The 123,580-nt window shown below is 43.8% G+C and overlaps 8 protein-coding genes across 10 annotated transcripts in view; 5 read left to right on the top strand and 3 right to left on the bottom strand.

Moving 5' to 3' along the window:
* Nucleotides 1-5,072: 5,072 nt before the first annotated feature.
* Nucleotides 5,073-7,984, bottom strand: LOC110507572 (proteasome subunit alpha type-6). Its single transcript, XM_021587640.2, has 7 exons — nucleotides 7,664-7,984; nucleotides 7,150-7,244; nucleotides 6,758-6,839; nucleotides 6,430-6,585; nucleotides 5,949-6,127; nucleotides 5,749-5,843; nucleotides 5,073-5,554 (listed from the first exon to the last, which is right to left on the bottom strand). Exons 1-7 carry the CDS (start codon nucleotides 7,737-7,739, stop codon nucleotides 5,497-5,499), a joined length of 741 nt encoding a protein of 246 aa, XP_021443315.1. The 5' UTR covers nucleotides 7,740-7,984; the 3' UTR covers nucleotides 5,073-5,496.
* Nucleotides 7,985-9,690: 1,706 nt separating this feature from the next.
* On the top strand, nucleotides 9,691-13,844 carry LOC110507571 (inositol-tetrakisphosphate 1-kinase). Its single transcript, XM_021587636.2, has 10 exons — nucleotides 9,691-9,802; nucleotides 9,962-9,986; nucleotides 11,323-11,445; nucleotides 11,532-11,649; nucleotides 11,744-11,842; nucleotides 12,155-12,195; nucleotides 12,425-12,590; nucleotides 12,733-12,800; nucleotides 13,130-13,292; nucleotides 13,481-13,844. The coding sequence occupies exons 1-10, from the start codon at nucleotides 9,720-9,722 to the stop codon at nucleotides 13,609-13,611; spliced, it is 1,017 nt and encodes a 338-aa protein (XP_021443311.1). The 5' UTR covers nucleotides 9,691-9,719; the 3' UTR covers nucleotides 13,612-13,844.
* Nucleotides 13,845-15,383: 1,539 nt separating this feature from the next.
* Nucleotides 15,384-36,632, bottom strand: LOC110507570 (golgin subfamily A member 6-like protein 22). Of its 2 annotated transcripts, XM_036965375.1 has the most exons (12): nucleotides 36,463-36,632; nucleotides 35,694-35,813; nucleotides 35,439-35,486; nucleotides 35,102-35,167; nucleotides 34,901-34,946; nucleotides 34,711-34,798; nucleotides 34,484-34,593; nucleotides 19,876-19,916; nucleotides 19,632-19,707; nucleotides 19,212-19,271; nucleotides 17,781-18,787; nucleotides 15,384-17,561 (listed from the first exon to the last, which is right to left on the bottom strand). In XM_036965375.1, the coding sequence occupies exons 7-12, from the start codon at nucleotides 34,566-34,568 to the stop codon at nucleotides 17,490-17,492; spliced, it is 1,341 nt and encodes a 446-aa protein (XP_036821270.1). In that variant the 5' UTR covers nucleotides 34,569-34,593; nucleotides 34,711-34,798; nucleotides 34,901-34,946; nucleotides 35,102-35,167; nucleotides 35,439-35,486; nucleotides 35,694-35,813; nucleotides 36,463-36,632; the 3' UTR covers nucleotides 15,384-17,489. The 2 variants fall into 2 exon arrangements, with proteins under 2 accessions (XP_036821270.1, XP_021443310.2); XM_021587635.2 differs by lacking the exons at nucleotides 34,484-34,593; nucleotides 34,711-34,798; nucleotides 34,901-34,946; ... (2 more) ...; nucleotides 35,694-35,813; nucleotides 36,463-36,632 and adding an exon at nucleotides 27,650-28,031.
* A 285-nt stretch (nucleotides 36,633-36,917) lies between these two features.
* LOC110507567 (kelch-like protein 12) lies at nucleotides 36,918-40,659 on the top strand. The gene is made up of 5 exons (XM_021587633.2): nucleotides 36,918-37,389; nucleotides 37,656-37,809; nucleotides 37,914-37,992; nucleotides 38,188-38,415; nucleotides 38,595-40,659. The coding sequence occupies exons 2-5, from the start codon at nucleotides 37,656-37,658 to the stop codon at nucleotides 40,069-40,071; spliced, it is 1,938 nt and encodes a 645-aa protein (XP_021443308.2). The 5' UTR covers nucleotides 36,918-37,389; the 3' UTR covers nucleotides 40,072-40,659.
* A 1,130-nt stretch (nucleotides 40,660-41,789) lies between these two features.
* Nucleotides 41,790-50,285, top strand: slc5a2 (solute carrier family 5 member 2; the record flags this gene model as incomplete). Its single annotated transcript, NM_001124432.1, is given in 15 exon segments — nucleotides 41,790-42,051; nucleotides 42,268-42,339; nucleotides 43,049-43,153; nucleotides 43,298-43,357; nucleotides 43,453-43,557; nucleotides 43,944-44,049; nucleotides 45,631-45,711; nucleotides 47,344-47,573; nucleotides 47,835-47,970; nucleotides 48,180-48,287; nucleotides 48,416-48,566; nucleotides 48,716-48,884; nucleotides 49,209-49,424; nucleotides 49,601-49,736; nucleotides 49,939-50,285. Coding segments are annotated over 15 exon segments (2,004 nt in total). The 3' UTR covers nucleotides 50,157-50,285.
* A 451-nt stretch (nucleotides 50,286-50,736) lies between these two features.
* Nucleotides 50,737-62,600, bottom strand: LOC110507566 (F-box only protein 46). Its single transcript, XM_021587632.2, has 2 exons — nucleotides 62,154-62,600; nucleotides 50,737-54,124 (listed from the first exon to the last, which is right to left on the bottom strand). The coding sequence occupies exon 2, from the start codon at nucleotides 54,006-54,008 to the stop codon at nucleotides 51,987-51,989; it is 2,022 nt and encodes a 673-aa protein (XP_021443307.2). The 5' UTR covers nucleotides 54,009-54,124; nucleotides 62,154-62,600; the 3' UTR covers nucleotides 50,737-51,986.
* A 13,626-nt stretch (nucleotides 62,601-76,226) lies between these two features.
* On the top strand, nucleotides 76,227-88,453 carry LOC110507565 (atypical kinase COQ8B, mitochondrial). Its single transcript, XM_021587631.2, has 15 exons — nucleotides 76,227-76,409; nucleotides 76,792-76,973; nucleotides 77,197-77,523; nucleotides 80,104-80,170; nucleotides 80,548-80,619; nucleotides 80,777-80,893; nucleotides 82,407-82,492; nucleotides 82,632-82,772; nucleotides 83,215-83,296; nucleotides 83,491-83,584; nucleotides 83,924-84,065; nucleotides 85,000-85,107; nucleotides 85,462-85,527; nucleotides 86,821-86,907; nucleotides 87,211-88,453. Coding segments are annotated over exons 1-15 (1,869 nt in total). The 5' UTR covers nucleotides 76,227-76,408; the 3' UTR covers nucleotides 87,508-88,453.
* Nucleotides 88,454-88,598: 145 nt separating this feature from the next.
* LOC110507564 (numb-like protein) overlaps nucleotides 88,599-123,580 on the top strand; it is a 62,005-nt gene continuing 27,023 nt past the window's right edge. Inside the window, exon 1 of one of the 2 annotated variants that reach the window (XM_021587630.2) lies at nucleotides 88,599-89,506. Coding sequence is in view for 1 of the 2 variants with exons in the window: in XM_036964704.1 (XP_036820599.1) it covers nucleotides 114,675-114,715 (41 nt within the window). In the remaining variant the exon portion in view is untranslated. Of the gene's footprint in view, nucleotides 89,507-114,504; nucleotides 114,716-123,580 lie in introns of those variants that run through there. The other variant, XM_036964704.1, reaches the window with a different exon arrangement.

Genomic DNA, 123,580 nt, shown 5'->3' with positions numbered 1-123,580 from the left:
TAGATGTACTGTAGTGTAAATGATCTGGGTTTTGATGTGAGGGTGCTCAGGGGAGTTAGCCATGATGATCTGTCTAGATGTAATCTACTGTACTACAGCTGGCTGCAGTTACTACCTGTCTGCCTGGAAATGCCCAGATAAATACAGTGCAACACATGGCCAAGTGGTTAAGAGTGTTGTAACAGAAGGGTTGCTGGTTCGAATCCCCGAATAGGAAAGGCGGGGAAATGTGCTGTTCTGCCTTTGAGCAAGGCACTGCTCCCCAGGTTGTTGATTAAGACAGCCCCTGCACCTCTCCGATTCAGAGGGGTTGGGTTAAATGCGGAAGACACATTTCATTTGAATGCATTCTTTTTCCCAATGAATCCAAAACCTATTTTCACACAACAGCCCCATCACCTGTTGCATTTTCCCTTTGGATTACAGTAGCCTAATATAAACAGTGGCACCCTGCAGCCTTAAATGCCCATAAAACGTCATAAAGACCATCCCATGTCCTTTTTAGCACAACAATCCAATACAGTCCAGACAGTTTGCATGGTACAATTGTTTCAGACTGTACAGGCCGTTACTTTAATTTAAATTCAGTTAATTCAGAAAGTAAACTGAAATTCCAATTTGTATGTGCTCTATAAAAATGAAGTTTACTTACTGAACTGCCTGAATTTGAATGGAATTGACCATGGATACTAGGTTAACTGACTCATTGCACTATTCCCCTTTAGTTTTGACAGAATGTGTTTTCATAAATTAAATCTGGAGTGCCTGAGTGTTCTCCGAGTGTGCTCTTAGCGTTCGTAAATTCAGAGCTGTTGTCAGACTGTCCTAAATTCAGCGCGTTTTGCTCAGCGCGTTTGGAGCGCACACTGAACGCTCTGGCCGAGGAGTAGGGTCGATCCGAGCGTTCTGGCCTCACAAAAGCAGTCAAGCACCCAAACTAACTGGATAACATTGGCTAGTTTACTAGCTACTTCAAGACACAAATGAGAAAACAGCTCACTCTGAAAATTTTACTCGCCCTAGTAGAGCTGGTTCGGCTGTTTTCATGTTATACAGAGCGTTGGTGACTAACTGTGCTGCTGGCAACAATTGAATTACGCTTTTTTTTTGCCAACGTTGACTGATACCCGGACCACATTCAACGGGTGTTGACCATATTCAACTGATGTTGAGCGTTCGTAAATTCTGTTATTATCTGTCATTCTGCGCTCTGGCACACTCAGACGAGAGTGCTCTGAAACCGGAGTAGATAGCTAGAGTGAATTTACGAACGCGCCCAGTGTTGTGTCACGTGCTGTGACAGTGTTGTGGCGGTGAGGCCCATTCAAAACAACAGGATTAGAATTGTGTCTTTGATTCGATGTTTTTTGTGTCTGTATGTTTCACTGTAATGAATATGGCTGAGGCTGGCTTTATCCCAGGGGTTTACTCATCTACAATGGAGGATGGCATTTGCACTGTCAGAGTGGGGGAGATTGGTGATGATGTTTGGGTCGTAGTGCTATATTGTACGGAATAATAATTATAATAATTATCAGACAGGGTCTATGTCGAAATGCTCCCCATATCTATCTATACGGTGCACTACTTTTGATCAGGTCCTATAGGGCTCTGGTCAAAAGCAGTGCACTACGTAGGGAATCATATTCTACCATTAATAAACCTAAATTATAAAGCACATATAAATGTAGCGTGGCATTATCAACAGGCAAAAAAAACATCAACATGGCTATATGAAGTACCAATGAGGCACATGTGCATGCCTTGTGCTGAAGTGGCAGCAAGGCCACAAGGGGAAGGATATCACAAGTTAAGCAACATCGCTCCCCACTGGTTATCTACTGTATGTGAACTGAATTCCTATTTCCCTGATACCTGCTGAAACTCTGATCATTATCTCAATAGCACCATCTACTGGCCCAGTACTGAAGTGTAGCCTCCTACAGTGGGTTTCAGGGAAAGCGTGTGGAACAGAGAAGTGAGGTCATGGCCAGTAGGAGAATTGTAATAGAATGTGTGTGTCCCTCATTTGTGCATGGATTATTGTTTGATGTCTGGGCCCATATTCACAAAGTGTCCCAGAATAGGGTTAGCTGATCTGAGATCAGGTCCCCTCTCTTTTTCATTATGATTTAAAAGGACAAATCGATCCTAGATCAGGACATGTATCCTCAAAGCGTCTCCAAGTACAACATTGGTCGGAAGTGATGAGAATAGAGACATTTTACACCTACTCTTATGGGTAAAAATATAAGCTATGCATGAAGCCTCTTTCGTCATAAGAGTCCCACCTAGTCAACAGATATTTAGGACACAGTTACCAGCAGGTTTCTTGATAATAGAAAAATGCAGTGAGTCAGTGCTTCTGGCGTCACATGCAATTGCTTTGGAGTAGTTAGAATGTTTTGATATTTCTATATAATCAATCTATAAATAATCTATACCTACGGATAAACACAACTGTATCTCTTGCACTTTTGACAATGACTTCACATGAGGACTATTTCACATGATATCTCTAAATACAGTGCCTTGCGAAAGTATTCGGCCCCCTGGAACTTTGCGACCTTTTGCCACATTTCAGGCTTCAAACATAAAGATATAAAACTGTATTTTTTTGTGAAGAATCAACAACAAGTGGGAAACAATCATGAAGTGGAACGAGATTTATTGGATATTTCAAACTTTTTTAACAAATCAAAAACTGAAAAATTGGGCGTGCAAAATTATTCAGCCCCCTTAAGTTTGTAGCGCCACCTTTTGCTGCGATTACAGCTGTAAGTCGCTTGGGGTATGTCTCTATCAGTTTTGCACATCGAGAGACTGACATTTTTTCCCATTCCTCCTTACAAAACAGCTCGAGCTCAGTGAGGTTGGATGGAGAGCATTTGTGAACAGCAGTTTTCAGTTCTTTCCACAGATTCTCGATTGGATTCAGGTCTGGACTTTGACTTGGCCATTCTAACACATGGATATGTTTATTTTTGAACCATTCCATTGTAGATTTTGCTTTATGTTTTGGATCATTGTCTTGTTGGAAGACAAATCTCCGTCCCAGTCTCAGGTCTTTTGCAGACTCCATCAGGTTTTCTTCCAGAATGGTCCTGTATTTGGCTCCATCCATCTTCCCATCAATTTTAACCATCTTCCCTGTCCCTGCTGAAGAAAAGCAGGCCCAAACCATGATGCTGCCACCACCATGTTTGACAGTGGGGATGGTGTGTTCAGTGTGATGAGCTGTGTTGCTTTTACGCCAAACATAACGTTTTGCATTGTTGCCAAAAGGTTCAATTTTGGTTTCATCTGACCAGAGCACCTTCTTCCACATGTTTGGTGTGTCTCCCAGGTGGCTTGTGGCAAACCTTAAACAACACTTTTTATGGATATCTTTAAGAAATGGCATTCTTCTTGCCACTCTTCCATAAAGGCCAGATTTGTGCAATATACGACTGATTGTTGTCCTATGGACAGAGTCTCCCACCTCAGCTGTAGATCTCTGCAGTTCATCCAGAGTGATCATGGGCCTCTTGGCTGCATCTCTGATCAGTCTTCTCCTTGTATGAGCTGAAAGTTTAGAGGGACGGTCAGGTCTTGGTAGATTTGCAGTGGTCTGATACTCCTTCCATTTCAATATTATCGCTTGCACAGTGCTCCTTGGGATGTTTAAAGCTTGGGAAATATTTTTGTATCCAAATCCGGCTTTAAACTTCTTCACAACAGTATCTCGGACCTGCCTGGTGTGTTCCTTGTTCTTCATGATGCTCTCTGCGCTTTTAACGGACCTCTGAGACTATCACAGTGCAGGTGCATTTATACGGAGACTTGATTACACACAGGTGGATTGTATTTATCATCATTAGTCATTTGGGTCAACATTGGATCATTCAGAGATCCTCACTGAACTTCTGGAGAGAGTTTGCTGCACTGAAAGTAAAGGGGCTGAATAATTTTGCACGCCCAATTTTTCAGTTTTTGATTTGTTAAAAAAGTTTGAAATATCCAATAAATGTCGTTCCATTATTGATTGTGTCCCACTTGTTGTTGATTCTTCACAAAAAAATACAGTTTTATATCTTTATGTTTGAAGCCTGAAATGTGGCAAAAGGTCGCAAAGTTCAAGGGGGCCGAATACTTTCGCAAGGCACACTGTACTTAGAACCACTAGGCTAATCAATAATCAAGTTTTTCTTTTGATTATTTAATTAACCTACATCAAGTTAAATCAGGTTATCCCGTTGAAGAGCAATATCACATTGTTTAAAAATATGCCTAAATTGGGCATGACGATAAGTTGGGCCACTGAAGCCATCTAGGGCCTACGTTAACTTTGATTGTGTTCGATGAAAATGGAAGACCTTTCAAACGTTTTATGCAACATTATCGGCAAGTGACTTAATGCCTACTGTGCCAAAGCGATTAGGAGTTGTTAAACAGGAGTGACGAGTGTGTTGATATAATGGTAATATGATCAAAATTCCACTTTTTACAACCATCAGAATTAGTTGTTTTTTTTTAAAGAAGATGGATGCTATTAGGCAAGAATTAAGAGTAGGCAAAGTGATCGCATCCAGCATATATCGTTTTACCATTGCAACATTTGATGGTTGTCTGAAACATGCTATAGAGTTCACAGCTGGCGATGCCTCATCACCAACGGTTATTCCCCATCATATGCAACAACTTCAATGAGCGTCATCACTATCTTTCCTTTGTGGTACCTCAAACTGTTGTGATCACCAGCTGAGATAAACTTTTATGAACAGATTTTACTCCTGGCTCAGAGATTGTCTGAGCAGTGTCTTAATAACATCATCCTAAAAACCTACTCTGAGCTGGGAGTTTTTGTGTGTGTGTTAAAACACGTTTTAACAGGATTCCTAGGACCTTTACTGAGACGCTTTGCGGATACGGCCCCAGCACCACTACTCTAAGACACGTTGTGAATATGGACCCAGAACTCCAGTTACACGTGTCGAATCAAATAAATGCAAAAGGTTAAGCACTACTGTGTCTTTTGTGATTCTACAGAAAACATCTAAGCATATCAGAATAAAAAAGGGATATTAGTGTTCTTTTGTTTTACTTGATGTGTTTTTATTCTGTTAGACAGTGTTTCTGTGGCAGGTGATAGATGACATGAGTAATGCTCTGGTCACAGGTAGCTAAAACCCATTTGGTGGTCATGAACAACGAGGTTCAATGAGATACAGACAATAAATAGGATGGATGAAACGATCAAACCATTCCAACAACAACCAAAGTCTAATTACGGCCTGGCTGTATGTCCTAGGAGCTTAGATATGCAGACTGAAGGTGAAAATCAACCTGTGCAGATGTAAATAGCTGGAAAGTAGAAAAATATCCTAGAATTGTTTAAGATGGGACCTTCTGCAACAGCAGTCTGAAGTAGATCTACTGCAGTAGTATTAATGTCCAATTACTGAACCACTAGGTTAGTTAGTCACCCTGATCTACTGTATGTGGATGGCTGCACCTCTACTCCCGCTCAGCAATGGCCACCAGGTGGGTGTCGATCTCTGTCTCAGAGAGTGTCCTGTGAGGGGGAAGACGAGAAGATGAGAGTGGATGTTAGAAACAGGCTTGGGAAGAGAGAAAGAGAGAAGGATAGATGAATTGCATATTGATCACTTGGCTGTTGTTCCCTCGTCTAAAACATTGATCATTACCATATGAGCATATGGAAAAGCACAGTGATGACGAAATGCAGTTACTGTGATAGTATAGCACCTGAACTTGGGGCTTTCCTTAGTCACCACACCCACTTCAATTTCACTGGGCTTGAAGTCCATGGACAGAATTGAAGAGAGACAGGAGATGGCCAGCTATAGAAGAGGGAAAGCAACAGAGAGAGAGAGACTGAATACTGTACAGATTTTCACTTTTCGCCAGATGTTTCCATGAGTATCCAGGGGCATCCATCCGCCTACCTCCACAGTCATCTCATATGACAGCTCCGGCCTCTTCTTCAGTTTCTTCTCCAGGTAGCTGTTAGCCTCTGTCTGCTTGGCCCCCACGCTAGTGGCCCTAAAGCCACAGAAGTAGCCTGCCGGGTCACACTTATACAGCATGGGACCCAGCTGGGGGTCAATGGCCACAAAGATCATACCTGGAGATATGGGGAGGAGATGGTTATGGGTCTGTGTCCTCTGTGTGGGAGTGAGGACTCACCTACTGCACTTACTGTTTTTTTCAATCACTTTGATGCCATTTTCACAACTCTAAGCACAAAAATCTAAACAGATCATCAAAATGGCTCATGTTTCAAAACTCTAAGCACATTTTCAGTTAACTGAGTGCAGAACAAAGTGAAAAGAGTCACTCTTTGCGCTACCATTTGGAATTCTAGTGTGGTGAATCAATGGAGAGGAAGAGGAAAGAGAGACCGGGTGACGGGACGACACCACTCACAGCATCCCAGAGGTCTCATCTCAGCATTCTGTGTGTAGACCTGGGAGATGTCCGCCATTCTCCGACACAACATGTCTGCTGTGATGTCATAGCCAAACTTGTACTTCCATTCGGCGGCCTCCACTCGTGCCCTGTGGACCTGGGATCGACTGTCCGCTGAGGGGGGAGAGGAAGAGAGGGTAAACGTGTGTGTGTGTGTGCGCGTGTGTGTGTGCGTGTGATGTGTGTGTGTGTGTGCGTGTGCGCGTGATGTGTGTGTGTGTGTGTGTGTGTGTGCGAGCGTGTGCGCGTGTGTGATGTGAGATGTCGTCTGTGCCATTGTACACACCATTGTGTCCTGTCATCACACATCCAATGCGTGGGGTAAGTGGGTACATGTTGGTCAGAGTGGCAGAATCCAGCAGCTTGTCCTGTAGTATAATGACAGGATCACATATATACACACATATAATAGATGATACGTCATTGTTGTTAGGAATATTGGGTTGGTTCCACAATACCAGCTTTCCTTGGACAAGCTTTAACAAAACCATGGCTTGTGTCCTGTCAGCAGGAACCCTCGAGACACCACTCGGTCATGCTTCACTGTTCATGACTGACTCTTTCTCTCAAGCCAGATATCGGCGTTCATTTTCTAATTTGGATGAAGACAAAGACAACCAAGAAAGAAGCTCCTGGTACCATGGAGATGTAGCTAAGGACCGACGCGGAATATCTTACCGGCACTTTCTTCTGTGTGACCACCACAGCACAGTCTGTCCCCCGCACGCCCAGTGATGTCAACCCACCCTGCGCGATGGCTTTGAAGGCATACTCTGAGGGGCAACACATGAGAACATGAGATTATACTTCTTAAATATAGGCTAACTTTTAAAAGCTGCATGGGGTAAACAGGGGACTTTGAATACTATACTTCTAAAGGTGCTCTTGGGAAAGTCTCAAACATTGGTAGATCGCTTAATTGACGAACAAATAATACCACAGACAAGAAAAGCACATTTAAAACGTTCGTCCCCCCGACATATTCTATGTGAAATACACAATCACTCTATGTTTACAATCACAATATACTACACGTTTGGCCTATGGAGATGCTCAACATCGGATACAGCGCAACATATTGCGAATATCTTACATTTGAGATGCTACAGAACGATACCTATACGGAGGCTAGACTAGCCTAGGTCATCCGCTGCATGAAGCAAAACCGGAGGAATGAAGCAAAATATCTCACCGACTTGATAGAGGCGGCCCTCAGGAGAAAAAATCGTGATGTGTCGGTCAAATCCAGCATTCGAACCACGGGACATTGCTTTGCTTCAAATGATGGTCACCAGAAGTGAACTTTCGGCGAGATACCTGTTACCTTTTCTGCAGTAGCCTAATAACCTTATAGGACTATATTCATAGTTTATTTTTATTTTTGTGGTACAAAAAAAGAAGATCACTCTACAATAGAGAGCAGAGGACGATAAAGACGTTTGTAGAGCTTCCCGGAGTTTTACTTTCTCTTTCTTTTTTCAATGAATCATGAGAAGGTTGGCACATGTGTGTTGTGAACAACATTAGCGTGAGCAACAATAGTGGACTCGGCGGGTTGCCTTCAAAATAAAAGTCCAGAATTGAAACTAAAGCAAACGGATAACAATTGTAGAATCATGCCACAATTGGACTAAATTGCTAAACAAGGTTGGAATGTTGCTATACAAATTCAACAAAAGTTAATAATGAGTTAATTTGACAAAAATGTAACATTTGGTTGAAATTGCACTGTGGATATATTAGACTTCAGAATTGCATTGGGGGCATACTTCCATTCCAATGTACAGCCTAACCTATGGATCTTATGTCCATGAAATGGGGCATCAGCCTACTCAGTGACATTCACAGAACAGCTATGCTAGTCAATGTGATGCAAAACGCAGAATCATAAGATGCACAATGCATCATACCGGCTGTATTTCTGAATTTTGAAAGTGATATATCTTAAAAACTTGATTGCTGACATGGAAAACAGTTTGGGACTATATCAACAACAGACCAATGAAACAAATACCAAAATATATTTTTGGGGTGGATTTTCCTTTAAATTCATTCAATAAGAGCTATGATGCTAATATTTGTGTACACTCTACATAGTTATGTTCTGTGAGTGTCACTTAGTAGGCTGACACCCCATTTCATGGACCCAAGATCCTTAGGTAAGGCTGTACATTGCAATGTAAGTATGCCCCCAATGCAATTCTGAAGTCTAATACATCCATATTGCGATTTCAACAGATTTCAACAAATTAACAAATTATTATCTTTTGTTGAATTTCTATAACAACATTTCAACTTTGTTTAGCATGATATAGTCCAGTTGCGGCATAATTGTACAATTTGTACCCGATTGCATGGTTCATTTGGGGACTTTTATTTTGAAGGCGGACCACCGATTGTACTATTGTTGCTCACGGTAATATTGTTAACAGCACACTGGTAAGGCTGGTTATAATTTGATCGCAATAAGGAAGTTGTCTGTGGAAGGATATAGGCCTACTGGCAAAATAAATCATGAGAAAACATGTATCTTATTAAACAAATGATGGTAGGGCCCCCTACAGCAATGGTTCCCAAACTTTTTCACTCAGGTCCCTCTTCCAGCATTGGGGAACACCCCCACTGTTCATGACACAAACTGTTCACACCCCTCTTGTTGATGGAGAGAATCTTTTGCAAGTTTAACGCTTATTTCTTGCCATTTTACATGTTTTGTCATGGGGTGAAGTGAACACTTTGAAGTTTTAAAGCACATTTTCATGCAATTCTATATATTTTGCCATGTGTAATGTGTATTCATGTGACTCAAACATTACAGCAAAATATATGGGCTAAAAAACGTTAGCTGACACGGGCTAGCTGATCTGGGAATTACTTACAGTTCTTAGAGCTACTTACTAAATAGCTCTAAGATCTGCAATGACTGACATGACAAGAGGAAAACTGATGGTGCACAACCCAATTTAGAAATTGCACCTTGTGGATTCTACTATTACAACTTTCAAGAGTGAATTGAAGGCTGACAGAGTTCCTTAAAAGTTTATGAACCACTGCCCTTCAGTATATGAAAACCTGTGCCTACTCCCATTTCGTAAAGAAGAGGTCTCTTTCTCTCTCTCTCTCTCTCACTCTCTCTCTCTCTCTCTCTCTCTCTCTCTCTCACACACTCTCTCTCACAAACACGCCCCGAAGTCATCAGTATTGCCTACCCTTTGCACAACCAGCCGAGGCATTGCTCCTCTGCCCAAATGTCTAGACGTAGGGTAGGTTTCTGTCTGAGTGATAAGAAACGGAGACAAATTAATCTGGTTGCTTTTGCTGAGCTTTGTGCGTAAGTTTAAACTTTGAATTTATGATATTGTAAACATAATACTACTGTAGGCTAAAATGGAGCTTCTCCTGCAGCCTTACTCATATGCGTTCTCCTCGGTGTAACTGTCATAAATTGTCACCTAACATTTTCACTCAACATTGAATCCCCACTGGTCAGGAGCCACAGTGTTGAGGTGGTTGAGGTAAGTAATTTTCCATTACATTGCATTATGTTCTCAGGTTTGTGATGGAAGACATGAGAATACTGTCATTATAAGGTTGTAAAAATACAAATTGTAGGCATGTGAGTAATACATTGGTAATTGCTTTATAGTGTAGTTGGGTAACAAGTTATGCCAGTTGAACAATTTCTGGTTTTGTTTGTATGTTAATTTGTGTCACATAGACACACATTCACACATAAAATAAAGTGTATTCCTTTGTCTAAGTTCCTTCTGTCATTCCTTTATTTGTCTAAGTTCCTTCTGTCATTCCTTTATTTGTCTAAGTTCCTTCTGTCATTCCTTTATTTGTCTAAGTTCCTTCTGTCATTCCTTTATTTGTCTAAGTTCCTTCTGTCATTCCTTTGTTTATCTAAGTTCCTTCTGTCATTCCTTTGTTTGTCTAAGTTCCTTCTGTCATTCCTTTGTTTATCTAAGTTCCTTCTGTCATTCCTTTGTTTGTCTAAGTTCCTTCTGTCATTCCTTTGTTTATCTAAGTTCCTTCTGTCATTCCTTTGTTTGTCTAAGTTCCTTCTGTCATTCCTTTGTTTATCTAAGTTCCTTCTGTCATTCCTTTGTTTATCTAAGTTCCTTCTGTCATTCCTTTGTTTGTCTAAGTTCCTTCTGTCATTCCTTTGTTTGTCTAAGTTCCTTCTGTCATTCCTTTGTTTATCTAAGTTCCTTCTGTCATTCCTTTGTTTATCTAAGTTTCTTCTGTCATTCCTTTGTTTGTCTAAGTTCCTTCTGTCATTCCTTTGTTTGCACTTTTATTACCTTACCCCCCATCTCCCTCTCCCTCTCCCTCTCTCTCACTATCTCTCTCACCCTCTCTCTCTCTCTCCTCTCTCTCTCTGACTCTCTCTCCCTTTCTCTCTCTCTCGCTCTCACCCCCTCCCTCTCTCTCTCTCTCTCTCTCTCTCACCCCCCCCCCCCTCTCTCTCTCTCTCTCTCTCTCTCTCTCTCTCTCTCTCTCTCTCTCTCTCTCTCTCTCTCTCACCCTAACCCCTCTCTCTCTCTCTCTCTCTCTCTCACCCCCCCTCTCTCTCTCTCTCTTGCTCTCTCTCTTTCTAACACACTCACTTACTCCTCCTTCTCTCCCTGTCTGTCTCTGTCTTGTCAGTTTCAGATGTCTGACATGCCAGTCGTTTCTGTCACTGCCACCTGCAGTCACCTGCTTGGAGGTCCTCTCAAACAGAGGGGAACAATAGCTTTTGCCTCACAAGTGCATGTCATAGCATTACATTTGAATGTCTACACATCAAGTTGTACCTGAGGCAGAGGATATTTAATTCACACTTCCCTTTCTCTTCGGATACAGATAGATCTCAGTCAGCCATTGGAGTCTCAAGGACCTTTTGCGGTCATTGTACACAAGCTCTCTGATGTCATTGTCAAGGCCGAGTATGACAGCCAGTCGCAACAGCTCCTTGACAACTTCCAGGTATGGTAAAATGACACATTTAATTAGATTCAACAGTGATAACAACATCATATTTTATCATACTAAAGTATATGTTTTTGTTTTAGGGTTATGTGTCCACCCATCCCCATACTGTTCTCCTGGACCCCCTTCCAGCAATGAGCCAGCTACTGGATCGCTTTGCCTCCTATCGGATTATGAGCCAGCTCCAGAACTCCCTGAGAGGTACAGTACAGTAGCCTCACTGTCCTTCCTCTAGACATCTACCAAGCCAAGCACTCTCTCTCTTTATGCTCTTCCTGATCCCATCCCCATGTAGACTGGCGAATCAGCAGCCCTCCCTACCTGGAGATCAGCACCAGTGACCTGTCAGTCATCCAGCAGGACGTGGAGAGCAAGGGCCTCAGCTTCCCTCTGAGTCAGTGAGGGACTGTCTACAACCAAACACATAAACATACACCTAATTAATCTTATTATTATATACAGAGGCTCCCTATGGTGATTCAGTTTTTGGCAAACTTCTTTGGTCTAATTTACAAGACATTTACGGCCGATTCCCCGTGATACAGATTCAGCCTAGTCTTGGAATAAGAAGCATGTTCAATGAAGATTGTCCATTGAAAGTGATTTTTAGTCTAGGACTAGGCTGATCCTGTGACTGGGAAAGTGTCCCATAAGATCGCGTGTTGTATTGTGTCTCCTCATACCTCACTATTCCTCTTCCTCTTAGTCTGTAAAACCAGGGTGGCTCATGGATCCTGTTCCCATGACGTAAGAGACTGCCTGTCTTTCTATTGAGTCTTTTTTTGCATATTTTCCCGTACATTCCATATATAAAAAATAAAATAAAACCAGTTCTGCCTTTTTGTGTGGCTCAGTGATTTTCTGCTTTGTTGACACTGTGAACTCTCTCTATAGAAATGTATTGGTGTTTCGTGGCCCATGGCTCTCCCTCTAGTTCTTCAGACTTTAGTGTCCCTGTTCTCTCACCATACCATAGATGTCTCTGATCTTCAGCATGGCTGGTCTGTCAGAGGCCCGCCCTCCCTGTGTGCTGCAGAGCTTCGTCAACCACGGTGCCGTGCTGCACAAGGTGTTTGTGGTGGGAGAGGACCACTTCACTGTGGAGAGGCCCTCGCTGAAGAACTTCCCCCCTGGACCCTATGGTTAGTGTGGACACACCCTCACCTCTTTCTCCCTCTTCTTCTCCCTCTCTCGATATTTCTCATTCTCATGCTTATACTGTTTTTAATCATCTGTTGCAATATAACTTCTTCCTAATGTCTATGGCGTGTTTTGTGACTCCAGAGAGGAAGACGATCTTCTTCAACAGCCACGAGGTGTCCAAGCCAGAGTCCTGCTCCCACCTCACTGCAGTTAGTACAACCTCCACTCCGACAATCAACTCTGTTCAATTTGATTCACTGGCACTGATTCCTGTACAATTGAATTCGATCTCCTTTACCCTGTTCTACTTGACCCACTGTGTGCAATTGGCCTTGTACTATCCAGGGCCCGTATTCATAATGTGTCTCAAAGTAGTAGTGCTGAGCTAAGATCTTTAATTTGATTTTTTTTTTAGATCATAACGATCACATAGACAGGGGGACCTGATCCTAGATCAGCACTCCTACTCTGATACACTTTGTGAATAGGGACCCTGAACAGATGAACTGATCATCTGTCCTGTGGTGTTGTGTCTCAGCTGGATGAGAAGGTGTCGAGCCTGCCTCCCCCCAGTGGTGAGGCCATGGTGGCCCTAGTAAGAGAGCTGAGGGCAGAGCTGGGCATGGCTCTGTTCGGGGTGGACGTCATCGTCAGCATCGACACGCACACCCTCACTATCATCGACATTAACATCTTCCCAGGTCACTGGGCCATCCTTCATCTCCATTTGTCATTAACAGACACTCTTATCCAGAACGACTTACAGTCATCAACGTCACTTTATTTTGCTATATTTGCTTCCATGTTACTCTTTCACTCTTACTCAATTTCATGTTCTCTTTCTAGCTCTCTCCCTCATCAACCATATCTTTCCGTCCCTCTCTTCCAGGCTATGAGGGAGTGCCTCAGTTCTTCTCCTCCCTCCTCAGTCACATTGAGTCAGTATTGGACAACCAGGAACTGGAAGAACCCCAGGCAACATGTCCTCCTGCTCCCTCGACTCCCCAGGCTGACCTCTGAACTCTGACCTGGGTTCACCGTTCACCCTTGACCCTGACCTGGCTCATCTTCTCTGATACATACTGTACAGAAATCTCCTGGAAGTAGGAGACCTAATTGACAACGGTTGCCTTTAAATAAATCTCATAATATGGGTCTGAGTCACCTCTCCTTGCAGACACATACAGTACCAGTCAAAGGTTTGGACACACCTACTCATTCAAGGGTTTTTCTTTCTTTCTATCTTTTTTAGTGAAGACATCAAAAATATGAAATAACACATATGGAATCATGTAGCAATCAAAAAAGTGTTTAACAAATCAAAATATAGTTTATATTTGAGATTCTTCAAAGTAGCCACCCATTGCCTTGATGACAGCTTTGCATGCTCTTGGCATTCTCTCAACCAGCTTCATGAGGTAGTCACCTGGAATGCATTTCAATTAACAGGTGTGCCTTGTCAAAAGTACATTTGTGGAATTTCTTTCCTTCAAAATGCGTTTGAGCCAATCAGTTGTGTTGTGACAATGTAGGGGTGGTATACAGAAGATACCCCTATTTGGTAAAAGACCAAGTCCATATTATGGCAAGAACAGCACAAATAAGCAAAGTGAAAATGACAGTCCATCATTACTTTAAGACATGAAGGTCAGTCAATACGGACATTTTCAAGAACTTTGAAAGTTTCTTCAAGTGCAGTCGCAATAAGCATCAAACGCTATGATGAGACTGGCTCTCACCAGGACCGCCACAGAAAAGTAAGACCCAGAGTAACCTCTGCTGCAGAGTATAAGTTCATTAGAGTTAGCAGCCTCATAAATTGCAGCCCAAATAAATTCTTCACAGAATTCAAGTAACAGACACATCTCAACATCAACTGTTCAGAGAAGACTGCGTGAATCAGGCCTTCATGGTCGAATTGCTGCAAAGAAACCAATACTAAAGGACACCAATAATAAGAAGAGACTTGCTTGGGCCAAGAAACACGAGCAATGATCATAAGACTGCTGTAAATCTGTCTGTTGGTCTGATGATTCCAAATTTGAGATTTTTGGTCCCAACGCTGTGTCTTTGTGAGACGCAGAGTAGGTGAACGGATGATCTCCGCATGTGTGGTTCCCGCTGTGAAGCATGGAGGAGGAGGTGTGATGGTGCTTTGCTGGTGACACTGTCAGTGATTTATTTAGAATTCAAGGCACACTTAACCGGCATGACTACCACACCATTCTGCAGCGATACACCACCACATCTGGTTTGCACTTAGTGGGACTATAATTTGTTTTTCAACAGGACAATGACCCAGCACACACCTCCAGACTGTGTAAGGGCTATTTGACCAAGAAGGAGAGTGATGGAGTGCTGCATCTGATGACCTGGCCTCCACAATCATTCAACCTAAACCCATTTGAGATGGTTTGGGATGAGTGGAGGAAAAGCAGCCAACAATTGCTCATTATATGTGGGAACTCCTTCAAGACTGTTGGAAAAGCATTCCAGGTGAAGCTGGTTGAGAGAATGCCAAGAGTGTGCAAAGCTTTCATCAAGGCAAAGCGTGGCTACTTTGAAGAATCTAAAATATAACACTTTTTTGGTTACTACATGATTCCATATGTGTTATTTAATAGTGTTGATGTCTTCACTATTATTATACAATGTAGAAAATAGTAAGAATAAAGAAAAACCCTTGAATGAGTAGGTGTGTCTAAACTTGTGACTGGCACAGTAGGTGTCAGAATTTTGTATGAATAGATAAGAGACTGTGATCAGTCAATGAAGACAACCAACCACTACTCTTATAGAAGTAACAATGATTGAAAAATATCATACACTGTGATTTTATTGATTGACATTTAGCATTTAAGACACAGCAGGCACAGATGCAGGACTCTGATTGGGCCAGTACAATTACAAATGTTGACCTCCAGTAATTGGTCCTTTACATCCCACTTACAAACCACAACCCTTTTCTGATGAAATACATTTGGTAAATATATTTCTAAATGTTGAAATGGTATACATTCTTGAGTAAATCTCACAACATGTAGTGAGTAGCCTGTTTGATTCCTTACATGGTGTTGATGTTTTATATATTAATTTTTATATGCGTCCCAACAGTTACCAGTGTTACATAATTAAGCAATAAGGCCCGAGGGTGTGTGGTATATGGCCATTATACAACGGCTAAGGGCTGTTCTTATGCACGACGCAACCCGAAGTGCCTGGATACAGCCCGTAGTATATTGACCATACACCACAACCCCCCAAGGTGCCTTATTGCTATTATAAACTGGTTACCAACGTAATTTGAGCAGTAAAAATAAACTTTTTGTCATACCTGTGGTATATGGTCTGATATACTACGGCTGTCAGCCAATCAGCATTCAGGGCTCGAACCACCCAGTTTAGAATTGTAAATCAATGGTCGATAGAAAAGGAGTGTTTACATTTAAAAGTCAATTCATGATGCATTTTAATTACATAATAAAGTACATTTACAGAGAATCATCATCATATATTTTGCTTTAATATGTACATTTTTATAACTTTATTGGTTTGAATAAGTTGTCTTAATATTCCTCTTCTTCTTCTTGTATTGCAGTTATTGTTATTCCTCCACATGTCATTAACCATGCAACTTATATTGATTTAACATGTGGGGGCACTGTTTCCTAATATTTCTTATTCAAACATGGCTGCGTAACAGTGGAGATCCCAAACTATGAAAAAGGATGACGGTGAACATCAATATCTTGCCAACTTAAAAAAAAGTTTTAGAACTGTCATTGTTTATTAGGACCACATACCAGAGATGTCTTAGTGATGTCACTCCCCTTGCTAGACTTCCTTGGCTGGTTAAGATAGGAGTGCAAAGTTGGGAGAAGAGCTGGGGTGCCACCCTGGCCATAGAAATATAATTACTAGAACGGACATTTCCATTCATTCTATTTCTATGTCTCTTGACCACCTTGGTGACCCGAACTGCAAAAATAAAAAAAAATAAACTTCAGGAACAATCATGCTCTTCTTATTATAGAACATTATGTTATGACACACTGTACATCAATACTAAAGAGGTTTCCGTGGTCACACGCCGTCTCTTTCTGAGGGAAGATCTCAATTGCATACTCCTCACGTCCTCATCTCCTTCTCAAAACCCATTGGATGAGAAAGACAGACGCTCTCCTCTCTGACCGTTTTGAGAAGGAGGTGAGGAGAGAATACGCAAGGAGTATGCAATGGAGATTGTCCCTGAGTGTCACCCCAGTTCTTAATTAACAGTCTGATATTAACAGTGCATTAGCCAGATAGCACAATCCTCACATTTTGTTCATATACACATGGAAATCAATCACAGAAATCAATATGTCAATATTATTAATAACAGTGTAAGTTAATTGTAATAACAGTAATAACAGTGTAATAACAGTGTAAGTTAATTGCTTACATTAACAGTCTCAATTACCATAACAAATCTCACACATAGATTTTTAATTATTGCACAAAATATGTACACGAGACATACCGTAAAGGAGATGTCTTTCCCACTTAACGACCTTGTATCATGAGATGTAGAGTAACGATAGCTTTACATGTGCAGGTGGTACATCTTGCCTACTAAACAATCTTTGATAATGGCAGCACACAGAAAGACACATCTAAAGAGCTTGTAATCTCTGAATGCAGGGATGGGGAGAATTGTACTTGTTTGTTTTTACTCAAATGCAACTACTTACAGAACTACATCCCATCAAAAGCATTATGATTATACTATGTTACTAAGTATGTTAGTTGTGTGTGTTTCTGTGTGTGATAGCATGAGCGAGAGTGCTGCACTGGGTCGTTATCTGTCTGTCTTGTGTTGTGTGTGTGTGTGCATGTGTGTGTGTGTAATTTAGAACTTAACGACCCCTGTGAAGCTCCTGAAGCTCTGCAGCCACTTTTCGCAGCTCTGCCTCAATCTCCAGAAGCTCCTGTAGGCACACAGAACAGATCAGAAAGTGTGTTAGGTACACACACACACACACACACACACACACACACACACACACACACACACACACACACACACACACACACACACACACACACACACACACACACACAGAGAGAGAGACATAGTCAATTAGCAATTACAGTATCAGCTTTACAAGCTCAGCCGTGCTAAATCCTGTTGACTATCGCCCACTTACTTCTCCTTCATCCTGCTCAACATCCTCCTTTTTATCCTCATCCTCCTCTTCCTCTTCCCAATCCTCATTGTTTTCAACCTCATCTGCCTCATCTGCTTCTTCATCATCGTCATCGTCCCTGTTCCTCTCCTTTTCAAACTGACGGGTCGACTCATCACTTGCTTTCTCCATCACTCTCTTCTGCTGAGGATCCTTAACCTCCTCACTCTCTCCCGCTTTCAACTTCTCCAATTCCTTGCGAATCTCTCCCTCCTTCTCACGCTCATTGTCCACTTTCGCCTCATCCCCGGCAGTTTCTCTCTTCTCCTCTTTTCTCTCCTCCTCCTCCTCTTGCACACGTTTCATCTTTTTGAGGAGCTCCGCTAGTTCTTCCTGTTTTTCCTCCCTCTCTTTCTCCTTCTCCACGTTCTTCTTGCTGTCCTGTTCCTCCAGCAGCTCCTTGAGCTCCCGCTCCACCTTCTCTTTCTCCACCAGCAGCTCCACCTCGTTGTTGTTCCTCTCCTTGCTGCGTTTCCTTTCTTCAATCTCAAGAATATCTAGCTGCTCTTTCTCTCCCTTTTTCTGCTCCTCCCCCTCATCCTTGTTCCTCTCCTCCTCTGCTTCTGACCCTCTCTGGAGCTCTTTCTCCTTCACCGACTCGTACCTTTTCTTCTTCAGCTCCTTGAGCAGCTCCTCAAGCTCCCTGTCCTCTTTTTCCTCCTCTCCTATCTTCCTTAGCTCCCTTGAGAAGAGCTCTTCCAGCTCCTTCGCGTTCTCTTCCTCATCCCCCCTTTTCTCCTCCAGTCTGGGCTCTTCTCTCATCTCCTCATTCGTTCTGTCCTTCATCTCCACCTCCTCCTCTACCCCTTCTGCCTTCATCTCTTTCTCTCTCAGTTCTTCTTTCTCAGTCTCCTTCTGGTCATCATTCTGCTCCTCCTCCTCCCTCCTCTCTCTGTCCCTCTCTCCCTCGGCCTGGTTCTCCTCATTTTGCTTTTTCTCCCTCCCATAGTCTCTCTCTCTTTCCCTCTCTGTAAGAATAAAATAAATTGAGGTGGTTAGTTACTGTACAATTTAAAGCATATTACAGCAAGTTCAACAAAACATGTTTAGGAAGATTTTTATCTTGATTTCCATGTATAATTACCTGACTCTGAAACCAACATAGCATAGCAAAGATATTGCAACAATTAGACTGTTTCTCTCAACAAGTCAGTATGTTATGATATTCCATATTACTGTGATGATGACACCATTGGCAGGGCTACTTCCAGAGATGGGCTGGTCCATTTGAAGCCCAATGGGCCTTTCTCATTTGGGGGTTTTGCGCCAAATTATAATTCAAAGAAAAAAATTGACAGGTGTGTTAGAAATACTCAGACTAATTTCTGATCCCAGTCTGTCCCTGGGTACTTCAGTAGTAAAGTATTAGCTAATAACTGTAGTCAGACTTACCCTCCTGGGCCAGCTCCTGCAGCTCCCTCAGGAGACCCTGGTGCCTGTGGACAGCATCATCTGCACAACAGAACACAACACTGGTTGCTCAACACTGACCATGTCCATCTTATCAGACTAGACATAATCATACCTATCCGCCTCAGTGACAGGTGTTGCCATGACTATTTGTAATGGAAGATTGATTGAATTGATTAAATATTGAACCACATTATAGTCAAATGTAGCAAGATGAAATAAAGGGTATTCCTCATGTACAGTAATCAGTGTCATGATTCCATTGCCATGATAAACTAAATCTAAATTTGGACGCATTACAATTATAGTGAATATAGTTGAATAAGTGCACTGTGTGGTCTAGTGCATATGTGCAGCTGAAGGAGGTTATGTCAGATAAGAGAAATAGATAGGAGTTGTCACCAGTTTTCAGTTTGTCACAGCCAGGATGTGGCACACCGCCATTACTATTCAGGGAGTCCTGAAGACAGTCAGCAACCTGAGGGCACGAGCGCGCGCGCACACACACACACACACACACACACACACACACACAGAGACAATTATCAGTTACCGTGTCAATATCAATTACACACAATATGTTAGCAGTGTTATAATACACTCAAAATAAACATCATAGAGATAACACAAATGCTTTGTCTCTGACCTTTCCAACCTGTAGAGAGGAGGATAGAGGCAGGCATCCCACTAGAGAGAGAGAGAGAGTGAGAGTAGAGAGAGAGTAGAGAGGGAGATACAAATGTAGTCTTTCCAAATAATTGTATATAGTGTCTGCTGAATGTTAGTTTTTTTTCTCTTGCTGTGTTTGCTCATTTAAACATTGTGTCTATCTCTGATAACATATGTAGCCTTAGAAATAAGGTTCACGAGGCCTCCCAAGAGGCGCAGCGGTCTAAGGCACTGCATCGCAGTGCTTGAGGCGTCACTACAGATCCGGGTTCAATTCTGTGTCTCAGCTAGCTGCGACTGAGAAACCCATGAGGCGGCGCACAATTGGACCAGCATTGTCTGGGTTAGGGGAGGGTTTGGCCGGCAGGGATGTCCTTGTCTCATCGTGCTCTAGCGACTCCTGTGGCGGGCTGTGCTCATGCCCACTGACATGGTCACCAGTTGTACGGTGTTTCCTCCGACACATTGGTGTGGCTGGTTTCCGTGTTAAGTGAGCAGTGTGTCAAGAAGCAGTGCGGCTTGGCAGGGTTGTGTTTCGGGGGACGCATGGCTCTCGACCTTCGCCTCTCCCGTGTCAATACGGGAGTTGCAGCGATAGGACAAGACTATAACTACCAGTTGGGGAGAAAATGGGGTAAAAAGTTCCAAAAAATGTATAATTAAAAATAAATAAGGTTCATGAAATCAATAACTTGCTAACATCTTGCTAACATTTTTACTAATACTGTAGAACTTTGTTCTAAAGCTGTATCTGTACCCATTGGATGCAATGATCACAGTATAGTGGCTATATCCAGGAAAGCCAAAGTTCCAAAAGCTGGCCCTAAAATATTGTTTATGAGATCACACAAATTATTTTATGTGGATGATGTTAAACATATTTGGTGGTCTGATGTGATAAATAAGGAGCATCCAGGTGCTGCACTTGATGAATTTATGAAATTGCTCCTTCCAATTACTGATAAACCTGTTAAGAAACTGACTGTTAGAACTGTTAAGGCTCCATGGATTGACGAGGAATTGAACAACTGTATGGTTGAAAGAGTTGGGGCAAAAGGAGTGGCTAATAAGTCTGGCTTCACATGCGACTGGCTGAAACCATTTGATGTTGCCAATTATAATATTTGAATGATTAGTTAATTGGCAAAGTGGGCCAACTTATGCAGGAAATGCTTACAGCGAACTGTGAGCCATCGTATTCATTCATAAAAATACAAATAATGAAAGAAAATCATTGCAAGTTTGTATTTTGTAAAGTTAATGTGGGAGAGGAGGAAAAATTATTGTTATGATTCAATAATGACAACCCTCCTGGCATTGAACACTTATATAGATGGAAAGCTACTAAAGATGGTAGCTGACTCTATAGCCGCTCCTATCTGTCATATCTTTAATCTGAGCCTTGAGGAAAGTGTTTGTCCTCAGGCCTGGAGGGATGCCAAATTCATTCCATTAAGAGTGGTAAAGCGGCCTTTACTGGTTCTAACACTAGACCTATCAGCTTACTGCCCAGCCTGGTCTCATAGACTAGACGTCACATAGTAAACGTAAATCTGGGACACTCAGATTAGTATAATATGTGACATTACATAAAACAGATAATTACTTAAGTAGGGTGGTTGGTTTTGAGTTCAAATCTCATCATCTACAACTTTAGCAATTTAGCTAATTAGCAAATACTCTACTACTTTTTAGCTACTTTGCAACTACGTAGCATTTTAGCTAACCCTTCCCCTAATCCTAACCCTTTTAGCTAACCCTTTCCCTAACCCTTACCCTAACCCTTTAACCTAACTCTTAAACTTAACCCTAACCTGAACCCTAACCTAGCAAACATTAGCCAGCTAGATAACGTTAGCCACCTAGCTAGAATTCGTAACATATCATATGTTTTGCAAAGTCATAACATATTGTAAGTTTTGATCATTCATAACATATTGTACGTTTTGCGAATTCGTAACATATAATACAAATTGTAATTCATAACATATCATACGAAATGGGAGATGGACATACACAAATGAATACATAGCATACGATTGTAACTTATCATACTAAATGGAGTGTCACTGATTTACATACAGAATAATATGAAATGCTCTGAGACCAGGTTGTGCTGCCAGCTCTTAGCAAACTGTTGGAAGAAATTGTGTTTGGCCAAACAGAATGCTATTTCTCTGTAAAGAAATTAACAACAGACTTTCAGAATTCTTAGAAAGGGCACCAAACATGTACTGCACTAACACAAATGACTGATGATTGGTTGAAAGAAACTGATAATACCAAGCTTGTGGGAGGCGTAATGTTAGATTTCAGTGAAGCCTTTGAGTATGTGGACACCTGCTCGCCGAACAGCTCATTACAAAATCATAGGCATTAATATGGAGTTGGTACCCCCTTTGTTGCTATAACCGCCTCCACTCTTCTGGGAAGGCTTTCCACTAGATGTTGGAACATTGCTGCGAGCACTTGCTTCCATTCAGCCACAAGAGCATTAGTGAGGTAGGGCACTGATGTTGGGCAATTAGACCTGGCTCGCAGTCGGTGTTCCAATTCATCCCAAATTTGTTCGATGGCGTTGAGATCAGGGCTCTGTGCAGGCCAACCAAGTTCTTCCACACCGATCTCGACAAAGCATTTCTGTATGGTCCTTGCTTTGTGCACAGGGGCATTGTCATGCTGAAACAGGAAAGGGCTTTCCCAAAACTGTTGCCACAAAGTTGGAATTGCAGAATCGTCTAGAATGTCATTGTATGCTGTAGTGTTAAGATTTCCCTTCACTGGAACTAAGGGGCCTAGCTTGAACCATGAAATATTCCATTATTCCTCCTCCACCAAACTTTACAGTTGGCACTATACATTGGGGGCACTTTGGAACTCAGTAGTGAGTGTTGCAATCGAGGTCAGACAATTTTTACCGGCTGGGCTCTTCAGCACTCTGTAGTCCCATTCTGTGAGCTTGTGTGGCTTACCACTTCACGCCTGAGCCATTGTGGCTCCTAGAAATTCCCACTTCACAATAACAGCACTTACAGGTGACCGGGGTAGCTCTAGCAGGGCATAAATCTGACTAATTGAATTGTTGGAAAGGTGGCATCCTATGACGGTGCCAGATTGAACATCACTGACCTCTTCAGTAAGGCCATTCTACTGACAATATTTGTCTATGGAGATTGCATGGCTGTGTGCTCGATTTTAAACACCTGTCAGCAACAGGCGTGGCTGAAATAGCCGAATCCACTAATTTGAAGGGGTGTCCACATACTTTTGTATATATAGTGTATTATTGACGACAACCTGTTGTTGAAAAAATGTATGTGTTATGGCTTTTCCACCTCTGCCATACTGTGGATTCAGAGCTATCTATATAATAGAACTCAAAGGGTTTTCTTTAATGGACGCTTCTCTAATGTCAAATATGTAAAGTGTGGTGTACTGCAGGGCAGCACTGTAGGCCCTCAACTCTTTTCTATTTTGACCAATAACCTGCCACTGGTATTTAAAAAAGCATGTGTGTCCATGTAGGCTGATGATTCAACCATATACATGTCAGCAACCACAGCTAATGAAGTCACTGAAACCATTAACAGAGGCTTGAACTCAGATTTGGAATGGGTGGCCAGCAGGGGTAAAAGTAAGGCGGTGAGGTCCGGTACGGTAGTGGGGGTATACCTACTGGTAAAACGTGAGCCTATCACAATTAATACAACATGCCCCCCAAAAATATAGGCTATTACACCATTATTTAACATTACTACATGTCAGCCGCATTAGAAACATTGTGAATTGACTGGAAACCGGGTGGCATTCGCTCCAAATTGTGTTGGGGTTTAAGGAGAACACACATTTTTCAAGGCGGAGATGAGTGGCCGAGACAGAGATGCATGTGGACAACAATGGATGCATCAATTCAGACTACAAGTGTAGGCCTAAGGACAATCACAGAATTTCATTACACTATATATAGGTGTTTTGTAACAGTCTCTTTCCATTCATCAAATTGCAGGTGCACAGTGCACTGTTGGGGTTTGGATGCGGAATGTGCGTGGGTAGCCTACAGGAGTGCCTTTGTTAAGTGATAGGAGTGCCTTTGTTAAATATCATGACTGGTCGATTTTATTCCACATTAAAACGCATAGGCGATGCGTCCATAAGGCTAGGGGAAGCTTCCCCTAAAGTAAATTGAATTAAATAGCCAAAATTATATATCCTTATCAGCAATGCAGAATTAAATCAAAATCATTCAAAATAGGCTAGTACACCAGAAAACATGATTTGGCCACAGAGGATCATTCGCTTCTTTAAAAGAAAGCTGTGGATTGTTTTAAATCACATAGCCCACAGTCCGAAGATCCTGCAATATGGGCAGTGCGCCCTGCAAATATCAAATAGATGATTGTTGAGTTGCGACTATCAGTGAAAAGCAGAGAGGCCCAGCCAGATATATCGCAATATTGAAAAATATAATCGCGGAAAAACTGTTTGGAAAGCAAATGGCTACCGCTGTAAAGAGATGAGAATGAAAAGACTCCAATCTGTGTTTTAGTGCCACTTTTGTTTGTTTTTGGAGAAGAATTTCCTCCTCCAGGTTAGATGAGCGTCATATTGTATTTGTGTCTCCCCTTTTTGTAGGGCGATTATATGGATCAGACAACATCGTTTTCATTGATCTGTTTGTCAGTGTCAGCAGAGTAGGCTGCCCTGTCATTTTTGTAGTATAAAAAAAATGCATGCCTGCACGTGGGTGTCCCGTACCGTAAGAAATGTAATCTTCTTTGACCCCTGGTGGCCCGTAATAAATTGGTCCCGAACATCTCTCAAACAAAAAGCATTGTATTTTGTACAAATCATTCCCTAAATTCTAGACCCGCCGAAGTCGGTCCCTCTCCTTGTTCGGGCGGTGTTCGGCGGTCGACGTCACCGACCTTCTAGCCATCGCTGATCCATTTTCATTTTCCATTGGTTTTGTCTCGTCTTCCTTCACACCTGGTTCCAATCCCATCAATTACATGTTGTGTATTTAACCCTCTGTTTCCCCTCATGTCCTTGTAGGAGATTGTTTGATTGTATGTTATATGCAAGTTATGTTTTGGTGTGCGACGGGTTTTGTACCCACTTTTATTATTTTGTATATTTTTGTTTTCAAAGTTTTGTGAGCCCTTATTAAAGGACTCCGTTTATACCAAGTTCGTTCTCCTGCGCCTGACTTCCCTCCCACCAACACGCACCCATTACAAGACCTCAGCTGAATCTGGTAATAAATGGTGTGGCTTTTGAACAAGTTGAGGAGACTACATTACTTGGCATCACCTTAGATTGTAAATGATCATGGTAAAAACATATAGTTTAAATGGTTGTAAAGATGAGAGATCTGTCCATAAAGAAATGCTCTGCGTTTTTGACACCACACCCACAAAGCAAGTCCTGCAGACTCTAGTTTTATCTTATCTTGATTATTGTCCAGTCATATGGTCGAGTGCTGCAAAGAAAAACCTAGTTAAGCTGTTCCAGAACAGAGCGGCACTTCTTGCTCTTCATTGTAATCAGAGGGCTAATATTAATAATATGCATGCCAGTCTCGCTTGTCTAAGAGTTGAGGAAAGACCGACTGCATCACTTGTTTTTTATAAGAAACATTCATGTGTTGGAAATTCCAAATTGTTTGCACAGTCAACTTACACACAGCACTGACACACAAACTTACTCCACCAGACATGCCACCAGGGGTCTTTTCACTGTCCCCAGGTCCAGAACAAATCCAAGAAAACAGTTATCTATGCATAGTCACTTTACCCCTACCTACATGTACATATGACCTCAATTACCTCGACTAACCTGTACCCCCGCACATTGACTTGGTACGGTACCCATTGTATATAGCCTCGTTATAGTTAATTTATTGTGTCTCTTATTTTTTTATTTTAGTTTATTTCGTAAATAATTTTTCTTAACTCTTATTTTTCTTAACTGCATTGTTGGTTAAGGGCTTGTAAAGTAAGCATTTCACGGTGAGGTCTACCTGTTGTATTCGGCGCATGTGACAAAAAAAAACATTTGATTTGATTCGATTTTTATTATACAGAGCCATGAGTGCATGGAGCTCCCTTCCATCTCATATAGCGCAAGTGGACAGCAAACCTGCTTTCAACAAACAATTAAAGCAACACCTCCAGGCACAACGCCTCTCCCCCATGTGCCCTACTTGTTGCGTGTATGTACTGACATGTATGTGTAACTAATAGATGCACACACACACTACATGCTCATGTTTTTAAATGTATGCAAATTGTAAAGTATTGTAATGTCTGTGATGTCTTTTTCGTTAAGTGTCGGACCCCAGTATGATTAACTGTCGCCATTGGCGTCGGCTAATGGGGATCCTAATAAATCAAAAACACACACATAGTGAGGTGATTGAACACTGCCAGGAAATAAAAGGAAAGTCATTGAATTGTTCGGCCTAAAAGTAGCAGGGTCTATTTTTAAGGCCAAGACAGTCACATGCCAAGCAGCTAACAGGACAGGATCTTATAATCGTCCCTCAAACAAGGAAGTGGAAATGTCCATGTTATTAGTTAACAGCCTCACATGGCATCCAATGAATTTTACACAAGTGCTAAACGACTCTGAGTCATATCCCCTGACATATCTCATTAAGGTTATTGAGAATGGAGGTCAATGGTAGGCCTTAATTCAAAGGTACGTGCGAACAACAGGGGCTGTAGGTTGCGTGGGAGAGAGCGCGTTCCTCCTAAACTGGGACACAGGTCCTTTAAAGCTGCAATCCCATGTTGATTGGCTTGGCAGACCTCCCTTCACCCTCTTTATTCACAAGGCAATTGGCAAGGAGACTGGGGTCTGTCTGTATGTTCACATGCACATTGGTGATTGTAACGCCTCTAAACATTCCACTATACACAGACCATTACCCGTAAGCTCAGTTATATTTTTTATACAACACTGTTATATAATACATGTACAGTCCCCCCCCCCCCCTCCCTTCTCACAACATTACATCTTTACTCCCAAAACACTCCCTGAAAGGCCCCGACACCGATGCAAAACTGGTCACGTCAAACTATGGTGATGGGGTCAATGTTTGCATATTCAAACAGGACGTGGTTGTAACACCGCGCGCATTATTAATAGGTTTAACAGTTACAGGAGCGTACGTGCCCTGCTTTCATCGCGTCTTGCACGACAACATAATTTCCTTTTAGGTTGGCTGATGTAGAAATATCCTTAATTTATGATGTAATTCTTACATAAGGCTATTTCCAATACACATGTATTCAATAACAATCAATATGTAGTCACAATGCCCAGGGAAAATGTATAGCTAACGGACAGATTTTGTGACGGACTGGATAAGGTGCGCTCTAAACAAATTATGTAACAAGTCTATCTTGATCCTAAATCTTAAAAGCTAAGATATATTCTACCAATTGACCTTTTTGTACTTTTCTCCTCTTGGTTTAATTGTCGCACAATCCATTATCCCCTCCGTTTTATTGATAAGCTATATTATAAAAAATGGAAACATCCTCTAAATAACATAAACATTCCGCTTAACTGCAATCAATAGCCCACAATCACACGTTCTGGCTAATGTCCCAAGCAAAGCTATAACTAAAAAGGCTGTTAGAACAGGCAGGCTATGGATTCGGCTAACGTAAGCGTTATCTAACACTGGATACGCTCATACATTGATTGATCAGCAGCCTCACAAATGAAACCCTGATTTTCCTTACCTCCACTTAAGGTCCAAAACAACGCCGTGAAAATAAAAACTCCCATAGGATCTGAATATAAAGGCCTTAAAGAGAAGGAAATAACCTTGAAAGAATAATACCGCGACCTTATTCTCAAACCGAGCGAGCAAGGACCCGCTAAAGAGCTGATAGGCGCGTATGCTTGGCTCAAAGGGCCAGGTAAATGCAGGACAGCTCGGGAGAGTGATGCCCCGTCAACGTGTAACAACTAACGCGGTGATAACGAGAGGATTGCTCGCTCCAAGCTGAGTTGACCACAGCTGACCGGAGGTAACGCCAATTCCCTGCTGTTCAATCTCATGCCTCAGCAGCAGGTTTGTATTAATAAAACACATAACCCGCTATGCTGTAGGCATGCATGCTTTATGTAAAGAGGGGGAACGGAGATTAAAACATGTCATTTGACAAGTAGTGTACATTTCCATGATGTGTTATTATAGGAGTGTCTAGCACAATTAATGACACATTTAGAGTTGATGACAAGTAATGCCCAGTCTAATGGGCACAGCATTTTGTCCACATCTTTGCCGGTGTTTTCTGGCTATTGGAGGGGCACGTTATACATCTGGGCTTCATTACCAATTCTATTCTAATCCATTTCCCAGCATTAAGGATAGGAACACAGTCATTACAGCTCTGTTTGGAGCCTCTTCACCCAGTAATCCCAGTGTGCTAGTACTTCGAGGCAGTGGGTGTGAAGGACCCTGTGATCTCACTCCTGAATGATTAGCCCCTGATAGAGCAATCTGTTCAGCCACAGGCTCAGCACTGCACCTATGTGGGGCATAAACAGGGGCCCAATGAATGAAACCACCACATCTGAAATACTTATTTGCCGTAATATGCTGTTTCTGAGTATATAATAAGAGTCTAGATTTGTTAGAGCGGAATTGTGTTCTCTGAAGGTAGCCCAATGTGTGGTTGCAGGTCTGGAATTCTTTAATGATCAACATGAGCGGTGAGAAAACATTATGACCTTTTAGTTTAATGCAGTTTTAATCTTTTGCGGACCAAAACAGGACAGTTTATGATAGTGTCATCGTGACACACATTCACAAACAGTATGACGTTAATATATTTACATGGCAGAGGCAGAGCTACACAGAATAAGTCAACTTGTAGATGCAAAGGTTTCAGTTGTTCTCTTGATGTACAGTTGAAGTCGGAAGTTCACATACACTTAGGTTGGAGTCATTAAAACTCGTTTTTCAACCACTCCACAAATGTCTTGTTAACAAACTATAGTTTTGGCAAGTCGGTTAGGACATCTACTTTGTGCATGACACAAGTCATTTTTCCAACAATTGTTTACAAACAGATTATTTCACTTATCATTCACTGTATCACAATTCCAGTGGGTCAGAAGTTTACATACACTAAGTTGACTGTGCCTTTAAACAGCTTGGAAAATTCCAGAAAATTATGTCATGGCTTTAGAAGCTTCTGATGAATGATGTCAATTAGCCTGAGTCAATTGGAGGTGGACCCGTGGATGTATTTCAAGGCCCACCTTCAAACTCAGTGCCTCTTTGCTTGACATCATGGGAAAATCAAAAGAAATCAGCCAAGACCTCAGAAAATAAAAAATTGTAGACCTCCACAAGTCTGGTTCATCCTTGGGAGCAATTTCCAAACACCTGAAGGTACCACGTTCATCTGTACAAACAAGAGTACGTAAGTATAAACGCCATGGGACCGCGCAGCCGTCATACCGCTCAGGAAGGAGATGTGTTCTGTCTCCTAGAGATGAACGTACTTTGGTGCGAAAAGTGCAAATCAATTCCAAAACAACAGCAAAGAACCTTGTAAAGATGCTGGAGGAAACAGGTACAAAAGTATCTATATCCACAGTAAAACAGGTCCTATATCAACATAACCTGAAAGGCCGCTAAGCAAGGAAGAAGCCATTGCTCCAAAACCACCATAAAAAAAGCCAGACAACAGTTTGCAGCTGCACATGTGGACAAAGATCGTACTTTTTATAGAAATGTCCTCTGGTCTGATGAAACGAAAATAGAACTGTTTGGCCATAATGACCATCGTTATGTTTGGAGGAAAAAGGGGGAGGCTAGTGTTAGTGTTGCATCAATTGAATCTGGTATCAGGACAAGTAGAACACTAAGTTACGGATTTTATTCTATGTCTGATTTTTATTACAGTTTTTTCCAACTGCTTACACACAAAATATTTTCATGTCACACGATTTTTGAAACCTCTCACTCAAAGTGCAAAACTACACACCAAATATCCAAAACCATAAGCTATTTCTCAGCCTTTGACTCAGTTGTCAATTGCATAAAACACTTTTTTCAAAACACTACACACAATTCTCTACCTAAAACACAAAAATCTAACAGGAAGTGACTTGCTTTCCTTTTCCAAACACAACCAATCAAAATGCTACACTTATTCACCAGATCACACACACACTCCTCACATGTGCAAACACTAATAGCTTAACTGATCACTAACCAATCACTGCTTTACTGTAGTATAGGCCTATAAATAGTTCAAAGGTCAGATTACCTGTTTTGAACAATGGATGCCAACAATGGACAGAGAGCAAGAGGAGTAGGAGGGACAGGAAGAGGAAGAAGAGGACGAGGGCAAAGAAGAGAAGGAAGGAGAGCCATCTCTGATGAGATTAGGGCAACACTTGTTGATCATGTGATCAACCACGGTTTGACCATGAGAGAGGCTGGACTGAGAGTCCAGCCCAACTTGAGTCGATTTACAGTGGCGTCCATAATTCGAACCTTCAGAAATGAGAACAGGTATGCAACTATCTAATGACTATTTTAGCATTACAGTAATGTACTGTAAAATACGTATGACTGCATAGTATTGCATAAACATTTGTAACTCTAAGCATTCCATTTACTGCACGGCATTGAATGAGGTTGGTTATCATGCTGTACTACATTTTATTGTACATTGTTTACAGTTCCTATGCTGAACACATACTGTGTTTGAATTCTGTATAGAGTGGAAAGGCAAAGACATCATGGAGGACGAGGACGCTTGTTTACAGATGTACAAGAGACTGCAATTATAAATATGGTTTTGGCCAACAATGTAATTGAGATTTGAGAGATAAGAGAGCAAATCTTGAATAATGACACCATATTTAACAACATCAATGCTGTCAGCCTGTCAACCATTTATTTTTTTATTTATTTATTTCACCTTTATTTAACCAGGTAGGCAAGTTGAGAACAAGTTCTCATTTACAATTGCGACCTGGCCAAGATCAAGCAAAGCAGTTCGACACATACAACGACACAGAGTTACACATGGAGTAAAACAAACATACAGTCAATAATACAGTATAAACAAGTCTATATACGATGTGAGCAAATGAGGTGAGATAAGGGAGGTAAAGGCAAAAAGGCCATGGTGGCAAAGTTAATACAATATAGCAAGTAAAACACTGGAATGGTAGATTTGCAATGGGAGAATGTGCAAAGTAGAAATAAAAATAATGGGGGTGCAAAGGAGCAAAATAAATAAATAAATTAAATACAGTAGGGAAAGAGGTAGTTGTTTGGGCTAAATTATAGGTGGGCTATGTACAGGTGCAGTAATCTGTGAGCTGCTCTGACAGTTGGTGCTTACCATACAACGCATCTTCCAACGGCACCGAGTGACGATGAAACAACTTTACAAGGTGCCATTTGAGAGAAACTCTGACAGAGTCAAGAATATGCGACATGACTTTGTAGAGGTATGTATGCAACACTACTTCCAGTACTTCAGACATACCATATTTCCTCATCTGTATATCCTTTTGTCTTTTACAGAGAGTATTGGAGCTGGATGCCCATGTAATTCGCCATGAATTTATTTATGTGGATGAGGTTGGCTTCAACCTCACCAAAACTAGGCGCCGCGGAAGAAATGTAATAGGACAGAGGGCAATTACCAATGTCCCTGGACAGCGTGGGGGTAATATAACTATGTGCTGCCATCACTCAAAACGGGGTCCTCCATCACAATGCCACACTGGGTCCGTACAATATGCTCACTTTTTTGGATGCAATTTACACAATGCTTGTCCCTGATCCAGATCAGGAGCCTGCTAGATTTGTGGTTTTATGGGCCAATATTAGTTTTCACGGGCTGTTCTGGTCCAAAACTGGTTTGCCATCCATCCACAATTTTGTATAGTTTTGTACCTACCCCCATATTCACCTTTTCTAAATCCCATAGAGGAATTCTTCTCAGCCTGGCACTGGAAAGTGTATGATCGCCAACCCTATGCCCGCATGCCGCTTCTCCAGGCAATGGAGGACGCATGTGGGGACATAGAGGTTGCCTCTGTCCAAGGTTGGATACGCCATGCTAGGAGATACTTCCCTCGATATTTGGCAAGAGAAAACGTATCTTGTGGTGTGGACGAAGTATTGTGGCCAGACCCAGGCCGGAGAAGAGATGAAGCGTAGCTTAGCACCCCCCCCCCCCCCCCCCCCCCCCCCCCCCCCCCCCCCCCCCCCCCCCAGGACCCCACACACACAATTGTGTATATTCTAAAGAATATACTTTTGGTTTACATATGGTTTTGTTGTATGCTACTGTATACAACAGTAATGTTTGGCCTAATAAATATTTTCTGTTTCTACATTGCATTGGTGTTTACAGTGTACTTGTTACCCCTCTCAGCAGATTACTTTCACTGTAGAATATTGTATTGAAATGTAGATATAAGCCTATGAAAGACCAAAGAGCTTTAGATTTAGAACAACACTGTTTACATGGTATATCCAAAAATGCACTATTATGAAAGCAGTGTTTGCCATTTGATGCAAATGCTTCATTCTGACATGTGTTTGTCATTTTGAATGCAGTGTTACATTTTGAAGGAGATGTGAGGCATTTTGCATTTTGTGTGTGCAGTTTTGGAAATTGTGTGTAGAGATTTGAAAAAAAGGAGACAGTTTTGAAAACGTGTGTAAACAGTTGGAAAAAAACTGTAAGTAAGCAATAAATGGTAAATGCAATTTTCGTATATACAGGTTCAATGTGTCACCACGCAGGGTTAACAGAGAACTAACTAGAAGTAAGTATACAGCTGTTCTTATACTGTGATAGACGTAGTTCCAACTCCTCTGTTGGCCTATCACAGTAGAGGCTGAGCGTGGTTTAGACTTGCTCAGCCTATCGTAGGCGCTCAGGCTGGTCCCCACCTCCTGGAGTCCTCCCTCCATCGATGTATAGATTCTTACTGTTCTGGTATCACATTCTAGTTGCTGCAACTACTCCGTTCCTGTTATCTTGTCATTGTGTTACTCAGTATTTCTCCACGTCAGTTAAACCTCGTGATGAGCCTCCCCTCCCTGTACCCACATATCTATAGTTTTGCAACATACAGCAGTCACACCACGTTGCTCAGTTCTTGTCACACACACACACAAAGACAAAGCAGCTGTTGAGCGGTTATCTACAGTTTTGCAACACACAGCAGTCACACCATGTTGCTCAGTTCTTGACACACACACACACACACACATACACAGACAAAGCAGCTGCTGTTCAAACAATCAATCTTTGTAATATGGTAGCGGGTTATAGAGCATAAACATAAATCCTCACACTAGCAAGCCGAAGAACACCATCCCAACTGTGAAGCACTGGGGTGGCAGCATCATAATGTGGGGGTGCTTTGCTGCAGGAGGGACTGGTGCCCTTCACAAAATAGATGGCATCATGAGGAAAGAAAATGATGTGGCTATATTGAAGCAACATCTCAAGACATCAGTCAGGAAGTTAAAGCTTGGTCGCAAATGGGTCTTCCAAATGGACAATGACCCTAAGCATTCTTCCAAAGTTGTGGCAAAAGAGTTTAAGGACAACAAAGTCAAGGTATTGGAGTGGCCATCACAAAGCCCTGACCTCAATCCTATAGAACATTTGTGGGCAGAACTGAAAAAGCGTGTGCGAGCAAGGAGGCCTACAAACCTGACTCAGTTACACCAGCTATGTCAGGAGGAAATGGGCCAAAATTCACCCAACTTATTGTGGGAAGCTTGTGGAAGGCTACCTGAAACGTTTGACCCAAGTTAAACAATTTCAAGGCAATGCTACCAAATACTAATAGAGTATGTCAACTTCTGACCCACTGGGAATGTGATGAAAGAAATAAAAGCTGAAATAAATCATTCTCTGCGCTATTATTCTGACATTTCACATTCTTAAAATAAAGTGGTGATCCTAACTTACCTAAAACAGGCCATTTTTACTAGGATTAAATGTCAGGAACTGTGAAAAACGGAGTTTAAATGTATTTGGCTAAGGTGTATGTAAACTTCCGACTTCAACTGTAGATGGAAAGGCTTCAGTTGTTCTGTTGATGTAAGTGTGTTGGTGCATGATGTCATCTGGGCTTTGGGACAGGGCGGGGCATGCGATTGGGCTGGTTCGGTCCGATGTATTTCAAAAGGAGTGTACTTTGGCTTTTCAAATCACCTCCATCCCCGGGCAGGGCTGCGAGGCACAAGGCACACACACTGTCCCCTTCTTGAAAATGGACGTGAAAAATCTGCCGTTTCCAACTACAACAGTCATTTACAACATTAACAATGTCTACACTGAATTTCTGATCAATTTGATGTCATTTTAAATAAAATAAATGCTTTTCTTTCAAAAACAAGGACATTTCTAAGTGACCCCAAACTTTTGAACGGTAGTGTATATGTAAATATATGGCTATGGTGTGTACAAATGTCAAAATACACTGTACAGTGCAACTCAAAGCATAAGCTATGCATCTATCCAGCAACATTGAGTGTATGCAGAGAGCCAGAGAGGAGCACTGACCTATAGTGGAGCTCCAGGGAGGAGATCTCCTTCTGCAGGGACAGGAACTCCTCCGGCATCTGAGAGCTCTCCTCCCCAGTCTCATCTGCAGTCACACCAAACATCTCCACCTGGACAGACACAAGCAGAGGATGAGGACACAAGGGTACTTTAACACCACGCATCAAATACGGCGGACGACTTGGTCCTTGGTTGAGTCTAAAAGATTTGGCTTTGTTTCCCGTTACCTTGTTGAAGTGATGTACTCTGTAAAGGCCCCAAGTCTCTCTGCCTGTGTCCGTCTCAGCCCTGTAACATGGGCTACTGCACACAGGCCTACAATGGAAAAATCGGACCATTCATCTCTAATAATAACACATATACACTTGTACGTTACACTGGGTTGTCAGCAAATCAAACCTAATACAAGTGCCTCACATGACAGGAAGGTCCTTCCAGTTAACAGCATGGTCCATAAAATAACCTAGAAGAGAAAAGGAAACTTTGTTGATACAGCGACAACTGCACACTTGTATATCGCTGCTAGTCATTCTGGTTTTTCCATGGCATGTCCATTCCCACCCACACAGGTGACCTTACCCCACAACCTCCCCATCGCAGCCTAACTCATGGCCTCACCTGCTACGCCCATCTCCCCCGTGCCAGCCATGCCCTGTGGGCATGAGGCTGGATTTCACAACCCTCCTGTATGTATGAGTGAGGAAGATTGAGAGAGAGCCAGAGAAGGAAAGAGAAAAATAAAGAGAGAACGTGTCAGTTTGGAGAAATGTTACTTGTGAAAACTGGCTCAAAACTAAATTACACACAGTGGGTTAACTGCCTGTTCAGGGGCAGAACGACAGTTGTACCTTGTCAGCTCGGGGGTTTGAACTTGCAACCTTCCGGTTACTAGTCCAACGCTCTAACCACTAGGCTAGCCTGCCGCCCCAAATGAAGGATAGAGTCAGATACTCACAAATACAGCCCCCTTCAGCATGTCTGGCACAACCATTGGTATGAACCCCTGAGAGAGAAGGAAAAAAACAGATTTGCTTTCAAAGTAGGGAGACATTTATTCATCACTGCTATAGTTGTTATGATGTATATAGTGCTGTTTCAATTTGTTGTTTTTTTATGACCATTTTCATTATTTTATTTCACATAGTCCTGCATGTTGGTATTCAAAAATGTCTTCCTATAGTTAAAGGTCTAGTAAGGTGTGTATTCTCACCACATTGTGTGTGGTGTTGGGCAGCCTCAGGGCTCAGCCATAGTGTTCTCGGGGGTAAAGCTGGCTCAGCCGGTGGCGGATCTCCCGACCGTCCTTCGTAGCCTCCTTGAACTCAGGAATCTGAAGAAGATAATGGTTTACTTACTCCACAAGGGTATTCTTTCTATTCAGCCTTTAAGTGAAAATACCATAAGGTCACAGCAGGCAAGACAGAACATACAGTACATTAGCTAGGGCTTTCTTGTTATTCTGATCCTGTGAAGAGAAGGAAAATGTTAATCACAATAATCCCACAAAATAATATCTCATCATAACATGAAAACAATGTTTCGAGGCACAGTTATTGGCATCATTGTCAATATATCAACTGACCACAAGAGCCCGAACTCTGTGACTTATCACTTTCTTCTGCACCTCCAGCTGTGAGATTTCCTCAAGCACCACCTCAAGTTGCTGCCAAACACACACTTGCAACACACACTTGCATCAGAAACACACCACTGATGACGTAGGCCTATAGAGACCAGGCAATGTGCTTGATACAAATGCAGTAGCCTACACTGCCACATCCAGGGAGGCTGTATTCATATGAATGTACTTCAAGGCAAATGACAGACAGAGCATATGAAAGCACAGAGGCAATCTCTCTTGCACATCAAATACACTTCAATGACTTGATGGTCAAGAGAGCATGCAAAGCGCATGTAACTAGGCTGCATCTACAGTATTCAACATGGTGTCGGGAGATGGGATATACAGAAACGCTTACAATCTCCCTGACATCTTCTCCCCGTAGATCCCCTTTCCGAGTCTCCACATTGGCAATGACTTTGTAACTCTCCTCGCGGACATGTTCGTACAGACTACTTCACATCTCATGTGTGGAGCGGCTGGGGGTAAATACTTTCGTTCCCTGCCTTGTAAAGCGTCTTGAAACCGGTTTTAATACCTTCTATGTGCAAAGCCGGGTAACCATGCCAATGCAAGTCGCCATGTTTCAATGCGGAAGTAGGTTGGTAAATAGAGGCGGAACTAAATGAGACAACCAATGAAATGACGGGACCTGAAAATTAAATGAGCAAAATCTGTAACAAATGTATTGTTTAGAAAGTAGAAAACAAAATATCGCTTAAATTTGCTTTAGCTATCAAATAAGGCGCACGAATGAGTCCAAAACAAAACGTCACATCCGTGCACCGGTTCAAAGGCTAGCCAATGAGACTAGCTGAACTATTGCATTGCGGTAATGCAGTTGGGACAGGGGGAAAAGTGAATTGTGCGGCCGACAATAGTCAGGCAGGTCCTGGGACAATACAACCAGTTTTTCATATTTTTAACAACTGTAATGCGTTTGAGTTGTTTGTATTTCTTGCCATGATTTACTGATTCCCCGGATAAGACAGAAAGGGGTGCTTTGGCTGCATTCAGCAGTTGCTAACTAACGTTAGCTAGCCGCAGCTGGTTCTGAGAACCATGAGCCGTGCTGCACCCCACACTGGAGGCCGTACTCATTCAGACCAGGACATGCGGATCGGAGGGTGGGACACACGGATGGCAACTGTCAGCTTCCCTTCTTGACTGACTACAGACAATCGGGCTTAAAGGTGAAGCTACTAACTGTCTGGCCCCTGGTGACATACACACAATCGGAGCCCAGGACAGGACCTCCAAGTAGGGTAGTCTCCCTTTAATCAAGGTAAAGTCAACAACATTGTTGTCATTTTGTGTCACTATTCCTGAATGTACCCTGTTGATTTTCTCAATAAGAGAGAGGACTTGGGAATGTTGCCTTTGAGAGCTAATTACTCTTAAATAGATTACTAAGATCTACCTACATCAAATCATAATTATAACTGGCCACCATCTTGTGTATCTGGCTCCTTGAGACAGAAATAATGTTTTTTGTTGTTAAAGTTTCCTGATATTCCCATGTATATTATGTCAACGCTTGACTATCTTCAGATGAGTGCAGTCCGTGGCGGAACGATCACCTGGCGGCCACAGCCCTGGCAGGATGGGGACAGTGGGGGCGGGGAGCCCCTCTCGGACAGCGACTCCGAAGAAGAGGACTTTCCTGACGACAGCTCCACTCCTTTAGGAGACTACGTCACACATGGTCCGGTGGAATGGGAACATCCAAATGAATGCATCACTCATGTGCTGCCTATATCATATAAGTCTCTTTCTATCTCCTCACTCTTTACTTCTTCTCTCCGTCAGGGTTGAAGCAGCTACTGGATGCTCAGCAGCTGTGTGACGTCACTCTGTTAGTGGAGGGGAAGAGGTTTATGTGTCACAGGTAGGGTCAATGATCTTCTCTCAATTCTAGTGTACTATAGACATCCAGACAGTGCATGTTGCTACACACAAAGGAATATGTGACACATACTCAGATGCCTGCTGCCATTTCAGTACTCCAGTGTCCTGCAGTTCATTGTAGTTACACCCTATCTCACCCTTATGTGAATGACGTCGTGCTTCTGCCTCTCTTCAGAGTCCTCTTGGCAGCCGTCAGCCCGTATTTCCGTGCCATGTTCACTAGCCCGTTGGTGGAGTCCCGTCTCACTGAGATCCGATTGGAGGAGGTGACGCCGTCAGTCATGGAGACTGTCATCCAGTTCGTCTACACTGGGGAGGCGGGACTCTGCTTGGACACGGCCGAAGACCTGTTTGTGGCGGCCAATCGGCTTCAAGTAATGCCCCTGCAGGACCTGTGCTCTAGGTAACTATATAGTCAGTGCTGCCTAACACCGATACGTTGTTTTTTCCCCGGTCCAGAATGCTGCTGATACTCTTAATAAGCCTGTGCAGTTCATTAACTGACAGAGTTTTGATAGCATTTTAAAAAAACATCTTTTATTGTCTGGTTTTCCATCCTCAAACATCTGTGTGTGTCCATAGGTTCCTGTTTGAACACCTGTCTGTGGACAACTGCCTGGGCATGTACTCTCTGGCCCGCTCCCACCACGACCAGCTGCTCCTGAGGGCCTCTCTGAGGCTGGTGGCCCAGCACTTCCCCCGCGTGGCCCGCCAAAAGGACTTCCTCCTGTTGGACCCAGGTACCCTGGGCAGCCTGCTGGGATCTGACCGCCTGGGCGTAGACTCTGAGGCAGAGGTGTATGACGCGGCACGCCGCTGGGCCGAGCACCGGCCCCTGGACCGTTACAGCCACATGCCGGCCCTGCTCCACCACCTCCGCCCCGGCCTGCTGTCCCTGGAGGAGAGCCGGCGGCTGAGCCAGGAGCTGGGCTCTGCGGCAGCCGGGGAGGGCCTGGGAGGCCCACTGAGGCCCCGGGAAGGCATGTTCGAGAAGAAGATTGTGTGTGTGGACCTGAAGCCGCGGGAGGACGAGTCGCTGAACGAGAGGGACTTCACTGTGGACTGCTTCGACCCACGTACAGGGAAATGGGAGAAGTTGGCTGCCCTGGGCTCTCTGCTGTGCCCAGGTTGCACGGCCATCGGGGGGCGGCTGTTCGTAGCGGGGGGCATCCTGCGGGGGGGCACGGTGTCCACGGAGGTCCATGAGTATGACTCTGTGTTGGATCGCTGGCAGGAGCGATCGCCCATGGTGCAGCCCCGGGCCATGCTGGGTCTGCTGGGCTGTGGGGAGTCACTCTACGCCCTGGGGGGCTGCAACAGAGGAGCCATGCTGGACTCCTGTGAGATCCTGGACCTGGCCACTCTTCAGTGGGGCCCTGGGCCCCGTCTGCCCCTGCCGCTGCGCTCCTTTGCCTGTGCCGCCCTGCGCGGCCGCATTTACCTTCTGGGCGGCACCACGCTGGAGCAGAACCGGGCTGTGGTGCACGCTGGCGTGCTAATCTATCACACCCTGACTGACTCATGGACCCGTGTGGGACTGGACTCTGGTGCCACCTGCCTGGCAGGAGGGGTGGCGGTGCGGGGGGGGGTCTGTGCCATCGGAGGCTACATGAGGGACGCCACTAAGTTTATAGATGGAAACTACACCCATCTGGAACCTCTGGACGCCACGGGGCGGGTGCTGTTCTTCAGGGAGGGCCGGGGCTCAGGGGTGGAGCGGGAGGTGACTGGGGCGGTGGTGGCAGAGAGGAGTGGGGGGAGCGACCGAGCCCCTAGTCCAGTGGTTTTTCCAGGGCTGCCGAGGCGGATCGCTGCCGGGGGCGTGGCCAGGTGGAAACGCAGGATATACGTGCTGGGCGGGGAGAACGGCTCCCGTTTCTATGACAGTGTGTACTGTTGGAAGCCTGGCTGGCGCAGCTGGGTCCAGAGACGGGAGAAACTACCCAGAGACACGGGGGGAGTCAGCCAGTTCGGCTGTACCACCCTCAAGTTCCCCAAGAAACACATCCTGTCCCGACTGAGACTGGCTCGGGAGGACCGCAATCCTGATGATGACTAGCCACAGCAGGACTAATGAGCTGTGGCTAAGACCAGCATTCATGGGGTTTCAATAATGAAATGAAATGTTATTAATTTTTAACACTTGAGACAGTGGGGGGGGGGGGGGGGGACTCGCGTCTGAATGTAACCACCGTATGCCACAAAAATGCTCAAGTCCTTCTCAAAAATGATTTGAATGCATTTAAATGGTTTGAAAATTGTTTGCCTATTGAACACACATCCTCAGCCTTTGCCAATTTATAGGCCTATGCAGCCGTTAAATTCCTATGTTGTGAATGTTTGGCAGGGTTTACATTTGTTTATTGAAATTTGATGAGGTGTTTTCATTTTTTATTTATTTTCTATCCCAAACTTTCTGAAATTCACCAAAGGATCCCACTTTTGTGTAACTTTAGTCTTTCACTATCCAGTGATTCCAGGGCCCCATGTTCATTAGGCACCAAACAGAAGAAAATGAGCTGAAACAGGGAAGGACCACCTACCTGGACTTGTCCAATGACCTATACATTCATTTTTGGTTTGCGTTGCAACATGTTTTGTATTTAAAAAAAAAAAAAATTCTCTAATAAACATGACCTAGATTTTAGTCACTTGTTATTTTTGGTCAGTTTCTCTTCATCGCTATTCACCCTTAACACTCCTCCAATCAGATCGTGTTATCATCAGACGGGATAGCGTGGTTTCGTAATCACTATTGCACCCAAGTCTCCATGCTCAAACAACTGTGTAATCCAAGCTAGAATTTTAAATATTAAGGTCTTAATACAATTCATTTCTGAAAATTCTGTTTTTTTTGGTTCAGATTACAGACCACATAATTAGAGTTAATTTCCAGATGTATGGGTTACTTACATACCACAGGAGCAGGCAGATCCTGCAGAATACCTGACACCTTTTGGTTTTTAGACGGGCAAGTTTATTTGGGATTTTAGTTGAGCACGTCCCTTTGCTCCATAGAGCTGTGTGAAGAGTGCAAATGTGTTGGGGAGTGAACGTTGGATTATGGTATGTAACAACAAGGGATCCCCCCAATACCTCATACCCCTTAAGAAAAACATCACCTCACTCATGTAATCTGATTTATGTTTTTGAACTGAAAGACAAATTGATAATTTGATGACAGTTATTCTATCAAATGATTAAAGGACATATTTGCTTAAGATTTTTGGGATTATTCTCCTGTTTTACAATGTTCCTCTCTGGGCTACGACAACAGGTCCATCGGTCCGTTTGTCATTCTGTCATTTTGTGTATGTTACTAAAAAGAGAAGAAATCATTAACCCGAGTCACATTTAGAATGGACGGTCTCGTAGTCACTCATGCAGACATCTCGTAGTCTCGCTCAACACATTTACAGCAGGGTCTTTGTAGTGGTGTAGCCTTTGGTCAGAGACCAATATGACAGCGGATGTAGTCTTTGTTCTTGCTTTAGGCACATTTTGGGTCACGGTAAACCAAATGTTAACACCTGTAACAATTGAATTAAGTTACCAATATAACAATTTTCACATGGAAGAGAAAATCAAGTTTGTTCGACATGTTTACGATAGAAGGTTGGACTGAACTAATGGAGCTTTAATTTTTTTTACTAGAACTAAACCATGTGTATAAGTGAAGAGGCCTGCGTTAATTATTACTGTCATTAATAAACTCCTTGAGTCAGTCTCTTTTCCTGTTGACCAAAGGTCTTACTGACCATCCACTCTGACCATTCTCTCCTCTCCTTCACCTGGCATTTCTCTTATCGAACGTTAGGGAGTGAGCCCACTATTTAATAGACACTCGTATTATCATTATCCTTTCCTCCAAGTCTTGGACTGATACCCTTTGGTTTGACATTATTAGGCCCTTTGACGCCGTTGAGAAATGGAGAACCACACGTCTGAGACCACGCCGGCGACGAGGACCATTAATAATCTAGCTGATATCTTGGTCATCATCGGCTACTTCATTCTGGTCATTGGCGTAGGCGTCTGGGTTAGTAGTTACACCTATCTGGATATCTGTCTGTAGCCTACATAGTTGTAAGTTATACATGATTCTTTCCATGTATAATTTATCATAATGATGTTATGTCAAACTGGGTATTTGTATAGGTCATATTCCACTTATTGACATGTACAATACAGTCGAGTATGTCATGAGGTAAACCACTGCCTAGGGCTTACATCCAGTGAATGTCCTGTCTTCCAGTCTATGTTCCGGACCAACCGTGGAACTGTGGGAGGCTACTTTTTGGCAGGACGGACCATGACATGGTGGCCAGTGAGTTCAACTTGACCTTTGACAACTCTTGTATTTTAACTAACCCTTTGGGTCTCTTCTTCTGCTAGTTTTAGCTTCCAGTCACCTTTCCTGTCTTGCCCAGTCCCATTGTATACATTACAGCCTGTATGTGTGTTCAAGGACAATTCCACTCAAAAACTGTATTTTGGTATTTGTTTAATTAGTCCACTGTTGACACAGTCCCAATATGTGTTTCATGTCAAAAGTCAAGTTTTCAAGATATAAGATTTTCCAGAAGCTAAGTGTCACATGCCACATTATGAGGATGTGTTTCTCAGTTCTCCCCTCTCTCTCTCTCTCTCTCTCTCTCTCTCTCTCTCTCTCTCTCTCTCTCTCTCTCCCCTCTCTCTCTCTCTCTCTCTCTCTCTCTCTCTCTCTCTCTCTCCCCTCTCTCTCTCTCTCTCTCTCTCTCTCTCTCTCTCTCTCTCTCTCTCTCTCTCTCTCTCTCTCTCCCCTCTCTCTCTCTCTCTCTCTCTCTCTCTCTCTCCTCTCTCCCCTCTCTCTCTCTCTCTCTCTCTCTCTCTCTCTCCTCTCTCTCTCTCTCTCTCTCTCTCTCTCTCTCTCTCTCCCCTCTCTCTCTCTCTCTCTCTCTCTCTCTCTCTCTCTCTCTCTCTCTCTCTTTCTCTTTCTCTCTCTCTCTCTCTCTCTCTCTCTCTCTCTCTCTCTCTCTCTCTCTTTCTCTCTCTAGGTTGGAGCATCACTGTTTGCCAGTAATATTGGTAGTGGTCACTTTGTGGGCCTTGCTGGTACCGGAGCAGCCAGTGGAATTGCTGTGGGGGGTTTTGAGTGGAATGTAAGTATAATTTGCCCCCTTAAAATAAGTTATGACATGTTATTACAGAGTTTTGAGTACAATACACAGTGACAATACTTTGTAAAATGTGCTGATCAGGAAATTGAGATTCTTCTGAAATTGGAGCCCTCTTTCTCTACCCAGGCCTTGTTTATCGTGCTCCTATTGGGCTGGCTGTTTGTCCCCGTTTACCTCACAGCGGGGGTAAGTTACACAAGACCATTATATGCCAACTAACATGGCATACTGCAGAGATTTGTGTCCATTTGTCTGAAATTTCTGCATTTCCCGTTGCTTAGGTAATTACAATGCCTCAGTACCTGAAGAAGAGGTTTGGGGGAACCAGGATCAGTCTGTACCTCTCTGTCATTTCTCTGTTCCTCTACATCTTCACCAAAATCTCTGTGAGTCTAGGACAGGGCTCCCCAACCCTGTTCGTGGAGAGCTACCGTCCTGTATGTTTTCGCTCCAACCCTAATCTAGCACAACTGATTCTAATGATTAGCTGGTTGATAAACTGAATCAGGTTAGTTACAACTGGGGTTGGAGCGAAAACCCAAAGGAGGGTGGCTCTCCAGGTACAAGGTTGGAGAGCCCTGGTCTAGGGCAGCACTATGGGGCACTGTTTGTAACATGCTATGAACGTCCCCCACAGTCCTTTATCATGACATTTTCCCCAACATTGATTGTATCTGTGGTATTGCTAAGACTCCTGAGTTCTGTATGTTTTATTGAGGTATAAACATACCCGTGGACCAGTCTGACTGTCTCCTCATCTCTCTCTCTCCAGGTGGACATGTTCTCTGGGGCTGTGTTCATACAGCAGGCTCTAGGCTGGAACATCTATGTGGCTGTGATAGCCCTCCTCTCCATCACAGCTCTGTACACAGTCACAGGTGACATCTGTTTGATCAAATGATGCACAAATTACATTCAATTACATTGAGGTTTGGACAGGACATATTTTAAGCAAATAGGGCATGAAAATACATTGAGATAGAACCTTTATTTAACTAGGCAAGTCAGTTAAGAACAAATTCTTATTTTCAATGACGGCCTAGGAACGGTGGGTTTAACTGCCTGTTCAGGGGCAGAACGACAGATTTGTACCTTGTCAGCTCGGGGATTTGGACTAGTAACCTTTCAGTTACTAGTCCAACGCTCTAATCACTAGGCTACCCTGCCGCCCCAGATAACTAGTGATTATATAAGCATTAAAATGATTAGTGAAAATAAATAAGTTGCAGTTCTTAGGGATGGTAAATTACTGTAAATAATGTATTCCACACTATGCAACATATATTAAATGATTGATGTGACTGATTTTAAGGTTAACCCATGTTATTGTTAAATAAAATACAGTGGACTCTAGAAGGGAGAGATTTCATTAGTACAGAAAGCACATGATATGGTTAGCATTCGTTTTGGCTTCATTTGAATACTAGAAGATTTGTATTTAAATAGTATAAAGTGGACAGGGATATATGACATCTGTGGTGATTCAGGATCATTGATAGGATCAAGATAACCTTAATCAACCTATGTAAGGACTTTAGAAATTGCCACCATAGACATGTTTTTTCCCCAAAAAATCCATGAGTTCAGATAAAGCCAAACAGTGAGACACTTTGTTAATAAAGAGCTACAGACAGATAGGAAAAAGATAGGAAAAAGGGCAGACAGAGGAGTCCTCCCCGCACTGCTGAGACCTTGAAGGTTTGAGAGCAGAGAGGAGAAGGAGGCCAGGAAATAAGCAAGATAGGGGTGACACCGAAATAGGAGCATTGACTAGTGTCTGTGAAATAAGAAAGGAGAGAAAAGGGTCACTGTTTAAATAGATAAATATATCTAAAATTAAGAACATACAAAGCAGCACAGATAACTCTTAAAGTAGATAAGACACTTGACAGTGAATTGATACAGGATAGACATGAATGGACGCCCAAGGGAGAATTGGACATGTGGAGAATGAAAGGAGACGAAAAGGCTGTCCGCGATTAAAGAGAGGGCATGTTTGGAAAAGATGACCCATAGGGAAAAAACAGGGCCTCAGGCATTTTGTCTGTTACCCTCAACCCAAAGAGGGTGTAGGGTCACCTAGAGGTGAATAGATAATCATTGTATTGTGTGTGTGTATCCTAGAGGAGTGTTTCCCAACTCCGAGTTTGGGAAACACTCCTAGATGACCTCAGTGGTTTGTTCATTAACTGGGTTATTGTTGTCTAGTCACCTTACCTCTATACACATCTACCTCTATCACTCCAGTATCCCTGTACATGTAAAGATGGTATTGGAACGTATGCTTACTTATTTACTTTATTGTGAATTTCATATTTCTCATTCTACTTTCTTGTGTTTTTTTTCTTCTAGTAATACATTGTTATTGATCATTGCATTGTTGTGTTTTGAGTTGTCAAGAAAGGCATTTCCCTGTACTAGACATTGAAACTTTCAAACGTATTAATCTGTGTCGCTAGGGGGCCTAGCTGCTCTGATGTACACAGACACCGTCCAGACGTTTGTCATCATCGCTGGCGCCTTCAGCCTCACGGGTTTCGGTAAGTTCAGAGTCCTGTGTCCAGAGTGCCACACATTCCACCTTGTTGACTCCACTTGTTACTCAACACATGACGGAGTAACAAGAAATGGAGAAGTTTTTGTTTATGCATTCATGTGTATATACAGTGCATTCTGAAAGTATCAGACCCCTTGACTTTGTCCACATTTTGTAACGTTACAGCCTTTTTCTAAAATTGATTAAATAGTTTCCCCCACATTTACATAAGTATTCAGACCCTTTCCTCAGTACTTTGTTGAAGCACATTTGAAAGCGATTACAGCCGTGAGTCTTCTTGGGTATGACGCTACAAGTTTGGCACACCTGTATTTGGGGAGTTTCTCCCATTCTTCTCTGCAAATCCTCTCGAGCTCTGTCAGGTTGGATGGGGAGCGTCGCTGCACAGCTATTTTCAGGTCTCTCCAGAGATGTTCGATCAGGTTCAAGTCCGGGCTCTGGCTGGGCCACTCAAGGACAGTCCGAGACCTGTCCCAAAGCCACTCCTGTGTTGTCTTGGCTGTGTGCTTAGGGTTGTTGTCTTTTTGGAAGTTGAACCTCCACCCCAGTCTGAGGTCCTGAGTGCTCTGGAACAGGTTTTCATCAAGGATCCGTTTGTACTTTGTTCGTTCATCTTTCACCCGATCCTGACTAGTCTCCCAGTCCCTGCTGCTGAAAAACATCCCCACAGCATAATGCTGTTACCACCATGCTTCACCATAGGGATGGTGCCAGGTTTACTCCAGACATGATGCTTGGCATTCCGGCCAAAGAGTTCAATCTTGGCTTTATCAGACCAGAGAATCTTGTTTCTCATGGTCTGAGAGTCCTTTAGGTGCCTTTTGGCAAACAGCGAGCTGTCATGTGCCTTTTACTGAGGATTGGCTCAGGTTCTTGGGGACCTTCAATGCTGCAAAAATGTTTTAGTACAGTTCCCCAGATCTGTGCCTCGACACAATCCTGTCTCGGAACTCTACGGACAAAGGGTCTGAATACTTATGTAAATAAGTTATTTCTGTTTTTTATTTAATACATTTGCAAAAATGTTTTCGCTTTGTCATTATGGAGTATTGTGTGCAGATTGATGAGGAAAATATTTGATTTAATTCATTTTAGAATAAGGCTGTAACTTTACAAAATGTGGAAAAGGGGAGAGGTTCTGAATACTTTCTGAATGCACCGTGTACTAACTGATACCAATGATGTACAGATGATGTCATGTATTATGGGTACTGTACCTACAAATGAAATACTGTACCATGTTTTGATTATGACTGCATTTAGTGTCTCAAAACATTATTTCAGTGGTCCACAATGTGACTTTTAAAATGTGTATGTTGTATTGTCATCTATTGTATCATTGTGAAGTGACACTTTAATAAATGTTTCTAACTCATGACTCAACTGGTTATGTTCAATTAGCTGACGTGTCTAGTGAATCTGTTAGTGCACCACTCAGTCACTCCTTCATCCAACCTCCCTCTCTCATCCACCCCCACCTTTAGTAAACCATTTCCTTGACCCAGCCTCACTGTAGACCCACCATAGACCTCCCAGTCCACTCCTCTTGACCTCTGCTATCTATGTGACATTGTGTGTGTGTGTGTCCCTCTTCCTTTCTCATCTTTTTCCTCAGCCTTTTTTGAGGTGGGGGGCTACAATGCTCTGCTGGAGAAGTACAAGTTAGCACTGCCCTCCACGTACCAGTCCCTGGAGCCCCAGCGCTACAACATCTCCCCCCAGTGCTTCACCCCCCGAGACGACGCCTTCCAGCTGCTCAGGGACCCCGTGACCGGGGACCTACCCTGGCCGGGGGTCCTCTTTGGCATTGCCATCGTGGGTGGCTGGTATTGGTGCACCGACCAGGTAAATAAGCTCATAGGAACACAGTGGATGGAATTCATATGTGGGTTTATTTCATAGTGCATTTAGTGTATATGACCCATTCAAAACTGCACATTGCTGACTGGATGTAATTTGACATAATGCTGATGTCCCCTCTGCTCATTCTGTTGCTATGGTGAGAGATACTTCAATTTGATGGATGTGAAACAACATGGATCAGATGGGAAGATGAAATCGTTGGTTGAGTTGATCTGGTATCTTCCCCCATGTCTGTGTGTATAGGTGATCGTGCAGCGCTGCCTGGCGGCACGCAGTCTGACCCATGTAAAGGCGGGCTGCATCATGTGTGGATACCTGAAACTGCTCCCCATGTTCCTTATGGTGTTCCCCGGAATGATCAGCCGCGTGCTCTTCCCAAGTGAGTTCCCAAAAATATGCCATCATAGGATTGACACAGAGTTGAGTGGAGAGTTTCATGAACAGGGAAACGAGCACGCAGCAAAGGACTCTGTAAAAGACAGTTTGTTACACCTCTTTTACCCTGAATATGTGTGTGTGGTGTTCCCTCTCTTTTCCTCCTGTCATTATGGGCTCCGTGGTAACAGCCTGTCTTCTCTCTGTTGACAGATGAGGTGGGTTGTGTGGTGCCAGAGGTGTGTAAGCAGGTGTGTGGGACGGAGGTGGGCTGCTCCAACATCGCCTACCCCAAACTGGTGGTCTCTGTCATGCCCAATGGTGAGAAGTCTCTTTCCTCTGCTGAACTAGTCGCTCAGATCTGGGTGACACTTTTATCGTGTTACATTTCTTTTTTTTTACACACACAATTTGTCTCTCTCCCCCGTCTCCTCTCCTCTCACCCCCAGGTCTGAGGGGCCTGATGCTGGCGGTCATGCTGGCGGCCCTGATGAGCTCCCTGGCTTCTATCTTCAACAGCAGCAGCACCCTGTTCACCATGGACATCTGGACCCGCTTCAGACCGCAGGCCAGAGAGAGCGAGCTCATGGTCGTTGGCAGGTCTGGGCCTTTTTTCACTTGGTTTACATAGAAAAACTTGGTTTAGGTAGAAAAGTTCAGCTGTCCCAGACCATTAGCTGGAGTTGGTCAATATAACGTATGTTCCAATAAAATGTCTGCCTCTCACTGACTCCGTCTCTCCTTCTCAGAGTGTGGGTCCTCGTCATCGTAGCCATCAGTATCTGCTGGATCCCTGTGGTCCAGGCGGCCCAGAGCGGTCAGCTGTTTGACTACATCCAATCAGTGACCAGCTACCTGGCCCCGCCTATCGCCTCAGTCTTCTTCCTGGCTGTGTTTGTGAAGAGGGTCAATGAGCAGGTGAGGTCAGAGGGTGTGTTGTGTTCTAGTTACATTGTTGTGAGAGGACATTGTTGAGAGAGACATAGGGAAAGCATTGGCAATGTAACCTATGAATGTGAGAGAGACATCTGGGCCCGTATTCACAAGGCATCTCAAGGTAGGACTGCCGATCTAGGATCAGGCCCTCCCCCCGTTCATATAACCTTATTCAATGTGATCTGAAATGCCAAACTGATTCTACATCAGCACTCTTACACTGAGACGCTTTGTGAATACAGACATATACCACTGGATGAACTTTCCCTTCTGTTTACTTTGGTACTACATTTTTATTTCTTTCAGGGGGCTTTTTGGGGCCTGATGGGGGGCCTAGCTATGGGGCTGTGCCGTATGGGGCCAGAGTTTTGGTTTGGCTCAGGCAGCTGCCTGTTCCCCTCAGACTGCCCCACTCTGGTGTGTGGGGTCCATTACCTCTACTTCGCTGTGCTGCTCTTCTTCTGCACCTCCATCCTGGTGCTGCTTGTCAGCTACTGTACACCGGCCATAGACGACATACATGTGAGTGCTCGTTGGCAGAATAGAGTGTGCCTAAACATTCTGTTTTATCAAATGCCTGCATCCATTAGATATTAATGCAATTTACTATAAACTCAGGATGAATAAACCTATGGTAGTATGCATCTACTCATGTAATGCTCTGTGAGTGATTTCTGATAGAACTGCTCTTCTCCTAGCTCCACCGTCTTGTGTTCAGCCTCCGCCACTCCAAGGAAGAGAGGGATGACCTTGACTGGAAGCAGGAAGTGAAGGGGAGGATAGCACGCAGGGAGGCAGAGGAGAAAAGCAGAGACAAGTCTGAAGACAGCCCAGGTATGAGAGAACATACTTCCACTTCGGTGTCAACTCCCCCCACCACTACAGTCGTGCAGATCAAATCCATGATGCGTTGTGGGTAAATTGGGACTGACTGATCTACGATTAGTTTATTTATTATGTGAGGGGATTTGTAGATTGTCTTGACGCACCTGCAATGTCTAACAAGCCCATCATATTGTTTTATTTCCTTTGTTAGTGGATGCTGAAGAACCCAAATCAGGTATCTGTCGTCTCATTGGCTGGTTCTGTGGCGTCAGTGGCGCTCAGGTCCCAGAGCTCACAGAGGAGGAGGTTACTGAGGCATCCAAAGAGCTGCCTGACATCAGTGAGGAGCCCTTCTGGAAGCATGTTGTTGATGCTAATGCCCTGGTTATGATGGCTGTGGCAGTCTTCCTCTGGGGTTACTATGCATGAGGGGGCTAGTGACCATTGATGAAGTGCACTTTCGGTCATTCTCACACTTTGTTTAATTCAGAATCTAGTATGTCATTCGATGGGGACACACACATCTATTCATGAAAAATAAAGTAGTTCTGTGTAGCCCCTTTCTTGTAATATCATCATTATGAAATTGGGTATAACAAATAATCCACACTCCTGTGCTAAACCTGAACATTAGCACATCTCTCCCCTCTAGTGGCCATTGCATATATCAAGCGTCAACTAGAGTCATGTGGAGGACAAATGGTTTTAAAAAGTAAATCAATACATGTTCAATAACCCCTACACCAGGGGTGGGCAATTTCAGTCCCCCGGGGCCTGATTGGTGTAAGTTTTGCCCCAGCTAGCACACCTGACTCCAATAATCACCTAATCATGATCTTCAGTTTAGAATGCAATTTGATTAAATCAGCTGTGTTTGCTAGAGATGGAGAAAAAGAGGAACAACAATCTGGCCCCTGAGGACTGTTTTCCACCCTGTAGCAACTTCTCTATCAAAATAAACATGTTACCAACACAGGTCATCATGCAGAAGGAAATGTCAAGGGTCAAATTCCAGTTTTAATCATTTCTGTTTATTTGAGAAGCACATTCCCATTAGCATTGTACAACTGAAACCTACAGTGGTCTCCCCTACCCAGTCAGAGGGGTCAAGTGAACAAAGTTCTCTATACTGTATTTGTCAAGGTTTTGCAGATGTAGGGATTGTGAGCAGGACCAGTGTGGTTAAGGCTGGAAGCTGGTGTAGAGAGCTCTATGGTCCGTGTTTCTTTTCACCCGCATTGACGCAAACGACGGCTTTGGCAAAGACTGACCTCTGCCGACTAGCAGGTTGGGACTGGGGGTTAGTGGGGAGGGGCTAAAAAGAGGTGGAGGGAGAACAGTCCTAAAAAAAACAGGAAATAACAGCAAACATTCGCTCACACACCTAAAAACTAAAATAATTGATAACAAGCAGTCAAAACCCGTACAAAGTGACATCAAATTGCCTTCTCTTGCCCCACACTGTTAGTCTCATTCATTAAAAGGCCCAGTGCAGTCAAAAATGTGATTTGACTGTGTTTTACATACATTTTCACAATATGCGGTTGCAATTATACTGTGCAATTGTGAAAATGCCCTTTTAGTTCAAGAGCGGTTTAAAAACACAGTCTGAAATTTCAGCCCATTTTCGTGGGATGGATTTTGGCCTGCCCGGTGACAACGGGTAGTAAATTTGTTAACAGACCAATAAGAAAGAGTTCCAAACCTCTCTGCCAATAACAGCTAGTTTTCCCCTCCCGAGCAGACCAGTCCCATACAATCCTATCAAAAATTGTTGCTTGAGAAATTGCTCTTTACCAAGATTATATTTTTGTTTCATTTTGACCAGTTTAATTGAACACAATTACAGTAAGGTACTTAATTGTTACCTAGAAATGATTTGATATTGAGATAAAAACAGCTGCATTGGACCTTTAAACTTTCAGTGGCTGGCCCTCTGGTCAGTAAAGTTGAGGTCAGCTCTAGCATTGACAGCATGGCTAGGACACGACTGTCAGTTGACCAATAGGCAGAAACGTTGAGCATCAGGCCCCATGCAGCACCATACCACCAACATGGGCCCACTCATCATGAGTCCAGTTTTCACATGTACTAACATCCGAGTAGGGAGCTAGTCAACTGCTAAGAACTCAGAACAAGGTGATAACGAGCAGAGAGAGAGCTGACAACACAGGAGAGAACCCCAACCCTGGTCTTTAGTTTAGCACCAGGGGGCAGTGGGGTCTAGAGGGAGTAAGAGGGGTGCTGGGGAGGGCCCCTTTACCTCCCGTCCTCCCTCTTAGCGCGGGTCTGCACCAGCTCGCAGGGCTGCAGTACCCAGTTGTTATCATGCAGCCCCACACGGCAGCCTGGTGTGTCCTTATCCGTGCGCCGGCAGCACATCCAATAGGAGCGTCCATAAGGCAGGTCGTGGTGGTAAGGTTTGGGGTGCCAGCGACAGAGAGACACGTCGCCCCGTTCGTACTGCCGCTTGCACTGCTTGCAGGGGTCGTCGCGGTACAGCGGGTCCTGGTTCCAGCGCGAGTCGGTGGCGGGCACACCGTACATCTCAATCAGAACCTTGAAGTCGTAGCAGGTGCACTTGAGGGCGGCCAGCGAGCGCGTGGGCAGGTAGCTGAAGATGTTGACCATGATGTGGTCGGGCAGTAGCAGCATGTACTGACGAGGCTCCAGCAGCCGCTGGATCTGGAAGCGGATCTCCAGGAAGTCGTGAGAGACGTGGCGGTAGAGACGGCACAGAGAGGGGTCCGAGCAGTCCTCCACGCCGGCCAGGGGGGAGTCCGGCCGGTCAGCAGCATCCCCAGCAGGATTATTGTTATTGGTGCAGTCCAAAGAGCACATTCCACTGCTGCTGCCGGTGCCACTGTCCTCATCAGACCCTCTCTGGGGCTGCAGGAAGAACAGCTGGCCTGGAGGGGGGTCCTCTGAGCCGTCGGCAGGGCTGACCCCACTGGGCATGGCGAAACACACAGTCTCCTCTTGCACATTCTCTGTGCTGTCCTTGCCATAGAACACACATTGGTCTACAGCACCCGTGACAACCACCTCTACGTGGAAGCCAGTCACCCTCTCCCGGGCCACAGACTTCTTCTCCCCAGAGCCGAGCTCCTGGCTGGGGTCCGGGCTGCTGGAGGCTGGCCGGTCTGTATGGCTCTCCCCATGGGGGTCAGCTTTTGGAGAGCCGGACAGCAGCAGGCTGGGGTCCCGTGACGTGGGGCTGACCAGCTGATAAAGATCACAGGTGATCTTCTCGTTGGCTCGGGCCCCCGCCTGGCCCCCTCCTCCCCCACAGCTCATGAACATGCAGCGGGGCCGGCCTGCGGGCTCTGACTGTGAGCCAGGATCTAGGCTGGATACCCGGAAGGCAATCCTCACTTCACCTCGGCCGTGGGTGGGCCCAGAGTCCCCGCTCCGCTCCCTCTCCCTGGGGGAGTCCAGGCCCGACACGGGCCTCAGTGTGTTCTCCAGGAGCTGATGTTGGGACTCAAAGTGGGCTATGGCCTTAGCCACACGCCGCGACTCCTGCTGCTCCTCCTCCTCCAGGACACCGCGTGGGGGGTCAGGGCTCTCTGACAGGAACACCATGGGGCTGGGGTCGGAGACTGTGCCCTGCAGGAGCGTGTGTCCGGGGTGTTCTGTGGCAGTCTGTTCCTGGGTCACCATGCCCTGCAAGGCCATGGCTGTACGCTGCTCTACCAGGGCCACCATCTCAGCAACGGACAGCAGGTCAGTCTCGCTCACTCCCTGGATGGCCTCTGGGGTGGAGGCTTCTGGGGGCGGGGTGGCGGGGATAATGTTGGTCTGGGCCCGGGCGGGGGGGTCATAGGAGGAGCAGCGCCGCCTACGCTTGGCCTTAGTGCAATCCGTGGCCCAGTTCCCTTTCACCTTTATGGCGCTGGGTCGAGGCAGGCCCACCCCACTGAACTGGTGGGCCACGAAGAAGGCAATCTTCTCCTTGGTGTTGCCTGGCTTGATGACGTACCAGGTGTCCAGCAGCACCCTCCCATCCTCCATCTGAGTGGCGCCGGGAGGGGTGGAGGGAGCCTGCAGTGCCGAGGCCGGGTCGGCGTCTGGGGGACTGTTCTCGGAGCCGGCATCCTCCTCCTCCTCCTGGCCATCCACGCTTCCCCCGACCTCCAGCGACGTGCGCCCAGCAGTGTCAGCCTTGCAGAGGAAGGGGGCTGCCCCACTGCCCCCTGTACCTCTGGGCTTGTTCTGGGAGTAGGTGCCAAAGGGGCGTGGGCACCACAGTCGGATGTGGGAGAAGGTGTCTCGGTCCATCACGGGCCGGAGGGAAGCATATCGGCGGCGTCTAGGCTGGGCATCTGCTGTGCACCACGTTACTCATTCTCTCTGTGCGAGACAGCAGGCACCGTCACAGGAAGAGGGCATACAATCTGAAGGAAGAGAGAGCAGTTTTATTACAGGAGCAGTATTACAATATTCACCATCATAGGTCATCTAGCCGGGGGCTAGATTTCATCAAATGTTATTCATTACACATCTTCTAAAAATGTAATTTGAGGGAGACTTTCTTCCCATGCATTCTACATGTTGCATTAGTATTAAGTCCCTAAAATGACCTCATCTAATTGTGACATGCTGATTCAGAAGCCACCACTATGGAAGGTTATTTCAACTCCTAGCCATTCAATACAGCAAGAGCACAGCAAATCAGCTCCTAGCCTCTTGGCGGTTCAGAAACAAAAGGTCACAGTGCACAAGTCAGGAAGACTCATGCTTTCAGACAGCCTCAACAGCTAAACTCAATTAGTCATTACATACGCTCACTGTAATATAAATTCTCTCGCCTTGAAGGTTTTCAATCTAATTAAAGGCTTCCATTTCGGGGACTTGTGTTGTCTGGGGAAGATGAAAGGAGATATAAAGGAGGGGAGGAAAATGGATCCCCATCCTGACGCTTCAAAGAGGACCTGCCTAATAGGAAGCAAGGAAGGCATATGCCTAACCTATTTTTAGAAGGGGAGAGTAGTGGAGTTGATGTTGAGAGAGTAAAGGACCTTGGCCTCGGCCTGCAGGAAAAGCGTTTACGCAGGGTGCCCGTGCCATTACATGTTACCATGCCAAAAATGTGGCACTGGGGGCTTAAGAGGAACAAGTGGCGCAAGACTGTTTCAAGACATTTAGACCTCTGATGGTGTCTGTTAATATGGTTTTGTAATTTCGTATATTTTATGTGTCTGATACATGTAGGGCTCATCTGTAAAATACACCCTAGTCTCCGTATGACGACCCTGTCAAAAACATAACGTATAAAAGTGAACAAAAATATTTGTGAGACATGCTGATTCAGAAGCAACCGCTATGGAAGGTGTGAGACTCATTGGATCAAATTTCACCTTCTAGCCATTCATTACAGCAAGAGCACAGCAAATGATAGGCAAATCAGCTTCTAGGCAGTTCAGAAACCAAGTCACAGTGCACGTGATATATATCTATATCAGCAATGGGTGTGGCTGAAAAGGCCAAATCCACTAATGTGAAGAGGTTAGAGGTGTCTACACATACACAGGGCCTTCATGAAGAGCTCAGTGACTTTCAACGTGGCACCGTCATAGGATGCCACCTTTTCAAAAAAATATCTGCCTTGCTAGAGCTGTTATTGGGAAATGGAAACGTCTAGGAGCAACAACGGCTCAGCCGCGAAGTGGTAGGCCACACAAGCTCACAGAACGGGACCGCCGAGTGCTGAAGCGCATAAACATTGACTGGTACTGTTTATATACAGACTACCGGTCAAAGGTTTTAGAATGTTTATATACAGACTACCGGTCAAAGGTTTTAGAACACCTACTCACAAGATTTCTTTATTTTTACTATTTTCATCATTGTAGAATAATAGCAAAGACATCAAACTATGAAATAACACATATGGAACCATGTAGTGACCAAAGAAAGTGTTAAACAAATCAAAAATATTATATACATTTGAGATTCTTCAAATAGCCACCCTTTGCCCTGATGACAGCTTTGCACACTCTTGGCATTCTCTCAACCAGCTTCACCTGGAATGCTTTTCCAACATATGCTGAGCACTTGGCTGCTTTTCTTCACTCATCCTAAACCATCTCAATTTAGTTGAGGTCGAGGGATTGTGGAGGCCAGGTCATCTGATGCTGCACTCCATCACTCTCCTTTGTAAAATAGCCCTTACACAGCCTGGAGGTGTGTTGGGTCAAATCAAATGTTATTTGTCACATACACATGGTTAGCAGATGTTAATGCGAGTGTAGTGAAATGCTTGTTAAATGACTGTCAGAAGTGGGATATGAACGCACGCCTCCATGGGAGACTGCGAACTGAACGATGCGCCTTAGACCGCTCCACCATCCTGACTAAATTATCTCGCCTTGAAGGTTTTCAAAAACAAATGATAGTGGGACTAAGTGCAAACTAGATGGGCTGGCGTATCGCTGCAGAATGCTGTGGTAGCCATGCTGGTTAAGTGTGCCTTGAATTCGAAATAAACCACCAACAGTTTCACCAGTAAAGCACCGCCACATGCAGAGATCATCCATTCACCCACACCGCATCTCAGAAAGACACAGCGTTTGGAACCAGAAATCTTCAATTTGGACTCCAGACCAAAAGACAAATTTCCACCGGTCTAATGTCCATTGCTCCTGTTTCTTGGCCCAAGCAAGTCTCTTCTTCTTAAATGGTGTCTTTTAGTAGTGATTTATTTGCAGCAATTAGACAATGAAGGCAGTTTGCGCTGTTCTGTGAAGGGAGTAGTACACAGCGTTGTAAGAGATTTTCAGTTTCTTGGCAATTTCTCACATGGAATAGCCTTCATTTCTCAGAACAAGAATAGACTGATGAGTTTCAGAAGAAAGTTATTTGTTTCTGGACATTTTGTTTGAGCCTGTAATTGAACCTACAAATGCTGATGCTCCAGATACTCAACTGGTCTAAAGGCCAGTTTTATTGCTTCTTTAAACAGAACAACAGTTTTCAGCTGTGCTAACATAATTGCAAAATGGTTTTCTAATTCTCAATTAGCCTTTTTAAAAATGCTAAAAACTTGGATTAGTTAACACAATGTGCCATTGGAACACAGCAATGATGGTTTTGCTGAGTTTGCATAGGCGCACAAAACAAACTTCCCTTTTTCAGGACCCTGTCTTTCAAAGAATTCGTAAAAATCCAAATAACGTCACATATCTTCATTGTAAAGGGTTTAAACACTACTTCCCATGCTTGTTCAATGAGCCGTCATACTGCTCAGGAAGGAGACGCGTTGTGTCTTCTAGAGATGAACGTACTTCTGCGAAAAATGCAAATCAATCCCAGAACAAAAGCAAAAGGACCTTGTGAATATGCTGGAGGAACCAGGTACAAAAGTATCTATATCCACAGTAAAACGAGTCCTATATCAACATAACCTGAAAGGCTGCTCAGCAAGGAAGAAGCCAAAACCGCCATAAAAAAGCCAGACTACAGTTTGCAACTGCACATGGGGACAAAGATCCTCTGATCTGATGAAACAAAGATAGAACTGTTTGGCCATAATGACCACCGTTATGTTTGGAAGAAAAAGGGGGAGGCTTGCAAGCCGAAGAACACCATCCCAACTGTGAAGCATGGGGGTGGCAGCATCATGTTGTGGGGGTGCTTTGCTGCAGGAGGGACTGGTGCACTTCACAAAATAGATGGCATAATGAGGTAGGACAATTATGTGGATATATTGAAGCAACAACAAGACATCAGTCAGGAAGTTAAAGCTTGGTCGCATATGGGTCTTCCAAATGGACAATGACCCCAAGCATACTTCCAAAGTTGTGGCAAAATGGCTTAGGGACAACAAAGTCAAGGTATTGGAGTGGCCATCACAAAGCCCTGACCTCAATCCTATAGAACATTTGTGGGCAGAACTGAAAAAGTATTTAAGAGCAAGGAGGCCTAAAAACCTGACTCAGTTACACCAGCTCCGTCAGGAAGAATGGTCCAAAATTCACCCAACTTATTGTGGGAAGCTTGTGGAAGGCTACTCGAAACATTTGACCCAAGTTAAACCATTTAAAAATCAATGCTACCAAATACTAATTGAGTGTATGTAAACTTCTGACCCACTGGGAATGTGATGAAAGAAATCAAAGCTGAAATAATTCTCTCCACTATTATTCTGACATTTCACATTATTAAAATAAAGTGGTGATCCTAACTGACCTAAGAAAGGGAATTTTTACTAGGATTAAATGTCAGAAATTGTGAAAAACGGTTTAAATGTATTTGGCTAAGGTGTATGTAAACTTCCAACTTCAACTGTATATATAAAAAAAAAAAAAAAGTAAAAAGACTGAACAAGCCCCACTCTTTCCATCCTGTGATCCCAAACAAGTTGAGACAGACAGCACTAGTATAACACCTAATTTTCTCGACTCTTACCAGGAAAACATAGGCCGATATCTAGCCTATCTATACTTGTCGCCAGTTGTAAGCATGATAATATGAAATGTGTACCTTCAGCTGAATAGGAATGTCTGACTAGTCTGCTACCCAGGCTGTTTGTGTGTGTGCGTCAGAGGCCAGAACTACTCCTGGGCTGGTTAAGGGCTTTATAATCACACAGCTCCAGCTAAGAGCCTGCAGATTACTCTCTGTATGAAGTACATCCCTGGGCCACCACCCTACCGATAAAAAGATTGGATGGCGTAACAGGGACAGTGAGCGTCAGTCCATCTTTGTGACTAAAACAGGCACTTCCTGAAGCAGTGAGAGAGAGGCAGTGAGTGGCAGCCAGTGCATGATTGAATGGCTCTAGTCAGATTCCCTCCATTGACCAGTATCTATTATTCAGAGCCAGCCAGCCAACAGTGCTTCAGAAGATGGAAAGATGGAAGAGTCCACTACCAGTTATCCAGAGTCAATAGCTTTAATCCATGCTGTAGTCTTCGTTGTCAATTAATAGGCTATTTGACGGTTTACCCTGTAATTTAATTAGGAAATAAGGTGGCCGATGAACAGGTGATAGTAAAATGCTACGATGGAAATAGATGGCATGCAGTATGCAGTACTAATGACAGGCCTAGTAGCCTATAGGCTAGCTATTTTACACTTGTCTCCATACCAGGTGTTAAACAAAGCTGAACTCTGCAAGGAGACCCATCATATACAAGATGTTTAAAGACATCTATACTGGCTTAATAGCAGGTAATGAGTAGCCTGAATTTACGAGAAAGTCCACATAAAATATGAGGACATGAGACGAGAAGTCCATTCATTGTATTCGAATGATATCCACGGGCCAAAACATGGCCCTGATGTTGCCGACAACCTGTATCCATGAAGAATTAATTCCGACAGATGATAAAACCTCTGCAATGATAATGCCGTTTTCGTTTCTCATTTTAAACAATTCCTGCAAATTAAGGCTGGTTTTAATCTTTTTGCATAATCCACCAAATCCTGTCCATGCCCAGCAGCAGTACAGAAATCGCTGAGTGCCGCGCCAGAGGCTCGTCTCTCACTGGCTCCCCAAGTTGTCCGACATCTGAACTACACACACACACCAATGCAGGAGAATTCATTCCTCCATCATGACCTCGCTCAAACAATCCAGAGGCTTTCTGTTGGAGGATATTCAGCAGGCTCAACATCATAACACAATGGTCCAGATTAACCAGGGAATGTATAGACACAAAACAGTTGTCAATTGGCCACATGACAGCCACAGAATAAAATGTCAATTCTAAAACTTGAGTTTCTATCTGGAGCATTCGAAAACATTGCGCCCACTAAAATACCACTGTTAGAATAGTCTCAGGCATTGAAGGAATGTTCAGCACTACACCATTCCTATTACAGAGAAAATGTCATATTGAAAAGACAACTTAGGCACAGTAAACAGGGAAGGACCTTTCAAACAAACAAAAAACACATTTTTCTTCTTCCAATTCCAGGCTGTCCTCAGATAATTCAGACAGGCCCCTCATTCACCTCTAGAGCTATACTCCCTCTCAGAGGCTTTGGGAATGGTGGACAATGCAGGGAGGTGATAAATGGCGCTCGCCTTGGCTGCGCCTGCAGAGACAATACAGCAGTAGCCCGGGCAGCAGGTGAGGCTGATGATGCTCGTCTACAAGAACAATGGACTCCACCCATCCCCGATAAAATGAACCCAGAGTGCCTTCGTCAAGAGAAGGTCAGGCAGACAAGTTGGCTATAGAAGTGTTTGGTCTGTCAGCTGTGCTTCTCTGGTAGTGAACAGAACTGCATTGAACTGCAATGGATATCGATGCACTCCTTTTAAACTATAGCTCATCAGTTTTTTCTTTCCACCATTTGGCTTCAACCAAGAGTTCATCATCCACCCCCTTACTCAAATAGTGTTGGTTGTAAGGGCCAGGACAGTGGTTGCCAAAATGGTGAATTGTTGTTTATCTGTAAACATTGGAATACAAACCCTGTCATTACAAAACTGATACACAGGCTATTCTGAGAGGATTTTAGGCTGAACCAAGCAGGATCATCAATGGATGTTCCCTGGAACTTAACTATTTAATATTTTTGGCATCTTCATGCCAAAGGCTTTCCATTTCAATACTTCTGATTCTAAAGAACCAAAATAAAGATGTATAGGCCTAGTTCTCAGTTGAATAACAGATACCAGCTCACCAACAACAAAGGTGCTCATCCTGTAGTTTGATTACTTATTTTGTCTTTGAGAAAAGATTAACGCCCACAGATTATTCATTTTTGGTCCGGTCCAGACCGGCCTTTTTTTTATAGCACAAATAGACATCCATGATTGGTCCAGACTATGTTTCACAAGTTTTTCAGAGCACAACACAAAAAGTTGAGTACAGTATACTTCAGTACAGCAGAGTAGAATAGAGTTCAGTTCAGTACACAGTAAAGCACACTAGAGTACACTAATGTACTGTGCTGAACTACTAAAATATTTAAGTGCCTTTGAAAGGGCTATGGAAGTAGGTGCCAGGCGCACAGGTTTGTGTCAAGAACTGCAACGCTGCTGGGTTTTTCAAACTCAACAGTTCCCTGCGTGCATTGAAAATGGTCCACCACTCAAAGAACATCCAGCCAACTGTGGGAAACATTGGCCAGCATCCATGTGGAACACTTGACACTTGACACCTTGTAGAGTCCATGCCCTGGCGAATTGAGGCTGTTCTGAGGGCAAATGTGGAAACAGACATCAGTGACTGGTTCAGATTTGTCCCAGTCCAACCAAATTTGGTCTCATTAAAATAGCCAGTGTGTAGAATAATACCCAAATATGCATATTTCTACATTTGTGTGCCTATTTAGGATACAACACCTTAATATCCATAATGATGCATTTATTTATGTGTAGGACAGATCAGGGACCTATGATGAAATTCTGTTAACGCAATTCTAAATCAACTTCACATACTGTAGTTTAATAACCAAAATATATTTTTTAATAACCAAAATATATCAAGGTGTCATAGCTGACACCTCATTGTTTCTGCAGACATTGTTGAATCTTAATTCAGAGTAGATATTTAACAGTGTTTGGAAAACGTGGTCACCTAGCCAATGCTAAATCAAGAAGCTGAAAAAACAAAATAGACAGAAACGGTACTGCACTGAGGAAGTACAGGTGACATGGACTCTAGCTATAAACAAAGCGCCTTCAGAATTGAAAGGCACATTTCCATTAGGTTGTAACTTACAGGTGGTCAGCATGGGTAACCATGATTAGCCAAGGACTAATTATTGACATGCTCATTGGTGTTCATTCAGTTGTCTAACGCTGATCAAATGGTCAGTTGAAATGTGCAAAAATGACAATTTTACAAGAATTGCGCAATCTAGCTAGGAACAGGACGAAACAGAAATCCAGCCTGTGTGGTTGAACTATTCTTACAACTACAGTAACGTTAACTAAGTTCACCTCCGAGGTCCATATTAATAAACCAAGTTGGTTAACTAGCTAACTAATGTGTGCTTACGTTAGGTTAGTTCTGATAATCACTTATGCTAACTAGCAACTATATGATATGCAGGCCAAAGAGGTAACGTTAAACACTCATGTTAGCTAGGTAACGTTCGCTAACCAACTTCATTTCTTAGCTGCTAGTTTAGCTTAACGTTAAAAAGTTAACGTTGGCTGGCTATCTAACTAGTCTAAGTTAGCTAGCGCGTTATAGCCCAAAAGGCCAACAACAATCTCGTTGTTACATTGATGTTACAAACACTCGCCAAGGCGCGGCTAACTGATAGGCACCAACAGATCGTCTTTGACGAAAATAAAACGAGTTAGACAACTGCATTAAGGGGTGTAACGTTGTGTGCTGACTAGCCAAACAAAATTGCAATGGAACCCATATTGTGTGTTGCTGGCTAACGACGTTGACTAGCTTTGACCCGAATTTAAATACAGCTAAAGTGAAGTAATTCATGTTTCCGTCATCTTACCTGTAGATCCGCAAGCACTTGACCGGCAACAGTGCTGATGACAGTAACGTTACTAGCAAGCCCCCCCCGACGGTCGTAGGCCTGTTTTCCACTCAACAACCGACCGATTAATCAGATTGAGCAAGGATAGGGGTGCAGGTGACTCGGGTTATCTTTTACTTGTCCACGTAAATTAGCTAGCTATCTGGCTGCAGAGTACTTTCCAATATCAACCTAATGTTAATATCGAAGCCTACTGTCCGTTTTTCAATTGTACACAACCTATCTATACTGATCCTGTTTCACACTCTTCCTCGTTCATCTGGCTACCTTTTCAGAGCTGACACAGGCTGACCTTTACGGTATGTTCTCTGAACAACCAAAATAATCGGAGTCGGAACATCCGTGGAGAGGAAGGCCATCTTGTTGACAGGCAGCTGCACAAGGCCCACAGCCAATAGCAAGGCAGAGTCGATGGTGTGCCCATATATGGCATATATGGCCCCACTCACCCCCCTTCTTAGGTCTCACTCCTCCGCATCTCTCTCAATTCAGTTCAATTCAATTCAATTCAAGGGGCTTTATTGGCATGGGAAACATATTGTAATAAAACAGGCAGGGAGCAGGCCTCGAACCCTCGACCTTATAGCCCGAAGTCCAGCGTGCTATCGACTGTGCCCCAAAAGCATGCTCAAGCGGCAGAATCGATATCTGCACTTATATACCAAGGGTCATTCAATATGTTAACATTGCCAAAGCAAGTGAAGTACATCATATACAAAAGTGAAATAAACAATAAAATGAACAGTAAACATTACACTCACAGAAGTTCAAAAAGACAATAAAAACATTACAAATGTCATATTATGTACAGTGTTGCAACGATGTACAAATGATTAAAGTACAAAAGGGAAAATAAATAAGCATAAATATGGGTTGTATTTACAATGGTGTTTGTTCTTCACTTGTTGGTCGTTTATTGTGGCAACTGGTCACACATCTTGCTGCTGTGATGGCACACTGTGGTATTTCACCCCGGTAGATATGGGAGTTTATCAAAATCGGATTTGTTTTCAAATTCTTTGTGGATCTGTGTAATCTGAGGGAAATATGTGTCTCTAATATGGTCATACATTGGGCAGGAGGTTAGGAAGTGCAGCTCAGTTTCCACCTCATTTTGTGAGCAGTGTGCACATAGCCTGTCTTCTCTTGAGAGCCAGGTCTGCCTACGGCAGCCTTCTCAATAGCAGGGCTATGCTCACTGAGTCTGTACAATGACAAAGCTTTCCTTAAGTTTGGATCAGTCACAGTTGTCAGGTATTCTGCCACTGTGTATTCTCTGTTTAGGGCCAAATAGCATTCTAGTTTGCCTTTTATGGGGGCAGCAGGGTAGCCTAGTGGTTAGAGCATTGGACTAGTAACCGGAAGGTTGCAAGCTCAAACCCAGAAACTGAAAAGGTACAATTCTGTTGTTCTACCCCTGAACAGGCAGTTAACCCCCTGTTCCTGGGCCGTCATTGAAAATAAGAATTTATTCTTAACTGACTTGCCTGGTATAAAAATGTAAAAAATTAGGTGGTTGTAGAATCTAACGGCTGTTCTCTCGATTTTGATAATTACCGGTTATCGGCCTAATTCTGCTCTGCATTATTTGGTGTTCTACGTTGTACACGGATGTTTCTGCAGAATTCTGCATGCAGAGTCTCAATTTGGTGATTGTCCCATTTTGTGAATTCTTGGTTGGTGAACGGACCCCAAACTTCAGAACCATAAAGGGCAATGGATTATATAACTGATTCAAGTATTTTTAGCCAGATCCTAATTGGTATGTCGAATTTTATGTTCCTTTTGATGACATAGAATGTCCTTCTTGCCTTGTCTCTCAGATCGTTCACAGCTTTGTGGAAGTTACAGTGGGGCAAAAAAGTATTTAGTCAGCTACCAATTGTGCACGTTCTCCCACTTAAAAAGATGAGAGAGGCCTGTAATTTTCAGAATTTATTTGCAAATTATGGTGGAAAATAAGTATTTGGTCAATAACAAAAGTTTATCTCAATACTTTGTTATATACCCTATATACCCTTGGCAATGACAGAGGTCAAACATTTTCTGTAAGTCTTCACGAGGTTTTCACACACTGTTGCTGGTATTTTGGCCCATTCCTCCATGCAGATCTCCTCTAGAGCAGTGATGTTTTGGGGCTGTTGCTGGGCAACACAGACTTTCAACTCCCTCCAAAGATTTTCTATGGGGTTGAGATCTGGAGACTGGCTAGGCCACTGCAGGACCTTGAAATGCTTCTTACGAAGCCACTCCTTCGTTGCCCGGGAGGTGTGTTTGGGATCATTGTCATGCTGAAAGACCCAGCCACGTTTAATCTTCAATGCCCTTGCTGATGGAAGAAGGTTTTCACTCAAAATCTCACGATACATGGCCCCATTCATTCTTTCCTTTAAACGAATCAGTCGTCCTGGTCCCTTTGCAGAAAAACCCCAATGCATGATGTTTCCACCCCCATGCTTAACAGTAGGTAGGGTGTTCATTGGATACAACTAAGCATTCTTTGTCCTCCAAACACAACGAGTTGAGTTTTTACCAAAAAGTTATATTTTGGTTTCATCTGACCATATGACATTCTCTTAATCTTCTTCTGGATCATCCAAATGCTCTCAAGCAAACTTCAGACGGGCCTGGACATGTATTGGTTTAAGCAGCGGGACACGTGTGGCACTGCAGGATTTGAGTCCCTGGCGGCGTTCTGGGATTTTTGCTCACCATTCTTGTGATCATTTTGACCCCACGGGGTGAGATCTTGCATGGAGCCCCAGATCGAGGGAGATTATCAGTGGTCTTGTATGTCTTCCATTTCCTAATAATTGCTCCCACAGTTGATTTCATCAAACCAAGCTGCTTACCTATTGCAGATTCAGTCTTCCCAGCCTGGTGCAGGTCTACAATTTTGTTTCTGGTGTCCTTTGACAGCTCTTTGGTCTTGGCCATAGTGGAGTTTGGAGTGTGACTGTTTGAGGTTGTGGACAGGTGTCTTTTATACGGATAACAAGTTCAAGCAGGTGCCATTATTACAGGTAACGAGTGGAGGACAGAGGAGCCTCTTAAAGAAGAAGTTACAGGTCTGTGAGAGCCAGAAATATTGCTTGTTTGTAGGTGACCAAATACTTATTTTCCACCATAATTTGCAAATAAATTCATTAAAAATCCTACAATGTGATTTTCTGGATTTTTTTTTCTTATTTTGTCTGTCATAGTTAAAGTGTACCTATGATAAAAATTACAGGCCTCTCTCATCTTTTTAAGTGGGAGAACTTGCACAATTGGTGGCTGACTAAATACTTTTTTGCCCCACTGTACCTGTGGCGCTGATGTTTAGGCCAAGGTATGTATAGTGTTTGTGTGCTCTAGGGCAACAGTGTCTAGATGGAACTTGTATTTGTGGTCCTGGCGACTGGACCTTTTTTGAAACACAATGTTTTTGGTCTTACTGAGATTTACTGTCAGGGTCCAGGTCTGGCAGAATCTGTGCAGAAGATCTAGGTGCTGCTGTAGGCCCTCCTTGGTTGGTGACTGAAGCACCAGATCATCAGCAAACAGTAGACATTTGACTTCAGATTCTAGTAGGGTGAGACAGGGTGCTGCAGACTTTTCTAGTGCCCTCGCCAATTCGTTGATATACATGTTGAAGAGGGTGGGGCTTAAGCTGCATCCCTGTCTCACCCCAAGGCCCTGTGGGAAGAAATTTGTGTTTTTTGCCTATTTTAACCGCACATGTGTTGTTTGTGTACATGGATTTTATAATGTCGGATGTTTTTCCACCAACACCACTTTCCTTCAATTTGTATAGCAGACCCTCATGCTCTCTCTCTCTCTCTCTCTCTCTCTCTCTCTCTCTGGTTTTATTGGCATGGGGAACATACTGTATGTTTACATTGCCAAAGCAAGTGAAATAGATAATAAACAAAAGTGAAATAAACAATAAAAAATGAACAGTAAACATTATACGCACAAGCTTCAAAGGAATAGACACATTTCAAATATCGTATTAAAGTTTTTCTCAATTGCTAAAACATTAAAACCCATTGGCTGAACAAAGTTCTCAGTTGCCTGGACTCATTTAGCTAATTATGCAGTCTGTTGTCAATACCTTAAACCATTTCACATGGTAAAACACAATTCGCAGATCTCACAGCAAAACTCTAAACACATTCTCATTCTCAAAACACATTCTGCACTCTAATGCACATGTCATCCATACTGGTAAACACAAGTGGCAACAATCAAATACAAATAGAGAACACATGTTTATTTTATTTTTACCTTTATTTAACCAGGCAAGTCAGTTAAGAACAAATTCTTATTTTCAATGACGGCCTGGGAACAGTGGGTTAACTGCCTGTTCAGGGGCAGAACGACAGATTTGTACCTTGTCAGCTCGGGGGTTTGAACTCGCAACCTTCCGGTTACTAGTCCAACGCTCTAACCACTAGGCTACCCTGCCGCCCCATGTCATTGATTGAACACAACCACTCAAAATTGATTTAACCTGTTTCAAATGATGCGACACAACCAATATAAGCCAGTTCAGAGAGCAAACAGGTTGTTGAAGATGGGAAGGAGAAAGTCTGAGAACGAATACTGTAGTACAGTGCATTGTAGGCTGTATACTGTACAATGGACAAATTGTATGGCCCTGAACATTGTGCTTTCCATTTATTACAGTTTTTCTCAGTCGCTTTGGTGCATTTTTCACATCATCCCTAACATGTGCAAAATAATAAGTGCATTTCTCAGAACAAACTGCAATATACAATATATATGTTTCTAAAGCTAGTCAGTCACTAAAAAGCCTTAGTACATCTCTCAAAAGTAAATATTCATGCCAATGATCATGTCAGTGTCATCAGAATGATAAGTCATTGAGTCATTGTTAACGAACAAGGCCATCAAAATGTTTAGGCATGTTGTCAATGTAACTGTGTACTTTGACAGTATTACCTGATGTAAACTTAGGCTACAGTTTGCATGACAGTTACTGTATTGAAAATGCACAAGGCTGCACTTCTATGGCATATATCAATTTCACCAGTACTATTTACATATTACTGTATGTGGGTTATTGATTGAAAGAGACTGGACAACCCAAGGGGCACAAAGGAAAAAAAAGTAAATTAGAAAGAAACACAGGAAACCACCCCTAAGGCACAACTTTGCCCGCAGCACTGTTGTGCTGTCTCTACACATCCAGACGTTCCTGTCTGTCGGCGGCCCACATATTCTCATCCACATCACACCGGATATTTTCCCTTCCAATGCAACGTGGAAAGAATCTTTTGGAATGCCTTATCCATCCTCTGCAGGCGTCTACTGTGATGTCCTCACATGCTGCATCCATTGCAGCCAGCAGGGTCATCTGTGTGTGTGGCTGACGATCGTACACCTTCCACCTCCATGCTGAAAATAACTCCTCAATTGGGTTAAGGAATGGTGAATAAGGTGGGAGGAATTCTATGAGCATCCTCAGGTGGGTCACAAACCATTGCCTTATGATGTTTGATCGATGAAAACTCACATTATCACAAATGACCACATACTTTGGCAAATCCTCTCTAAACAGACCCCTCTCATCATTAGGGATGAGAGCCCTGTAGAGGGTCTCTAAAAAGTTGAGTAGATGCTGGGTGTTGTATGGCCCTATATGGGGGATATGGGTTAGGACACCATGCTCCGAAATAGCAGCACACATGGTGATATTTCCTCCCTGCTGGCCTGGCAAATCCACAGTAGCTCTGTGACCGATGATATTCCGACCCCGCCTTCTGCATTTGGTCAGGTTGAAGCCAGCCTCATCCACGTATACAAATTTGTGAGAGGGTTCACTTGATTCCAACTCCATTATACGCTATATCCCAGAACACACAGTTGAATTTGTTTTGGTAAGGAAGAGTGACATAAAATGTACATATATTGCATGTTCCTTCCACAGCAATGGAAATGTGTGCAGTTTATGATTACTGTACTATGTATCACTATAAAATGTTGCTGTAAAGTAGTTACATAGATATATGTTTTACCTGTACATACGGGTACCGTAGCTCCTTAATGGTTGAGATGCTAACTGTATGGATGTTTTCAAAGACATTGCTGTCTGGTGAACAGGTCAGGGTTCCATAGCCGCAGGCAGAACAGTTGAAACTGGAGCAGCAGCACGGCCAGGTGGACTGGGGACAGCAAGGAGTCATCATGCCAGGTAGTCCTGAGGCATGGTCCTAGGGCACAGGTCCTCCGAGAGAGAGAAAAAAAGAGAGAAAGAGAGAATTAGAGAGAGCATACTTAAATTCACACAGGACACCGGATAAGACAGGAGAAGTACTCCAGATATAACAGACTGACCCTAGCCCCCCGACACATAAACTACTGCAGCATAAACACTGGAGGCTGAGACAGGAGGGGTGAGGAGACACTGTGGCCCCATCCGATGATACCCCCGGACAGGGCCAAACAGGCAGGATATAACCCCACCCACATTGCCAAAGCGCAGCCCCCACACCACTAGAGGGACATCTTCAACCACCAACTTACCATCCTGAGACAAGGCCGAGTATAGCCGTATGTCACCCAATAGATATGGGAGTTTATCAAAAATGAATTTGTTTTGGAATTCTTTGTGGGTCTGTGTAATCTGAGGGAAATGTGTCTCTAATATGGTCATACATTGGGCAGGAGGTTAGGAAGTGCAGTTCACTTTCCACCTCATTTTGTGGCCAGTGTGCACATAGCTTGTTTTCCTCTCTCAAATTCAAATTCAAATTCAAGCTGCTTTATTGGCATGAAAAACATTGCGTCAATATTGCCAAAGCAACAATGTATACAATATATATTGTAATAAAATAATAATGAATAACAAATAATAATATAAAATGTGTCACACCCTGACCTTAGTTATCTTTGTTTTCTTTATTATTTTGGTTAGGTCAGGATGTGATGAGGGTGGTTTGTTTAGTTTTTTCATTGTCTAGGGATTTTTGTATGTCATGGGGACTTTGTCATGGGGACTTTATATGTCTGTGGTTACCTAGATCGGTTCTCGATCAGAGGCAGCTGTTTATTGTTGTCTCTGATTGGGGACCATATTTAGGTAGCCATATTCCTTGGGTAGTTTGTGGGTTCATAGTCTATGTTTAGTTGCCTGTCTGCACTAGCCATATTAGCGTCACGGTTCATTTTGTTTGTTCAGTGTTTCTTTAATTAAAGAAGTATGTGCGCTTACCATGCTGCGCCTTGGTCTCCTCCATACATCGTGACAAAATGGTAGTTAATAATAAGACAAAATAACAACAATAAAGTGTTAACAGTCAATAGTATAAATATATAAATGGCTAAAAATGGAAAATGAAACTATGCCTAACTTATAACTAACTGTCATCCTCACCGTTACATCAGTACTACTACTACCGTCACTAAACTGCTATCACTACCATCACCCCTACTACCCATACCACTACTATTTGGAATAATAGTAATAACAATACTTAAGTTATTGTTTACTATGCAGGTGTTATTATTCTATTTGTCTTTTTTCTCTGGATTTAGTAAGTTAAAATTTGGAATAAATTTAGTAATTTCTGTAAATAGTGAAACTCTTGGTGAGGAATATTTATCACAGTAAAGGAGAAAGTACATCTTTGTTTCTACCTCCCCTGATGTGCAGTGACCACATACACACTCCTCTTTGGGTAGCCATGTCTTTTTATGTCTGCCGGTTTCTATTGCCAATTGGTGGTCACTCAGCCTGTACTTGGTAAGGATCTGTCTCTGCTTCGTATTTCTGACAGAGTAGAGATAATCAGACAATTCATATTCTCTGTTTAGGGCCAAATAGCAATTTATACGACTTTTGGATTTTGTTTTGTTTTCCAATGTTGTAAAGTGAGTCCTTGATTGGTACATGATTTAGTTTATTGGAATTATTTCTTTTGGAGCAGTACTGGTGTCAGCTTGGTTGGTGAGGTCCAACACCAGCTGACAAAGGGCTCGTTTCTGGGCTCAGCTCTTGGGTTTGAAGTGCTTTAGATTGGAGACTTGGAATTAGATGTAGCCAAAATATTTATGATCTTTTGTGTATTTTCATTACCACTGGAAAGCGGCCAAATTTGCCCTACTGTAAGGTTCTGTATTTTCTTAGTCAACCTTGTGTTCTGTTTCTTTGTGTTCTTGAACGTAGCCCTGTTTCTGTGTGTTCTTGAACGTAGCCCTGTCTTTCATTCTTGTTTATTGATTTCGCCTGTGTTAGTTACTCACCTGGTCTCATCAGCTCCTTATTTAGTTCAGTTCATTCAGTTTGTGCCTTTGTGAGGTATTGTTTGTTTTGACTCTACTAAGCCTTGTCCTAGATTGTTTGTGAGATCCAGTTATAGCCACCAGTCCTAGTTTTGATTTACCTGCCTGTTTGCCTACATGTGTATGACCACTGCATGTGACCATGATTCCTGCGAAGACTAAATAATCACCTGCTGTGCGTGAATCTACACATTTTCCTCCCTGAGTTTTCATGACACCTACATGCATTAGTTGGTATTTATTTGGAATTGTAGAATTTTTCTGACAGAATTCTGCATGTAGGGCATAAATTTGATGTTTGTCCCACATTTTAAAGTCCAGTTTATTGAGTGGTCCCAACCTTGCTTCCACAAAGAGCCTATTGATAAGATTACGCTGTCAAATATTTTGGTCCAAATTCTAATCGGGATGTTGATTTAGAATAATTTCACTTTTACTGCATACAATGCTCTCCAGTCTTTTTCTTTGAGTGCATTCACTGCCATATTAAAGTTTCCTGATGCAGATATGGTCAGACCAAGGTGTGAGTATTTTTTGTGTGTGCGTTCAATCAAGGTGGTGTTCAGGGTGAATTTATATTTGTGTCTGATATTATTTTTCTTTCTGGAAAATCATTTTTGTTTTTTACATTTTATTTACTATGAGGGCCCAATTATGGCAATATTGCTCTAGAATGTTAAGGTTCTGTTGAAGACCTTCTTTGGTTGGTGATAGAAGAACAAAATCCTTAGCACATAGCAGGTATTTTACCTCTGTCAAATAGTATAGTGTGTCCTGGGGCTGGAGAATGGTCTAATTCACTTATATAAATGTTGAAAAGGGTTGACACTCAAACTGCAGCCTTGTCTCACACCTCTGGGTTATGAAAATATTGATTTATTATTTTTATTGAACACTTCTGTGTACATACATTTCATTAAGTCATACACCTTACAAGATTTTTTTTTTGGGGGGGGGGGCTGGATGTGTTTATTAGTGTATGGTCAGTAGTGTGATGGTTGGGGAGAAAGCCAATTTGACATTTACTTATTATGTTTTGTTTGTAGAAGAAATTCTTGAATTCAAAATGCTACAGAACCTTTCCCAAGTTGTTGTACACAAATTCCCCTGTAATTATTGGGGTCTGATTTGTCTCCACTTTTGTGAATAGGGGAGATGAGCCCCTGGCTCCAGACATCAGGAAAGCAGCCAGCAGTTTGTACTATGTTGAACAATTTAAGCTTTGTCGTGCTTAAATTGTTCTAAATGTCCCAGAACTGATTTTGGCCAATTGTGTTTTAAATTTCATCAAGTGTCTTATTGGTATAATTCATCTTCTTGCGTTTCAGTGTTTTTATTCGGTTTTCAGAATTTCAGAAGTATTCATGGCATAGCTCTGGATTGCTTTGATACTTGTTTTTCATTTGACACTTGTCTTAGGTGTTTTCTAATTGTTTTACATTTGTTATCAAACCATTTTTCAGAAACATTTTGTTTTCTGATGTTGCATTTCTTTGGTTTTCTCATTTGCTTTTGATGCTGCATTTTGGACTATGCAATTGATGTATTGAGTAGCCGAATTGACACCTTCTCTATTGTTTTGGTATTGTGAGTTATTGAAGAGCTGTATAGAGTTAATTTAATTTGAGTTCAACGTTTCAATGAATCTCTCTGCACTCTTTGGAGCCCAGCTGTACGATTGGTTCAGGTTGTAGAGTTTTTAGAAAGCCCATTGAACTCCAAACAGTCCTTAAAGTGCAGGTCTCGCTTTACATCGTATATGATTTAGGACTGGTAAGCAACTTTCCTCCCACTGTATTTACAGTTTGAAAGAAACCATCAACAATGCAACTTTGTTTTCCACTGGTCTAAACGATGCGTGAACATTCTCTCAACAAAACTGAATGCATTGACGGATGACATTTGTATTTTTGCAATAAAGTGAACAAGTTGACGTACTGTCAGTGTACAAAGAGTAGACGATTGTTATAAGTCCTGTAAATGTATTTGGGGATTTTATCATTGCTTGAGATTTGACAAAATACTAATGCTTTTAAGTGATTTATAATAAAAACTGTAAGAAACTTGTGTGCCAAGATTTTATACTGCCTCTTCAAATGCATGATGGCCATGCATGCAATTGGTAGCACATGTTTGTGTGTATAAGGAGCTTAGAGCAGCTGATACAGTCCAGCAGATGACCAGATGGAACTGCTGAGTGTTTGGCCCCATGCATGAGCACACAATCACACACACACACACACACACACACACACACACACACACACACACACACACACTTGGGAATCATGCACGTAAACACCCATTAACTGAACTTTAAACCATTTATTTATCTTATTTGTAGTAAATGTATTCTTATGGCTAGCTATTATTGTGTAATTACCATCTTACTGTGTCATGTGTACATTAAAAATACATGCTCCCAGACCTTCCACATGTAGTTACAGTTGCAGACAGTACTGTCAAAATAAATTATTCTCATTAAAGCTGCAATATGTAACTTTTTGGGGCGACCTGACCAAATTCTCAGAAATGTGTGTTATAGATCTGTCACTCATTGAAAGCAAGTCTAAGAGGCGGTAGATCTGTTCTATGTGCGTTATGCTTCTCGTTATTTTGTTTTTGCTTATTTTACTTTTGGTTTTGTACACTAGTTCAAACAACTGAAAGTACGATATTTTGGGTTCTAAATATATTTCACAGCCGTTTAGATGGTACAATGATTCTCTACACTTGCTTGTTTTGTCACAAATGGAAATTAAGCAAACTATTAGAATTTTAGTAACCAGGAAATGGTGGAGTGATTTCTGCATAGTGCATCTTTAATACTTTTCAGTTTTCAAATGGCTTTATGGTCACCACACCACTGTGTACAGAGTTTGCATACATATTCTAAACAAAAGTATCGGTGGTTTTGTGTTTTCATTGCACAAACATGGCCCAATGTAAGCATCAAAGGAGCATAGCGGGTGGGGCATGCCAGGCTTGTAGCAGGCAGTCAAAGCTATCTAATCCTGGCATGGGTTTGTTCAATGACAGGCATGCATTTGTCACTTGATGTTTTCATTCCAGAGAGACAAATAATCATGTTTTTTTTGTTGCAACATGCTAAATATCTGCATCATTCTCAGAGAAGTAGTACTGCTAGATTTGGGGTTTTACACAGTCAAATGTAACATAACTACATTTTTAATAAAGAACTGTACAAATGATACATTTGTGACAATATTAAAAATATATATAATTAAATACAGTAATATGAGATCTGTATGTAAAACATTTACATTTGACATTTTAGTCATTTAGAACATTCCATTCCAGCTAAACATACCATTCCAGTATTTACATCAAATACAGGTATAAAGAGGTATTTTGTAATTTCGACACAAAATACATTTGCAACTACAGTGGGGCAAGAAGTATTTAGTCAGCCACCAATTGTGCAAGTTCTCCCACTTAAAAGATGAGAGAGGCCTGTAATTTTCATCATAGGTACACTTCAACTTTGACAGACAAAATGAGAAAAAAAATCCAGAAAATCACATTGTAGGATTTTTAATGAATTTATTTGCAAATTATGGTGAAAAATAAGTATTTGGTCACCTACAAACAAGCAAGATTTCTGGCTGTCACAGACCTGTAACTTCTTCTTTAAGAGGCTCCTCTGTCCTCCACTCGTTACCTGTATTAATGACACCTGCTTGAACTTGTTATTAGTATAAAAGACACCTGTCCGCAACCTCAAACAGTCACACTCCAAACTCCACTATGGCCAAGACCAAAGAGCTGTCAAAGGACACCAGAAACAAAATTGTAGACCTGCAGCAGGCTGGGAAGACTGAATCTGCAATAGGTAAGCAGCTTGGTTTGAAGAAATCAACTGTGGGAGCAATTATTAGGAAATGGAAGACGTACAAGACCACTGATAATCTCCCTCGATCTGGGGCTCCACGCAATATCTCACCCCGTGGGGTCAAAATGATCACAAGAATGGTGAGCAAAAGGGACCAGGACGACTGAGCCGTGTAAAGGAAAGAATGAATGGGGCCATGTATCGTGAGATTTTGAGTGAAAACCTCCTTCCATCAGCAAGGGCATTGAAGATGAAACGTGGCTGGGTCTTTCAGCATGACAATGATCCCAAACACACCGCCCGGGCAACGAAGGAGTGGCTTCGTAAGAAGCATTTCAAGGTCCTGGAGTGGCCTAGCCAGTCTCCAGATCTCAACCCCATAGAAAGTCTTTGGAGGGAGTTGAAAGTCCGTGTTGCCCAGCAACAGCCCCAAAACATCACTGCTCTAGAGGAGATCTGCATGGAGGAATGGGCCAAAATAGCAGCAACAGTATGTGAAAACCGTGTGAAGACGTTTGACCTCTGTCATTGCCAACAAAGGGTATATAACAATGTATTGAGATAAACTTTTGTTATTGACCAAATACTTATTTTCCACCATAATTTGCAAATAAATTCATTAAAAATCCTACAATGTGATTTTCTGGATTTTTTTCTCATGTTCTCTGACATAGTTGAAGTGTACCTATGATGAACATTACAGGCCTCTCTCATCTTTTTAAGTGGGAGAACTTGCACAATTGGTGGCTGACTAAATACTTTTTTGCCCCACTGTACATGTCTTCCCTATAACAACATTCTAGGTAACAGTAACAACAATCGTTTTACTTGCTATGACTGTGATGTGTAGTTGTTTCTCTACCTTAGTTAAATTCTGCATATCATTTTGCCCCACTGTAGTATCATTACGCAAAATAGTAAGCAGCATCATCTGGATATGTGTCCAAACAAAAGTTCAGCATTTGCCTTCTGCTACCATTTCTGCCAAGCCGTCTACCAGACAGTTTGACGCTTACGTTCGATAAATCCAATGGATGCACCACACAAAATGCACTGCAACTGCCTCTGCAACGCAACGCTGCAAGGCAAACGCAGTGTTTCATTGGAAATTAATATAATCCTGGTGTACTGTACTAAAACGCAACGCCTCTGTCGGTGTGATCGAAGGGTACTCTTTTTGAGCAGACGCTGGCGCTGGCTGGCTGCTGCAACATAGCATCCGATAGATGGGCTACACATACAGAGACAGAGGGGCGTTGTATCGCTCGCTCGTATGCTTTTTCTGATGAGATACATTCAGCCTCTTGTGAATTGAATGTCTTATGAAAGACAGAGAGACGAAAGATACATTATTTTATATTTGGTCAAATTTTCAAACACAAATACACGGCACTAAGCATCAGCACCATCCTCATGATTTTGTAACTGCATTCCAAACACTTGCATTTTGGTCCTGCTCCAACATGATACACCTTTAAAAGTTATTGGCCATTGGGTTGCGGTAGCTTCTGATAGATGGGCTACACATACAGAGACAGAGGGGCGTTGTATCGCTCGCTCGTATGCTTTTTCTGATGAGATACATTCAGCCTCTTGTGAATTGAATGTCTTATGAAAGACAGAGAGACGAAAGATACATTATTTTATATTTGGTCAAATTTTCAAACAAAAATACACGCCACTAAGCATCAGCACCATCCTCATGATTTTGTAACTGCATTCCAAACACTTGCATTTTGGTCCTGCTCCAACATGATACACCTTTAAAAGTTATTGGCCATTGGGTTGCCGTAGCTTCTCCTGTCACTTCTCTGATTTGTTCAGTGGACATACTTTCATCCATTAATCGTACGTTAAATAATTTAAACGTGCCGTATGATTGGTCTAATTATATTATGCCCGCCTTCTCATATTTTGCCGGGTGCAGTTGGACCACAGGCACGTCTGTCAATTTAGTCAAAGCTCAATTTCCGGGTTTGAAAGTTGTTGCAAAACAGCGTCTATCTACTTCACGGGCAAGAGGACAGCCGTCTGTTACTCCACGGTTTATAGGAAGCATCCCTTCTTCTATAGTAAGTGACTGACAATTCCTCTGTATATTTTAACTAGCTAAAGTTAACTAAGTGATTAATTAGCTCTGGTGATGGGGTGTGAAGCCTAATATAGTAGCTAGTGTGAACAACAGGCTTGGGTTAAATGTATGCATTCAACGTTACCCAACTAAATGTTTTAAGTTTGCACCACTATCTTCACTCGGTAATCAAACGGTAACGTCTTTGGAAATTATGTAAGTCACTTAGCTAGTTAAAGCCTTAGCTCATGAGTGCAGGTCTCAGTCACACGTGTCTGTATTACATGTCATGCTCACTGAATCATCTTCAATGATAAGCGAAGCTTAGACTAAATGTATTGGTAGCTAGATTGTTTAAAGTGTGCATGTGTTTGTCTTTCCAGTGATGCTAGCTGAGGTGTTTCAGGTGCTGCGAGGAGCAGGGAAGGTTGGCCATGCATTTGCCAACACACAAGGGGAGATGCTGAGGCTAATGGCCTGTAACTCCACTCTGGGCACTGGGGTCAAAGCTGCCCAGGAGGTGGTCGAGGGCGTGATGGGCACAGTCATGGGTGGTGCTGCCATGGTATGTTCAAATGGGAGAGAAGGGGGGCCTTTCTGCACACATCAAATAGATAGATGGACATTGGAGACATAATCACAGTTCAATGTCCTTTACAGCTTTTAGTGTAGCTTTTAGCTACATAAAGTGTTATAATACTCTGCCAAATACAATTGTATGCAGCATGGTGTATATTGCCTGGAGTGACATTGAATGAGGCACTGAATTTGACTTTTTCCATATTCAGCAACAGTCCATCAAGGAGGATGTGTTCCCTGATGCTGAGGGATGGGAGGAAATGGATCCGGACGAGGCTGCTAAATGGGCGGTGGGCTCCGAATTCCCACCAGGCCTAGAGGCCACAGAGATGCCCAGCGGAGCGCCTCTCAGCCCAGCTGGGGGTTCAAGGGGAGCAGGCTGGCCCGGCCAAAGTGCCCGGTTCCTGCACATTGCCTCGACGCAATGGCACAGCAGGTTTTTCCATGACTCAGTAGTGGCCAGACTCACCCCAGAGGACATCAAGAAGGCCAGGGAGTCCAAGCAGGCATTTGCCAGGCCTATTGTTAAGCAGAAGGTCAGTGGTGTAGGCTTACCTCCTGATTGTCTTTGATCTCATGTGTGGGTTGTTCTACTGACTGGGTTTTGGGCTGATGTTGTAGGTGTAAATTATGATGGGGACATTGGGGTTTAAGTTGGTCTGTGCTATATTAGGAACATTTCCCCATGTCTAAAGAAGTATGCAATGGCTGTTTTTATACGTAGGCCTACTGTATTGTGCTTCTCATGAATATTGTAAATCTAAAAATCTTTGGGATGAACCAATTTGATATATATATATACACACACGCTGCGTGCACAATTATTAGGCAAATTGTATTCCTCAGGATTCATTTTATTGTTGAACAAACAATTTCTCTCAGTCAATCCAAAATGTTATAGAACCAGCCTCCCGGGTGGTTAAGGGCGCTGTACTGCAGGGCCAGCTGTGCCACCAGAGACTGGGTTCGCGCCCAGGCTCTGTTGCAACCGGCCGCGACCGGGAGGTCCGTGGGGCGACGCACAATTGGCCTAGCGCAGTCCGGGTTAGGGAGCGCTTATTTAGTCAGCCACCAATTGTGCAAGTTCTCCCATTTAAAAAGATGAGAGAGGTCTGTAATTTTCATGATAGGTACACTTCAACTATGACAGACAAAATTAGGAAAAAAAATCCAGAAAATCACATTGTAGGATTTTTAATGAATTTATTTGCAAATTATGGTGGAAAACTTTTGTTATTGACCAAATACTTATTTATCTCAATACTTTGTCATTGCCAACAAAGGGGAAACGTTTTCTGTAAGTATTCACAGGGTTTTGGCACACTGTTGCTGGTATTTTGGCCCATTCCTCCATGCAGATCTCCTCTAGAGCAGTGATGTTTTGTTGCTGGGCAACACAGACTTTCAACTCCCTCCAAAGATTCTTTCTACTTTCTATGGGGTTGAGATCTGGAGACTGGCTAGGCCACTCCAGGACCTTGAAATGCTTCTTACGAAGCCACTCCTTCGTTGCCCGGTGTCGTGGAAATTTCCTCTATTTACCAAATCATGGGAGCAAACCACAACACAAGTCAGAGTTAGTTATCAAAGTCCATCTTTTAATTAAATGAGCTCTATCACAATCCTGTGACTCTCAGGCAATTCAGTGTCTAACCATGAATTCTCTGAGAGCCCCTTCCACATTTCAAATGAGGTCCTTTATAGCAAAGACACACACATAGTCAGACAGCATAGACATAATAAATCGTTCAGCTTTGTCTCCTTACTCAAACCCCAGAACCATAAACCTACCCTCCATATCAACAGGCATATATCAAATTGTCATTTAGATACAACCAACTCTAAATACAACCAATCCTATCTTGACAAGATCACAGAGACACACTGACATTGTGGAGCCAAGAGATATGTTTACACATGATGATACTTTGACCTCTCCCCTCTCTGCGGCCCATGCAACTTAGTCTTGACATAGAACAGATACTGCAACCCTGCCACAGTATTATACAAAAATAACATTCTTGATGAGAAGTAATTTACAAACATATGATGAATATGAAAAACATCTTACATATGTTACCAACAAATTCTGATTCTTCCACGACACCGGGCGGTGTGTTTGGGATCATTGTCATGCTGAAAGACCCAACCACGTTTCATCTTCTATGCCCTTGCTGATGGAAGGAGGTTTTCACTCAAAATCTCACGATACATGGCCCCATTCATTCTTTCCTTTACACGGATCAGTCGTCCTGGTCCTGGTCTGCAGGATTTGAGTCCCTGGCGGCGTAGTGTGTTACTGATGGTAGGCTTTGTTACTTTGGTCCCAGCTCTCTGCAGGTCATTCACTAGGTCCCCCCGTGTGGTTCTGGGATTTTTGCTCACCATTCTTGTGATCATTTTGACCCCACGGGGTGAGATATTGCGTGGAGCCCCAGATCGAGGGAGATTAACAGTGGTCTTGTATGTCTTCCATTTCCTAATAATTGCTCCCACAGTTGATTTCTTCAAACCAAGCTGCTTACCTATTGCAGATTCAGTCTTCCCAGCCTGCTGCAGGTCTACAATTTTGTTTCTGGTGTCCTTTGACAGCTCTTTGGTCTTGGCCATAGTGGAGTTTGGAGTGTGACTGTTTGAGGTTGTGGACAGGTGTCTTTTATACTGATAACAAGTTCAAACAGGTGCCATTATTACAGGTAACGAGTGGAGGACAGAGGAGCCTCTTAAAGAAGAAGTTACAGGTCTGTGAGAGCCAGAAATATTGCTTGTTTGTAGGTGACCAAATACTTATTTTCTACCATAATTTGCAAATAAATTCATTAAAAATCCTACTATATGATTTTTTTGGATTTCTTTTCTCATTTTGTCTGTAATAGTTGAAGTGTACCTATGATGAAAATTACAGGCCTCTCTCATCTTTTTAAGTGGGAGAATTTGCATAATTGGTGGCTGACTAAATACTTTTTTGCCCCACTGTGTTTGTGTATGTATGAATGTATGTATGTGCGTATATGTGTGTGTATATATAACATGTCTTAAAGTGCTGTGTTGTCCTTTGGCATTAGCTCACATTAGCAAATTTGATTGTTACCGTTTTAACGTTCTCATTTTTACAGCTTAGTGATCGTGCAAGAGAGAGGAAGGTCCCTGCCACGAGAATCAGCAGGCTGGTTAACTTCGGGGGTAAGTGTTTCACTGCAATTAATGTAAATCACCCCCAGATATTGAAGTTGTATTAGGTACACCTGTAGGATTCTATTGCTAGAATGACATACAACTGATGTCTAAGGAAACATGACCCAGCCAGCATGCAGCTATATTACAATCAATCAATATTTCTAATACTTTCTTAAATCAACTATTATAGTCATGATGTCATTGCACAGCCCTGTCCCTATGACCTTGAGTCAAGTATACCTCTATACGATCACTTACACCAAGCTCTCTGTGACTCATCTTAAATGGTACATGTTACTGTGTATGATCGGTGTGTCTCAGAAGTGAATGCATATAGTGGTAGGCACACTTACCGTAGTTCCTTATGTTTGCCTCCTTGGCAGGTCTGGCAGTCGGGCTGGGACTAGGTGCCATTGCAGAGGTGGCGAAGCAATCTATGGGCGCCAAGCGTGCAAGTAGGTTCCTCTATGCATCTCTGAAACAGACCCTGAGATGAAGAAGCAGCATGATAAATGGCTCTGGAGGTTGTACGATTGGCTGCCAGGCTGGACTGACTGAAGTTTGTTTTTGTTTTGTAATAAACTGTAATAAACTCCACCATGTCTCTCTCAGAGGGTGCCCTGTTGGACTCACCTCTCTTGTCTGAGGCCAATGCTGAGAGGATAGTGAACACCTTGTGCAAAGTCAGAGGGGCAGCCCTCAAAATAGGACAGATGCTCAGTATACAAGGTATCTACCCTCCCCTCTGTCACCCACCACATTAACGTTGATGAAATTACTTGTAATACTTGTTTGATGGTTATGCTGCATCTAAATATTCAGACCACCTGACTTTTTACACATTTTGTAAAGTTGCAACCTTTATTCTAAAATGTATTTTTTTTCTCTCCCTGAATCAATACACAATGACAATGTTAAAACAAGTTTAGACATTTTTGAAAATGTATTACAAATGTAAATATCACACTTGCATAAGTAATCAGACCCTTTACTCAGTACATTGTTGAAGCACCTTTGGCTGCGATTACAGCCTTGATGCTTCTTGGGTATGACGCTACAAGAGAGACCAAAGAGAGACCTGGTCTCCAAGAGAGACCTGGTCTCCAAGAGAGACCTGGTCTCCAAGAGAGACCTGGTCTCCAAGAGAGACCTTGTCCAATAGCAGCAGGGGGACAAAGTTTCAGACAAAACCACTTACATACACTAACACAACATTAAACAAAACTATAAAGACACAGACAGTACAACAAAACCATTTTATGTAAAAGACACTAAAGTGATTCACCGTATGGGTGGTGCCAGGTTTCTTCCAGATGTGACCCTTGACATTCAGGCCAAAGAGTTCAATCTTGGTTTAATCAGACCAGAGATTCTTATTTCTCATGGTCTGAGAGCCCTTTGGGTGCCTTTTGGCAAACTCCAAGCGGGCTGTCATGTGCCTTTTACTGATAATTAGCTTCCGTCTGGCCATTCTACCATAAAGGCCAGATTGATGCTGCAGAGAAGTTTGTCCTTCTGGAATGTTTTCCCATCTCCACAGAGGAGCTCTGTCAGTGTTACCATCGGGTTATTGGTCAACTCCCTGACCAAAGCGCTCCTCCCCTGATTGCTCAATTTGGCCGGGCGGCCAGCTCTAGGAACGGTCTTGGTGGTTCCAAACTTCTTCCATTTAAGAATGGAGGCCACTGTGTTCTTGTGGACCTTCAATGCTGCATACGTTTTTTTTTTTGGTACCCTTTCCCAGATCTGTGCCTTGACACAATCCTGTCTCGGAGCACTATGGACAATTCCTTCAACCTCATGCCTTGGTTTTTGCTCTGATATGCACTGTCGACTGTGGGACCTCATATAGACAGGTGGGTGCCTTTCCAAATCCTGTCCAGTCAATTGAATTTACCACAGGTGGACTCCAATCTAGTTGTATAATCATCTCAAGGATGATCAATGAAACAGGATGCACCTGAGCTCAATTGTAAGTCTCATAGCAAAGGGTCTGAATACTTAGGTATATAAGGCATTTCTGTTTTTTATTTTGAATACATTTGCTAAAATTCCCCCCAAATGTTTTTCACCCTTTGTCATGAGAGTATTGTGTGTAGACTGAGGAAACAAATAAATATTTAATCAATTTTAGAATAAGTCTGTAACGTAACAAAATGTGGAAAAAGGGAAGGGGTCTGAATATTTTCTGAATGCACTGTATACTAGGTCAATTTAACACTTGTTGTGTTCTTCCTGGTAGATAACTCCTTCATAAACCCCCAGCTACAGAAAATCTTTGAGCGGGTCCGACAGAGCGCGGACTTCATGCCCGCCTGGCAGATGAATGTGCGTCATGCGTACACTCATATCTTCAGTTATTGTATAGTACAGAAAGATATTCCATATATTTGACTGTTTGCAAGTCATATTGAAATTGTGTTGGACTTCTAGACTGATGTCCACTCTGCTGGGTATGTGACTGCAGAAAGTTCTGGAGGAGGAGCTAGGTGCGGGCTGGAGGGAGAAGCTGTCGTCGTTTGAGGACAAGCCCTTCGCCGCCGCATCAATTGGCCAGGTGCATCACGGGATGCTGCAAGATGGCAGGGAGGTCGCCATGAAGATCCAGGTGAGGGATCCCATAAATATCCTTTGACATCCAAAAAGAACCAGGCTCCAATGCCAGGTTCAGTAGCTATAGTAATGGTAGCTTTAGTATAGTAATGGTAGCTTTAGTATAGTAATGGTAGCTTTAGTATAGTAATGGTAGCTTTAGTATAGTAATGGTAGCTTTAGTAATGGTATCAGTCACTGACCCATGAATAGAGGAGGTTTAATTTGCCATTGTAAAATCTTTGGATGAAAAAAAACAATCTCCTTAACATCCCGACCCCTAGTTAGTGGTTGGGGGTGTGTTTTTTTGTTGTTAAACATTAACTTGTAAAAAAAAAGGTTATTGTTCTGGTGAAGAAATTCTCGCTGTGTTTTGTCATGGGAGCTCTAAGATTAAATGATTGATATTCTCAGACAGTCTTTGATCTTCTCTCTCTCTCTCTCTCTCTCCATTGCAGTACCCAGGAGTAGCTGAGAGCATCCACAGTGACATCAACAACCTGATGTCTGTGCTGAAGATGAGTCTTGTTCTACCAGAGGGTAAGTGTTCAGAGATCTAAACCTATTGTAGTAACTTTATTAAGTTGAATTTATTCAACTTATATAGCGCTTTTCATTACAAAAATGATCTCGACGCTTAAATAATAATTGGTCCTCTGTATTGAATGCTTTGTAGTGAGAAAGTCCCAAGTGCTTGGGAGAATGCTGTGATGTTGACATTTATTTTCTTGCAGGCTTGTTTGCAGACAGTAGTCTAGAGGTCCTTCAAAGAGAGCTGGCATGGGAGTGTGACTACAAGAGAGAGGCGGAGAGTGCCAAGCATTTTAAGTAAGCCCTACACCTCTGAGTCTGTCATAAAGCATGAAGTCTCTTCAGAAGGACTGCTCATTAACTTGAATAGCTTATAGTAGTCATCTTGGTGTATCCAAATGTTACTATACAGTGACTATAAGTTAAATACCACTTAAATTACCACTTTCCTCAGATGGGGATGCTGGCCCTCATTTTATTTTCTAGATTTATTTAGTTTAGTTACTATCAAGATGATACTCTCTCTAATGCACTGTGAATCGGATGGTAGTCCACTTTATGTGCCTGTTGTCTAGTGATTCATAGTAATGTACCAGTTTAGTCCTGTTGAGCAGATTTTATTTCTGTCTGCCTCAGGTCACTTTTGGCAGATGACCCATTTTTCCACGTACCATTTGTGGTGGATGAGCTGTCAGGAAGGAGGGTTCTGGCCATGGAGTTGGTGTCAGGGGTACCGCTGGACAGCTGTGTAGATCTGGACCAGGAGACAAGGAACCAGGTAAGAGCTGACCTTTGATCTCCACCCAGGAGAATAAACATGGGTGAATGTGGTGAATGGTCTTTTTCCTGGTAGCGCTGTGGGGTGATGTTGTGGCCACATCATTACCTACCCTTAGTCTAACTCGGTGACTGGTTGACTGACCGGAGACCTTTTTGTAGCTATGACTGCCCTTAACCCAACTTTCCCAAGGCGTGCAAGTTTTGTTTTTTGCCCTAACACTACACCGCTGATTCATATTATCCAAGCTTCATGATTAGTTGATTATTTGAATTAGCTGGGTAGTACTAGGGCAAAAAACAAAACGGGCACGCCTTGGGGTCCTGAAGACTGGGTCTGGTAAAAGATAATACAAAGAAAAAAAACATGCGTTTTTTTAAAATATTTTTATATTTGAAATGCAAGGGAAAGGCTACAATGTATTATTCCAGCTTAGGCGCAATTTAGATTTTGGCCACTAGATGGCAGCAGTGCATGTGCAACGTATTAGGCTGATCCAATGAAACATTGCTTTTCTGTTCAAAATGTTGTATCAAGTCTGCCCAAATGTGCCTAATTGGTTTATTAATACATTTTCAAGTTCATAACTGTGCACTCTCCTCAGCAATAGCATGGTATTCTTTCACTGTAATAGCTACTGTAATAGCTACTGTAGCGCACGTTAGCTCAACCGGCCCACGGTGAGGACACTGATCCTGTAGAGGTTAATAGGATGCTCTAAAACCACATTTCTGATGCCAAACTATGCACATGGCTCATTTGACCAGCAGAGGGCCGTAACCCGAGTTGAGTGGTGACACTATCGCTCACTATGTAGGGATGTGTCCAAAATGTCACCCTATTCCCTATTTAAGGTGGAATAGGTTGCCATTTGGGATGCAGGCTAAGAGTGATAAACTGACCCCTGTGGTCTCAAATGTCTCCCCCCCCCCAGATCTGCTTCAACATCCTACAGCTGTGTCTGAGAGAGCTCTTTGAGTTCCGCTTCATGCAGACGGACCCCAACTGGGCCAACTTCTTTTACAACGCTGAGCAGAACAAGGTGAGAGTGATCCTGTGACAAGATGCTGGGGACGTCCCATATGGCACCCTATTCTCTAATAGTGTGCTACTTTTGATCAGAGCCCACAGGGTGCACAGATTATGTAGGGAATAGGGTGCCATTTGGGTTTCAGAGCTTTGTCATTCATCAATACCATGACTCTGACCTTCAAGCTAGTTTTTGTACGAAATAGCTTCATAATGAATTTATAACAGAATACATGTACAAAAAATGTAACATTAATTTTCATGAGAACATACCACTATATTCCCCGCATTTATGAACATGTACGGTGGCGATTGTTGTGTTGGTGGGGATGTGATGTAGTTTAACCTCTGCCCACTGTGTCTCCAGATTATTCTGTTGGATTTTGGTGCGTGCCGGGATTACCCTGAGGCCTTCACAGATGATTACGTACAGGTAAATTAACCTCAGTCGTCTGCATTAACACCAAACGGAGGAAAATGGACTGAAACAGGGACAGGCTACCTGGACACCCTTTTGCTACGTGTGACCTAACAATTACAGTGCATTCAGAAAGTATTTAGACCCCTTGACCTTTCCAAATGTTGTTACGTTACAAGCTTATTCTAAAATAGATTAAAATAAAAATACTCCTCAGTCTACACACAATACCCCATAATGACAAAGCAAAAACAGGGTTTTAGAAATGTTTTTCTAACGTATCAAAAATAAAAACTGGAAATATCACATTTACAAAGACCCTTTACTCAGTACCTTGTTGAGGCAGTGATCACAGTCTTGAGTCTTCTTGGGTATGACGCTACAGTCTTTGCACACCTGTATTTGGGGAGTTTCTCCCATTCTTCTCTGCAGATCCACTCAAGCTCTGTCAGGTTGGATGGGGAGCGTCGCGGCACAGCTATTTTCAGGTCTCTCCAGAGATGTTCGATCAGGTTCAAGTCTGGGCTCTGGCTGGGTGACTCAAGGACATTCCGAGACTTGTCCCAAAGCCACTCCTGTGTTGTCTTGGCTGTGTGTTTAGGGTTGTTGTCCTGTTGGAAGGTGAACGTTTGCCCCAGTCTGAGATCTTGAGCTCCCTGGAGCAGGTTTTCATCAAGGATCTCGCTCTACTCTGCTCTGTTCATCTTTGCCTCTGTGCTGACTAGTCTCTCAGTCCCTGCCGCTGAAAAACATTCCCACAGCATGATGCTGCCACCACCATGCTTCACCGTAGGGATGGTGCCAGGTTTCCTCCAGAAGTGATGCTTGGCATTCAGGCCAACTAGTTCAATTTTGGTTTCATCAGACCAGAGAATCTTGTTTCTCATGGTCTGAGAGTCCTTTTAGGTGCCTTTTGGCAAACTCCAAGCGGGATGTTGTGCCTTTTACTGAGGAGTGGCTTCCGTCTGGCCACTACCATAAAGGCCTGATTGGTGGAGTGCTGCAGAGATGGTTGTCCTTCTGGAAGGTTCTCCCATCTCCACAGAGGCCCTCTGGAGCTCTGTCAGAGTGACCATCTGGCTTTTGGTCACCTCCCTGACCAAGGCCCTTCTCCCCCGATTGCTCAGTTTGGCCAGGTGGCCAGCTCTAGGAAGAGTCTTGGTGGTTCCAAGTCCACTGTGTTCTTGGGAACCTTCAATGCTGCATACATTTTTATGGTACCTTTCCCCAGATCTAGAATCTAATCATGGCTTTGATTTTGTTCTCTGTAACCTTTTTGATGACTTAAGTTGGTCCGTCTGTGTCCAGGTGGTGCACGCAGCCTCTATCGGAGATAGGGAGACTGTCCTGGAGAAATCCAAGGACCTTAAGTTCCTCACAGGGTTTGAGGCCAAGGTAAGAGGGTAGTTTTGTGCAGTGGTAACTATGGTATCATGAAGCGCATACATTTTTGATGTGTGGTTTATGACATCCCTTCTCGCTCTCTGTTCCCTCTATCCTCTATTTCTACTGGGGTATATACATTGTCATGTACTGTTCTATACTTCTGAGTTAGTAAAAAAAAACAAAGGGCCATGACTTATTAAAGTGTATAATATTATAAGCCATAAAGGTGCATGCATGGTTATAACAAGTAATAAAGCGTTATAGATGCAGAGTGTTACTGAGTTGTTGTGTTGAAATGCCCTCTCTCCCCAGGCGTTCCAGGATGCCCACGTGGAGGCGGTGATGATTCTGGGCGAGGCCTTCACCAACTCTGACCCCTTTGACTTTGGCACCCAGAGCACCACGCAGCGGATCCAGAGCCTGATCCCCGTCATGCTGCGTCACCGCCTCACCCCGCCCCCCGAGGAGACCTACTCCCTGCACCGCAAGATGGCCGGCTCCTTTCTCATCTGTTCCAAGCTTGGTGCCAAAATCGCCTGCAAGGACATGTTCCTGGACATCTACAACTCCTACCAACAGCGGCGGCTGGAGAAGGAGAAGGCTGCCTAGATAGGGTCAAAGGTCATTACTAGTGGTCCCCCTCTCTGACTGCACCCTAGTGGGCAGAACTGACTGTCCAACTCCCATGGCTGTGTACTATGTTTATTTAAGATATTGTAACTGCACTACACGGGTGATACACAGACTCCCAGCACTTTGACTCTGTCAGTGACTTGATGCCACTCAAACTCAGTGAGGTGGTCTGGCAGTAAGGAGTGGGAGGCAGAAAGAACACAGAAAGAAACTCTGTAGCATTTGTGTGATTTGAATCACTTGAGATTAGTGTTAATAATAATTGTGTAAAGGTATGGTCCAACTTGATGTGCAAATAATTGATTTGAGCTGTCTCTCTGTTAAGGGAAAAGGTCATGTTTTGAGTGTTGGATTGTGTTTTTGTTGTGCCCTGGTCCAATGGTTTCCATCGAACTGTAATTTTTAATGCTAATGCCACAAACATCGCCTTTGTTTCTGAAAATGGCAAGTGTTTTTCCTCAAAGCAACTTTTACACTGAAAGTGAGGTGGATGTTATTGTAACACACTACAAAGATGGCTCTTTCAGATATTGTTGCAGTCTTCAACAGGTGTTTTTTTTTTTTTTTTTTTTCCAAAAATATAATGTAGGGAATATTTAATGCTGGAAAATAACTTCTATACAAGGCTTATTTCACTGCCTGTTTTTGGTTGCATTATTATCCGTCTTGTGAATGTATTTCCATGGCATGTTGATGAGCGTTGTTCTACGTATTTTAAAGGACTGTTTGATGAAAACCCTAATGTCCTCAAACAGTATGATAAAATAGTCCAGCTAGATGACGCCGTCTGTAAAAAGCATCCACATAAATGTGTGCGTTGATGTTCTGTTCCATGCACTTTGGGACCATACTCCACCTCCATAAGACATAATCAATTATTATTCTGTGGGTCACCATCCTTGCAATAAACAGTTGACTAAAAGGGAGACATTTTGTCATGGGATAGCTGTTTTAAAATGGGTTGAATTCGGAGTATGACGATGTAGTACTTTTTCCACCTCTGCTTCTAAGGACATTTATCAAATAAGATGTAATGACTGGCACATACACTGGGAAAGGAAAGGCTCAGTGATGTTGTAGTTTTGTGTAATGGAAAGTTGGATTGCAATGGTGCTAATAATGACCAGCTGGTTTTAGTTTATATTGGCATGAAAATTGACATTTTGGCCCTTAAACACACATTTTATTAGGCACCACTTTTCACTGTGTCTTGCTAAATGCTGATGTCTACTGAAACCACAAAGTAATTTGTGGAAAAATGAAACATTTCTTATAGAAGCTAAATCTGGAGACTTTTTAGGATCTTCACAGTCAGAATTTATCTCAGAAGCTTTTTAGAACACAGCCATTCAGTAGATTCTCATCCACAATCTTGAAGGCAGGACATCATGGCATCTTCTGCCTGACAAGAACACATTTGTCCATTTAAAGGCCATTTATTGTAGTCTTCGACATCAGTTTAGGTTTAATATAATCCAATTTGAAAGAAAAGTTCTGTCACTTCAGTGGCAATAGCGCAGTCACTTTTTAAAAAAATGATACAATCACACGGTGGCGCTGTAGAGTGTGAAACATGGGTCCGTGGTGTTTTTGTAAAACATCAATGGGTAGAGTAAATTTCCATGTCCGGGCGTCTGTGCCAATAGGCTCGCTCAGAAGGCAGGGCCAGCGATTGGAGTTGGGAGAGGAACCCAGTCTGTGCGGCAGTAAGTGCACAGTCAACTAAAGCATAAAGATTACAAACAATTTATTGAAATCGTTCTTTACTGCTCTGTCTTGTTTTTTTGTTTTATTTTATCATAAACGGATTGACTCGTTCAAGTATTGGTATCAAGAAGACCACTTGCCCGCATCGAATCATCGCTTCATCCAATGTTCATGAAGACATTCTGAAATTACATGTTCTTCCATATTTCGTTGGGATTGGATTACACAAAAGGCGGCACGGACTCACAATTATTCACTCTTCTCATTGGTGAGTTCACTCTATATTCCCTATACCGTTATTTATGGGGACTTGATGTTCTGTTGATTGTTAATGGTTAATAATGAATTAATCTCCGCGCGTGCATGTCTCCGAAGTCTTTCGTTTTCAAATCCAATAAATGGGATCAATTATTATGAACAAGATACGAAACAATTCAGATCTATTGAAAAATAACTGCAGATAATATTTTGAAATAGCCTATTTATATGCATGTAATATTTTAAATGAATTGCGGTGCCTGCAGTAACCTATGGTTCAATCAAGACCACCCTTACAAGCCCCCCTCTGCATTGCCGAATCATTACGTTCTGAGTCAGATGTATACCATTGTATACTGCTTGTGGTGTGGAAACATGAGGTAAACTATGAAATATCTGTGTCCGGTGTAGCAGAGCCATATACCCACCTTCTATCGTGTTCTGTGCGGCAGTAGTTTTTGCCTATTCATCTCTACAGTAATACATTTCAAAAACGCGCCCTGCATTTTTATACGACGCATGCCTGCAATGAACCACCTTGTATTGTCATGTAGGCTAACTGTCAGCATCCTTTGATATGGCAAAGTGAACAGTCAACTGGGATAGTATAGGTGCGGCTGAAAGGAAGTGTAGTTTGCCTACTGTATCCTATTGTAATGGAATGATATAAAGCACATCAGTTCTGTGGACCTTCCTTCTGGCCATATAGGAATGGGTCAAGAAAGACCTCAGGCCAGGGCTGGTATGGAGGGATCGACACTAACATTATGCAGAATATATGACTGGTTTGTAAGCCGAATACTATGGTAATACTATGGCAATACTTTGACACAATGACTTGAGGGTTCTGATACTCTGGTAGGATGGCTGAGATATTTGTCCAGACCAGCGTCCAGACATTGACCCCAGATGTCCCCCACACAATACACTCATCCTCTTGTTATAGAAACCAATGGTTGTTGAGGCTGGGGATGATGATGAGGATGCATCAAGTTTCTTGTCATCCCATCATGGCCATACTTATGCGCCCTGACATTGGGGCCGTGACCATTAGGCAAAATATGTGACTCAGCAGCCTGTCTGAAAGGCACGGATGACTGTAATACATTGACAGGTGGTGCGTATCTGCTGTATTGACCTGTTTCTCCGCCCCGATACAGAGAACAGGGGTAGATCTCAATTGCGTTGTCCTCGCGTCCTCTCTAATCTCTCCTCGTCTCCTTCGCAAACCCCATTGGATGAGAAAGCCAGAGGTCCCTCCCCTCCTTGAGGCCAAAGTGTTGACAGCTCAAGACAAGTTTTACATCGATGCCACCAACCCGTAGAAAAACTTCCACTGTCAAATGTGCAAAGCCAGGCTAGGAATTATCTCTCGAGTACCCTATGTATTTGTAATTTAAAATGTAAAAAAACGGTTTAAATGCTTGAGTTGACATGTAGGTATGCATATCATGTATCGATAAACAACAGTGCGTGAACATTCTTTACACGTGTCTTGATTGCATACCTTACATTCTTGAGCACAGCGAGTCATGTTATTTCAGGGGTCTGTCAGTCTGTTGGCCTCTGAGTGCTATGGTTTCCACTCCTTGGTGTCACATTCTGAGTATTAACATGGGGACAGTGTGGCTTAGCCCAGGATCCAGGACCACCTCCCTGGATAGCTAGACAGCTGCATGGGCAGGAATCTCTAGGCCTGGGCTGGGTCTAACCTGGGTGCAGCACTGTGGTACAATGACTTTAAATTTAGGTCTATTGTCTTGGCTGGTATCAGACCATTTTAATGCAGTTAGTAAGAAATGGATGAGGATTTGGGTGAGGAGTATGTACAGTTGAATAAGCAACTGATTGCCTGGCAACCTCTCATCTCCCCAAACTGTTTCCCCTTCCTTTTAGTTAGATTGCAGCATTTAAAGTTGGCACCCTTTTGTTAGCCAGACGGACACACGGAGGGACAGACCAGCTGGGCTCACAAAGGGAGGGGGTCAAAGGTAATCCAATCAGTGGCGAGCTGAGCGGCAGCCAGCAGTGGAGGGCGTTGCTCCCTTTGTGATAATCAGGGTGTGACTGCTGAACAACGGGCTGAACTTCCACCCCGCTCTGACCGGCAGTGTTTGAATATACTGTTTAGGGTTTTGGCCTTGTAACTTCCAGTCTAGAACATGGGAGGGGCATTTTTTGTCTCTGAAACCAGCCCAGTGATATATAGGTTACTAAAGGAAGTGACTTTGAGATGTGCTATTTTTGTCAGCCTCTTGTCAATTCTCATGTTTGTACTCTGAGTCTGTGTGAAAGGGACTACGCTCTACTAGTAACCTAGCATTAATTATAGCAGTCTATTTTGGGTGGCTGAATTAATCACAGAAGAAAGAGGAGGAGAGAAAGAGAGAGATGGGAATTAGCCAACGGGGGAAACAGCTATTTGTCTCCTGTTTTTCTCTATGCCCGACAGAAAAATCCTCAGGTCATTGGAAATGATTACACCAACATGTGCATCGCTTTGAGCCCGAAGATTCTCTTGTCTTCCTCAATTTGTATTTCTGTCATCTGCTGTGGCCCACAATTTTGTACACAGACATTCGTACATCTGGACTTTCTTCTCTTTTCTGTGTCTATATGCTAAGTTGAGTGATTGGTTTTCTTGCTAGTTAATTGCATTCAGCCTATTGTGTCATTTTCATTAGAGCACTCAATGGCTACGTACAGTGCATTCGGAAAGTATTCAGACCCCTTGACTTTTTCTACATTTTGTTACGTGACAATCTTATTCTAAAATGGATGATATTGTTTTTTTTCTCTTCATCAATCTTTCATCAAGCATCTTGCTCTGTTTATCTTTCCCTCGATCTTGACTAGTCTCCCAGTCCCTGCCGCTGAAAAACATCCCACAGCAGGATGCTGCCACCACCATGCTCCACCGTAGGAATGGTGCCAGGTTTCCTCCAGAAGTGACGCTTGGCATTTAAACCAAATAATTCAATCTTGGTTTCATCAGACCAGAGAATCTTGTTTCTTTTGGAAAACCCAAGCTGGCTGTCATATCATGCCTTTTACCGAGGAATGGCTTCCGTCTTGCCACTCTACCATGAAGTCTGATTGGTAGAGTGCTGCAGAGATGGTTGTCCTTCTTGAAGGTTCTCCCATCTCCTCAGAGGAACTCTGAAGCTCTGTCCGAGTGACCATCGGGTTCTTGGTCACCTCCCTGAGCAAGGCCCTTCTCCCCCAATTTCTCAGTTTGGCCTGGCGGCCAGCTCTAGGAAGAGACTTAGTGGTTCCAAACTTCTTCCATTTAAGAATGATGGAGGCCACTGTGTTCTTGGGGACTTTCAATGCTGCAGACATTTTTGGTACACTTCACCAGATCTGTGCCTCGACACAAACCTGTCTAGGAGCACTACGGACAATTCCTTCGACCTCACGGCTTGGTTTTTGCTCTGACATGCACTGTCAACTGTGAGACCTTATATAGACAGGTGTGTGCCTTTCCAAATCATGTATAATCAATTGAATCTACCACAGACGGACTCCAATCAAGTTGTAGAAACATCTCAAGGATGATCAATGGAACAGGATGCACCTGAGCTCAATTTCGAGTCTCATAGCAAAGGGTCTGAATACTTTATATTTTTAATAAATGAGCAAAAATGTCAAAACCTGTTTTCGCTTTGTCATGGGCTATTGTGTGTAGATTGAGGGGGAATATAATTTGATACATTTTAGAATAAGGCAAAATGTAGAAAAAGTCAAGAGGTCTGAATACTTTCCGATTGAACTCTGTCCAACAGGCATATAAGACATTTGTGAGTATGTGTTTGTGTGTGTATGAGTGAAGTGATTGGTGCGTGAGAGCAATCATACAATTTTGTTTGCGTCTGCCGATTTCCCTTGGTAATCAGTGATTCCACTGCACTGTTGGTTAAGGGCTTGTAAGTAAGCATTTCACGGTAAGGTCTACACTTGTTGTATTCGGCGCATGTGACAAACAAAGTTTGATTTGATTCTTCCGCTTCAGGGACATTTTGGCTGCAGATAACAAGTGAATTGCTGTTTCTTAGCAAGGCCAAGTAGGATGTGGTCGGCGTGTGTATGAATGCTTTGCCATCGGTGAAATAAAAAAATCGGTGTGACAAACAAGTGCAATCCTCAAAAGATGATTGGGGTCGTGATCTTGTGTGATATACAGGTTCACGGTTGAACAGGTCTGACTCTGTGCTGCATGGTGGGCTTAGTTTGAGGTAGAGCTCTCGGTCTTCTGACAGGAGAGAAGTGGAGCTTACCGGGACTTTCTGAACCACAATCTGCCAAGCACAGAGCACGCTATTCATCTCGCTCCGTCAAGAGTGGAGAGAAGGGAGACAGCGGGGGTGTGGGTAGGGTCGGTGAGGCTGGGTGCTTTTTGGATGGGGTTGGGGTTGAATTGGATGGCTTCACAGGCTGAATTATCCCAACTCATCCAGGCAAGCAACTCTGAACAGAGAGGAAGGGATGGTATCAGCCAGCAAGGAAGGACTTTTTCTGGGGTTAACAGAAACAGTAGGTCCCTGCTAGGTTGTGTGTGTGTGGGGGGGGTGGGGGGGGGGCTGTGTTTGTGTGTGTCTTGGTGTGCATATCTCCGTGTGTGTGTCTCAGAGCACGTCTCTGCTCTGTCAAGCGTCTAATTTTGGAACACGGTTGGTGGTTAAACATTTTTGAGATGATATTCTCCATCAGGGCCTGTCACTCTAATCACATCTGAGACGGAACTGAAGATTGACCCCTGCTCCGTCATGTCCTCCCTCACCTAGGAGGACCAGAGGACATTATCACAGTTCCTCATTTGATATTCCAGAGAAAATGACTCTAGCTATAACCTTAGCAATCAAGCTCAAGACATGATTAGTCATTGAGGTTTCAATCTTTCTCCATTTGGAACAATACAGTTCAGACCACAGATCTGAGGCAGCTTTCCAAAATCACGACACCAGCACCTACTCAAAAGTAGTTTGGATGACACCAGTCAAACTTATTTTCCTCATCTGAAGATACTTGACTGAAGATACTTGACTGAAGATACTTGTCTGAAAGGAACTCTATATTGTTTAGTATATGCCTTTGTCTTTGGGTATTATGCCTTTGAAAACAGTGCTTTAGAAGCAATGTTTTCTACCTTTCAAGCCAGGCAGAGAGCAGAAATTGAAGAGACTGCTTTAGAAGAGACAGGTAATTGAGATCCAAAGCAGATGTGAGTGATCCCTCCAGCTGTGTAGAAAGTCAGAGACAATGACTCATGCCCTGAGAAAAGGTTACAACATCAAAGTTACAAAGTTACTTAGTCTGAGATGCACTCTGGCTGCACATCATCTCTGTACATCATCTCTTATCCGGTTTCCACCCATTTTAGGCTTGCTTAAATATTTTGTTGGTAGAGTCTGCTGGCTTTGGATGACTTCTGGTTGTAAATGTGCAAACGAGGCATGCTCCTTTCTCTTTTTATGGCCATTACTTACCGTAGCCATGGCTGATGGTATCACAGCCAATTTGGCGCAACTGGTTCGACACGAGATCTTCGGCATGCTCTTGCTCCCACTTCACCTCGTACTCTCCGCCCCTCTCTGCCCTCCCCTGCCCCTCTCAGCCCTGCCTCCCGGTGTGCCTGTCTGAAAACCCCCAGCTTCTCCCCAGATGTGGCCGAGTCACCCAGCTGTTACGCAGAGTTCCACTGGGAAGGAGAAAGAATGGGGGTTGGGAGAGAAGGATGGAAGGAAGGAGGAGGGATAGATTGGGAGGAAAAGATTGCATCTCTCTTATTTCACAATCAACACCAATCCTTCAGCTGCAGAAGAGGCCAGATCCTAGTTGTTTGCTCCTATCGGGTCTAGAATGTGTTACTCTTGACCCCAAACCGCTGGGTGGTTTCCTTTTTAAGATGTCCGACCATGTTGTCCTCCACAGAGGGTGTGGGAACTGCATGGGAACCAAGTTGAAGTGGAAGGTTATTGCTGTGTGATGCAGAATCAGAAAGAAACCTGGTCACATTGCCTGGGAACTGTGTACATTCACCGTATGAAGATGTACAGTAGGCATACATGGTCAGGTCCCATTATTGGTGTCTTACAGGGACAATCATGGTTGCTCATTAAAGATAGCCTACTACTTAGTCAAAAATGAGTCAGAGAAACACATTATTCTGCCGATTCTGCAGATCGTTGCACTTTAAACTGAGGACCTGCTGTATCCCTAAGAAACCTCAGGGATTTGAATGGAGAAGTTGGCCTTTTCAGGACATTGACTACAGCTAACAAGCCTGCCTTCCTGCCTCCCAATGCCCCCCTCTGGCTGACCCTGCCCTGTGACTGTCTGTCACTCACATAGACCTAATCCCTCGGCATCTAGCATTATCGAACGGGTGGAAGTGGTCGTTCCAAGACAGGGAGTCTGCCCCTACAGACAAACAGATCTGCCATTGTTTGTCGTGCTTGCATGATGAGCACTGGGGCCATCCAGGGTTTCAGTCAGTAGGCCAGTCCACAGAGAGAGGGAGAAAGCCAGCGAGAGAGCTCTGGCCAGACAGGGCTCCAGGGCTGCATTGCATCCATCACTGGGGATCAATTAACAGTAGCAGCAGCAGCAGAGAAGTGACCTCTGCTCACACACCAGACCAGTGCACTCTCAATGCCCATAGGCTGAGGAAGCACTGATACAGAAGGCTGAGATGGAGGGGGCATGGTGAGGGAATTGAAGAGGAAGAGGGGAGAGGGGATAGAATGCTGGGGGAGCATTAGATTGTGTCTGCTGATATCTTCAGCACCCATCCTGAGTAACGAAAGCTTACAGGGACAAAGGAAAGGAGCACGAGTTGAGCTATGCAGGAGAGGACATGATATATTTTGTAGAGAGGTGGGATGGTGGGAAGAAAGAGAGAGAGAGAGACAGACAGGCAGCTAATACATAGTGCATATGGGCCGTGGGAGATTTTCCCATTCTTCCCATTCCTCCTCTACATACTACATGTCTACCCATCATTCTAGTAGGTTATTCTAGGAGGAGTCTCGCTCATAAAGCCAGCCCCTATTGCTCTCCCTCCCTATCCATACGATCTCCTTCCACCTGCTTGTAGCCTATAGTAGTAGTACACAATCTCACAATGCCTTCCACCAGCTAAGCCAAGTGAATAGCAGTCTCGTGTTACTGTACTCCCAGTCCCAAGGCTCGGGCAGGAAGCCTGGAATCGGGGCTAAATAGCTAAGTGACTATGAATAGCATACTGTATGTCGGTCAGTTCATGTTTCCGGTTCCTGTGCTGTTGTTGACATGGAGGGGCCTGTGTGTTACAGTTCCGGCTGCTCAACATGGGGAATTTGTTATTGCTCCAGCTTCGCGGCTTGGCATTCCAAGAAACCCAGAGGAAAATCATAACCCCAAACGGCACCCTCCCTCCCCCCGCTCCTCCTCCTGACTGCATGTCTTTGAACCCTCAATCCCCGCCACAACCACACTGGTCCTTTCATAATGGGTTCTGTTGACATCCTCACAACAGCCTCGCACAATGCTTCTCTCCACAGTCACAGAGGAAGCTGTTCAGGTCTGCCTGGTCCATGTCTCTGGTTCATGTCTCTGGTCCATGTCTCTGTGTGGCTGTGCTGCTGTCGTTGGACTGGACATTCGTCTTGGTGTGGTTAGCTGGCTAACTGTTCTGTCTTGCTCTATGACTCTGTATGAGATCTGGTGGGTGGAGGAGATGCTTGAGATGCTGTACTCTTTCCATCCACTGCCTGTGTCCATTTCCATAGGAACAGGGTTTGACATACAGCGCAGCACAGTTCCAATCCCCCAGCAGCAGCACCCGCACAAACACACACGGTGTTGGTGGCATGAATGTAGCCGGCAGTTGGGAGATATGCCTCTGTCGTTTTTTTAGCCCACTACTACACTGTGTATATGTGTGTGTGTGCGTGCGTGTGCGTTTGTGTGTGTCTGCCCTTACTGAACTCCTCTGTGGTTAGTATTGGCAGGAGATTGTTGCTGTTCCAGTTCAGCTGATGAATCCAACTGATTCGGAGGAAAATCCCTGCTTGTGATTCATGGCAGCAGAGTGTTCTCCTCCCTCAGACAGATCTTGTGTACTCCTCCCGTCTGGCTTCCCATTTACAATGCAGCTACATGAATAACAAGGTGTTTAAGTCACAATGTGATCTTCATGGTACATAACTACACACATTTCATCGGCCAGAGAGGAATCTCACAGAACAGCTCAGATCCCAAGGCTGTAGCCAGTAGGCTAGACACCCTGTATCCCATATTCATAGAGCGCTACGGAGTAGGAGTGCTGATCTAGGATCAGTTTTGAATATGATCAGGCTATATGGACAGGGGGGACCTGATCCTAGATCAGCAGTCGTACTCTGAGATTTTTTGCTTTATGAATATGGTCACGGATCTTTTTTGTTTTCGTTTTTTTGCCATTTACTACGAGCTGCTGCTTTTTGGGAATCCCAATCCAGGGGGGAGTCTCACATTTCCAAATATATGAGTAGTAAAGTGGAGCCCGAGGCCCCTCCTTGAACTGGTGAAATTAAAGTAATACACTATGACTCTCTGGCTCTGTAGGAGACCTCATTTCCATCGCTGAGTGATTCATTTTGCTGTGTGGACCTGATAATGTTATTCACTAATAAAATAACACCATCGCTGCCATACTATGAGGCACTTAAGAGCCACTCTCTTCCATTCCGTCATGTGGAAATGGAACGTGGAGTGTATGCAATGTCGGTTGTTTTCCCATTCCTCAATACGATCTCTCTCAGAAGCACTGTGCATTTTTTTTTTAAAGTACAGGAAGGTGTGATCTGATCGACGTACTGTTTTGTCACCATCTCTGTCTCTTTCTCTGGGCAGTCTCAATTTAACATGCAGCTAGGAGTTGGACCAGACATGCCTGTTGTGTCTGTACTGGGTAGGTGTGTCTGTGGTTGTGTTCGAGCATCCTCCATTCCTCTCTCTCCATGGTGGTGTGTGATCTTCCCTGAGTCATGCTACTCTGCCTGGCCCTGCTTCTATCTGGGTCCCGGGCCCTTATCTAATGCAATCTGTCTATCTAATATTCAGCCATGCTGCCCCCAGGGAGAGGAGATGGCCATGGCCTGCCTCCCTCACATCGATCCGATCCAAGAGGAGAGTGAAGAGGAGAGTGCATGCCTGGCGGTAAACTACAGTCTTTCCTGGAAGACTCTCCAGGCCGTTGCATGGAAAGCCGACCAAGCTTAGATTGACAGGAGTAGGGGGCATACAGGGCTGCTCGTATAAAGATATTTACAGTGCCTTGCGAAAGTATTCGGCCCCCTTGAACTTTGCGACCTTTTGCCACATTTCAGGCTTCAAACATAAAGATATAAAACTGTATTTTTTTGTGAAGAATCAACAACAAGTGGGACACAATCATGAAGTGGAACGACATTTATTGGATATTTCAAACTTTTTTAACAAATCAAAAACTGAAAAATTGGGCGTGCAAAATTATTCAGCCCCCTTAAGTTAATACTTTGTAGCGCCACCTTTTGCTGCAATTACAGCTGTAAGTCGCTTGGGGTATGTCTCTATCAGTTTTGCACATCGAGAGACTGACATTTTTTCCCATTCCTCCTTGCAAAACAGCTCGAGCTCAGTGAGGTTGGATGGAGAGCATTTGTGAACAGCAGTTTTCAGTTCTTTCCACAGATTCTCGATTGGATTCAGGTCTGGACTTTGACTTGGCCATTCTAACACCTGGATATGTTTATTTTTGAACCATTCCATTGTAGATTTTGCTTTATGTTTTGGATCATTGTCTTGTTGGAAGACAAATCTCCGTCCCAGTCTCAGGTCTTTTGCAGACTCCATCAGGTTTTCTTCCAGAATGGTCCTGTATTTGGCTCCATCTATCTTCCCATCAATTGTAACCATCTTCCCTGTCCCTGCTGAAGAAAAGCAGGCCCAAACCATGATGCTGCCACCACCATGTTTGACAGTGGGAATGGTGTGTTCAGGGTGATGAGCTGTGTTGCTTTTACGCCAAACATAACGTTTTGCATTGTTGCCAAAAAGTTCAATTTTGGTTTCATCTGACCAGAGCACCTTCTTCCACATGTTTGGTGTGTCTCCCAGGTGGCTTGTGGCAAACTTTAAATGACACTTTTTATGGATATCTTTAAGAAATGGCTTTCTTCTTGCCACTCTTCCATAAAGGCCAGATTTGTGCAATATACGACTGATTGTTGTCCTATGGACAGAGTCTCCCACCTCAGCTGTAGATCTCTGCAGTTCATCCAGAGTGATCATGGGCCTCTTGGCTGCATCTCTGATCAGTCTTCTCCTTGTATGAGCTGAAAGTTTAGAGGGACGGCCAGGTCTTGGTAGATTTGCAGTGGTCTGATACTCCTTCCATTTCAATATTATCGCTTGCACAGTGCTCCTTGGGATGTTTAAAGCTTGGGAAATCTTTTTGTATCCAAATCCGACTTTAAACTTCTTCACAACAGTATCTCGGACCTGCCTGGTGTGTTCCTTGTTCTTCATGATGCTCTCTGCGCTTTTAACGGACCTCTGAGACTATCACAGTGCAGGTGCATTTATACAGAGACTTGATTACACACAGGTGGATTGTATTTATCATCATTAGTCATTTAGGTCAACATTGGATCATTCAGAGATCCTCACTGAACTTCTGGAGAAAGTTTGCTGCTCTGAAAGTAAAGGGGCTGAATAATTTTGCACGCCCAATTTTTCAGTTTTTGATATGTTAAAAAAGTTTGAAATATCCAATAAATGTCGTTCCACTTCATGATTGTGTCCCACTTGTTGTTGATTGTTCACAAAAAAATACAGTTTTATATCTTTATGTTTGAAGCCTGAAATGTGGCAAAAGGTCGCAAAGTTCAAGGGGGCCGAATACTTTCGCAAGGCACTGTAGCTATGATGGTATTTATGAGTTACTTTATTATAGAAAGCTCTATTGATTTCAGAGGAAGTAGATGGATAGAGTGGGGGGTAGAGTTGGCACACACCATCATATGTGTTATTTCATAGTTTTGATGTCTTCACTATTATTCTACAATGTAGAAAATAGTAAAAATAAAGAAAAACCCTTGAATGAGTAGGTGTTCTAAAACGTTTGACCGGTAGTGTACATCGTGGTGGTTGGTTGGGGATTGGCCAGGTGGGAGTCTGTCTGAGGTAGGTTGGGTTTTAAAAGGTGCTTTTGGAAAAAATACATCCAGACACTATAGGCCTAACATGTATTTAGACTTCAAGTATGTTCAGGTAGCATTACACTATACCCAAACATGGGCTTAAATGCCTGACTGCCCAACACTAAATCAGACTTCTCCCACCACCAGAATGTTACACATTATCAAGATATTTAATGATATTTCTATTCTAGTGTTATAAGGATGTTCAAATACTGCCCACACTGCATCTCAGTGCAAGAGGCGTCACTACAGTCCCTGGTTTGAATCCAGGCTGTATCACATCCGGCCGTGATTGGGAGTCCCATAGGGCGGCGCACAATTGGCCCAGTGCTGTCCGGGTTTGGCCGGTGTAGGTCGTCATTGTAAATAAGAATTTGTTCTTAACTGACTTGCCTAGTTAAATAAAGGATAAATACAAAAAAAATTCTGAACCAAAGCCATGCTAATGCTACTTGCTAACACTGACTTCACTGACCCAGTCCTACTTGCATTCCCTGAACACTTACAGTAAGTTGCTCCTTTCTATCCCTCTGCAGACAGTGCAGTCTCTCTAAGCACCCATTCACCATTGTACTCGTCCTCTGAGAGACTGGGCCAAGGCCTTGCGTAACAACTCCCCCATCCATACCCCATCCCTGCTTATTCTCTGGCAGCAAAATGAGGTCTTTGGCCCACTTGTCTCTCTCGCTCTCCTTCCTCCTTCTCTCGCTCTCCTCCTCCCTCTCTCGCTCTCCCTCCTCCCTCTCTCGCTCTCCTCCCTCCCTCCCTCCCTCCCTCCCTCCCTCCCTCCCTCCCTCCCTCCCTCCCTCCCTCTTGCTCTCTCTCTCTCTCTCTCTCTCTCTCTCTGCCTTTCTGTGTTTCTGCTCCCTGTTAGGAGAATCATGTGAGAATAGTCAGACAGATAGACACTCGTTTTTCTTCCATAACTACACGTTTTCAAGCTGAAGTTGATGTGGACTGAGAGACAGGTATGATTATGATTAGTACAGAGAATGACTATGAAACAGATTCTCTGCTGTGTTGTTGTCTGTTTCTGCTGTCCGTGGTGTTTCTGGAGCCTGTAGGGCCTCATATAGTCCTCTGGGCCTCACTAGGAGGAGGAGGAGCTGGTGTCCAGGTGCTTTCCAGTTAGTCCATTCTAGAAAAGATTTCTGGGGGAAACTCTGGCTGTGGCTGGTTCAGTTGATGTTCGTCTAATGGGACGTGGTGGAAATTGCTGCAAAAATGTTGTCAGTATAGGGGGAAATCACATGACATGACAGACACGCTCTCCGACAGATGGTTGGTTGGCTTTTCTGCTTCCTGTGGCCTGTCATTTTCGTCTTCATCCTCAGCATCATTCTCCAGTGCTCCCTCTAAGCCACGTGCTGGGTTGTCAAGGGAGACTGCATGAGGCTCAGTGTTAAGAACCGGGGATAGATGACCACATGCCGTGGGTTTGAGGAAAACTCCTCTCCTTAAATCCCTGTTCGCCCCTCTCCCCAGCCTACAGCTGGCTGTGTTTGGTTGGGGAGCAGTGGAGGGGGAGGGGAGGGAGGGTCAATGAAAACACAGCTGGTCTGACCCCCTCCAAAACCAGCTGCTGTCACAAAAGACCCCTGTCAAGCGTTTGGAGAGGTGGCCTAGCTGCCTGCCTGAATCTGCATCTCTTTCCCTCCCCTCTTCACTTCCTCCCCCTTTCTCTCTCTTCATTGTGTCCCCCCAGACCCCACCCAGCTGTTCCAGGGTTTTTACTTTCCTTCTCCTCCGACTGAACAAACCTGACTACACACACACACTTACGCACACACACACTTACGCACACACACACACACTTATGCATGCACACACACTTGTGCATGCACACACACTTACGCGTGCACACACACTTATGCACATACTCATTATTCTTGAGTGACAGATAAAAAAATAAAAAAAAAACAGCTTATGAAACAGTGGGGACTGTGAAGCAACACAAACATAGGCGCACACACACACACACACACACACACAATAACATACGCACTATACACACACGTACACATGGATTTTGCACTGTAGATATGTGGTAGTGTTGGAGTAGGGGTCTGAGGGCACACAATATGTTGTGAAATCTGTAAATGTATTGTAATGTTTTTAAAATTGTATAAACTTCATTCATTTTGCTGGAACCCAGGAAGAGTAGCTGCAGCATCGGCAGCAGCGAATGGGGATCCATAATCAATACAAATACACACCTATGCAATCCCCCTTGAGACAAATGTTTGATCAGTCACACCAAAGGCTGTGGCTTAGTATTGGCTGTGTGCCTCTGAGGCCTCCAGGACTGGTAGAAGCCTGGAGCTGTAGTTACAATCCAGTGGCTGGCTGTGAGGCCTTGAGGGTGGGCTGTTGCGTGCTGGCCTGATGCCACACCCTCCCTCCCCTATCCCGTTGTTACAATCCCTGACAAGTTGCAAGTGCCTCTCTATTCACGCTGACTGTGGGGGGTGGGCGGGCCTTTGTGTGGCAGCCATTGCGTCGGACACACGCTCTCATTTGATAGACGCGTGCTGACAAAAGAGAAAAGGGGGACACTTCGGTTAATTATTTGCGGCGCTACAGTGAAAAGGGTAGAAGCGGCGGCCATCTGTTATTCGTGCTTCTAATCTATGCTTTGCCCAAACTGTGGACCCACACTCCTCCCGTGATCCCTCCCTCCCTCCCTCTCTGCCCCAAAATCCCTGCTTTTGTCCTGGCACGCTTGTTTAGGGAGTATTTTCATTGTTGTGGTTAGCCTGTCTTCTCACTGGGTTTTGGGAGTGGACAGACATGGTGTTGTAAGTGTCCTGGGCTCTGAGTTATTCCTCTCTGCCTTGGCCATTCTGCAGGGAAGAGAAGGTTGACGTTCTCTCCTCTCACTTCCTCTCCTCCTCTCTCATGTCCTCTCTTCTCCTCTCTGCCTGAAGAGCTGAAAGTGTCTTTTGTTGATCCTGGGCCACTCTCCACTCTGACGCTTTGTTTCACAGCAACGAGACTAAACAACTGGTCTGATCTCTCTCTTTCTCTCTCTCTCACTGGATAAGTGCTTTGACTGGCACATGCTCCTCTGCCCTGTTACAAGTGTTCATTGACATTGACACACGGCAGCCCTGGTGTAGCCCACTAAATGTTTGAATCTCTGTTTATCTGCACCAATCAGGCCATTCGTTTGGGATCAATACTGTTTTTGTAGCCCGTCAAGGTCATTCAAGGCTCGAGTCTAAAACACCACCTACCAAACTGCAATCAATGTTGTTGAAGACAATTACCTCTCCTCTTATAGGGTGCAGTGATTGTTCTGAACTAAACACTTTCACGGGGCTTTTTTCAAGTCGCCCTTTTTTTGCGTGGCACCAGATGTTCGTTGACGAGTCTGGCCCCGCTGGGCACAGACGTCACTTCAACGTCTATTCCACGTTGGTTCAACGTAATTTAATAGAAATGTGGATTCAACCAGTGTGTGCCCAGTGGTGCTTTTCTGCACGAACACTCTCCGTTAAATGTAGGATTGGCTAGGGGATGTGACTGGCTGCCTGCTTTTAGGCTGCTGCTGCCGGGAGCCCCGCTGTTCTCGTTGCCCTAGAAAATTCTGCAAGCTTTTCTCTCGGCTGCCAGTGAGAGCGCCCGCCTGTAGACAGACAGTGGAGGGAGACAGAGTCACAGAGACATGCTGACTTAAAAGCTTATCGATCTCTCAGAGCTAGCCTGACTCCACTCTCTCCAACTCCACTGTCTGATCTCCCAGTGGGTCACTACAACAGACTGCCCACCCGTCCAGGGTGAAAGCATTCCTGGCTGCCTCGCATCGCATTTGTGGGTTCACTTGGGGCCAAGGGTCACAGGCGAAGAGGGACCTGGCTTTATGGTATTTTTTGGCACGTGGGGGTGATTGTATGGGGCTCACTCAGCCTCCTTTGTGTCCCCCTCCTGTCTGGTCCCATACCCCACCTCCGCCCCCCACCACCCGGCAGCTGTCCCCCCTCCATTAACATGACAAAGTGGCGCGGTTCTGTTCCACACCAGGGGCGCTGCTAGCTTTCATGGTGGGGCCATTTGGGCCAGCCCTGCCCTGCAGTGGGCCATCTGTGTTTGGCCTCTACTCTTACTCTCTCCTCTCCTACTGTGAGTCACTCAGAGCAGGGCAGGGTGTGACAGACAGTCAGACCACTGGGGCCTCCTAGAATACCATGAGGTAATTCACATTACACCCAATCAGAGCGAGACAAAGTTAAACATGACATTGTCACTCCAACTACAGCCTTAGAGGGATGATGTAAGAAGGTGAGTGTCGTTTTTAAACCAGAGCCGCATGAGGTAATGGTATGGCCCAGGCAGACACAGAAACACCCCGCCACCACTGCCTCTCCATCTTTCCCCATTGAAGAGGGGCGTGTGGATGAGATGGAGAGGGAGGGACAGGAAGTCAATCAAGTGATGTCATACGTGAAACCCGTTGAGGAAGAAAGTGGAGACTGTAGGAACTGTCTTTTGGTAGCAGTTTGTTTTCTTCTCACTAGTCTCTTGCGGTCGGTTAACTGCTTTAGGGGATATTGTGAAATATATGTTCTGGATGTTTCCATACTGAGTGTGATGCATAGGAAATATCCTGGGGCTTGAAAGCCACACACCTTCCTCTCTGCTGAAATATAATTTTGTCATATCTTTCTACACTGTTGCATTGATATGCACTCTTATTTCCCAGCACTGTGTAGCAGTTAGTTCATCGGGTGACTAACTAGCTGGTGATCTCACTATGTGCCTCTAGGACGGTTCAGCCTATCATATCTCAGGATTAGATTCACACACCCTCAGTAATACACGACCGGTGCTTGACCCTGCGGTGTTATTTCTCTGTGCTCAGTCCTGGATGTAAATGTGATGCTCGGCCAGCAGTGGAAGCTTTAATTAAAAGTGACCGGTGTTCTCTGAGGAGACCCTAATCATAGAGAAAGGAGTACTAGGATTACTTCACTGATATTTTCCCTGACCCGGTCTGTAATACCAACTTGCCCCGTAGCACTCACATATATAGCCATTAAATGCTTTGAAAGGCTGGTCATGGCTCACATCAACACCATCATCCCAGACAGCCTGGACCCACTCCAATTCTCATACCGCCCCAACAGATCCACGGATGACACAATCGCTATTGCGCTCCACACTGCCCTCACCCACCTGGACAAAAGGAATACCAATGTAAGAATGGTGTTCATTGACTACAGCTCAGCATTCAACACCATAGTCCCCTCAAAGCTCATCACCAAGCTCAGGACCCTGGAACTGAACACCTCCCTCTGCAACTGGATCCTGGACTTCCTGACGGGCTGCCTCCTGGCGGTGAGGATAAGCTTAGTCCCCTTCTGTACTCCCTGTTCACCCACAAATGCGTGAACAGGGAGACTCCAACACCATCATCAAGTTTGATGACGACACGAAAGTGGTAGGACTGATAGCTGATGACGATGAGACAGCCTATAGGTAGGAGGTCAGAGACCTGACAGTGTGGTGCCAGGACAACAACCTCTCCTTCAACGTCAGCAAGACAAATAAGCTGATCGTGGATTACAGGAAACGGAGGGACAAGCACATCCCCATCCACATCAATGGGGCTGCAGTGAAACAGGTTGAGAGCTTCAAGTTCCTCTGTGTCCACATCACTAAGGAATTAACATTTTACATTTTTTTTTTTTACCTTTATTTAACTAGGCAAGTCAGTTAAGAAGACATTCTTATTTTCAATGACGGCCTAGGAACAATGGATTAACTGCCTTGTTCAGGGGCAGAACGACAGATTTGTACCTTGTCAGCTCGGGGATTCGATCGTTCAACCTTTTGGTTACTGTTCAAACGCTCTAACCACTAGGCTACGCTGCCACCCCAATGGTCCACACACACTCACACAGTTGTGAGGGCACAACAGCGCTTCTTCCCCCTCAGGAGGCTGAAAAGCTTTGCCGTGGGCACTCAGATCCGGAGAATTCTACACCATTGCTGCACCATTGAGAGCATCTTGACTGTCTGCATCCCCGATTGGTATGGCAACTGCAAGGCCCTCGACTCAACAATGGGTGGTGAGTACAGCCCTGTACATCACTGGGGCCGAGCTCCCGGCTATCCAGGACCTCTATGAGTTAAGCTGTAAACCATACTATTTACCAAATAGTTTTCATCTATATTTTGCTATCTGCATTGACCCTTTTTGCACTAACTTGTTGTTTACGAAGCATGTGACGAATAACATTTTGATTTCACACACACACACACACACACACACACATGCATACTGATGCTACGCACATACACACATACAGTGCCTTCGGAAAGTATTCAGAACCCTTCAATTTTTACACATTTTGTTACATTACAGCCTTACTCTAATATATATATATATATATATATATATATATATATATATATATATATATATATATATATACAGTGCCTTGCGAAAGTATTCGGCCCCCTTGAACTTTGCGACCTTTTGCCACATTTCAGGCTTCAAACATAAAGATATAAAACTGTATTTTTTTGTGAAGAATCAACAACAAGTGGGACACAATCATGAAGTGGAACGACATTTATTGGATATTTCAAACTGTTTTAACAAATCAAAAACTGAAAAATTGGGCGTGCAAAATTATTCTTAACAATTTATTATTGTTAACAAAGTTAACAATTTTCACTGTAGTGTCCAAAATGTCTTTCAAGCCGTCAGGCATTCCCTTGGCAGCAATAGCCTCTCGGTGGATGCTGCAGTGTACCCAAGTGGCGTTGGGAGCAACTGCTTGCACGCGCGTTACCACTCCACTATGTCTCCCTTTCATGGCTTTTGCACCATCAGTACAGATACCAACACATCTTGACCACCAAAGTCCATTTGATGTCACAAAGCTGTCCAGTACTTTAAAAAGATCCTCTCCTGTTGTCCTGGTTTCCAGTGGTTTCCAGAAGAGGAAGTCTTCCTTAATTGACCCCCCATAAATGTAACAGGAGCTGTGCCAGGCCCGCCACGTCTGTTGACTCATCCAGCTGTAACAGACATATACCAGGAGCTGTGCCAGGCCCACCATGTCTGTTGACTCATCCAGCTGTAACAGACATATACCAGGAGTTGTGCCAGGCCCACCATGTCTGTTGACTCATCCAGCTGTAACAGACATATACCAGGAGTTGTGCCAGGCCCACCATGTCTGTTGACTCATCCAGCTGTAACAGACATATACCAGGAGTTGTGCCAGGCCCACCATGTCTGTTGACTCATCCAGCTGTAACAGACATATACCAGGAGTTGTGCCAGGCCCACCATGTCTGTTGACTCATCCAGCTGTAACAGACATATACCAGGAGTTGTGCCAGGCCCACCATGTCTGTTGACTCATCCAGCTGTAACAGACATATACCAGGAGTTGTGCCAGGCCCACCATGTCTGTTGACTCATCCAGCGGTAACAGACATATACCAGGAGTTGTGCCAGGCCCACCATGTCTGTTGACTCATCCAGCTGTAACAGACATATACCAGGAGTTGTGCCAGGCCCACCATGTCTGTTGACTCATCCAGCTGTAACAGACATATACCAGGAGTTGTGCCAGGCCCACCATGTCTGTTGACTCATCCAGCTGTAACAGACATATACCAGGAGTTGTGCCAGGCCCACCATGTCTGTTGACTCATCCAGCTGTAACAGACATATACCAGGAGTTGTGCCAGGCCCACCATGTCTGTTGACTCATCCAGCTGTAACAGACATATACCAGGAGCTGTGCCAGGCCCACCATGTCTGTTGACTCATCCAGCTGTAACATACATATACCAGGAGTTGTGCCAGGCCCACCATGTCTGTTGACTCATCCAGCTGTAACATACATATACCAGGAGTTGTGCCAGGCCCACCATGTCTGTTGACTCATCCAGCTGTAACGCATAGAATTCACTGGCTTGTATGGAAAGCAGGTATTGTTTCAAAACATCTCCTGCCGTGTCACTGCTGTGTTGTGATACAGTGTTGTTTGATGAAGACATTGTCTGTATAGTTTTTTGGGGCGTTTCCCCCAGCATTGTCCCAGCCATATCCTCGGCAGCAGGAAGTATTAAGTCCTCCACAATAGTATGGGGCTTCCCTGTCCTAGCCACTCTGTAGCTCACCATATAATACTCTTCTAGCCCCTTCTTATTAATGGTATCTGTTGCTTTTATACGTCTTACTACTCGAAAGTCGTCTTTGTTCTCACTCAAAAAACGCCTGTGGCTTATTTTTCAAATTGTCACGTTTAGTTTCTAAATGTCTGATCAAGAGTGAAGGTTTCCCACAAGAGAGTAACGGTTAATGTGATTGGATGTTAATTATTTGACCAGGCTACCTGTATTTGACATTGTGTTGTTATTTTGCTGAGCACTAGATGGTTTAATTGTATTTTTGGCAGTGAAACGAGGCGTACCCCCGACGGCATTGCCCCTACCCCAGTTTGGGAATAACTGCTACACACAATACCTCATAATGACAAAAAAAAAACAGGTTTTTAGAAACATTTGCAAATGTGTGTTTCGCTGTGTGTGGGAGGGAAAGGGTTTTCAGCATCCTATTACTTTGTCTCTCAGTCCCTGTTTCTGTTTCTCTCATTCCTCTCTCTCTGCTCTGATCCTGCTCAGGAATAGGTCTTGTTGCTGTAAACACTGGCACATTTCCTCTTCAGCACACGGTTGTGCTTGCGTTCTGTTTCTTTCCCTCTCGTCTCATCTCAAGTGTAAGCAGCACCAACTTCATCAGAGAGGAGTAAAGTCCCAGAAGGCTGAAGGAATTAGGAGACGAGAGAGAGAGAATCACACACTGCACGACTAGGAAAAACACAGGAGAACGAGGGCAGGAAGGAGGGAGGCTACAGATAATCGAGTGGCAAGGTGTACAGGAGACACGTTTTGAGAGGGACTGAAAGAGGTCAGTACTCTGTTACTAGAGGGTAGCCTACCACTCCAGTCCTCAGGTGCTGAAAACAGGCCTGACAGAGAACTCAACGTAGGCTGAGGGCTCCCCTCCATGGCTATTACTCTGAAAACTGTACCATGGTCAGTGTTACAGCCATCTGCAATGACCTGCCTTGTGGACACAATTAGAGGTTGAGTGGCCCACGTGTAATAGCTATTGTGTGTGTGTGTGTGTGTGTGTGCGCGCGTGCAGGTGTGTGTGTGCGCGTGCAGGTGTGTGTGTGCGCGTGCAGGCGTGCGTGTGCGCGCGTGCAGGCGTGCGTGTGTGTGTGTATGCGTGTGTGTGCGTGTGTGCGCAGAGCACTGGTGTTGCATATCAGGTCTCAGGCTCACTGCTGCCCCTTTGTTAGCCCACCAGACATGTGACCCAATTCAGTCTGCCTGCTCCCTCTACACACACATACGTGCACACACACACACAAACACACACACCCTGGAGAGAGGAAAGCCATCGATCCTCTCTCTCTCAGGCAATTTACAGTCGAGAGCCACAGTTTATTTACCAGACTGTAAAAAAAGAAAGGCTGAAGCATTTCCTTCATGGTTGGTTGGTGCTGTTAAATAGGCTGCATTCTGAATGTTTTGGGATGCCGCAAGGAGGTACACACACATACTCACACATTTCTCTATCCTCCATAGTTTTTTTTACCAGATTGGTGACAATGTGTCTTTGTAGTGGGGAACAGAACAGGCTTTTGGTTGTAAAGGGGGAGAGAGAGGGAGCGAGAGGGATAGGCATTGAACAGAGCCACACATCGATCCCAGTGCTTTTCAGATGAGTGTCTGGACTTGGCTCTGGCCAGCACTGGACCGGACAGTGGGGCTGTGTCCTGAAACTCAGAAGATGATTGGACAGGAGGAGAGTCACAAGTTATTTACTTCTGTGGGCTTAGTTGATTGGTATCTGATTTGCGACAATCGTTAGGAAAGTTGAGCTCTATCTCATACAGTGTGGCAAACAGGAATTTTGGATCAAACCATTCCCAGACAATTGATACACACACTTGACATGAGCCTGGTTGAAAGCACACTTACACTGGAGCTCATCCATGCACATAATGTTTGAATCATAGTAGCACAGCAACACAAGTCAACTGCATACATAGTTACTTTCAAACTGGCCCAGTGTATCTTTAGTTTACTCTGTTCGTATACTCCTAACCGTAGAGTGCATTTGAGTATGGATGTACTTTGTGTGCACACACACTTGCTGTTGAGGTTTGGGAAATGCCTGCGGCTTGTGGTATGTTTCAGGAAATGACATCATCCAGGAACAGTTGGTGCAGGTTTCTAATTTCCATCCCAAACCCATGGAAATAGTCTGTCTGTTTGGGCTTGCCATAATATTGGAAGAATCGTGTGCAATAAAGATGAATACAAAAAGAAAACACAGGGCTATATTGTTGTCATAGACTGTGTATAGAATAACAACCACCGTTTGTCTAAAATTTGGAACGAGAGTAGGAAGAAGAGGATGATACAAGGAGGGGGAGAGTTGTGAGAAGAGATGAGGAATCGCTGACATGGATAGAAAAATGGAAAGAGAGGAAAAGAGATGCCTATAGGAGAGAGTACATGACAACTATGTACATACAATGAAAATAACTGCCAGAGTTTGAGAATGGAGAGATGAGCACTGAGGAGGAGATGTCTCTTTTGTGCCACTGAGTCTGGCTTTAACTCCATGTCTACAAATTAAAAATGGATATGTTGGATTCATTCATTCATTTTTGGTTGAGATGGAGACATGAATCCAACATATTAATTAACAATTGAAGATTACATCTGAAATCAGTCAAAGCTTGAAACCCTGGGCCTGTTTTGTCTATTTTTAGTTGAACCCTGGGTTAAATTGAAACAATAGCTGTTGATGACTCATCGATATTTAGGCCGATGTTGAATTTGCTGATACATGACGTAGAAAAGATGGTTCCGTTTCATTTGCTCTGTTAAATCTACCCGATAGCAACAGTGAATCTAGTTATAGTAAGAAATATTTTGCTTATCATTCTCACAATAGCGCATTGCTATTAGTCAGTGACAAATATGGAAGTTAAGTAGGACTGGACTTGGTTAAAACCCTGCATGGGAGATCAAATGGAGAGCTGTACATAAATCAATTCTCCAGTAGGAGGTGCTTCCCAGCTTATTTATTATTTGTTTTGACAGTGGATATAAAGTTGGAGATCTGACATTGTTTCAAAGGTACAAATTCAACATATTTTATGAAAGATTGGACTATGTTAAAAATTGGTTACCAATTGGTTACCATAACATAATCCTGTGGTTAAAATGACACCCTCAAAACAACAGTTGATGATTTTTTTTCAAATCCAATGCATTTTCCATGTAGATTCCACGTCACTATGTTTGACAAATTATGTTAAAACAACGTTGATTCAACAAGTTTGTGCAGAGTGGGATGTGTATTGTGGGTTTGCATGTGATTCTGTCATGTTTTTTTCACAAGCACAAATTATTTAGTTTCGAGCGTTTGTACAGCACAGGGGGTTGGTGGCACCTTAATTGGGGAGGACGGGATCATGATAATGGATGGAGCGGACTCCGTGGAATTGTATCAAATCATCAAACAGACATTATTATGAGCCGTCCTCCCTTTAGCAGCCTCCAGTGTTGTACAGGTGGGCTATTTGATCGGAATTGCGTGAGTGTGTGTTCGCATGCGAGCGCTTGCGCGTGTGTCTGTTCATGGACATGAAAGAATATGTCTACCACCGCAGGTCCTGTGCTTACTCGAGCATAGTTAAACATCAGTAAAACATTGGAGTTTACAAGTTGCGCCACCACACATAAATACGTAGCATTGAGGCCACTCAAAAGTGAAACATCAGAGTACACACACACACACACAGCTTTGTTTTCGTGAATTTTTGGGGAGTAAAAATGTGTTTCCATTCAAAATCCTATTTTCCATAACCCTTAACCGAACCTTAACCCTAATCTGACCTCTAACGCTAAACCTAACTCAAACCTAACCCTAACCGTAAACCCAAACCCTAAACCTTTCAAATTAGTATTGTATTCCTACCTTGTCAGGACATTGTGGTCTTGATAATGTAGGAAAACATGTACACACACACACACACACACACACACACACACACACACACACACACACACACACACACACACACACACACACACACACACACACCAAGCCAGCTCTACTGGTGGGCCCTCATTTGGGTCATGAGAAATTCAATTAACAACACCGAGCAATCAATGTTAACAGTGCCTAGGGCTCAGCACACCACCCCACACCACACCACCCCATACCATACCATACCACCCCATACCACACCATACCACCCCACACCACACCACATCACACCACCCCACACCACACCAGGCTGCATGGCTATTTCTGTTGGGGTAAAACCTTTACTCCAGGGGTAGACAACTAGATTCAGCCGCAAGACCATTTTTGTCGATGTGGATGGTCGGGGGGTCGGAACATAATGATAATATTTTTTAGACTGCAAATTGACCACAACTAAGCCCAAAAAAAGATTTATTTGAAAATAAGAATCATTATATACCTTGATTACATTGAGACACGATCCCATATGTCTCTTTTTTATTTTTTATAATATAATATATTTTTTTAATTATCACTCACAGGCCGTTTGGCCCGCGTGCCGCCAGTTGCCTGCTCTTCTCTTCTCCATGATCCCATGGGAAAACAGAACAACAACACAGTTGGAAAACCATAAATATCCTGTATTCTAATTCCTAATTTAAATGCAATCCACAGGGGAAGATTACTCATAGTTTTGTTTAGGTGTGCACTCCAGTTAGCTCCATAGAAAAATAATGACTATATTCTAATTCTATGTGTAATCAACAGCAAGAACAGGGCTCTGGCGAGTGGTGAACAGCAGAGCTAGTGTTACCATGGGAATGATTAGGGTGTGATGGTGATGTTAAAACACTGGTTGATTGAATTCTTTGGAAGCCATTTTTGTTACGTAAGGAGGAATCTGAGCAGTATGTGTTCCCATCCAGCCTGTGAGGTCATCGTGTTCGATAACTATACCATTAATAGGCTTATGGGAGAGCTCAGCCCACCGCTGTACGCTTTGCCCACAGTGAATTATCAAGCTAATCTCTCTATATGACACAACATAGATGGACACACTTTCCTTCTGGCTGTCTCCCATTTTGTGAAGCTATCTCTCTTTCTTTGTCCTCCTCTCATGCACTGTCTATTTTTACAGATCTAGCTATCTCTCGCTCCCTCTTTCTCTCCCTTCATCTCTCTTTTCTCCAGCTGAGAGAGAGAGAGAGTTGCTTCCTTGTCTTCGGAGCAGTATAGTGCTTAGTGAATGAATGGCTCCCAGGCAGAGGTGAACGTGTGACCAGGCAGGCTGCAGGCACAGAAAAGTCCCCCCATCCCAGACCCCTGCCTACAGCCTTCAGCCTCACTGGCCATCACAGATGGACGGATGAAACTGTGTCACCGCTAGCCTAATCACCTCTACGCTCCGCTCCGCTCCTCCCCCTCTCACTCTTTCCTCTCTCATCCTCTCTCATTCTCATCCTCTCTGTGTCCCCCTGTATGTCCTCTTCATCCTCCCATCCTCTCGGACAGGTTTTGGAGAGGCTGAAAATGAACCGTCCCTCTCACAGGCAATTCAGACAGGAGTGTGTGTGTGTTAGAGACACACGTACACATTACACACACACAGCTACAGGGGTCTGTGTGAATGTGTCGGTTGCCTTCTCTCCAAGTTAATCTCTTAAGAAGAGGTGTGGTTCTCTCTCTCTCTCTCTCTCTCTCTCTCTCTCTCTCTGATCCCCAAGCAGATTTTCATCGCATGTTGTGTTAGTTGAATTCTCCTCCGCTGCTGCTGCTGCCGCTGCGAGTCTCAGGGCGTTCTCTTTTTCGCATTTTTGAACACCCATCATCATCATCTCTCCACTTCTTCTTCTACTGCTCTCTGCCTCTTCTTCTGCTTTCACTAGTCTGAGATGAGTTTGAGCGCTGAGATGGGGGAGGCCATCGAGCTAAGGTGAGTGTTTGTGGCTGGGGGGATTGGGGGGGGGGGGGGTACAGTAGGATAGGCTGATGTGTTGCAGTAGCTGTGAACACAGGTCAATAGCCTAGCTCTAGCGTGTCTGTAGTTAGCGATAGCATTAGCCTCGGTTATTATTGGCCATAGCCATTTCAGCAGCTGTCAAAACTGACGGGGCGTCTACTAGCTTATTCCAGGAGCTCATAGTCTTAGCGGCTCTATTAGCCCCCGCGCCCATATGGACCCGATTAGAGTCTCAATTGATATCCCAAAATACCTCATATTTGTTTATGTGCCGCTTGTGCGACATTAAATGTTAAGGGATGTTTTCATAGCAGAAAAGGATGAATCTTAGTAATCTTACCACCACAGAAGTAGAAGAAGAAGAAGTAGCAGCAAAAGCCAAGTTAAGCAGACACAGGAGAAAAGTGGGACTGTTTTTGTCTTTTTGTTTGAGTGATTGGCAATGCAACACTTCTCTTATGTTGAGAAAAGGGAAATGCTTTTCACACGTTATTTCCTGAGGTGTGTGTTTGAGAATTGTGAGATGTGAGTGCTGTCTGCACACTTGCTCTTGTCTGAATGACTCCTTGTGGATAGAGAGCCTGTGGCCTGGGTCTAGCCTGGGCAGATAAGAGCATGTGAGAGGTCTTCACATGGCTGCTGTGTTTTAACATTAGTCCTGCTGTTTAGGGAGCCCCTACGAACACCCTGGACCAGCTGGACCGCCCACTGCAGCCATGCCCGCTCTCTCTCTGCCCGCCCGCTCTCTCTCTCTCTCTCTCTCTCTCTGCCCTCTCTCTCTCTCTCTGCCCGCTCTCTCTCTCTCTGCCCACTCTCTCTCTCTCTCTCTGCCCGCTCTCTCTCTCTCTGCCCGCCTCCAAGGGCACAGGGGGATTTAGGTGTTTCTGTTGTTAATCTCCATGTCTTGGAGCACACACACAGGCGTGTGTATCTCATCTCCACTCAGAGGCCCTCGGCTAAGAGCTTAGCCTGTGTTTGTGAAGAAAGGAGGGAGGCACAGAGGAAAGAGGAGTATGAGTAAGCTATGAGGGCACAGCTGTGTGTTTGGGAGGGACATTACATTTATCTTTATTTAACTAGTCAAGTCAGTTAAGAACAAATTCTTATTTACAATGACGGCCTAGGAACAATGGGTTAACTGCCTTGTTCAAGGGTAGAACGAAAGATTTTTACCTTGTCAGCTCGGGGATTCAATCTAGCAACCTTTCGGTTACTGTTCCGCTCTAACCACTAGGCTACCTGCCCCCCCTAACACTGGGAAGAGGGAGGGACATCAGACAATCTTGTGGTAGGATTTACTCCACCCACACAGATGATAAGTCAAAATGTTCTGATTTTGTAGCAGGTCTATGAGATGAGAAAAGGTGACATGGCACATAGGTTCTACTTGCACCATATGGCTCTGTGTCATAGAACGTCTTACCTTCACATCGCAAACATATTACCGTATTACCGCTACCCTTTAGCTTGTTATTCCCAAGCCTCAATGCTCCCTAACAGGTCTCACTGTGGTTGTATCCCAAATCACCACCCTATTCCCTATGTCAGTGGTTCTCAATCCTGGTCCTGGGGACCAAATGGGGTGCACATTTTTGTTGTTGTCCTAGCACGACACAGCTGATTCAAATCATCAAAGCCTTTTGATGAGTTGATGATTTGAATCAACTGTGTAGTGCTAGGGCAAAAACAAAAATGTGCACCCCATTTGGTCCCTGGGAGCAGGATTGAGAACCAGTGCCCTATGTAGTGCACTATTTGGGACCTGGTCAAAAGTGGTGCACTACACAGGGAATAGGGTGGCATTTGGGACATGTCCACCTGTCTCTCTCAGTGATCATATCCGAAAGTCATAGACAATACTGGATCATTGTTGGTCTCAAGTTGCTCCTGTCCTGTTTGATATTGATGTCCTTGATTAGTCATCATTTTGAGATCACTTGGCAGAGATGCAGGTTGGGAAGGCAGGTTGATTTGTTGCCAGAAAATGAAATAGACACTGCTGCTGTATCTTTACTGTAAACACATGGCACTCCTTAGACACTGCTGCTGTATCTTTATTGTAAACAGATGGCACTCCTTAGACACTGCTGCTGTATCTTTATTGTAAACACATGACACTCCTTAGACACTGCTGCTGTATCTTTACTGTAAACACATGGCACTCCTTAGACACTGCTGCTGTATCTTTACTGTAAACACATGGCACTCCTTAGACACTGCTGCTCTATCTTTATTGTAAACACATGACACTCCTTAGACACTGCTGCTGTATCTTTACTGTAAACACATGACACTCCTTAGACACTGCTGCTGTATCTTTATTGTAAACACATGACACTCCTTAGACACTGCTGCTGTATCTTTACTGTAAACACATGACACTCCTTAGACACTGCTGCTGTATCTTTACTGTAAACACATTACACTCCTTAGACACTGCTGCTCTATCTTTACTGTAAACAGATGACACGCCTTAGACACTGCTGCTCTATCTTTACTGTAAACACATGGCACTCCTTAGATACTGCTGCTCTATCTTTACTGTAAACACATGGCACTCCTTAGACACTGCTGCTCTATCTTTACTGTAAACAGATGACACTCCTTAGACACTGCTGCTCTATCTTTACTGTAAACACATGACAGTCCTTTGACACTGCTGCTCTATCTTTACTGTAAACACATGACACTCCTTAGACACTGCTGCTCTATCTTTACTGTAAACACATGACACTCCTTAGACGATGCTGCTGTGGCTTTACTGTAAATGCATTCTGATAGATGCTTTGATAAATTGGCACTAAAAAGTAATGACCGTAATAGGAAGTCAATTTGCTCTCTCCTAGTTAGCAGTATGTATGCTTGGTAGTACTGGTCTGGGTGAGTGTCTGTTAGAGAACTGGAAAGTCACTGCTATGGAATCTTTATGGAAATTCCAACTCGGCCTTGGCAGTTGGCACACTCACTCGACCCCTTCTTCGATGATGTGTATATATAATGGAAACAGAGAGCAGAAGTCCCCACACACACGCAGGCACACACACACACACACACACACACACACACACACACACTGAAGCTCGACACCATCCACATACACATGCAGACGGTTATGTTGACCTGTAGCCTTACATGCTGACCAGACTGCACACGTTGATTTTGTCCACACACACCAGATGCGATCACGACACGCAGGTTGAAATATCAAAACAAACTCTGAACCAATTATATTAATTTGGGGACAGGTCAAAAAGCATGAAACATTTCTGGCAATTTAGCTAGTTAGCGCGCTGTTGCTAGTTAATTTGTCCTGGGATATAAACATTGGCTTGTTATTTTACCTGAAATGCACAAGGTCCTCTACTCTGACAATTAATCCACAGATAAAACGGTCAACCAAATTCGTGTCTAGTCATCTCTCCTCCTTCCTTCAGGCTTCTTATTGTTATTATTATTTTGGACTTAATATGCCGGTTGGCAAACAACTGTAGGTGCATTACCGCAACCGACTGGAGTGTGGACCTGAGTTCATCTTTCAATCCCCCCGTGGGTATATGCTCCCCCTAAAAACCAATGAGGAGATGGGAGAGGCAGGACTTGCAGCCCCTAAAGTGTAAAAAATAGAACCCATTTCTATTTTAGAGACTGGCCACGCAGACACGTGCTAGCAGTGTGGGTGCAATGATTGAATAACATGTATGTGTACATTTATTTTTGCAACATTCGCGCAGAATAGCAAGACATTGTTTACTGTGCCATACATTACAATGGGATTCAGTAAGGAGCTGTAAATGTTACTAATCTCCTGGAGAGAAAAATGCTGCCTCTGCAGAAACAAGACAAATAGTGATAAGGCACATTTAATGCCTTTTAGCGTTATGACTTAATGCATTTAATATTTGTTTGTTTTTTTGCGCCCTCCCTCACACTAGCTGTTTGCGCTTGAAATGTGTCTCCACGGCCATAAATAATAAATAACGTGACAACTTTAAAGATATTCCCATGACTGCGTTGTTAGGCGTGTTCAGTTCTAATATGGTGTTCTATTAGTGGGTTTGTGGAACTACTTCCAGAGAGTCCCACCACCACACCTGTTGTCATGGGGATGCACCCTATTCATGTACTTTATATGCTGCGGAATCCCAGAGATCAGCAGAGCAGAGCAGTGTGAGTGACAGGCAGTCAGAGACCAGGGCAGGGCATCCCTCTCATTATATTAACTGACTTACTCTCTGACCAGCCTGTGGTTCAGTCTAATTGAGTTTGGGCCTTGGACCTTCTCAGCAGTGGTCTTCTCAGAAGCCCCTCGGCCTGTGGCTTCTTCTTCCTAATTGCATTAGGAACCACAGGAAGGACTGATTGAGTGTTAGTGTCGTAGCCTGTTTAAAGCTAATTATGTCTGTTGCCATGCCGAGGTACATCAACTATCTGACCACAATAACAGATGCCCTGTCTGTTCTGACCCCCACACCCATCCGGATCATCAGAGGTGTAAAGTAGTTAAGTAAAAATAATTTCAAGTACTACTTAAGGAGTTTTTTGTGGTATCTATACTTTGCTTTACTCTTTATATTTTTGACAACTTTTACTTCACTAGTTTTCTAAAAAAAAAAAAATGTGCTTTTTACTCCATACATTTTCCCTGACACCCAAAAGTAGTCGTTACATTTTGCATGGCTAGCAGGACAGGAAAGTGGTCCAATTCAGGCACTTATCAAGAGAACATCCCTGGTCAACCCTACTGCCTCTGATCTTGTGGATTCACTAAACACAAATGCTTCATTCGTAAATAATGTCTGAGTGTTGGAGTGTACCCCTGGCTATCCGTACATTTCAAAAACAAGAAAATGGTGCCATCTTGATTGTTTAATATAGGGAATTTGAAATTATTTATTCTTATATACATTTTAGCAATTACATTTACTTTTGATACTTAAGTATATATACAACCAAATACTTTTAGACTTTTACTTAAGTAGTATTTTACTGGGTGACTTTCACTTTTACTTGGGTCATTTTCTATTAAGGTATCTTTACTTTTACTCAAGGATGAAAATTGGGTACTTTTTGCACCACTGTGGGTCATCCGGGTCACCGCTGTTTGGAAGTGTGGGTGGGGGTAAGATTGTGTGTGTGTGTAGAGGGCAGATGTGTGTGTGTGTAGAGGGCAGATTGTGTGTGTGTGTAGAGGGCAGATGTGTGTGTGTGCGTGTGCGCACACGCGCTGCGTGTGATGTGTTTGTGTTGTGTCAGAGGTTATATATCTGTATAATCTACCTTACATCAGAGTCCACAGTCCTGGCTGTCGCCCACACTGTCATCACAGCCTACACAAGGCATGCATGGTCCATGTTACTGTGTTGGAGGGTGATTGAATTACGGCATGGCCTAATTGACATGAATGTAGATGTGGAATGACAGAGAGTGTCTGCTGGATGAACTATGAGAGGGAATGGGGAGAGAGACAGGGAAAGAGAGAGAGACAGGGATGGAGAGAGAGACAGGGATGGAGAGAGAGACAGGAAAAGAGAGAGACAGGGATGGAGAGAGAGACAGGGAAGGAGAGAGAGAGTGAAAGAGAGAGAGAGACAGTGAAAGAGAGAGAGAGACAGTGAAAGAGAGAGAGACAGGGAAAGAGAGAGACAGGGAAAGAGAGAGGGCTGGAAAGGTACTGTAGATAAGTGTGACGGTGGAATGATATATGATCGGGATTGAGGAGAAACAATGTTTAGTTACACAATGATGGGTGAGAGAGTGGTGCTATGTGATGGATGGTGGTGCTACAGGCAGTAGTTAGCATAGTGACAGTGGAGGAGAGAGCATTTTTTTTACGCAAAATGAAAATGTGCATTTTTTATTGGACAAGTTCAGGTATTCCCTCACTGTTTCATCCTGTTTTCTTCCCTTTGGTGCCTAATGAATAGGACCCAGTGCTGGTGAACTGAGGATAAACAGGGTTGGTGGGGGGTAGAGAGGAGACTGTCCCAGGCAGACAGGAAGTCTGTGCTGGTTAGAGAGAGTGTCAGTCCGTCAGGCTGAAGACTGCCTTTACACATGACAGCCTCTGTTCCAGCTGTCTCTCCACATCAGCTTTCACACACGCACACCCACCCACCCACGCACACGCACCAGCACACAGCCCACGCTCATTATAATATGCGTAACCATCCCGTTCCAGTACACAGGCCTTCATACTGTACTGTAACCTCCAGAGCGTCACTGTTGTATTTGTTCAGTGTTTCCAGTACAGACTACAGATGGTGATGTATTAGCAGTGTTCTGATACAGTTATGTCTTGTCCTCTCCTCAGGGGTTTCTCTGTATCAAATGAACTATGGCTAATGTGACATCGACAGGAAGGGACCGCTGACCCCAGAGTTGCGTATCACTGGAATGAAGTGGGGCCGACCTCTTCTCCCAGGGTCAGACAGCAGTCAAAACACTGCTGCCCCTGTTTATGTGGGCTTGGTTCCGCTCCCTCATTCCACAACCACACACACACACACACACACACACACAGAGAGAGAAGGGGTGGAGGGAGGGGGGGTTGGATATGTGGAATGGGGGGAGCGGAAACAGACGGTTGTCGTGGGGACAAGCCGACTCTTTTCTTGCTCTGGGTCGCTCAGTATTTACATTTAGTGTCCGAGAGGCCCCGGAAATTGGATCATCCTGAGGCAGCACAGTGTATATGTGATCTATTAATAAAACGTCTTTCTCCACATCAAATACAACATTTTAAATAAATAAATAAAATGCAGTTAACATCATAAAGACGGTTCCTGTTTTTACACAACAGACGTTTGTTTCCTCACCACTCCCTCAGTAAATCATTTTTGACACGTTCCTGCAACGCTCCCTGATCTCTAGTAGAATCTAATCACTAGCTGTCTCTCAGTGTGGCGGCTGCTTACCCCCTGACCACGGATAGTTGGTCTATTTCTCACTTGCTTTGGTAAACATTTTCCCTGCTCCCTGCCCTGTGGGCAGGCTTTTCTAACTGTGGGAGACCATGATACTTTACCCAGATAACTATATTACCTCAGTAACGGTAATAAACTCAGTCAACTCTGTTGTTCCTCTATAGACTTACCATTACTGAATGAACTAGACTGATGTTCTACTAACCTAGTGTGTGAATGAACTCCGACTGATGTTCTACTAACCTAGTGTGTGAATGAACTAGACTGATGTTCTACTAACCTAGTGTGTGAATGAACTAGACTGATGTTCTACTAACCTAGTGTGTGAACGAACTAGACTGATGTTCTACTAACCTAGTGTGTGAATGAACTAGACTGATGTTCTACTAACCTAGTGTGTGAATGAACTAGACTGATGTTCTACTAACCTAGTGTGTGAATGAACTAGACTGATGTTCTACTAACCTAGTGTGTGAACGAACTAGACTGATGTTCTACTAACCTAGTGTGTGAATGAACTAGACTGATGTTCTACTAACCTAGTGTGTGAATGAACTAGACTGATGTTCTACTAACCTAGTGTGTGAATGAACTTGACTGATGTTCTACTAACCTAGTGTGTGAATGAACTAGACTGATGTTCTACTAACCTAGTGTGTGAATGAACTAGACTGATGTTCTACTAACCTAGTGTGTGAATGAACTAGACTGATGTTCTACTAACCTAGTGTGTGAATGAACTAGACTGATGTTCTACTAACCTAGTGTGTGAATGAACTAGACTGATGTTCTACTAACCTAGTGTGTGAACGAACTAGACTGATGTTCTACTAACCTAGTGTGTGAATGAACTAGACTGACGTTCTAATAACCTAGTGTGTGAATGAACTAGACTGATGTTCTACTAGCCTAGTGTGCATGTGGAGTGTTTTTTACAATGTTGTTGTATTTTTACCCCAATTTCGTGATTACAATCTTGTCTCATCGCTGCAACTCCCCAACGGGCTCGGGAGAGGCGAAGGTCGAGTCATCGAAACCCCCGAACCTTCTTCACACCTGCACCAATGTGTTGGAGGAAATACTGTTCAGCTGACGACCGAAGTCAGCCTGCAGGCACCCGGCCCGCCAGGAGGAGTCGCTAGAGTGTGATGAGCCAAGTAAAGCTTCCCCGGGCCAAACCCTCCCCTAACCTGGACTGTGCGTCGCCCTATGGGACTCCCGGTCACGGCCGTTCATGACACAGCCTGGGATCAAACCCCAAGTTGTATTGACGTGCCAATGCGGCGGCACAGAACCTTAGACCGCTGCACCACTCGGGAAGGCCTATATGGAGTGCTTTTGTTTCAAACACTGCTTCCAAAGTCTTGAACAGGAATACGCATTTTCCATAGACAAATTGAAATTCTGTTCCTCTCAAATTAATTTAGGATGATTTATCTCTAAATTCACTATCTTTGTGTGTACTCTGATGTTCCACTGTGGCCTCAATGCTGTGTGTTTATGTGTGGTGGCCCAACTCAAATGTTTTTCTGATGCTAGAGTCCATCCTAGTTTTATTAGCCTGTTTAACCACTATCTGTCTCTCGTTTTTCCTGTTGTCTATCCTCTCACTCCTCTCTCTCACAATTCAATTTCAATTCAATTTCAATTTAAGGAGCTTTATTGGCATGGGAAACATATGTTTACATAGCCAAAGCAAGTGAAATAGATAATAAACAATACAAATTGTCTTTCTCTCTTTCTCCATATGTTTGCTATCGTTTACCTCCAACTACTAATACACACACACACACACACACACACACACACACACACACACACACACACACACACACACACACACACACACACACACACACCTCTTTCTCATCTTTGTTTTGTCTTTCTCCCCATTTGGTTTCTCTCATAACTGCAT

The sequence above is a fragment of the Oncorhynchus mykiss genome, chromosome 27 (genome assembly GCF_013265735.2).
Source record: "Oncorhynchus mykiss isolate Arlee chromosome 27, USDA_OmykA_1.1, whole genome shotgun sequence".
In the NCBI taxonomy this organism is placed as follows: domain Eukaryota; kingdom Metazoa; phylum Chordata; class Actinopteri; order Salmoniformes; family Salmonidae; genus Oncorhynchus; species Oncorhynchus mykiss.
The sequence above is the reverse complement of the archived record's forward strand: the minus strand, read 5'-3'. Positions and strand labels throughout refer to the sequence as shown.

Excerpts from the sequence above, each read along its gene's own strand:
- LOC110507572 (XM_021587640.2), bottom strand. The coding sequence starts at position 7,739 with ATGTCCCGTGGTTCGAATGCTGGATTTGACCGACACATCACGATTTTT. Across the intron at positions 6,840-7,149 it reads TCACACAGAAGAAAGTGCCG|GACAAGCTGCTGGATTCTGC; the intron begins GTAAGATATTCC and ends ATTATACTACAG. Across the intron at positions 6,128-6,429 it reads GATGAGACCTCTGGGATGCT|GTATGATCTTTGTGGCCATT; the intron begins GTGAGTGGTGTC and ends CCATATCTCCAG.
- LOC110507571 (XM_021587636.2), top strand. The coding sequence starts at position 9,720 with ATGTCTAGACGTAGGGTAGGTTTCTGTCTGAGTGATAAGAAACGGAGA. Across the intron at positions 9,803-9,961 it reads GCTTTTGCTGAGCTTTGTGC|GAGCCACAGTGTTGAGGTGG; the intron begins GTAAGTTTAAAC and ends CCCACTGGTCAG. Across the intron at positions 12,801-13,129 it reads CCTGCTCCCACCTCACTGCA|CTGGATGAGAAGGTGTCGAG; the intron begins GTTAGTACAACC and ends GTTGTGTCTCAG.
- LOC110507570 (XM_036965375.1), bottom strand. The coding sequence starts at position 34,568 with ATGAGACTGGGGAGGAGAGCTCTCAGATGCCGGAGGAGTTCCTGTCCC. Across the intron at positions 19,708-19,875 it reads CCTCTCTACAGGTTGGAAAG|GTTGCTGACTGTCTTCAGGA; the intron begins GTCAGAGACAAA and ends TCGTGCCCTCAG. Across the intron at positions 19,272-19,631 it reads CTGTGACAAACTGAAAACTG|ATGATGCTGTCCACAGGCAC; the intron begins GTGACAACTCCT and ends TCTGTTGTGCAG.
- LOC110507567 (XM_021587633.2), top strand. The coding sequence starts at position 37,656 with ATGAGTGCAGTCCGTGGCGGAACGATCACCTGGCGGCCACAGCCCTGG. Across the intron at positions 37,810-37,913 it reads AGGAGACTACGTCACACATG|GGTTGAAGCAGCTACTGGAT; the intron begins GTCCGGTGGAAT and ends TCTCTCCGTCAG. Across the intron at positions 37,993-38,187 it reads AAGAGGTTTATGTGTCACAG|AGTCCTCTTGGCAGCCGTCA; the intron begins GTAGGGTCAATG and ends GCCTCTCTTCAG.
- LOC110507566 (XM_021587632.2), bottom strand. The coding sequence starts at position 54,008 with ATGGACCGAGACACCTTCTCCCACATCCGACTGTGGTGCCCACGCCCC.
- LOC110507565 (XM_021587631.2), top strand. Across the intron at positions 76,974-77,196 it reads TCATGGGTGGTGCTGCCATG|CAACAGTCCATCAAGGAGGA; the intron begins GTATGTTCAAAT and ends TTCCATATTCAG. Across the intron at positions 80,620-80,776 it reads TATGGGCGCCAAGCGTGCAA|AGGGTGCCCTGTTGGACTCA; the intron begins GTAGGTTCCTCT and ends TGTCTCTCTCAG.